Source organism: Prinia subflava, chromosome 8 (assembly GCF_021018805.1).
Source record: "Prinia subflava isolate CZ2003 ecotype Zambia chromosome 8, Cam_Psub_1.2, whole genome shotgun sequence".
Classification (NCBI taxonomy): domain Eukaryota; kingdom Metazoa; phylum Chordata; class Aves; order Passeriformes; family Cisticolidae; genus Prinia; species Prinia subflava.
In genome coordinates this window covers 24,338,342-24,477,561 of record NC_086254.1, presented here as the reverse complement: position 1 = coordinate 24,477,561, position 139,220 = coordinate 24,338,342, and the positions used below count along the sequence as shown (strand labels likewise).

The 139,220-nt window shown below is 48.2% G+C and overlaps 7 protein-coding genes across 12 annotated transcripts; 2 read left to right on the top strand and 5 right to left on the bottom strand.

Moving 5' to 3' along the window:
- Positions 1-11,605: 11,605 nt before the first annotated feature.
- Positions 11,606-23,862, bottom strand: TFAP2C (transcription factor AP-2 gamma). Its single transcript, XM_063404216.1, has 7 exons — positions 23,675-23,862; positions 22,046-22,522; positions 21,800-21,851; positions 19,814-20,036; positions 18,927-19,045; positions 17,441-17,582; positions 11,606-15,773 (listed from the first exon to the last, which is right to left on the bottom strand). Exons 1-7 carry the CDS (start codon positions 23,720-23,722, stop codon positions 15,488-15,490), a joined length of 1,347 nt encoding a protein of 448 aa, XP_063260286.1. The 5' UTR covers positions 23,723-23,862; the 3' UTR covers positions 11,606-15,487.
- A 24,984-nt stretch (positions 23,863-48,846) lies between these two features.
- On the bottom strand, positions 48,847-73,361 carry RTF2 (replication termination factor 2). The gene is made up of 9 exons (XM_063404215.1): positions 73,234-73,361; positions 72,298-72,392; positions 71,903-71,996; positions 71,556-71,695; positions 70,370-70,448; positions 54,846-54,959; positions 52,059-52,116; positions 51,863-51,955; positions 48,847-50,215 (listed from the first exon to the last, which is right to left on the bottom strand). Exons 1-9 carry the CDS (start codon positions 73,300-73,302, stop codon positions 50,034-50,036), a joined length of 924 nt encoding a protein of 307 aa, XP_063260285.1. The 5' UTR covers positions 73,303-73,361; the 3' UTR covers positions 48,847-50,033.
- Positions 57,726-65,815, top strand: LOC134553981 (beta-1,3-galactosyl-O-glycosyl-glycoprotein beta-1,6-N-acetylglucosaminyltransferase 7-like). 3 transcript variants are annotated; one of them, XM_063404212.1, is made up of 6 exons: positions 57,726-58,798; positions 60,979-61,251; positions 61,730-61,831; positions 62,485-63,515; positions 63,886-63,981; positions 64,704-65,815. In XM_063404212.1, the coding sequence occupies exons 4-6, from the start codon at positions 62,540-62,542 to the stop codon at positions 64,928-64,930; spliced, it is 1,299 nt and encodes a 432-aa protein (XP_063260282.1). In that variant the 5' UTR covers positions 57,726-58,798; positions 60,979-61,251; positions 61,730-61,831; positions 62,485-62,539; the 3' UTR covers positions 64,931-65,815. The 3 variants fall into 3 exon arrangements, with proteins under 3 accessions (XP_063260282.1, XP_063260281.1, XP_063260283.1); XM_063404211.1 differs by having other exon boundaries at positions 60,948-61,251; XM_063404213.1 differs by lacking the exon at positions 60,979-61,251.
- Positions 73,362-74,454: 1,093 nt separating the features above from the next.
- Positions 74,455-94,764, bottom strand: CASS4 (Cas scaffold protein family member 4). Its single transcript, XM_063404210.1, has 6 exons — positions 94,417-94,764; positions 82,971-83,384; positions 79,894-79,998; positions 79,041-79,187; positions 77,213-78,541; positions 74,455-76,215 (listed from the first exon to the last, which is right to left on the bottom strand). Exons 1-6 carry the CDS (start codon positions 94,456-94,458, stop codon positions 75,802-75,804), a joined length of 2,451 nt encoding a protein of 816 aa, XP_063260280.1. The 5' UTR covers positions 94,459-94,764; the 3' UTR covers positions 74,455-75,801.
- A 1,484-nt stretch (positions 94,765-96,248) lies between these two features.
- CSTF1 (cleavage stimulation factor subunit 1) lies at positions 96,249-105,517 on the bottom strand. The gene is made up of 7 exons (XM_063404203.1): positions 104,764-105,517; positions 103,897-104,058; positions 102,962-103,157; positions 101,460-101,737; positions 99,645-99,842; positions 98,792-99,182; positions 96,249-97,557 (listed from the first exon to the last, which is right to left on the bottom strand). Exons 1-7 carry the CDS (start codon positions 104,881-104,883, stop codon positions 97,298-97,300), a joined length of 1,605 nt encoding a protein of 534 aa, XP_063260273.1. The 5' UTR covers positions 104,884-105,517; the 3' UTR covers positions 96,249-97,297.
- AURKA (aurora kinase A) lies at positions 103,164-111,111 on the top strand. Of its 4 annotated transcripts, none has more exons than XM_063404204.1 (9): positions 103,164-103,888; positions 106,002-106,089; positions 106,746-107,025; positions 107,526-107,625; positions 108,233-108,424; positions 108,657-108,795; positions 109,131-109,279; positions 109,830-110,004; positions 110,304-111,111. In XM_063404204.1, the coding sequence occupies exons 1-9, from the start codon at positions 103,728-103,730 to the stop codon at positions 110,487-110,489; spliced, it is 1,470 nt and encodes a 489-aa protein (XP_063260274.1). In that variant the 5' UTR covers positions 103,164-103,727; the 3' UTR covers positions 110,490-111,111. The 4 variants fall into 4 exon arrangements, with proteins under 4 accessions (XP_063260274.1, XP_063260277.1, XP_063260278.1 ...); XM_063404207.1 differs by lacking the exon at positions 103,164-103,888 and adding an exon at positions 105,414-105,504 and having other exon boundaries at positions 110,304-111,109; XM_063404208.1 differs by lacking the exon at positions 103,164-103,888 and adding an exon at positions 105,484-105,606 and having other exon boundaries at positions 110,304-111,110.
- A 299-nt stretch (positions 111,112-111,410) lies between these two features.
- FAM210B (family with sequence similarity 210 member B) lies at positions 111,411-115,430 on the bottom strand. Its single transcript, XM_063404209.1, has 3 exons — positions 115,175-115,430; positions 114,282-114,454; positions 111,411-113,246 (listed from the first exon to the last, which is right to left on the bottom strand). The coding sequence occupies exons 1-3, from the start codon at positions 115,313-115,315 to the stop codon at positions 113,030-113,032; spliced, it is 531 nt and encodes a 176-aa protein (XP_063260279.1). The 5' UTR covers positions 115,316-115,430; the 3' UTR covers positions 111,411-113,029.
- Positions 115,431-139,220: the final 23,790 nt, after the last annotated feature.

Genomic DNA, 139,220 nt, shown 5'->3' with positions numbered 1-139,220 from the left:
CCAATGCCTAAAGTTAACTAAACAAGAAAAAATTGACTGAAGAGGTCACAAACATTGACAGCAAGTGGCGAATGTGTTAAACAGATTCACTCCCTCAGCTACTCCCGAGCAGGAATTTCCAATGGTGCAGATTCCTGAAGTCTAGAGAATGACCCAGCCCTGCTCTGACACCTGTCCTCCCACACTGCCACTCAGGGACACCACACCAGGGACATTCCCATGTCCTGTTGCCAAATCCACCACTGCCAACGTGTCTACAAGCAAGGAAATTTCAAAACACAGCCCAGCGTGTGACGGGTTGGCTCGTTTGCTTAGGAAATATCATTTTTTTCCCATTTGATGTACAGTTGAGGAATGATCCCACTCGCAAGGGGAAGGCAATTGCTCAACCCAGCACACTCTGGCAATTTTCACATCATTAGCAGAATACATTCAGCCTTAACCTTCTTCTGATGAATTCAGTCACACCTGTTTATGTGAAATCAATTAAGAGACCTTAATCTTCTTAGACACTTTCCAGCACTCCATCCACACGTTCGGGCCTGTTTCTCGTATTGCGAAGTTTAAGTTATATTAAAAAAGGAACAATTATCCCATAAACACAAAGACCTCAATTATACCTTAATAATTAAACCCAGTTCCACTCTCAGTCTGCAGCCTCTTGGTGGCCAGGCACACATCAGGGCAGTGGGTTTTGCCTCTGAGAGGGGCAGGGGGAGCAGGGTGACCCCAAAGCCGGGTCAGCAGGAGCGTGTCTGTGCCAGAGCACACATTCCTGTGCCTGGATCTGCCCAGGATTCCTGCAGAGATGTAAGGGCAGAGCCTGCTCACGGGGTCATCCGAGGAAAGGAAGCCCAGGCTACCTCCCCAGAGCATCCAAAATCCCCCTCCTTTTACAGAGGAATTTTTGGGGAAGGATTTAATTTCACCTCACTTCAGGCATGTCCCTAAAATAGACATTGACAGCAAGGCAGATGATTCATCCTTCAGAAATGCCTGCGTTTCCTCTCTGCAGAGCCTCCACGAGAAGCTCAGGTCAGACATGCAGAGCTGGAGGAGACAAATCCCACCACTGGTGAGGAAATACCACCAGCACTGATATTTAGTGAAAGAACAAGGTGCACAAATCCCTGCTCACCTCTGCAGCCACAAGTTACCTGACTAGCTGAAGCTAAAAAAAGAATGGTGTTCCCAGTCTCCACTGGGCATAGTTTGTGGTTTATAGCATGAGGCAGTGTTTTATGCCAAAAGAGAATTTAAATCTCACATCTGTGTTTGTTTCTTGGATCTGCTATGCTGGCAAGTGAGTCATCCTGAGAAACCTTAAATTACTTTTCATCATCCATCTAACATCATAAAAAGCATTGAATTAGTGTCCAGAAATAGTTCAAATTGCAGTAGGAGCAAGGAGAAGTCTCAGCACACTCACAGGATTATCTCGTGGGACACACATGAAAGGAGCTGGAGTACCTTGAAGGTTTTAGAGCAAAACCTCTGCTCAGCCTCCAGAGCTGCACAAAACTGCTCTGAGGTGAAACAAAACCAACGAAAATCAACAGCTTCGACCAAGGAAACCCTGACATTTGGAGTGTGACAGCTGACCCACTCCATGAGACCTCCTGAGAAGGTGAGGTCCTGCTCACTGCAAATCAGGAGTTTCTCTTGTAGCTGTACACATGCTGCCCTTCCAGACACGTTCATTACACTGTTTTTAGAAGGTGGATGAAAGAAATGAGGAAGAAAAAGAAAAAATATAAAGCCTCCTTTCCCCCCTTCAGCCCTTTCTAGGGAAAATATCAAGTAGCAGCTAAAATCTGTTTGAGATCAGCTTTTGTTTTCTAAACTTTGGGTTTCATTCTAATTGTTAGGGAGACACATAATAACTGGCTTTAGCATCATTTTCTTTGGACTATCTCCCCAAAGCCACAATTAATGTAAATACCAGTGTCTCGTTAGTAATTTCATTGGTGAAGGCTGAAATGCAACGACCCAACCACGAATCACAAAGCAAATAATCTTGCAGTGCTGTTGAGGCTGCACGGTGATTATGCAGTTCGTACTCAGAAGAGGTGATAAGGGAGATGTTTTGTGAGCAGAGCTCCTGGACTGCTTGGAAGGGTTTTATGCATGACAAAGGAGGAAATCCCACATCCTGAGCAATGCAGGTTGCAGCTTCCAGGGGCACTTGGACGTAAAGGGGTAAAAAAGCAGAGTCAGGTCTGAAAGTCGAGAGAGCCTGATGTAGGTGTGGGATCAGAGACTGGGTTAGGCACTCTCAGTGCACAAACCTGGGGGATTCACCCCTGTTCCTGCATTTCTTACAGGTCCTGAGGGGTCTCTAGTGATGGACAACATCACCCAAGGCAGGAGATGAAAGCCAACCTCTCTGTGTCTCTTCTCCATGCCAGGAGAACCAGGTGAAGAACAACCACCACCTCTGGGCACGCACAAGTCTCAGCCTTTCTAGTTTTGCTGTCACCACTCATCTTTTTTACCCTTCACTTGCTGGTATAGAAAACACAGGTATTTTAATGCCCTATTTTCATTTTATAACTGCATATTTTGTTTAACAGCCAAAAATGCACATCTCCACTCTAACATCCAAATAACTGAAGCAGGTTTCAGTCAAAATCCCTCTTTACCAAATCACCTCTCCTCTGCCAGTCACAGACCCACAGAGATGCTACTAAAATATGCAACAGCAGAAGAAACTTTCCAGAGAAAAAGATAAAACCCTTGCCTGAAATACAATTGGTACAAACACAGCAGGACAAAATCTGACCCCACGACCAGACTGCCCTGTTTGGTGTTGCAGGACACACAGCAGGGACAGGTTTCCAACACAGCCTTGCCTTCCTGAAACCACAGCCAACATCACTGTGACCAAGCAGAAATCCTTGGGTTTAACTTGGCATTTTGTGAAGAGAACAGTTCAAGCCCAGTTCTTCCAAGCTGCTCTATCAATTAACTCCTCAAAAGTACAGAGCCATCACTTACCAGCAGGCCAGAGCTGTCGTTCTCCCCACAGGGCCTCAGGAGTTTCTTTCCCAGCAGGAAAAGCCATCAGCTGCAAGGAAGAAGATGGGGGGATAATGAAATTAATTCCTTTGCCTTCCTAAGCAACTTAGGTATCATCCTTCCACATCTGACATCTTGCAGTTTAGACTCTCTTCAGGGTGAGATGCAAAACAGGCACGGTACCCTGTTTTCAGTGATAAGAAAGGTACCTGCCAAGGGGAGAAACAATTTGTTTGTGGCTGTGCAAGGCACTTGGACATGAGGAAATGAGTGCACAGCTGCATTGCAGGCTCCAGTTTTCCATCAGTTTTCTGGACTCTCTAGCACTGATCTCTGCACTTGCTGTGCTGGTGAAAGGGAAATTTGCTTCCCAAAGTGAAGGGAAGGGTTATTGTGCCACAGTCACAGCCAGCTCAGGTGCCTCTGCTGCTTTACAGTGGAGACTTCATCACTGCTCAGGTCAGAGGCAGCACCTAATCCCTGCAGCACCTTCTCCTGTAGGAACTGCTCAGTGCTGGGGCTTTGCTCATCTCTGTGCTGGATGGTTTTGAGAGGCCCAAACTACCTTGCAAGGATCACATTTGGGTTTGTTTTCCAGGTCACAAAGGGTTGGCACATCCCTTCCCACTGCACTTCAGTGCAAGGAAAATGTGGAAAAAACCCCCAAAAAACTCCCACTAAAATTCCACATCAACTTGGAAATCAACAGTGTCTCAAGAACTGATCAGATACATATGGATGCAAACACACAGATAATGATTTACCATGATTTATCATCTCGTGTATTCTCACATTGCCCTTCTGTTTGTTCTCTAGGCTGTTTCTGTATCCTGGCTCCAGCTCCAATTTCTGCTCTGGGTTTTCAGTGTGCTCCTGGTGCAAGAGCCACACATCCCTTCCCATCTTGTTCTTGCCATTAATTTGGAAGTGCCTGAGACCTCGCTGGGCTACATTTCTCAGCGTGAAACTCCTCCAGCTCCCCGTTGATCCAAATCACTCTGAATTTTATTGCCCTTCTTTGCATTGCCCGACTCCCTGACCCTGTAGTCTGTGGTTAGTCCAATCTTTGTGTTTCCATCAGAAGACACTTCTCAGCTAACATTAGATTTGAGCCTATTAGAGCTGCCGATACAAGAGGAACCCCTAAAGAAATCCCTTAAGAAGGGTGGAACTGGGAATACAGCATGGGAGCAACAACTTCTTCCCTAGCAAACACGATCAAAACGATAGATCTTGCCAAAAGTTGCCCAATTTTTATCTTTCTCCAGCTATAGGGTTTCCTCCACACCCTTTAACTACTCACACCTTACTCAAGGAACACGGCTCAAACAAACAAACAGGGAGGAAAAAAAAGTTACAACAACGTAGCATGATCTTGACATCCAAGATGTCAGAACCATTATAAACCCCTTTACTGCAGAATGATGTCTTTTGTGCTCAGAGGCATGCTTGCTATTCATAGATCTACTGCTCAGCTGTTCCAGTTTTTAGTTCTGCATAAATGCCCACTCATTATGTCCAGAGGGTTTTGCCTGTAGCTTTGTGTTTGTAGCCTTGAGGCAAATGTCTTGATGGCTTAGGGAACTCGCAGCGAATGACCAAATAACATCGGATTTTCCACAGCAACGAAGCCATTATGGGACAGCATTTCTATGTAACAGCACCCTTCAGTGTGCAGTCATTATAACTAAGGGTTTAACCGGGCTCTGGGGACAGAACAAAATCACTTTGAAGCCAAAAAAATCCACAGCGAAATCTCAAGCATTATATTTCTGAAATGCTTGAGTCAGGCAGCTTTGTCAGCTACAGTAAAACCAAGTGAAGGGGAAGGAGTTTTATGCACATCTTAAGAATGAATCCGAGTGTTTGGACCCGTGCATGCAGAGCTGGGAGTGCATTCCTTGCACACAGAGTTCCCTGCAGCTGCATCTGGAGCCATCACAAGCACACACACAGCCCTAGGTAATGTTTTTAGCCACAGAATTTTAGCTGTGGCTGAAAATTCTAAGTGAGTCGCTCACAATTCTGAGGAGAACCTGGCCAGACTGCAGGAGGTCACACAGAGCCTTTGGAATCCAGAACCTGAAACCTGCCCCATTGCAGCTGTGGCTAAGGGATTTATCTGGAGGGTTCCTGCTGAATTAAAGGCCTGTGGACAGCAGGTTAGCAACAGAGATGGAAAGGTTTGTGATAAAATCAAGGATACACTGCACGAGTGTGGTGGGTTGGCCTTAGCCTACAGCCAGCCCCACTCTTCCTCAACAGGAGAGAAAAGATTAACAAACTCAAGGCTCAACAAAAAAAAAACCCATGGAGACTCCTGACCAGTTGATGCCATGAGCAAAACAGACTTGATTCAGGGAGATCTGATTTAATGCATTGTCAATATAAATAAGTTTGGATGGGGAAAAAGAAAGACAAATTTAAAACAGCACCTTGCACGCCCCCTCACTTCTCCCCTGCTCCAGCCCAAGTCCTGAAATGGCTGCAGGAGATCCCTGCAGGGCTTTGAGCACCTCCACAGGGGTGGCAGGGCTGCTCCTCACCTTTCCCAGCACTGCTGGGCAGTGTTTTGTCCTCTCACCCCTTTTCTCATGGCCAGGCCCTCAGCACTGCTGGCAGACCTGGCTGTGGGCATGGACACCCCACACAGCAAACACAGGAGAGGAAACCCAGACCCTGCCAGTGAGGGAATCTCTCAAACTAGAACTGAAATCATGGTCAAAACCCGCCAGAACTCACCCCTGCTCCGAGGGACTGGGCTGGGAGAGGAGCTCATGCAGAAAGAAAGGTGGTTTTGGTGGGGAATGTGTGGAAATAATTCCGTGAGGAGCAATCCGTGCCAGGGCCCGGCCGTAAGGAGCTCCTGTGTGGGACACAGGGAACCCCACAGGTTTTCCAGGTGGCACCATCAGCCCCTGCCTCCCTGCAGGGCAGGGAATGGAACCCATCCCTGGGTGGCTCCTCCTGCCCTCGACACAAAGAGCCCGAGCCAGGCTTGTCCCCAGCACACATCCCCGAGGATGAGCTGGGCTCTGGTGAACCCACGGAGATGCTGAGGGTTGCATAAGGGCTGCATTGATGAGGCAGGAAGTTGCAGCATGGGGCAGAAATGCATGACTGCATGGGAAAACAGGAGGTGTTCCCACACAGGCGACCCTCTTGGATAATGAGAGAAAATGGATAAAAATCAATAATGCACAAAAATGCTGATGTGGTCCAGCACTGGGATGGGATGGAAAAGGAGCTCCCAGCACATCCCTCCCCAGTTTGTGACCCTCACACAGTGGCTGTGATGTTCTGACAGGGCTCAGAACAACAAAGTACAGAGCAGGGATGAATCTGCCTGCACATCTCAGCCCAGATCCAGCCTGACTCCTGCGTCTCCAGGAAGGCTGGATGAGCAGGAGCCAGCAACATCACTGTCACAACAGCTTAGCACTGCCAGCAGAAGAAACAGGAGGAATAACCTCTACATCACAAAATGGTGCAGGCCAGCAGCACTGCCAGGCAGGGCTGCAGCCCAGCAGTGACTCACCAGAAATGCTCCCCACGCTCCCTGTCTGTGCAGGGCTCCCCTGGGCCTCTCCTGCAGCCAGCTCAGCCCCAAAGAGCAGTGGTGCATTCTGCCCTCAGCCTCTTCCCTCCCCAGGGATGCCATTTCCCACCTGCCTGGTGGCTCTGGGTTTTAAGGTTGGTGGAAGAGAGCCTGGCCTCAGGGTTTTTTAGGTACATATTTTTGAGAAGGAGTCCTTTGACACCTTTCCCTCATATTGTAAAGGTCAGCTAACACATCCCACAGGGGACACTCTCACAGTGATTAAAAACCCCCAAAAATTAGAGAGGAAAAGTGTAGTTCTTTCATTGTTTGCCCAGTTTGGGCTTTGTAACTTTTCATTTTTCTTCCTCAGACACAAGAACCTCTTCCCCTCAAACTGCTCATTTGGGTAAGCTGGGAACAACAACTCCTGTCGCCTACAAAGCACTTGGGACACAGTCCCAAAGTTGCCTGTTTATGATGGAGTCTCAAACCTCAGAAATAAGTACAGGGCACAAGCACCAACTAAAGAGACTTCAGCAGCCAGACATCAAGTCACCAGCAGGAATCAGCTCTCACACCCAGCAGCAGCAACACAGACAGGTTTGCTTGACTGGTTGTTGTAATGAAGCTCATTAAAGTCCCAAGGGAGGCTGTTCCACAACATCCCAGCTGCAGTGCATCCTGTAATAACCATTTCCACCTTTCACAGAGCCTCCCAGAGTGGCTCAGGTCAGAAAGGATCACTGCAGGTCAGCCAGCCCAGCCTCTCTGCTCAAGCAGGGTCCCCTTGAGCTCCTTCCTCAGGACTGAGTTCGGATGGCTTTTGAATATCCCCAGGGAATGAGACTCCACAGCCTCTCAGGGCAACCTGTTCCAGTGCTCAGTTCACCTTCACAGTAAAGTTCTACCCCATTTTTTGGTGGAATTACAAAAAAAAATTCCCATTTTTTGGTGTGCATCAGTTTCTGCCCTTTGCTTCCCATCCTGTCACTTGGCACTGCCAATAAGAGCCTGGCTGTGAAAAAACTCCAAAACATTCAAGGGTGATTGAGAGTGGCCCAGAAAGGGACAGAGAGGTGGAAGGGGCACCTTTCCAGCTGGCAGGTGTGATGACATCCCAGAACACACACAGATCCAGGCCACGTTTAGAGTTCAGGGAAGGGCACACAGGAACCACAGGAGGAGTCAGCTTTTCTTGTGTCATCCTCATAAATGCAGCATAACCTCACAGTGGATCTGTGCAGGGACACACTTGAAAGGGCAGGGATAGAAACCCAAAGGAAGGATTGGAGGAAAGAAGCAGAAATATTTCTTTTCTGTTTATGGTCCTTCCTCTGAGTTCTTGTTTTCCCCAAATACACTATGACAGATTTCCAAATCAGACTGTCACCCCTGAAATCCTCACTGCCATTCTGGAAACTACAAGTTCCTTTTCAAAAGGATATCCTTCTAAAAGCTCTGTCACGTATTTTTAATTTTTTTCTCTTTTTAATAAAAAAGAAAACCAAAAAGTTTCCTCAGTCCTTGTACCACACATTGTGCAAACGCTCGGGGTTTATGTCAGATAAACCGGGGGCTCCATCCCCCCTGGCCCGGCTGTGACCTGCTCCCATCTCCCTGCCCCGGCAGGCCGGGACCTGCTGCGGGGCCGGGCCGGGACCCCGGAGTGTCCCTGAACCTGAGACAGCACCGGCCGGGACCGAGGGACAGCCAGGACCGAGGGACAGCCAGGACCCCGCGCTCGGAGCCTCCGCAGCATCCTCTGCATCCCCGCATCCCTCATCCCGCAGCATCCCCCGCATCCCGCGCTGCCAAGGTGGAAACCTCGAGGTTTTCAAGAAAAGGAGAATATTCCCCTCATCCTCACCGACCAACAGCGCCAAAGCGAGCCGAACAGCTCTCCACGCCTTCTTTTTTTTTTTTTTTTCTTTTTTCCGATCATGGCTTATCTGAAGAAAATGAGTACAAAAGAAATCCCGTAACCGATTTAACACCTTTCTCTCACCTCTTTAGCCCTCATTTAAACACTCATTCTCACCTTTACGTCTCTGATGGCAGTCACTACCCTACCTTACCAGCAACAAGGATCAATTTTAGCCACGCTCGTGTCGTTTTTGAACATCGCAATCGCATAAGTCGTGAAGAAAATCACCAGAAACAGTTTTTACTTCAAACATAAATAAATAATTAAATAAATTAATAAATTAAATCACTGTGGCTCCTCCCCCAAGTCCAGCAGTGAATCCCTACAAACGCTCTTTTTGGGGAGGTTAACAGGAGAGCCTCACCAGCACTTTTGACTTTTATCTTCCACCACACAAAGGTATCGAGGGCAGGCGTTTGTTCGCCACCCAGCACAGACATTCCCCGTTCCCGGGGCGGGGAAGGGGACCCGGGGTCCGGAGGGGACACCCGGCCACTGACACAGGCACACTCACGGTGTTCTCCTGGAACCCCCTTGCACACTCGTGGGTGTGCCCTGGCACTGCGGGCAGAGCTCACCTTGCTGAAGGGCGGTGCTGGCAAACCCCCGGGCAGGAGCATTTCAGGTTTATATCCTTCCCTGGGACCCTGCTGAAGCCAATCGGCCCCAAATCCGGCTGATCCCACCGGGGTGACCTCCTAGACTGAGCCCTAAACGCTTTACCTGGGTTTTTGGGAATTCATTTGTGAGGTCTGGAAAAAGGATCCTCTGCAGAAAGGCCAAACTTTAGCTCTAAATGCTGCCTGTGTCCCCATTACAGCTTTGTCTGAGCCACACCGGCTGCTCACAGACCAGTTAAAGGCTGCACATTTTTAACTTAATAAGCAATAAAGCCTTCAGGTGTGAATGGGTTTTTTCTTCTGAAGAGGACAGGGCAGAACCCACCTGCCCCGACGCTTTCAGGTGTTTCTTTTCAGGTTGTAAAGAACCAGAGCCTCATCCCATGTGCTTCTGGTTTAGGAAATAACACCTTTTGTTTGTTTGTTTAAATGCCAAGGGTAACCCGGCTTTGGGTCTCCAGTGTCAGAATCTCTGCTGACAGGTTTGGTGGTCACTGATTTTAGGGACACAAGGATCGATGTCCAAGCACTGGGCAGGGGTTTCTGGCAGTTTAGGACCTATCCTGGAGGTCACTGACACTTTGGCCATTTGGCACCTCTGAAAACACATTTTCCACACACATTTTCCACACACATTTTCCACACACATTTTCCACACACATTTTCCACACACATTTTCCACACACATTTTCCACACACATTTTCCTGGCATCTCCTGCTCTGATCATCCTCCAGCTTCTCTCATGTTTTCTCTGGATTTCACCATACCTTAACCCTAAATATAGAGCACCATTTTGGGGTAATTAAGAGATTCTTAATTAATTATAGTTATGGATTTAAAGATTACAAACTTGACAAATCAGCTCAGGCAAATTTTGCTGCAAGTGTTGGAGAGAATGACTGGTCCCAGGTAGCTCCAATACTGCTCTGCTGGGGGTGAATTTGTGTTTCTCCAGCACAGTCCAAAATACGTGTGCCTCCATCCCAGCAGCTCCAGCTCAGCTCCAGCTGCCAGGTTTGTGCTCTCAGCTCTCCAGCAGACCCCACATCTGCAGATATTCATGGAGTTTGGTTTTTTTTTTCCTTTTTCCATGGAGCTGATGTGATGCGAAGAGGGAAGGACAGGATGAAGACCTGGCAGAAGTGGCCTCTGCTTCCAGACAGGGACCATCCTGCCAGAGAGCTGAAATCAAATATCTTCCCTTCTCTCTCTTTAGCAAGGGAGCTGGCAGAACTTCCAACCACTTTCTGTCACTGAAGAACTATTTCAATTAATTACAAATAATTGCTTTATTGCAGCAATCAGCTGAAGAACATTATCTTTCCAACCCTTGCTTTAAACCACCACTTCTCCCTTGGTTTTATGCTGATTACCTGGAAATATGAATTCTATGCTCACCTAAAAGATCTCTCCTGTTATTTGGTTTGTTGTCAGTCTCTGGACCTTCTGCTGCCCTCAAAAACAAATATTTGAGTTTTGTGGCACAGAGCAAGTGTCTGGATTATTACATGCTTTTAAATTATGGGTAAAAAATATTCCATGTGAATATTTAGGGAATGTGTCATGGCATAGTCGTAGCCTGTGAGAAAGGCCTTCACAAGAACCAGTTCAAAAGGGCTGTTTAGCTAAAAGAGAGGAAAAAGGGAATATTTGTGGGCAGCCCTTACACAACAATGGTACATGGAAACCAGCTGGAACCCCCTGAGAGACAGACAGGAACATCCAATGGCTGCAAAGCTGCATCTGAAACTGGGAATAAACTTATTTATACACCCCTGTGCAAGTGAAAATGGGAGAGGGGGAAGGCAGAAAATGACACAGAGCAGAATTTAACCTCAGAAATGGCTGCAGGGGAGCCCCAGAGGAGTTTGGGCAGTGGTTCCCCCATGGAGATCCATGGATGGTGGGGCACAGGAGTGGCCAGGCCCAGGGGAATGTCCTGACAGCCACAAGGGGCTTGGATAACACCCACATTTCACAAAGACACCGTGGCCAGGCTTTGGGAACAAATTCCCAAGGGCATTTCCTGCGCCTCAGCTCCTTGGACCCTGCAGGGTTTGACAAAAGTGGCTCCAGGTTCCCCCCACAAAACCTGCATTATCAACAAACACGTAATTCAGAGACTCCTTGTAGTGACAGGGAAGAAACTTTGTCCCTAACCTTGTGTTCTCTTAGTGAAGTAACAAAGTCTGGGAGCAAAGTGTCAGCAGCACCCTATTTTTTTTTTCTCAATAAAGTAAAATAATGCAGCTGTTATTGCAGAACAAGTTTCCAAAGGCAGCCCAAAGCCCTGGCAGGAGGGGAGCTCCACACCAAAATATCTGCAAGGATGAACATAAACTCTGCATGCAGGAAAAGCAGAGAAAAAAGGGCTGCAGCAAGGCACAGCCAGCTACACCAGCAAGGCAGAGCCATTTCAAGATGCATTTCTGAGTTTACTCATATTGCAAAATTCTGAAGGAACAGGCAGCAGGGCTGCAGCCAAGAGTCAGGGAGAAACAATAAATAAGTGGAGGGCAGATTAAAACAGAGTCAAAAAGAAAGTGACCCAAAATCAGTGACTAAATTAAGACAAAAGTTCTATTTTTATTTAATATTTTACTAGCTTTGCATCATTATTTCTCTCAGAAGCTGCAGACACCGGGGGAAAAAATATTTCTTTTAAAACAGAAAGCAGCAATGCCATGAAGTCACACAGCTCCAAGAGGACTCCTGACTAACCCTCAGGTTTCAGTGGATGCTGTGGGGTAATCAGGTCTCTCTCAGGGGTGAGGTGGCCAAGGCCATGCCCTTGGTTGCCACACGGGGAAGGAGCAGCTCCCTGCCTGCCATGGACCCACCTGGGCACAGCCCAACATCCTCATGCCCACTGCTGCCAACCAGGCAGGAGGTGTTTGGAATATTTTCTTTTCCCTCAAGGCAGTTTTTGACTGAGTAACATGAATCCAACTATTTTATGGTTATGTATCAAATTTTTTGTAGGAGGGCAGAGCTTTAATAATTTTTACTTTTAAACCCCCACCAGTTTAAAGTGTTTTTCCTTCACGTTATGACCAAAGATTTTCTTTTGATGGGAGATGGGCAAGGGAAAAGGGTTGAACAGAGTGATTTGAATCATCAGTTTTCAAAGGAAATGAAAAATGGAACTTCTGAAGAGTCTTACATTAAAACTTCTTTATTTTTTAGCCAGCTCAGGAATAAACAATGTAAAAACAGTAAAAAACACAAAATTTCGAGGATCAGGAAGAAGCATGTGCCCTCTTGAGTGTTCAGATCACTCCTCCTTTTAGATTCCAAATATTTTAACATATTCCTTAAGATTAATAACTTTGGGTGAGACAATTTTAACTCTCCTCTTCAGGGGATGGAACAGGAGGCATTGGTGTTGTTTCGTGGTGCTGGCACAGCTCAGAAGGTGGTTGGGCTTCAAAAGAATATCCCAGCTCAAATGCAGAGTAAAGAAAAGCTCTAAGGTAATGGAAACTGCACATTTCGAATGTTCCACACATATGAATAGAACCCCAGTCAGTACATTAGACAATTGACTGGCTTGGCTTGAATGCACGCAGGAATAAATGGAAACATCCTTATTTCCTATCCCAAGGGGCAATTATTTCACTGCCTGGTTTTTTGTATTAATAACCAAAAAAAGAAAAAAAAAAAGAAAAGAAAAAAGGCAAGATTCCATTGTCTGGTAGCTCGAATATCTTCCTATATATGCTGGATAAGCAGCCCAGCAGCAGGAGGAGGAAAAAAGGAACAGAGCTGTGGCACTGCACTCTCTAAACAAGCTCTCACCGTAGCCGGCAGATTTCTGTGTATAAATACATCAAATCCATAAAAACACCCCTCAGAAGGGCAGCTTGTTTGTGTTTTTCAGGAGTTCTGTTAGCCATCATGTGTCCTGGCTGTGCCTGTGCCTACAGATGGTCCCAAATGCTCATTTCTGAAATGCTACAATGAGTCTAACAAATGCAAAGGCTGGAATTTCACACCTCTTTAGGAGAGAAGGGGACTGGATTGCAACTCAAACCCAGCTTTTTCCCCGGTTCACCACTGACAGGAGTTCATTTCCTTGTGCTTCCCTTTCTTTTCCTCTCCCTGCACACCTCCAGTGGTTTACATTTGTGCCTTAAAGGGAGAATGAGAACATAGAAATGATCGATGAGCGAGGTGCTCAGACCTGGTACATTTTCCTCTTTTACATCTCTGGAAGGAGCATTGCTGTGATGTGATCTGGATTCTCACCTGGCAGCCCAGTGCCACCTCCAAGGACTGATCAGCTCAGGGACACACTGAAGGCCAGGTTTAGGTTCCTTTGCAGAAAGCACTGGGGAAAAAAGAGCCCAGTTTCCCTTCAGGAAGGTTTATTTGGTTATTTTACATCTGAGACACCCAAAATTCCAGTTCCTGCCTCAACCCTGTGGCACAGAGCACTTTGAGGACTTTCTGCGAAACCTAAACTTCCTCAAATCAGTAAAATTGGGCCAGAACTGGACTGGAGACCTCTGAAATTCCACACGCTGGGTTTTTGTGGCTATTTAGACAGGTTATTGCAATGCAGGCAGATCGAGCAGGGGACAAAGCTGGTGGGATTGGTTTTTATTGAGAGGCAGGGTTTGTGTTTGAGCTGCCTATTTCAGCAGGCAGAAGGCAAAACCATGACATCTTAGGAAAGGGAAAAAAAAAAGAAAAAAAAGATTCTTGGAGATACATAACGTGTTTAATTGAAACCATTAGTTTTACTGGCAAACAGCTTCATCTTTCTGTTCTGTTAATCCGAACAAAGTGCTGCAATTATGACTCAATACATAAATGTCCTCTAGTGCTACTCGCCCCACGCTCCCCGAGCAGAGAAAGGAAACAGAGCTGCTCCCAGTTAACAAAACATTCCATGCTTCTAGCCAGAATACTTTTATTGTATGGTTATCATATACATCAGAATTATAGTGGGAACATTTACAAATATGCGAATTATTCCGTATAACCTCCGTTATTCACATACACACTAACTCACACACTCAAGTTTTGTTTTTTTTTTTTTTGCATGTCTACTCAGTTATCAGGTGAATGATGCACAAAATTATTGCTTTGTGAACAAACACCTCAGATTAAATCTAATCTTCAGTGGCAAGAATTGAGATTAAAAAAAAAAAAAAAAAGTCTTAAATACCCTGTATAACATACCTGTGCATAAACCTAAAGATATGTTTAGCTTACCCATTACCTTTGAAATACTTACCAAAAATTAAAATTTGAAACCCATTTATAAAAAAAAGTATTAAAAAGTTCACCAGTATTTACAAATCCGATTAAATTACACATAAATAAATATTTACATTCAACACACTGCTTCCCTTAATACACATAAAGCCTCCCTGGAAGTATTTTTTGGCCTTAGTAGGCAAAAAAAAAAAAAAAAGTAAAAAAAAAAGTTATGTGCCTATTCTTTCAAGTTTCCCCCCCAGATTTAAAAACAAGACAATATAAATATGTGAATAAAGCTGCAATATCCTTAGACACAGAAAGTGATTTTTCTGAAAGTATTTTCATTTTGAACTAGTCCTCGTTAAAAAAATACCAAGACAATATAAACTGCGGCCAACATTGCTGCAGTTTTTAAAAGCCTGAACATTTCTGTAAAAAACAAGCATGTCAAATGCCATCGTAAGTCTAGTAGGATTTTAGTACTCTCCTATGTTAATCTGAAAATAAAGGAAACAAACAAAAAAAAAGAGAACAAAAAAAAATAAAACAAAACAACCCCACAGAATATTCTTACTATTTCAGGTATTCATAAAAAATTTTTAATGTACATAAATCTGTGTACCAATGTTTAATACTGCTTTATTGTCACTGTTGCGTTTCGAGAAAATGAACCCCTGAAATTGTATCAGAGAGCAAAACAAATCCCTAAAATCTGTCTCTTAAAAACTACCATGAATCTGGTCACCCACCAGGTACCGAGATGTGGAAAAGGAATGTAAATAAATCTCTGTATAATTCCATCAACCCCCCCTTTATAGCACCACTGTTACAGCAAAGGATTCAGCACACTTGGCCTGAGTATTTATCCTCAGGGAAATTGCTTCCACAACAGGGATACTGCAGCTTTTAGCAAGACTTGAATCACGGATCCAGCAGGAGGGAAGATCCTGAATGGCATTTTTTTGTTGTTGTTGTTTTTCCTTCCCTTTTTCCCCTCTTTTCTTTAAAAAAAAAAAAAAAAAAAAAAAAAAAAAAAAAAAAAAAAAAAAAAAAAAAAAGAAGAGAGAGAGAGAGAAAGAAAAAAAAGACCAAAACCACCCAAATCTCAACGCTCCCCCTGGCAAGATCATCTCAGTCTGTGTTGCAGGAGGAAGGGCAAAGTCTGATTTTTCCTTTCACTTCCTGTGCTTGTCCATTTTGTCCATGGCTTTGTTGGTCTCTGCGGGGCTCTGGTCGCCAGCGTTCATGTAGGATTTGTCTGCAATTTTTAACGCCTCGTTTAGGTAGTTCTGCACGGATGTCATGGCAGCGCAGATGGCAGCGCTGCCAAAGCCGTGCGTGATCAGGCTAAAGTGAGTCAAGCAGCCCTGGATGCCAGGGTCCAGGATGGGGCTGGGCCTCGTGTTCCCCAGAGGAGTTCTGTCCTGAGTGAGGAGGTCTGTGAATTCCTTACAGATCTGCCTGCAACACACAGAGAGGGCTCATCACGCTTTCATAAAAACAACCGAGGGATTTGCATCAAATATATGACATTTGTAAGGGGAACTATGAGGAATTTGGTGTCTAAAATTAAAGCAGAAAAAATAAAATAGCAGCGTCATGTTTAAACTACAGGCAAGAGAGGTTGGATTTCTAGATTTCTGTTTATTAGCACCACTTCCTGACGAGCCCTCTGCTGCATCCCCATCACAAAAACACTCTGCAAAATCATCTCTGCCCCTCTGGTGCCTGCCTGGCTCTGCATCATCTGCTCCACATTCGAGGTGGGCAGTGGGAATCCAGTGCTGGTTTCTCTGAGAACTTCCCCAGCTGCAGCAAGGCTGGAGCAGCTGAAGAAATGATTTAATTGAGCTGTGTATGCTCCATGTGTGTGCAGGGGGGCTGAGGCCCTGATCCTGCAAACACTGACACATATGCCTGGCAAAACACGAGTGCTTAATAATGCTCCAGCATATGTTGTTTGCTGCTTGTAAATCTGTCCCCTTGAAGGGATTTCACAGGAGCTGAGCAATCTTAACAGAATCATCACTTTATCAGAATTTCTCAATCACAAACATCTTCCAGAGGATTTTTTATTACTGCCAGTAATGAAAATATTCAAGAGCAGAAGGAGTGCTTGGGAAAAATTAGCATAATTTATAAACTATAGGCAAGGGAGACTAGATTTCTGATTTCTACATTTTTTAGAGATGTATTCTTGTAAAAGAAGATATCTTTTAGAGGAAGGTTGGATGGATTCAACACCAGGAGTGTGTTTTGCACACCTGGTGTGGGCACAAAGTCAGGGCAACTTTCTCAGCCGTTTAGGCAGGATTTTCTCAGCTCCTCTGCAGAGCCAGGGTGCTGTCAAAGGCAGGAATGACATCGGCCCCAAACCAAAAAACATCCCAGAGCAGAACAAACCATGGACTGAGGCTCTGAAAAACCTGGGAGAGGAGCTCAGCAGGGGAAAGGGGAAAGCTGAGCCCTCCAAACACCAGATTTAGATAAGCTCAAGGTTTTTCCTGCCAGGGACCTGCTCAGGACAGGGTTTATTCACAGGTGCAGAGCAGAGCTCCTCTCCTCCCCCCTCACCGAGGTTTGTCTCAGGGATTGATTTGTTGAAGCACAGGGACTTTCCACACCTACCAAGGGATGCTTCCAGTGAACTATAAAACTCTTCAGCCCGGGAGGGACTCTCCAGCAGCTGCAGGCTCTGAGTCCCAGGGGAGAGGTGGGAGCTGTGAGCACACAGGGGCTGAGCCCCCCTTGCTCCAGCCCTGACCCTGCTCACACCCAGGACACACCTGTGTCCTCACCCTCCACCCTGTCACCCCTGGGGACACCTTTTCCTCAGAGCTGTCCTGGTGTGGGGCTTTTCCCCAAGTTTTTCCTGCAGTTGAACAGAACTGGTCCAAACTGCTTTAGGTACCTACAGGGCTGTTACTCTTATAATTGGTTCAGACTAAAATAGAACTGCTGCCACAGCTGAATTCGAACCAAAACCAAATAAAAAGAATTGCTTCATCTTCCTAATTAAAATTACACACAAAAATCCACCGAACTATCCCCCAGACACAGACAGTCGCAGTCAGACAAAAACACGTTCAAATAGCAGAGGAGAAATAAAATCCAGGCTGAAAACTTACTTTGCAGCAAGGAGCATGTTCTTCCTGTTTGCCATTTCGTTGCGGCCCATGTGTGGTCTGGTTAAATATTCAGCCACTGCTTTGGAAGGAAATTCTGTCTCACACACGTAGCCAAAGTCACGAGCAAGATGCACAGCTTCACCTGGAGGGGTGAAAGGGAGGGCTTGGTAAATTGTGCAATATCGTTTATTGTGAGGAAAGCAGGGACATTAAGGAAAAAATGCTGTGGGTTTTTAAAGTGTATTCCTGTTTTGGAAAGGGACACCATTTTATCACTCACTACCAGTTTTTAATTGATGGATCAGTGTTTGTTTGTAAGTTTGTATCAAGAAAAAAAGAGATTTACAGGGTGACTACAAAAAAAATTATCTTGCTTTTATACTAGAAAGATAAATTCCTGTCTCTATCCAGAATAACTGCACAGCAAAACACACAATTCAGTCAACATCAAATTGTCCACTGACATTTAAAAATATCTGCCAACTAAATCCCACATTATAACAAAAGTTTTGAATTTAGCAGGCTTTTGAAATATTTTTTCATAGGAATTTTCAGACAGAAAACCAAATTGCAAGGTGTATAACCAGGTCTTTGGTTTTTTTTCATTAAAACAATTTGAGCAGGCTTAAAACAAAAGAGGATTGGTGTGATCAGTGCAATGTGCCTGTGTGCATGTGCACACACCTCAGCTCTCTGAAACTTCCAAGGAAAGGTTTTAAATGCAAGTTGCAGCGTTTTAAACAGCGGGAAGGTATTGTTACATCATTTTTCACTCTTTTCCTTTCAGTTGCTGCTTCCATTCCTATTAAACTGTGCCACTGCCAGGAGCTGCTGGGAACAGAACACTAAATACAAACCACACACGTCCATATACACACACCCCTCAGGTCAGCTCCACTGACACAGGGTCCCCAGAACACGGCCCAGATTAAAGGGGCTCCAGTTTCCTAGCAGGAAGTGAAAGGCCATAAATCTCACTTTAATAAGCTTGTTTATTAGCACAGCTTCTGAGGACACCGCTGAGGTAGGGCACGGCTGCAGTCAGCTGTCCCAAAGAGCCCCAAATTTCCCAACAAGGAGCCAAAGCCACTCGTGTGAGGAGTTTCACCCCTTCTGCCTCACCTGCCTGGCCCTTGTGAAACCCAAACCAGCCCTCAAGGGACAGATGGACAAAGGTGCCCCTGGCACACCCTGGCACGGGGGAATTCTGCATCCCGGGGAGCAGGGGGAGCTGGTTCTGTGTGAGCAGGGCTCACGAGGGAGAGAGGAGCCCCCCAAAGGCAGCACAGCCCTCCCTGAGCTGCTGCAACATCCCCACCACGCTCCCTTTAAACCAAACAAAAAACCCTTTCAGGATTCTCAAACTTCCTAACTTTCAGGGTTTTTCTACTTTCAGGGACTTTCTAACCTTTCCATGCTTTGCCTAGAGGATAAAAGCTGTGCACAAGGGGAGAAAGTTTATTTTTAAGACACACGCGGGACTGACCTTCCACCAAAGATGTCAATAGTGTCACATTTGCAGCTTTCCTTCTGCCAGCAGGAAGATTCAAGCCAATTTTATCCAGTTTTTCCCTTAATGATCTGCCACCATTTTTAGATTTGGCTCTGTAATTAAAGAGAAAAAAACCAGCTTTATTTATCTTCAGGGAACACATCTTTTTAAGATGAGAAATTCCAGTTACTGACATTCAATAAGGTTCTACTGGGGTGGGGAGAAGATAAAAAACAGGCTCTTTTCAAGTGACCTACTTTTTAAATGCTCTACTTCAAACCAGCCAGGGTGAAACACAGCAGGTCAAAATCAAAATATTACAAACTGCACCACTGAAACCAACAGCTGTAGAATGATCAGAAGCCAAATTCAGTGTATGCAAAAAAAAAAGGGATGTAGAAAACATCCTTGTAATGATTAATCAGGAGCGTGAGGTTTAATAAAAGAAAAATCATTCCACAGGGTCTGGGGAATCAGAGACAGCTCCCTGTGCTGGTTTTGAGACAAAATCCCAGCTCTAAACAGAGAGCTGCTGTCAGAGCTGTTAATAGCACTTCTCCAGAGGCAGCAGAAGTGCAAAGAAGTTTTATTTCCAACCCCTATCAGGATTCAGCGTCGCTGAGCTCCTCAAAAATCAGGGGCTCGCTCAGAGGCTCAGTGCTGCTCACAAACACCAAAACACGGCCAAAACACCAAAACACGGCCAAAATTCAAACACCAGGGAGATACAAAGGCAGGGCAGGGAGGGCTCCCAGCACCAGGGAGAGACAGAGGCAGGGCAGGGAGGGCTCCCAGCTCATGTGGCTGCTCACAAACACCAAAACACAGCAAAAACACCAACAGCAGGGAAAGATAAACACAGGGCAGGGAGGGCTCCCTACCTGCGCAGGACTCCCCCCAGCAGGGAGGCGTTGAGGCACTCGGGGGGAGACAGGCGCCGCTGCACCTCGGCCACCGTGACCTTGTACTTGGAGGTGGAGCTGAGCAGGGACAGGCGGCCCGGCACGGAGCAGAACACCTCGTTGGGGTTGATCACCACCCCGAGCAGCCCGTCCTTCTGGCACGGCAGGCTCAGGGCGCTGTTCTTGCTCAGGGAGATGGGACCTGCGGGGACAGCAGGTGTTTTATAAGAGGGGAAAGTGGGTAGCGAGTTTGCGTTCTGGAAAAACAGCCCGGCAGAGAGGGTGTTAAATGCTCACATCATTGGTCTGTGTGCCCAGCATCCATCTGCAGCACAGGGACCCAAAGGGCCCCAAAACTACTCCTGACCAGCTGGATTTTACCACTGGACTGTGAGGAGCTGCTGAACACAACTAATATTTATATATATAATATATATATATATACACACATAAAATATATATTTTATATGTATAAAAAATTATCTATAATATACATAAATTTTATCTATAATATACATAAATTTTATCTATAATATACATAAATTTTATCTATAGTATGTATAAATTTTAGCTGTAATATGTATAAATTTATATATATATTTACCTATAATATGTATAAATTCTATATATGATATAGGTAAGTTTTATATGTAATATGAATAAATTATATATATTATATATATATATAAATTTTATGTATAATCTCTATTTTTAATACGTATTTTAACCCTAAGAGTGCTGTTCAAGGCACACACACACCCCCCACACCTCTGGAGCAGCAGGCTGCAAGGCAGCAAAGCCGTGCTCACAAAAACCTCGCTGCTGCTACAACAGACTCCAAATTAGCATCCTCCAGCTACTGCCAAAACTCTTCCCAGGCCAGGGCAGGGAGAAACCTCCCAGCTCCTGCTGGGCTTCATCTTCCACCTCGCACACGCGGATTTAAGAAGCCGCCTTTGGAATTTAATCCCGACAAATTCCTAGCAGGCAGCAGCACAGCAGAGAGGGACGCAGCCCAGGGGAGAACCGAAAGTAAAGGAGCTGCTCCTCCTCAAGAGCCTCAGCCTCGAGGTGAGGAGGGACAACAAAGGCTTGGGAAGGAGCAAACCACAGATCCAGCTTTTCCATCCCCGACCCGCCCGCTTCACCCAGCGCTGCTGGTGAAAGGGTTAAAGAGCCGAGGTCGGCCCCGCTCCCGGAGGGGGAAGATTTGTCAGTGGTGCATCTGACAGCGAAATTATTCTCCCATGAGCTAAAGGCAGCAATCAGCGCTCTGACACACACTTCTGTTTTTCCTCAGTTAGGTATTTGTTTGAAGTCTTCAGAGGAAACTTCTGATTTTTTTTTTTTTTAAGCACAAATTTGTTTAAAAACAAAAGCAAGGGAAAAAATCTAAATTACTTTAAATTGAGACAATACGTCTTCCTCCTTCCTCTAAACCTCAGCTACAAACCAATTTCGATTAAGATAAAGCCAGACAGTCTTGTGCCAGCGAACTCAAGCTTTTCTCAAGTCTTGTAAAAAAGATAAAAAATAAAATAATAATAATAAAAAAAAGTTGGAGAAAAACCCCTCTGTCTTCGAGTGCTAGGAGCAACAACAACAAAAAAACAAAACCAAACAAACAAAAGCAAAGCCCCGTGTCACTTTACACACATATTTCAAGAAAGATTAAAATCGATTCAAGGTGCTGGTTTCGATTAAAGCCATAACACAAGAGCACACGAGGGGGGACACTCGTGTCCCCGGAGGAGTCTCACAGCCGGGGCAGTCTGTCCCCGCCGCCACCTTCCCTGGGACAGCATCAGAAAAATCCAGCGACAGAGAGTGGAATAAAACTCCTCCGCCCTCCCGATCCCAAAGGATCGCTCTTTATAAAAATAACAGGGCGTCACTTCACCGGCGCGTCATGAAACTTTTAACTATTGACAAGGGAAAGTAGAAGTGCGGTGCCACCTTACTGACCTTTTCTAATGACCGTCTGGTCATGCATTAGCAAGTGTTGATCTTCCACATTCTGGAAAGAGAAAGGGGGAGAAAGTTTCGCACCTGGAGGAGCTGAGAGGGGGAAAAAGCCGGGGGATTTTGGGGACCCCATCCCTCCCCGCGCACCCGCATCCTGAGGGCCGAAGGGGAGAAAATGAGGATTTCTCGGCACGGACGGGGATGGGGGGTCCCGCCTCGCCCAGGGGGGCTCCGGGCGCTCCTTACCTGCACCTCCTCCATCTGGTGGGCCATGTCGTGCAGGCCCAGGTTATCGGCCAGCGCCGAGGCGTCCAGCCCGTGCCCGTGGGGCAGCAGCAGCTCGGAGCGGCGGAAAGTCTCCCTGCGGCTGCCGGCAGAGCCGCTCTCCAGCGCCGAGAGGTGCGGCACCAGCCCGGGGCGGGCGTGCGGGGCCAGCCCCGCCGGCTCCTGGCTCTGCCGGCCGGGCCAGGCGCTCTGCTGCTGGCTGGGCGGCGGCGGCGGCGGCTGGTGCAGGGGGTTGATGGAGAAGGGGTCCCCGAGGTGCGAGTAGGGGTCGCTGGACTGGGAGTAAGGCAGCGGCTGGTACGGGGGTGGGAAGTAGGGGGGCTGGAAGTCGGAGGCGCCCGAGTGCGAGAGCGGCGGGGCCGGGCTGTACAGGTGCTGGCTGACGGCGGAGAGGTGCGGCAGCCGCGGGTTCCCGTTGCTGCTGCCATCGTGGCGGTCCTGGAAAGCACACAGGGGTGGGGAACAGCGGGGTGGCCGTCAGAGGGGCCGGGGGACGCGGCGGTGGCGCTGGGGAAGCAGAGAGGAGAGGCAGAGCCGCCCCGCTCCTGCCCATGGAGCTTGGTTTTTAAGGCACTTCGCGGAAGAAATCAGCCCCGCTCCCCGTGAAGAGGTCACAAAGCAGTTCTCGCTGCTCTCCTCACTGCGACTACGCCAGACCAGCCCTTCTCCCGCCGCTTGTGCAAGTCGGCAGAAGAATCATTAAAATCAGGAAAATTCAAATCAGAGACGCAGCCGCGTTTCCGCCGCGCTGCCTCGGCTGGGGAGGAGGCGCGGGGCCGGATTGGGGCACGGGGCACCCCCGGCACTGCCATCCTCGCCAGCCCCGGGGGTGCCCGGGCCGCGGCTCCCGGCTCTGCCCGACGGGGCCGGGGCGCGCTGCTGCCTCCGGCAGCGCCATCGCCGCTTCTCCCCCGGCTCCCAACCTCAGCTCCCAAAGCTGAAATGTCTACACGGAGCTGATCCAGGGATTTAGCAGCTTCTGGCTTCACGGTCATTAAAATAACAGGGCTAGTTAATAAGAGGTGAATGGGGTCCCAATGGAGCGTGAAGAGGGGACTGCAGCTAATCTGTAGGGGCCGAGCAGGCGGACCGGCGGAGCCGGGGGGACACGGACGAGTTCGGAGAGATCAAAACCCGGGAGCACCTCGCGGCGGGCGGGAGCTGCTCCCGGGGAGGAAAAACGTGGGAAGGAAGGGTTCGTCCTGCCCGGCTCACCCTGCCGGCCCCTCCGCATCCCGCCCGGTGCGGTGCGCTCCGACAGCCCCGCGGCTCCGGGACCCCGGCTCCCGCACGGCGCTGCTCCATGCGGGATGCAGGCTCGGTTCTCCCAGCTGGGGCCCCGTTTAATTCGAGAGTACAAAAAGATCGGTAAAAAAAAAATTGTAAAAAAATATTTTTTTTAAAGTGAAAATAAAAAATCGCACTTCCAAAGGGAAAAAAAAAAGAAAAAAATAATGCAAAGCGGGCTCTTCGTGCAGGGACAGCTCCGCTGCCGGCGGGGAGGCGGCCGGGCTGGCAGCGAGCGGGGCGCGCAGCGCGGCCCGCGGGCACCCCCGTTCCCCAGCGGCGACCCCTCCCCGCAGCTCTCACCTCGCAGTCCTCTTCGTACTTGACATTATCTGCTAGTTTCCACAACATGGCCTCCAGCGTCCGGACCAGGTGCGCGGTGCCGCCAACAGAACAGCTCGGCGCCCGCCACGGGCGCTAAATCCACGCGGGCGCGGGGGAAGAGCAGCGGCCCCCCGGACGGAGCTCAGTTGGCAGGCATGAAGGCAGCTCACCGACTAACCCTCCGCGCCTATGGTCACTCGGCTTGGTTTTTTTTTCCCCTGCCCAGACGCCCTTAATGGCAATAGGATTATCCTAACTCCTCCCCAGGGATGGCTCGGGCGCCGCGGCCGCCAGCCACTCAGGAGGGAGCGCGCAGCCCAGGCCACTCCTTCCGCGCCCGCGGAGGGCGGGCGGGCAGCGCCGAGCCCGGGCCCCCTCCGCAGCCCCCTCGGGGTGCGGGGCTGCCCCGCGGGGAGGGGTCACGCGTGGGCATCCCCCCAGGCCTCCCCCAGTGCTGTGCGCTTTTTGGGGGCTCTGGGAGCAGTGCTGGGTGTTCCCTGCTCCCCCCATGTGCTGCGCTCTTTTTTGGGGGCTCTGGGAGCAGTGCTGGGTGTTCCCTGCTCCCCCCATGTGCTGCGCTCTTTTTGGGGGGCTCTGGGAGCAGCGCTGGGTGTTCCCCGCTCCCCCACGTGCTGCGCTCTTTTTTGGGGGCTCTGGGAGCAGTGCTGGGTGTTCCCTGCTCCCCCCATGTGCTGCGCTCTTTTTTGGGGGCTCTGGGAGCAGCGCTGGGTGTTCCCTGCTCCCCAAATGTGCTGCGCTCTTTTTTGGGGGCTCTGGGAGCAGCGCTGGGTGTTCCCTGCTCCCCAAATGTGCTGCGCTCTTTTTTGGGGGCTCTGGGAGCAGCGCTGGGTGTTCCCTGCTCCCCAAATGTGCTGCGCTGTTTTTGGGGGGCTCTGGGAGCAGCGCTGGGTGTTCCCCGCTCCCCTACATGTTGAGCTCTGTTTTGGGGGGCTGCAGGAGCAGTGCCGGGTGTTCCCCGCTCCCCCGCGAGTGGAAGGACTTTGCTAACCCCTCCCCACCATACCCGGCAGTTTTTGGGCGAAATAAACTCGGAAAAAGTCCTCGCAGCGAAAGCGAGAAAGTCCGAGCGCAGCCGGCGTTTCATTTGCATAATTGTCAAGAGTTTGAATTACTGATTACAACTTGTAAGCTACCAATGTTTAAGGTATAATTTACTTAATGATCCGACAAGATTATTGCAGTGGTGTGGAACCCCCGGTAGGTAAAGCAGCCCTGATTCAGCGTCCCCGATCCGGGCTCTGTGGATGGTGCGACTGGTTCCTCGCATCGGTTTCTTTTTATTTTAATTTTTTACTTTTTCCCCCCCTTTTTTAAACGAAAATCCTGCCTGTCTAATCTTTTTGCGCAAGCTCGGGGCTGGCTAAGCAGGTGGGAGGTGAGACAGGCATTTTCGGACGCCGTGAGCGCACTTTCATCTAAGCTTAGAAAATACTTCCCTGCCAAATTGCTACCTTTCTGCAGGCATTTGATCTATGCAGTTATGTGTGTCAGACAAAATGAACATCGTTTTCAAAAGCGACGACTTCTCCCAGTGTTTTAAGGCGCATCCGGATCGCTGCTCATTTCCATGAGAGGAGCAAGTGTTTGTTTATTGTGGCAGAGACAAAAGCTGACCCTGGACAGTGCTGGCTGCCGAGATCTTGGCTATCAGTGCCCGGGACGAGCCGCCTGAGAGCTGCTATTAAAGGCCCGAGATAAACCCACGTCTCCAGATTAAACCACTTCACACTTCACTCACTTCTTCCCCCCCCTTAAAGATCAGGGAAGAAAAATAACAAGAACACTAATTAAAAAAAAAAAAAAATCCAAACACCATAAACTGCTCCATCAGACTAAATGAACGATCTAAAAATAAACCCGAGGAGGATGGGGGTGCTGGAAGTAACTGTTGGAGGTGTTATCTGCCTTATCTACCACGCAGGTGCTGATTTGCAGCAGTTGCGTTAAGCCCATCATAATCAGCTACTCCACATTATCATTTTTGGTGGAGTCTCTATTTTTTTTTTTTTTTTTTTTTTTTTTTTACGACGGTGTTTTTCTTCCAGGGATGTTTCTTTGAAATACAGCTCGCGACGATTATTTGCGAGTGTACTTGCGCTTCTCCTGGCGTCATTAAGACTAGGAATCTAAATAATAAAATACAGGGGGAGCTTAAAGTTAATTTGTATTAAAGGGACAAGATGGATTTAGAAAGAAACGAGGAAGGGAACGGTGGAGCCTCCCTGGTTTGGGATCAGCTCTTCCTCCTTCCAAAGGAGAATTGTAACATCGTTGGTTATTTTTATTACAACCTCAGGAACCAGATTTTGTTTCTGCTTAGAAAAGTCACACTGAGCAACCAACACGATTTTATCACTCTTTGGGACTGTCAGTGCCTGAACACCTTCCTTTTGCTGGCCGAAATCACGAAGATGAATTCGCGTTCTTATTATTTATCATGTATCTAGGAATAATATTTATAAACAGAGTGGAAGAGGATGAGGGATGCATAAGAAATGACCTAAACGAGGCGGCCGAAATGAGCCCTTGGCTTTCTAAACAGCAAGCCAAGAGAGCAGGGACGAGGCTGAACACGGCAAAGTTGGAGACAAACTTTCCCGTACATCCATCCACTTGCTCCTCGCTCCGTGCTCCAGGGTCCGGGATCCGCGGGGAGGGGAGAGAAGGGAAGGTAAGGCAGGGAGCGAAGGGAAAGGCAGGGAGCGAAGGGAAAGGCAGGGAGCGAGGGAAGGCAGGGAGAGAGGGAAGGCAGGGAGCGAAGGAAGGCAGGGAGAGAGGGAAGGCAGGGCAGGGGCGGGCACTGCCCGTCCCCTCCGCCGGGTGCCCGGCAGGTGATGGGTGCCGGCCCTGCCGCGGGTGCCGCTGCCGAGGGAGGCTTTACTGTCCCGGGCACACGGACAGCTCAGCTGAGGGCTCTTCTCCGAGGGCTCAGGGAGGGGATAAGGCTTTCTGAGGCGCTCTCTCTCTGTCCGCAGCCCCCCTCGCCCGGCCGAGAGCAGGAGCGGCGGCGGGCCGGGGTCCCGCGGGGTCCCGGGGAGCGCTCCGCTGCCAGGACACTGCGGGGCACCGGGGCTGCTGCAGGGACACCCGGACACGCCTTGGGGCAGAGCTGCGCAGGGGCCGATCGGCAGCCGGGGAGGGAGGCGGCTCCTGACAGGTGGCGGCTTTTATTTACTTATTAAAAAAAAAAAAAAAAAAAGATAAATAAATATTTCTAACTCCGTGCTCTTACTCCGGGGATATCTCCCGACTCCAAGCGGAAGAGGTGCCTTGCTTCGCAGGGGTTTAGTTCCCTTTCTGAGGCTGCAGTTTCCCGTGGGGAGCACGGAGCACCCCCAGGCGTGAACACGCTCCGGGAGGGGAGCCAGAGCCCACTGCTGCGCCTCTGTCACAGGCAGTAGTTTTCCTATTTGGCAGCAATTAAAAGAGAGCGTGGGGATGCTAATTAGTTACATCCTCCTTCCTCTAAAAAATATTTAAACGCACACATATCTGTATTGTTAATGAGGCTGCAGCAACCTGTCCGGATTGTCGCCTCGGCTCCCGCAGAGCTCCACAAAGGGCAGCTGCTCCCCGCGGCCCCGGGAGGCTGCGCGGGGCCCGCACGGCGGCCGCGGGGAGGGGGGGAGGGCGGGGTGTCCCTCCCAGCCCGGGGGTGTCCCCTCCTTCACGGGGTGTCCCCCATCCCTGGGTGTGTGCCCCCCATCCCGGGGGTGTCCCCCCATCCCGTCCGGCGGGAGGGGCAGGACCCCCGCACGCAGCCCAGAGCCGGGGGCGGGACGGCTCCGGGGGGCTCGGGGGGTCCCCGGGCTCAGTGCCGCGGTACGGGCGCGCCGGGCGATGCTCCGCAGCAGAGCCATGGGCAGCGGCCCCGCGGAGGAGCGCGGAGGGGCGCGGAGCATCCCCACCGCATCCCCCTCCCCTGCCCTCCCCTCCCCACACCCGGGAAGGCACCGAGGCGCAGCCTTGCCCGCCCGTGCCCCGCTGCCGGGCGGATCCCGCGGGTCGCGGCACAGCCGGCACATTTTAAGTGCTTTTTTCCCGCTGTTCCTTCGTTTCTCCTCCCCTCACGGCGCCCCGGGGGCTGCGGGGAGCGGCGCGTTCTGCCGCCGGCCCGGGAGCATCCCCGAAATCCCCGGCGGACGGGAGCCTTTCCCAGCCGTCCGCTGTGCACCCCCGGCAGGGCAGCGGCCGCTCGGGATCGCAGAGCCCCGGGAGCTCCCCCGAGGCTCCCGCAGCCCGGGGCTCCCAACCCCCGGGGACTCCGGGCACCTGGCCCGGTGCTGTGTGTGCCCCAGGCCAGGCTGGACGGGCTTGGAGCACCCCGGGCCAGCGGGAGGTGTCCCTGCCCGGGGCAGGGGGTTGGAACTGGGCAATCTTTAAGGTCCCTCCCAGCCCAAACCATTCTGTGATTCTGGGATTCCACACTGGTCCTGGAGATGCTGTCAGCACCCGTCAGGGCTGTCGGTGTTCTGGCCACCCCCAAAGTGAGGGTGGTGAGGGGGGAGAGGGGCTGCACTGGCCAGACTGAATCCCTGCCTGAGCTTCCAGTCCTCCCCTCTGCAGGAAGCCAGAAGAAAGTGCCCACACTTCCTTCGTTTTCCCCCAGCCTGTTAATTTGCTTAATAAACACGATCCCAGCTATGTTTTCTTCCTTCTCCCTCCCTCTGGAGCAGGAGGAGCAGAGTCCCCTGGCCACGGCATGCTGTGAGCCTGCAGCACAGAGGATGCTCAGCAGCTCCTGGGCACAGGTGACAGCTTTGGCACCAGGCACTTTCGGGCCCTGGGTCGGATGCTCCGTGGCATGTGGCAGAGATTCAGAAGTGATGTGCAGCTGCCTGGGGCTCCTGCAGAGGAGTTTCTCTGGTTTTGCACACGAGAAGTTCTGTCAGGCTGGATGGATTGCGGCAGGAGACAATACCTGGGAGAGAGAGAGCTCACAGGAGCCTGCCTGCAGCCACAGCGTGGGACAGGGCACAGGGACACCCAGATTCCCAGCTGTCCCTGTCCCTGAGGCAGGGCATGACCGTGATTGTGACAGCTGTATTTACCTCGGTCTGCTCATTCATAAAACAAGGATAATAATCCAGCAGTGGCCAGAGCTGGATTCTGACCTAGTGGAACCAGGGGAGGAGTGGGAGCTGTGGTCCCTGACCCCCATCTCTGCCCAATGACCCCCAGGTGCCTCCTCAGGGCTCTGACGTTTTGCCTGCAGTGGAATGATCACTCCATTCTGGAGAGATGCTCTGATTTTTTAAATTCCCTCCTTTCTGACTCCATCAGGAGCTGTTAGCCAGTGTTGCTCCAAGGGCTGTCATTGCTGGACTGTGTGTAACCAAATCCAGCTCCCGCTTACAGGGAACAGGCTCAAAATAAAAGATCAAAACCCCCAGACAGTCAAAACACCACAATGCTGAAAGTGAAATCAGGATTCACATCTTTATTTCCTGTAAGTAAAAAGATAAACAGACTCTCAGCTCAATAGATATAATTCATATTATAAAGTGTGAAGGTTGGTGATGATGTTTTGTGCAAACAACAGTTGGGGCACAGTGCTGATGTTTGGGGAAGGTTCCTCCGTGCACAGAGATGGGCACCAGGTACAAAGGGTCTTTCCACCCCTAACTTTGAGGGCCCTGCAGCCCGTGCACCATCAGGGTATCAATCAAGGGTGTGAAGTGTCTTTTTTAAACACTCACTTCTCCGTGTACATCCAGAGATACACACAGACACGAGAGGAATATTGTCTAAACACCTTCTAAGATGATTTTGGGCACAATATCAAGCAGACATGCAGGCAGTACCTGTGCAGGAGGGGAGGAATTCACAAAGCAGCAGTCAGCTGCCTTATTTCTAACCTTTCACTCTTCAGGGGTGATGAAATCCCTGAACTGACCTCCATGTCAGGACAGTGAGTCATGTGAGTTGAAGCTGAGGATTTTCCCTGTAGACAATTTAAGTAAGTAAAGAAAACATATTCAGTTACTCTCTCACTTCCATGTCCAGTTTCTTGAAAACTCCGAGTCCCTCTCAATGGCCAGTTTTTCCTGGAGCTCTCCATCAAACTCAGCTGGACAAAATCTGAACTGTATCACGAATGGAGGCAAAGCTCTCTCAAAGACTTGATTTTGGTTACTCCAGCAAACACAGGCAGGGGCTGAGTGGTTTTTAACAGATTTATTTTTTCCAGGTAAAATTATCTGTGAAACTTCCTGTACACTAGTGCTGTACAGGCACAGAGGAGATACTCCCAGGTGGAAGAATTCACATTACTTTGAAGCCTCTTATCCACTTTCAGGTAATTTCATGCAGGTGGGATTGCAGAGGGATGCTTTGGGTTGTCCAGGTGATTTTTCTTCCATTAAAACCCCACATTCTTTGCTGTTCACCAACAAAAGGGAGGCAAAACGACTCAGGGTGCTTCAGTTCAAATGTGAATTCCGGCAGCATTCCAGGCATCTGCATCTCTGCGCTTCCTGGGATTTAGGGGCCACAGTCCAGACACCAGCAGGCAACACAGCACAAGCAGCTTTAAATCCCTTCCTCCTCCCTCAAAAATCCAACAGTGCAAAACACTAAGTTGGTGTAAATTCACTTTACCAATGCAAATGTACTGAAAATGAAGCTGACATGAACTTGCAGCAGTTTTAGGCTGTGTAAAATGTCTTCTGCCCACACCACTGCAGCCTGACCTGGCCCATCATCCTGTCCCTAAAACCATTTCACAAAAGCTGACCCTACCCTGTGCTTTGCCTCACTCAGCAGAAAGGCAGCCCTGGGTCCAGATCAGATTTGGACTCTCGGGTGTCCAGAGCTGGGATTAACAAGGCTGGGAGCGTGGCCTTGGACAGCAGCTGAGGAAGCCTTGGGGGGTGTGAGAAGAGCTGCTCCTCCCTCTGGGACACGGGCAAGCTTTGCTCTGGGACCGTGGGACAAGGATCTGTCCCAGAACGAGGAACGAGAGGGGACTGGGAGGACGGGGAGGGTTTGATCAGCGAGACTCAGACTGGTGCGAGAGGGAGCTGAGGGGAGAGGAACGAGGTCACCACTCCCTTGTGCCGGCTGCATTAGAATTGGAAACAATCACAACAGCGAAACAAAACCAGCTCAGCCCCACAGATGCAAATCCGGTGGCAGACACGGGCTCAAAGCAGGTCAGGCTGCACCCATGCAAACGCTGGGTGAGCCCCGAGCACGGCGGGGTGGCCGGGAGGGTGTGAAATGGTCACGGTCCTGAGCCCAGCCTGGGCACTGCTGGGATACTGCTGGGACACTGCTGGGGCACTGCTGGGACACTGCTGGGACACTGGGACACTGCTGGGACACTACTGGGGCACTGCTGGGACACTGCTGGGACACTGGGACACTGCTGGGACACTGCTGGGACACTGCTGGGACACTGCTGGGACACTGCTGGGGCACTGCTGGGACACTGCTGGGACACTGGGACACTGCTGGGACACTGCTGGGACACTGCTGGGACACTGCTGGGGCACTGCTGGGACACTGCTGGGACACTGGGACACTGCTGGGACACTGCTGGGACACTGCTGGGACACTGGGGCACTGCTGGGGCACTGCTGGGACACTGCTGGGACACTGCTGGGACACCGGGACACTGCTGGGACACTGCTGAGGCATTGCTGGGACACTGCTGGGACACTGGGGCATTGCTGGGACACTGCTGGGACACCGGGACACTGCTGGGACACTGCTGAGGCACTGCTGGGACACTGCTGGGACACTGGGGCATTGCTGGGACACTGCTGGGACACTGCTGGGACACTGGGGCACTGCTGGGGCACTGCTGGGACACTGCTGGCCCGGGACAGCTCTTGGTCTTGGGCACTGATAATTTCAGCCTTTCTGTGCTGCCAGGCACTGACCCCCAAGCAAGCCCTGCATCTGACCTGAGGCCATGGAACAGGCTCCCAAAATTGAGTGACAGCACTGGGGTTGTGGGTGTGGGGTTTGGACAGAAGTGTGTGACATCACAGGGTGGAAAACTTAGAATTGAGGGGTTTAGTATATAATAATATATATGGGACAATGTGGAGGATTCAGGGCGTAGGCTAAGGTCTTCTTTCACCTTCTCCATGGGTCTGGGTGATGTTTTGTAATTGGGTAGAAAAATCCGCATTGCAGACCATGGGTATTTGGTTATTGGGCTAAAAGTAAAAATAATTTAGGTGTCATCTCATTATTGGATAATTTATGCTTAAAAGACCTTGGAAAGAGTTAGAGACAGAGCCATTTTCTATCTGGTTAGCTAGAGCTCACAACTCGTGGTATTTACCATAGACAAGAATTAATAAACATCTGAGTCCAAACACGAGAACTGCATCTCCCGAGCATTAATCCCGGCTCTAACAGAAGAAAAGAAGTTAAGAAACCGGCAGGGAGCCCGGCACGCTGCCCCAGAGGCTGCAGAGCCCTGGGTGGATGTTCTGCCCTGCTCCCGCAGCAGCCACGGGGGAGCTCTGCCAGCAGAGCCCGAGCACGAAGCGCCGCTGCTGTGTAAACACAGAGCACGGCAGCTACAGCGCCCTTCTGTCAGCGGGGCTTATCCCGGCTGCCAGAGGAATCCCCGCTCCTCCCGCCGGGCTGGGACTCTGCTTGGTGTGGCTGGGAGACGGGAACAGCACCGGGAACTGCACCGGGAACTGCACCGGGAACTGCACCGGGAACTGCACCGGGAACTGCACCAGGAACTGCACCGGGAACTGCACCGGGAACTGCACTGGGCTGTGCACCGAGCTGTGCACCAGGAACTGCACCGGGAACTGCACTGGGAACTGCACAGGGAACAGCCCCGGGAACTGCACCGGGAACTGCACCGGGAACAGCCCCGGGAACTGCACCGGGAACTGCACCGGGAACTGCACCGGGAACAGCACCGGGAACTGCACCAGGAACTGCACTGGGCTGTGCACCGGGAACTGCACCGGGAACAGCACTGGGAACTGCACCGGGAACAGCACCGGGAACTGCACCGGGAACTGCACCGGGAACTGCACCAGGAACTGCACCGGGAACTGCACCGGGAACTGCACCAGGAACTGCACTGGGCTGTGCACCGGGAACTGCACCGGGAACAGCACTGGGAACTGCACCGGGAACAGCACCGGGAACTGCACCGGGAACTGCACCAGGAACTGCACCGGGAACTGCACCGGGAACTGCACCAGGAACTGCACCGGGAACTGCACCGGGAACTGCACCAGGAACTGCACTGGGCTGTGCACCGGGAACTGCACCGGGAACAGCACCGGGAACTGCACCAGGAACTGCACCGGGAACTGCACCGGGCTGTGCACCGGGAACTGCACCGGGAACTGCACCAGGAACTGCACCGGGCTGTGCACCGGGAACTGCACCGGGAACTGCACCAGGAACTGCACCGGGCTGTGCACCGGGAACTGCACCGGGAACAGCACCGGGAACTGCACCAGGAACTGCACCGGGAACTGCACCGGGCTGTGCACCGGGAACTGCACCGGGAACTGCACCGGGAACTGCACCGGGAACAGCACTGGGAACAGCACCGGGAACTGCACCGGGAACAGCACCGGGAACTGCACTGGGAACAGCCCCGGGAACTGCACCAGGAACTGCACTGGGAACAGCCCCGGGCTGTGCACCAGGCCAGGCTGCTCCAGCTCCTAAATTACTGCAGTGTTCCATGGTGTGACAGGGACTCAAAGCTGTTCCCAAATCCCAAATCTCTGCGGTGTTCCACGATGGGGACAGGGACTCGATGCTGTTCCCAGTTCTTAAATTTCTGTGGTGTTCCCTGGTGGGCACAGGGACTCCCAAGTTGTTCCCCATTCCCAGATCTCTGTGGTGTTCCCTGGTGGGGACTGGGATCACCTGCTCTGTCCCACACATCACCAAAGCCACCACGGTGGCCAGGGAGACAGGGCCGTGTGTGAGGGTCCTCCAGAAGCCCCAGGGGTGCCCAGGCTCCTTGTCCATGCCCAGGGCACCAGCAGCCCCCTGTGCCCGTGGTTGATGCCAGCACAGCCAGCCAAACCTCTCCAAGCCCACAGGGCCTTCTGGAGCCCAAAGCTGGCCCTGGTTAACAAAGGGAGGGTGTGGAGGCTCACAGGGAGGGTTCCCAGTGCGTGCAGGGAGGGGTGAGTTCACACTTGTGCTGCCACAGCTTTTGCCCAGTGCTGGTTTCCTGGGGTGCTGAGTGGAAGAGCCCCACGCTGTTGATTGTCTGTATAAAACTGGGGAGGGAAGGGCTTTGAGCACCTCTCCTTTCTAAATCCCGAGCCCTCCCTCCCTGAAAACCTCCCTCAGGCTCTCAGGAGGCCGTGCTGTGCCCATGGTCTGTGGTGAGGATCCTGTTTGCACACGAGCAGGGGAGGAGAATTGACATCTCCAGCAGCCCCAGACTGAAAATCTGCCACGCTCTGCTTGTCCTCAGCAGCTCTGCACTCCCCACAAACTCAGGCAGCACCCTGCCTTCCTGCCCTGAAAGCTTTGGGTTGAGGGATTTCCTTGTTTAGAGTGGGAAAGCAGGAAACAGGGACATGTAAAGCATCATCTACAAGCTACAAAACCTCCAGCTCACCCTGCCCCTGCCCCGAGCTGCCCAGACGTGACCTGGGAGCTCTGGGAGCCCTTGCCTTGCCTGGGACACCAATTCCCTCTGGAGCAGTGGCTGGAGGGCTCCCAAAGCTGCTGGCACATCCAGCCAGCTCCGAGCAGGCCCAGGGAGAGCTCAGCTCCCTGCAGAGGTGCCTGAAGCATCTCACTCAGCACAGGAAGGCTGAGAGGGCACGGAGGAAACGCTGACTCCCAGCTGCTGGAATTCTGCAATCTCAGATTTGGGGGGTTTATTACACAGTAATGTGGGTGAGGCAATAGGGAGGATTTGAGGCGTTGTCTGAGTCCTTCTTTTTCACCTTCTTCTTCCTGGGTTTGGGTGGTTTTCTGTAAATGGGTGGAAAATGTCCACACTGCGGGCCTTGGGTGGTCATTATTGGGTCAGAAATATAAATAATAGAGGTGTCACCTCGTTGTTGGGCAATTAGCACTTAAACAACCTTGGAAAGAGTTAGAAGTTTTACCTCATTTCTCTAACTTGCTGGTTAGACCTCACGCCTGGTGAGTCTGTAAATAGATAAGAGATGATAAACATCCAAGTCCAAACACAAACCCCACATTTCCCGTGGATGAATCCTGACCTTGGCAGAGAAAATGAAGCCAGAACTGTCACACACGGCCTCATCTCATCCCTGCCTGCACCGTGCAATTCCTGCTGCAGCTCAGCACAGTCTGCCTGCACCGTGCAATTCCTGCTGCAGCTCAGCACAGTCTGCCTGCACCGTGCAATTCCTGCTGCAGATCAGCACAGTCTGCCTGCACCGTGCAATTGCTGCTCCTTGTAATTTTCCCCGAGCTGGTGCCATTGCAAATGCCATCCTTATCTCCCTAAATACAGATTCTCCTCTCCCGAGTCGTTTACAGTGTCATACAGCAATTTGTTACATAAGCTCATTAAGGGTTGTTTTTTTTTTTTTTTAATCTATCTATGTTAATAGGCACATAAATATGGAAATTTTAATTTCAGAGCTGTCTCTGAAAAGCATTAGCTGGGAAACTGGTCTGAGGAAAAGCCAACACGGCGCAGGAATAGCCAGCGATTTCTCCAGGGTTTGGGTATCCTGGAGATGGATGGAGCAGGAGTTGTGCTCCTCACTGATCCTCATCTGGGACCTTTTAGAAGCTCACTCTCAGCAGAGAACCTCCAGCTGCTTTGCTCTGCTCTTCCCACCCTCAGCAAGGCTGCAGTGACAGGCATTCTTATCTGGATTATTTTTCTCTCTTATCACAGGTGGACGATTAGGCACAAATAAAAGGACTCTGGTTCTCCAAAGCAAACAGAGACCTTGGCTGCAGCCCAAGGACCTCCAGCAAACAGCCGTAACCAGCACAGTGCACTTAAAATGGTTCAGCAGAATTCCATCCATATTCATTTTCTGCATCAATTTATAGTAGTAAATGCTATTTCAGGTGTGCTCCTGTTTGGCTTGACACCTTTAATTTGGTGATTTGACATGGCAGAACACTTCCACACCTCGTGATCCCTCCCTGCAAGGATCCTGACAGGAGAGGAGCTCTCAGGCCAGGCTGAGCTCCAGGACAGCTTCCCCAGGAGCAGCTGTGCTCTCTGCACCCACCCCACGGCACTGGGACAGCTCTGGGCCCCGCTCAGGGCCTGCAGAAGGTTTAATTACAGTGACACGGACGTGGCTGCTCCAGAGCAACTCCACGTGCCAGGCTGTGCTGCCAGGAGATGCCAGATCCGTCTGGAGGCATCCAGGGTGAGCAGTCCCGTGCCCACACTGAAGCAGACTCAATGTTCTGGTGGCTTTGAAGGGCTCAGTGCCTGGGGAGGTGCTGGGGTGTGTGCCACAGCAGGGCACCGTGCCGGTGTCACACCGTGTCCCCATCCCAGCAGGGATAAACAGACGTGTCCTGCACTCCCGGGCTGCTGCGTGGGGCAGCAGTGCCTGCATCCCCTCAGGCTGCCCTTTCGTGGAGCACCGACACCTCTGCAGGGCCAAAAAGCGACTGGGGGACTTTTCCTTCTGCTTCTGAGCTCTCTCAGCAGCAGGACCCGGCTCCTGGATCACTCCAAGCAGTGAATTTAAGTGGCCTCCAGAGGACTGCCGTGGGGACCAGATGCCAGCTGAGCCCTCAAATCCTCCTTCCTCCTTGGCAGTTTCTGCTTGGCTTTTCCAGGTCAGCCACCCAGGACATTAAAGCACATTTCCCTCTCCCATCGCTTTCCCTGCCAGGTGGAGAGAGAAGCAATTCCTGGGTGTTGTAGTTGGGAAAACTCTTCCTCCTGGCACAGCTGGCGCTGGAGGCGCCTCTCCTGTCCCCAGCTCCGCATTTCCCTGCCCGGCTTTCCCAGGAAAACGCTGTCATTGTCATCGATTGCGAAATATGGCAAGTTGTTAATTAGGCAATAATGACCGATGGGAAGGGCATTTCCCGGCTGTTAAATGGAGACTCCTGACCTGGAAGGTCGCTATCAGTCACCCAGGAATTACTAAAGCACGGAGGAGGAGAGGAGCAGACCAAAAAGGGCAAACCCCCCACTTTTTAAAGTGCTCCTCCACTGCCCTGCTGTGGTGGGTCTGATGTTGGTCAAACACCAATGCACCCACTGGAATTATTTATTCATTTTCTGCTGTGGGTTGGGATTAAGAGGAGAGCAAAGCAGGCTCAGATTCATGAGGGTACAAGGCTTCCTTCCCCTCCTTTGCTCTCAGAATCGATCTCAAAGGTGTAGAACTCAATATCCAGTACAGACAGAGCAGAAAATTGGGGACAGACGCACCACAAGTCACCCCAGGACCCCTGCCCAGCAGGGAGGGAGGGCAGGCACCCCCACCCTGCCTCAGGCTGCCCAGTGCTGCTGTTTTCTGCCCCTCTCCTCCAGTTACTCCCATTTCCCAATTAATCTCTGCAGTCATGAAGAAACAGGACATTAAGTATTCAAGGATTAGCTCTTTTTTTTTTTTTTTTTTTTCCTTTAATGTCTAGCTAAAAGGTGAAGCTGCAATTAGCAATGAGCCGGGCTGCTGCTGGGCACTCTAAAGGGAAGATTTCCACCCACTCCTCTGTTTCCAGTCGGGACATTTCTCCCCTCTCACACCGCTGCTGGCGCTGCTCTCCCTGCCGGGTGACCGCATTTCAGCGCGGTGGCTTCACGGGTTAATTAAACCACTGTTAATTGCTGCCCTTCCTGAGGGCTGAGCCCGCGAACCCCCTGGTTGTGTTTCTGCAGGGGAGCACCTCTGGTTAGGGACACACGGAGCTCCTGGAGCTCCTCAGCCCGGCCCCGGGGCCACAACTCACAGCCACGTCTGGGGGACAAGCAGCAGCCAAAATGAACATCCCTGTGCCCCAATTCCCCCACAGAGCCTGGCAAAAACTGCTCACTGCTCTAAACACCAGCACAGGAGAGCCAGAAGGGAGCAAAGAACCCGTCAGACTGGGACGGGATGGGATGGGATGGGATGGGATGGGATGGGATGGGATGGGATGGGATGGGATGGGATGGGATGGGATGGGATGGGATGGGATGGGATGGGATGGGATGGGATGGGATGGGATGGGATGGGATGGGATCCCCCCTCTTTTCCTGGTGGGGAGGATGTTGGTGGTTGGATTTTTACCAAAAATCCAATTTTCACCTGAGTCCCCAGCTCAGATAACAGCAAAGGGCCAGAAGGCTGACACTGAGGGGACCCTCCCTCATAAATCGTGGGATCACAGATGGTTTGGTTGGAAGGGATTTAAAGCTCATCTCATTCCACCCCTGCCACGGGCAGGGACACCTTCCACCACACCAGGCTGCTCTGGACACTTCCAGGGATTTCCTTTTCCTTTTCCTTTCCTCCTTTTCCTTTTCCTTTTCCTTTTCCTTTTCCTTTTCCTTTTCCTTTTCCTTTTCCTTTTCCTTTTCCTTTCCTCCTTTTCCTTTTCCTTTTCCTTTTCCTTTTCCTTTTCCTTTTCCTTTTCCTTTTCCTTTTCCTTTTCCTTTTCCTTTTCCTTTTCCTTTTCCTTTTCCTTTTCCTTTTCCTTTTCCTTTCCCTTTCCCTTTCCCTTTCCCTTTCCCTTTCCCTTTCTAGTAAAAATAAGAGAAATCAGAAAAGTAGATGAGAAGGTGTACAATTGTCAAAGGCAGATTTTGGTGGCCTGTGGAGGTGTCCAGAAATATTCACCAGTCCCTGGAGACCTCCAGGATCACAGCCCTGAGACACCTCCAGACAAGCAGGGGTGAGTGATCACACACAAGGAGCAGATTTCATGGGCAAGATTTGGTTTTGGCCAAAGTGATAAAATTACAGAGGAAATGTCAGGAAACGCAGAGCTCTGAACATTCAGATTTTCTTTTGGAAAACAGAACTTAGCTAAGAGCTCAGCCCACGGTTTGCAGCCTGTTTTTGTTGCCCTGTCCTTGGCATATCTGCAGGCATTGCTGCACCTTGCTGGGAGCTGCAGGGCTCCATCCTCAGCAGCTTTGGGGAGAAGATGACAGCAGCCAAAAAGAATATGGAAAAATTCACCCATTCAAGCAAAGAGATATTTTTTAATTGCAGTATTTCCTATTCCTTTGGCCCAGGGGATGCTCTGAACATCCCTGTTTAATACTCCCTGTCTCCAAATGATGTCAGCTCATCTCCTGGACCCAGGCACGGGGCAGGGTGTTCTTCTCCTTCCCTGTCCAGCCTCTTCACCCATTCCCAGAAAAAGCAGGAAAATCCTGTTATCCTGTCTGGTGAGCCCTGATTATTTCCTGTGAATGTTCAAGCCAACCATGATCTGCTGGCCCCAGAAGAACTTGAGAGGCTTTTCTGGAACACTTCTTGGGGCTCAAACCCCGCTCCCTTTTTCTCCCCCAGGGTGATCTCCTTCCCTGGGGTGGGGGAGTCAAACCTGCAGCACCAGTGGCACAATGAAAGGCCCTGTTATTCTCCAGTGCAAGGAGGTTTTCCCATTCCTCATGAGGAGCAGAAAGCCCTCTAAATTTATTCAGAATCATACAAAGCAGGATTTCTATGCAGCCTAGATCGATGAGCTGCGTTATGCTACCTTTTAAAAAATCCCAAAGCAGCCCACACCCAGCACCAATCAGGGGAATAAAGGCTTTTAACAGACAGTCTGTGAACTCCTTAAAAAATATTCCATCCTGCCTGCACAAAAGGTTGGTGAGGAATTTACAAATCCCCCCCTAATCCTTTAAAACGCCGAGCTATGATCACAGATGCTGTTTGGTGATTATGAGTCTTCAGGGGCTCCTTTGGATACTCATTCAGGAGATCCAAGCTCACTTCTGTCACAGAAAGCAAAGGTGCTGGATGTGTTTTTGTTGCACATTCTTCTGCGGAGAAAGCCCAGCTCTGCTTGGAAAGGCAAGCCACCCCCAGGCCATGCCACAGATTTGGGGACAACCAGAGCTCCTCTCCAAGGATGAGGTCACAGGGTTCAAGTTCATGGAGATGCAAGTGGAGAACTCCTCTCCTTCCTCTCACCCTCAGCTTCCTCTCCTGTGACAGCTGGGAGAGCAATGCTCATCTCATTTTAAAGAACATTTCCAGACTTACCCAGAAGAAGCTCCAGAGAAGGCTCACACTGTGTTATTACACTGGTGGTGCCTTCAGCAAGCTCTTAATGGAGACTTTGACTGTTTTAAGTTGTGTGTGATATTTCTGTGCGCTCAGATAACCAGGGCAGAGCCGACTTTTAACTGCTCATATGTGTTTAATTAGAGTTGCATTTTTAATCCTTTTAATTTGTATCTCTTTCTTAATAACCTCAGCTTGGCAAGGGTTGAAAAGGAGTAAGGGTCATTTGAATATTGGGTAAAACTTGGTAACAGCTGAGCAGATTGTTTAGCAAAAAGGCTTCAGAATGTTCTTTAAAGACTGTGGGTAAAAGCTGTAGCTAAGCCGAGGTTTGCATCCTTTGGGAATAATTTCAGAGCAGCTTAACAAAAATCCTCCAGAATTCAATATATCATCTAAGGTATGGGATATTTATCAAGGGTTATTTGCCTGTAATCTCCAGGCAGGTAAGAGCACAGCAACATGGATTTTTGCAGCACAGTTCTGAAATCTCAGCGCAATCACGCTACAAACTCATATTTAACTTCTGCACCAAAGGAGAAGAAGTCATTGCAGACTTCTGCAATCCCTGCTGATGAAAGGAAACGTGCTCAGAGGTTAAAAATCCTGTGGGAATGCTCCAAGCTGAATGAGTGAAAACGGTTTCAGTAATCTCCAAGTCTTGGACCCAGCTCTGATGGGGAGGAATGAACACATTTCACAAGCACTTGCTCCTTTGCCTCAGATAAATCTGAAATTTCATCTCAGGAAAAAAAAAAAAAACCAAAACAACCAAACCCAAACCTCTCATTAAATACAGGATAACCTGAAAAGAACAGACAAAATCAGCCAATACAGTTGGAAATGCTACCATGAATTCTACCCAACACTGTGGATGGATCTCAGGCTCTGAGACAGACCTGACTCCTCAGGCAAGTGATTCCTGCTTTAGAAGAAACCAGGCAAAGAAGTCATGTAAAAAGATCATATAAAACCACAGTGACTTTCAGCGTGACACTTTGGGTGTCTTATGTGGCACATTCTCCTTATTGGCAGTTGTGCTGCACCACCCAAATCCAACATTTTGGTGTAAAACCTTCAGTCTGTGCCCTTTGATTTGCTGGGTTTGGTGTTTGTGACTGGCTGCTGATAGAGGCCAGCTCTCAGCAGGACCTGCTCTGGTGATCCCCAACCTCCTCCCAGTGCATGTGAGGGATCAGCACACAGTGAATAAAAGTTTATTTTTCTTTGCTATCGTGCACAGCTTGTTTGGAAAAGGCCCACGAGGCCCCGAGCTGCCGTAGCTGGCTGCAGAGTGGAGATTTCAAACAAGGCCAAGTGCTAAAGCAAGAGCTTAATTTGTGCTCTGGCAAAAAGCAGCATCCTTATCCTCAGGACAACTCTCACCCAGGCAGCAGCACCACCAGCTCCCAACCAACCTCATTTTCCATTTCTGAAGGTGTAAGGAAACAGCCCAGTTCACAGCCAGCCCGAGCTGCTGCACCCAAACTGGTCACCTCTCCCTCAGGAGCTCCAATCCAGCAGGAATCCTCATTCCAGCTGCAGAGGGCTCCCTGCTCCTCTCAGCCAGCATTCCTTCCCCTGTAGCAGCCCATGCCGAACTCCAATTCAACATAAAGGCAAGTCCCTGCACGAACCTCGCTGCAGCTGTTGCATATCTGCATGAAAAGATCTCCAGCAGTCGTGTGAGCAGCGAGCCTGCCCTGCTCTGGTTTGCTCTGACTGCTCCAGTTTTGCTGTGGCCACAGAGCTCTGGGATGTTTTGAAATCAGTAATGGTTGCTCTGGTCAAGCCTCTTGCTCAACACTGCTCCGTGTCTGTGCTGCCTGTGTCTGAGGGGAGGTTTCACACTGGGGGTTATTGATGCTTCCCAGAAGGCACCAGAGTTCTCAGAGAAAATGATATTTTATTTTCATAATTCCTTCTGTTCATCCCATCACTCGGTTGTTTTCCTATGGACGGTTTTCAGCCTGGAAAACAGGGATAATCCCTGGGATGTGGCATGCCAGCAGCCCAGCAGAGCCCGCAGAATTCACCCCAGCAGTGAGGGCTGAGTGGGAGCAGAGGTTTTTCTTCCACCCTGCCAGGAAAACCTCACTGAAGGGACACGGGGAATTCAGCTGTGGAGGAGAACCTCTGGTCACAGAGGTGGATTTTCACATTTTCACATTTCCACATCAGACTGCTCCTGGGCCAATGGATATCCTCCCTTGGGAGGTGACAGGGGATGTGATGCCATCTGATGTCCCCGTGTTTGGTACAAGGTGAAGTCTGGCAGACACAAACCCCCCCCTTGGCACTGCAGGGGCTCAGAGGGGTGTCCTGCCATTCTGCGGGTGGGTGGGGAGAGTTTGTTTGATCCTCTGGAGGGGAACAGTGAAGGATTCCATCACTCTGGCTGTTTGAAGGGGAGCAGCTCTCTCCAGCACAGCTGCAGGTGCATTCCCAAGGGAAGGATCCAGGGCAAAGGAAAACTGAGAGCTGCAAGGATCCTCCACGGTTCTGGAGTCAGGACCTGCCCTGTCCTTTCTGCTCCTCCAGAACGCTGCAGCTGCCACCCCTGTCAGGGATACAAATTCCGGGGATCCCCACCTGCCCTGAATTCCTTTCCTATCAGCAATTGTTGAAGCCCACAGCATCAGCTGCAGCTCATGAGGGTGTGAAGGCACCTGTGAGGGAGGAAGAGGAGGGGACGGCATCGATGAACCCACCCAGCAGTGCCAAACCCCTGGATTTTCTGAGTGTTTCGGGTGTTTTGTTAAACCAGGACGGTGCCACCTCTGCCAGCCCAGACTCAAACACCAAGGGAAGACTGAAGCAAAATTCAGCAGCCTGTGCCAAGCCCGGTGGGCAGCACAAGGAACGTGACAAGGGCTGAGCCGGTGCCACCCTGATTTATGGGCTGAAACTCTCCCCAGTGCCAGCCAGATCATTGTGCCATCTTCTCCCCAAATCCTGCCCTGCCTTTGATATGTTAATCCTGCGTAAGGCAAATTCTCCCATTAGAATAAAGTCCATTCTGGTCTCCCTGCAATCTGCATGATCCAGTTCAAAGTCAAATTAAAAATCCCAACCTGTGTGAATGTTGCAATCGCATTATGAAATCTGTAAATCTATTTTTAATGTCTTAATGCTGCTCTAGTTGAACGAGGCAAGGCGACGGCTGCATGGCATTTGCTTTACGCTTTTTTGGATTCTCAGGCACTTGTTAAATATTCACTCTGCAGCCTTTGCATTTCCAGTACTGCAGGACCCTAAAATAGAAGACAAGTTTTTCTTTCCCTCTTTTGTTTCTGAAATTCCAACTTGACTCCAGGATCTCTCCAAATCAAACGTGAAGCACTAAACACTGCAAGGAGAAAATGTTTCAAATTAATACAGATGCCAGAAAATAGGATTTAAATCCCAAACACGCAGCTATTTGCTCTATTTTTAGGAGGTGACAGAGCAAAATATTTGATTTCATTTCAAGTTTAAGATATTTGCAATGTTAATTCTGTGAGTAGCTTGTTTTTATTAAGAAATGATTTGAACATTGCTGGAACGACTCTCCCAAATCATCATCTTACAGAACATTTCTTGGGGGACTAGTTTGTGCTTTTCGTTCTGATCTGGGATGGAAACAGGCTCTGAAAGATTGGAATTTTCTGTGTAACAAACCTTTCATTCTCGCTTGGAAAGATCAGTGCATGAAGCAGTCAAATAAATCCTGCTGTAGTCACTGGGGGTCACATCACGGAAAGTCGGGCGCTGCCTCTCCCTCTTTGCAGCCATCTCCTGATCACTGTTAATGTGGCAATGAGCAGGAATTCCTGGATATTAACCGTGTACAAACATCACCTGTACGAGAGCAGCCGGGGAGGGAGGCAGCGACCACCGATTTATCCCGAAATCCCGAATTTCCCAGGGCGGACAGCCCAGCGAGGCTCCGGGCAGGGGACACCGAGCGGCCTCGGGACATCATCGCCCCCTTGTCACCCGCCCCCGCGGGGCGCAGGGCACGGGAGGTGGCAGAAAGGGACACCCGAGCAGGGCTCTGGGTACCCCAGACCTTCACTGGGCTGGAGGGAGCGATGCCTCCGCCCGCCCGGGGCGCTCGGGGCAGCCACGGCTCCTTCCGAGGGGACAGAGCCGGGCTTGGGATCGCGGGGCCCCGCTGGGATGTGCTCGCTCTGTGCCCTCTGTCCCCCTATCCCCTCCTGTCTCCCCGTCATCCTCCTGTCTCTCTCTGTCCCCTCCTGTCCCCTCCCGTCCCTCTCTGTCCCCTCCCCTGTCCCCCCTGTCCCTTTCTGTTCCCTCTTGTTCTTCTCTATCCCTCCTGTCTCCTCTGTCTCCCCTATCCTCTCCTGTCCCCCCTGTCCCCTCCTATCCCCTCTGTCCCCTCTCCTGTCCTCTCTGTCCCTCTTCAGTCCCCTTTCCTGTCCCCTCTCCTGTCCCCTCTGTCCCTCTCCTGTCTCCTCTCTCCTGTCCCCTCTCCTGTCCCCTCTCTGCCCCCTCTCTGTCCCTCTCTGTCCCCTCTGTTCCCTCTCCTGTCCCCTCTCTCCTGTCCCCTCTCCTGTCCCCTCTCTATCCCTCTCTGTCCCCTCTGTCCACTCTGTCCCCTCTCCTGTCCCCTCTCCTGTCCCTCTCCTGTCCCCTCTCTTTCCCCTCTCTGTCCCCTCTCCTGTCCCCTCTCCTGTCCACTCTCTGTCCCCTCTCCTGTCCCCTCTCCTGTCCCCTCTCCTGTCCCCTCTCTGTCCCCTCTGTCCCCTCTCCTGTCCCCTCTCCTGTCCCCTCTCTGTCCCCTCTCCTGTCTCCCCTCTCCTGTCCCCTCTCCTGTCCCCTCTCCTGTCTCCTCTCTCCTGTCCCTCTCCTGTCCCCTCTGTCTCCTCTCCTGTCCCCTCTCCTGTCCCCTCTCCTGTCCCCTCTCCTGTCCCCTCTGTCCCCTCTCTGTCCCCAGCGCGGGGCGCTCCCGGCTCTGCCGTGCCCGAGCCGCTGCCGCCCCCTCGTGTCCGCCCGCAGGAAGCGCAGCCCGGCCTCAAACCGCGGCATCGGCTCCGAATTCCCCAAATAAAACAAAACCACCCCAAAAAGCCTTTCAGAGGCTCAGTCCCGGCCCGCGGCAGCGCTCAGGGGATGCTCCCGGCCCCGCTCCCCAGGAGAGGCCCTCGCTTATCCACGGCTGCTCCTTACAGGGGCTGGGAAAGGTGTGTGAGGCACTGAAACTTCGCCTCCTCTCTGAAATTCCAGCTTTTTTTCTTTTTTTTCTTTTTCTTTCTTTTTCTTTTTCTTTTTTCGGATTTTGCCCGCTGGAGGTGCCCATGGAGCCCGCGCTGCATCCAGCGGGACGGGAGCGCTGGGAAGGGTTTAATGATTCCCTAAGGAACGGGAACACGCAAACCAAATAAACCAAATGAGCACGGAGCAGCTTCAATCCAATGGCAGAGTGAATGGCTCCAGCTGGAGATCCGCTACTGACAGCGATTCCAATGCCAGCGGATTGGGCAGAATTAAACAACAGAATTAAATTAAACAGAATTAAACGCTTGTTCAAATATTAGGGAAGACAAGGGGGGGAAAAGCTCTTGGAGAAACAAATCCTGCAGTGCTGGATGAGCTCCACAGACTGACTGACCCGGGGTTCTGTCCCAGGAGCCACCAGCACCGAACACCTGAGAAAGGTGCGAGGGACGGACACCTCACCTCCCCCGGGACACCAATGGTTTAGGGAACGCCATAAATACATTAAAAAATGGGAATTCCAAAGTGAAAGCCCAGAGCTCAGCTTCATCCAGCCGGAGCGGACAGGAGGGAGCAATCCGCGGGGTGAGAGGAGCATTTGCAGGCACTGTGGTCGGCCTGGCCAGCTCTAATAATCATTGCCATGCATAAGCATGAAAGAGTCAAGTGTTCCCACCCCCCACCACCGCTGCCATTTGAAAAGTATCTGACCTAATTATTACTATCCCTGTTGTGTAAATTCAGCACTTTGTCAGTCTGAATAAATGTACATTAGCCTTAACATGAGTGAAACAAGTTTAAACAATGAAGGCAGCTTTGTAAAGCTCCCTCGCTTTTTAACTTATTTGACACCACACTAAAGAGCCCATTTAGACTAAAGAGTTCAGCACATTTTGGGACCCATTAAATGCCCAGGTTGAGACTAGATATTCTCCTTTTTCTTTTTTTAATTTGTCCTCCCTGGTTGCTAAAGTCAGCAGAATTGAGCAATAAGCTGCTTTGCATTTCTTTAGCTTTGTAGGCAAGTTGCAGAAAGCTACACCCATCCCGGCCAGCACAGCAGCCCTGCCAAGGCAGGGCAACCCTCACTTATCACTGACACCAAGGCATTCCTTGGAAACAGTTTTAATTAAAAAAATCGCTTTTAATTAAAAAAAGAAAAAAAAAGGAGGAAACTTATGGCACAAAACTGTTAGGAAAACTTACACTGTCAAATTGTTTCTATTTTAGACTAAGAACACAGAATTTAGACCCAGGTCAGCCTTTCGTAGAATTATGGAATTGTTATGGTTGGAAAAGAGCTCCAGGATCATCCAGTCCAAGCTGTGACTGATCCCCAGCCTGTCCCCAGCCCAGAGCTCTGAGTGCCACCTCCAGGAATTCCTGGGACCCCTCCAGGGATGGGCACCCCAAACCTCCCTGGGCAGTGCCAAGGCCTGAGCTCCCTTTCCAGGGGGAAATTCCTCTGATCCAGCAGTGACAAACCCCAGGTCTATCCTGACTCCAGCTGTTGGCACATTTAGGACCCGGAAGAAGGAGAAAATTTGTGAAGAACTTCTTGGCTGCAGAACAAATGCAAAAGAGCAAAAGGTGCTGAAAAACCAGAGCATCATCACCCTCATCAGTCCCTGTTCCCTGCCCTCCTCCATCACTGAGGAAATTCCTCAAGGCAGCAGAAAGAAAGAGGCAAATGAGAGGAAACAAAGGAAAAACTGGCTGGAAAAAGTAGCAGTGCAGTCAGAGCTGAACCTTCTGCCAGGGGAAGGGGCTGCTCTTCACCAGTGAGCCCCTGACTGCTGAGAAAACCTCTCACGGATACCACACAAAGGTTGGGCTCTGCTGGATGTGTCACAAAGAGCTGGCAGGGAAACATTTCCAAAAGAGGATTTCATTTTACTCAAAGCCATTATGAAACTGGTTCTTCCCCAAATGAGCTGTGGTCAGTCTGTAAATTGAATTCTGTCACTGACCTGTAGGAGATACTTGAATCCACATGAAGTTCAGTGCTTGACAAAGCCACAGCTCCGACACTGGCAGCAGCACCTCCCCAGGATCCGGGCACTTGCATGGATATCTAGATTAAATCCTGTTTACAGACAGGGCTGCAGATGGATTTGGATTCCATCCCTCTTACTCATTTTGAAGCTTGGTTAAGTTTGAAGCACAAAAAAAAACCCCAACTCAATTATAATTTCTAGCTGTCAGGAAGGAATTCTATCAGCTCCATCCTCCAGAAGGAAATCCACACTGTCTAGCAGTAATCAGTTCCATTTGTGACCCTCCCAACAAAACCCTTTTTGTCTGTGATTTGTATTCAGCTTAGGACACGCTGATTTTAGGCCTTCTGTGGATTTTCATGTCTAAACAGCCTTTTTATTGTTAAATGCAAGCAAGAAACTATTTGGCAGGGTCTGAATCTGAAATCTCGCAGCTGCACTGGGGTCTGGGCTCACAGCAAGGCAGGGCACTCACAGACAACTCTGCTCAGTTCAGCTAAGAATAGGACATCAGTAAGAAATATTTTTATCTAACAGGCATCATGTTTTGAAGGGAACTTTCAGCTTTTCTGGCCGGTCTGAGTGGCACGTGATGATCTCATGGTGTGGCAGCTGGAGAACAAACGAAGCTGCAGCTCTGAGCACCGATAATGGGCTGAGCTCTGCTGGCTCTGGGCACTCCCTCAGGTTTGGGGGTTCAGAGGCACCAGAGTGGGAAGGACTGAACGTGTCCCTGTCAGCCAGGCAGCTCCAGGCTGCTGATTCAGGACACAGGACCTGCCACCTCCTTCCACTCGTGCACACCACCTCCAGTGTGTGAAGGAGTTTGCTGCATTTTAATCCAGCCCCCAGGTTCCACACCAAAAAAACAGCCCCCAATTACACAACTGGCACTAATTGGATCCTTTTTTGAGCTTTTCAGAAGAGAGGCCGAGGTTTGAGCAGCATGGAAACAAAACTGTCCCATGAATTCCCCAGATGGATGTAGGGCTTGCAAGACTCATGTGGCATCTCAGAAAATACAGATTTCAGATTCTCAGACTTCTGCAGTTTTCAACTTTCACCAGCATTCAAATTCACCTACATTAAAAGAAAATTAAATCGCCCTCTCCAACAAAAAGCAAACCACAACAAAGCAAACATCCTCCAGCAAACTATTCCCTTGAATGCATTAAAAACTGCCAAGTCAACGCTGCAGTGCCCGCTGCCCATCCCGGGCTGCCAACAGCACAGGGGGCACGCTGGGCTCCTGTTTGCCACCAGAATTGCATCACAGGCCAGAAATATTTCATATTCCAAGCATATTTCACATGCCAACAATTACCACATTCCTCCTGTGAAGGGAAGGAAAAGCCCCCCCTGGAAACCCTTCCACGAACCGTGAATGTTTTAAGAGTTCTGTCCCCCATGGGGGTGGTGGAATATTGGACACAGCTCTGAGAGAGGCAGAGCAGGAGCTGATGAACACAGGGGTACAGGAGAATCAGCCAGGGATTTGTTTTTACAGATGAGCAGATCAGAATTAAAAAGGAGTCACTATTATGACCCAGTGGGCAGGAAAACCTGGGGCCAAGAGCTTGGACTCTGCCTGACTTATCACTAACAGAGAGAAGCAAAACTGAATATTGTGTTTTTCTGTTTATTTTTAGCAAAGTATTAACTAAATCAAAAGCATTACATTAATTCCCTTTAGGATTTATAACTGCTGTAAGTAGAAGGAAAGTGCAGTCCTATGAAACACCAATAATATTTTACCATGTATTGTCAAAGCCCTACTATGGGACACCTTTAATGCAGAAATTTCATTATCTGTAAGCAACAAATAATAAAGGATCATAATGAAAAGAATCCAGAACAAGGAGAACAAGGCTGATCCCTAGCCACGCATACAGAATGTGCCTGAATGCTTCCTGGAAGCTCCAGCAAACCTCAAACTGTTTGATGTGCTCACACCTCTGGAAAACAAAAATCCTTACCACCATATAAATTCTACAGCAAGCCAATTTTTAATTATACCTATCAAAATAATAATAAAATCCCAGCAGTTTCATCCAAGCTCTTTGAATCACGGAGATCACCTATGCAAATATCAACACAGCATTTGAATCTCCAGGTAACTACTGCCAATTAGAAATGGGGACACTTTTAAAAAGAAATTACAGGGATAATTAATCATTTTCACACACACAGGTAACAAGCTAACATCATGCAGTGGTTTTTAAAGCCTCCTACTTTCTGCATTTCTATTCTGCTTAGTTTGTGCCAAGTCTAGAAAAGCAGATTTCAATTTTAAAAGAGGGAGAGAGGAAAGTGAAAAACTTCCAGCCTTCCCTCTGGTGTGGGTATTATGGGATTCAAACATTAACAAGGGAATATTCTGCTGTTAAAAACAGTCTACAGTAATATGGACAAGAATGTTGCACAAACATTTTCATAGCTGTGCTCTCATCTGCTCTGTCAAAAGGTAAATTAGTTGAAAATACCTGCAGAAACTTTTAGAAATACATAGTTCTACTGAGGGGCCAGTTATTTGACAAAAAAAAGGGCATTATTTCTCTTTTTGCTGTCAGAGAGTTACAGAGGGTTTGAATTCTGTAGAAATGATTACAGCGGTGGCACAAATCAACAGAGGAGGAGAGCAGGAACCTCTCCCTCCTCCTCCTCCTGAGGACACTGAGGATGACAACATCCAACTGGCGGGAGAAAAGAAATTTTGTGCCAAAATCCCAACATTTCACAATGAAATCTGCTGCTACAACACGGATTCTGCTGGTCTGCTCCTTATTGAACAGAAGCTGCAGCTCTGAACAGGCTCATAACCAACACCCAAACCGAGGAATCCCAGCCAGGATCAGAGCAGCAGGAAAATTCAGCATCAGAGCTGGACAGGGAGAGCCACGGGGGAGGAAAGGAGCCCTGCATGCTCCACTGAGGCTCCTCATTGTCTCAGAAATAGTAAGCTGTGTGAGTAACCCAGTTGGAACACTCCTCCTTGGAACGTTTTGCTGAGCTGTGGGTTGTAAAAATAGATTTGTAAGCCTCAGACTTGTCCTCGCTGTCTGCAATGGATCTCTTGGTGGTGGTGGAGGCTTTATTGACTTTTCCTGGGACTGATGGATTTCCATTCTCTGAGGGGAAAAAGGAACAGAATGAAACGTGACAGCTTACAATGGATAAAGGTATTTAAATAAAGTGTCTGAAAATTCTAATATACACATTTTTCAGCTCTCTCATCAGTATCTCCCATAACTGGACTCAACAGCTTTTAGAAATCACACTCAAAATACATTTAGAAAACTTGAGAGAGGAATTTTGTAAATCTCTTGCAGTGCAATTCACTACTGACAACATTTATTCCTCCAAGTGAAAATTGAGCAACATGGAAGTCCCCACCAGCCTGAAGAATTGTTTAGAAATCAGCTCTCAAATGCCAGAAGCTGAACTTGTGCCACTCCTTCCCCCAGGGAATCCCCTCTGTTCCCTTGATTCTTTGCAAAGTTATGCCCAACAACAATAGTCTGCACCATTTTATATCTGGAGTGGGGAAATGCCCATCCTCTCCCTCTGATCCCATTTTTCTCTGTGTATTTTATCTACTGCCACATAAAAATTCAATTTTTTTTTTTACTATTTCATCTCCCAAGTTGCAGAATGGTGTTTGAAAAAGCCAAATCTCTGGTGCAGAGAAATGAACACAGAAATTCAACATCCTGAACAGTCAAACTCAGGCACAGGGGCTCCCAGGAATGGTGTGTGCAATCCCAAATCCTCACAGAATTTGTGTGCAATCCCAAATCCTCACAGAATTTGGTGTGCAATCTCAAATCCTCACAGAATTGGGTGTGCCACCCCAAATCCTCACAGAATTTGTGTGCAACCCCAAATCCTCACAGAATTGGGTGTACCACCCCAAATCCTCACAGAATTTGTGTGCAACCCCAAATCCTCACAGAATTGGGTGTACCACCCCAAATCCTCACAGAATTTGTGTGCAACCCCAAATCCTCACAGAATTGGGTGTACCACCCCAAATCCTCACAGAATTTGGTGTGCAATCTCAAATCCTCACAGAATTGGGTGTGCCACCCCAAATCCTCACAGAATTTGTGTGCAACCCCAAATCCTCACAGAATTGGGTGTACCACCCCAAATCCTCACAGAATTTGTGTGCAACCCCAAATCCTCACAGAATTGGGTGTGCAATCCCAACAGAAACATTTTCAAACGGGAATTTTTTCTTTTACATCCTCAGAAAATAAAAATTTCATTAATAATATTAGCATTATGAGGTTGCTCAACATCCAGGAGCAATTCTCATCATCTGGGATGAAATATTTTTACAAGTCTCTCCTGTATAAAAGCAGACAGTAGAGGGCAGGTCAGGCATTGCTGATGGAATTTCAGCTTCCAGTTTATCTACAGATCAGCATCCTCAGATTCTTCAAATTATTCTGATTTTTTAAAGTACAGGATTTAATTCTCCCCACAGAAATCACAGACTGTACTCATTCTATGAGGATTAAAAGTTAATTAATCAGGGGTTTTTTAATAAAATTCATCCAAATAAAGTGCCATAACACAGTTTTTGATCAACTGTACATCAGGTAACTGCAACTTTTCCTCCACTACCTCAGAGCCAGGAAAACACACACCAAACCCATGGCTGTGCAAATAAAAATCTCTAATTCATTAAGTCAGGTTCCCAACTTAAAGCAATATTAAAATACCATAAACAAGCAAATCTGGTCCCCTTTTTCACATTAGGATGAACCAACCTGAACTTTTGGTGAAGATAATCTGCCTGTTTTCCCCAGAGCTGGAATTGACACAATCCTTTCCATTCTTAGCTTTTGAAGGACCTGCAGAATCTAAAAAAAAATTAAAAAAAGTTAAAAAAAAATCCAGAAAAATGAAATCCTGACAGCTTCAAGACTCAAAAGGTGACATTAGGAGGATTTGGAGCTGTATTACCTGCAGAGGGCTCCTGCTGAGAGGCTGCTGCTGCTGCTGTCTTGCCTTTCTTTGATTTCTGAAACACAAAAAAGCAGAAATCTGGTAATGGACTGAAAGGAGACAAAATTCCCAACTCGTATTCGACAGGCACACAATTGAACTCAGTACATTTTTATTTCTTACCCAGTAGAACTCTTCCTTCCACATTTTTTGTAGTATTTCTACATGGAAAAAATAATAATCCTGAGAACCCTGCAGTTACATTAAAGAAAACTGTGCAGGACAAAATTGGATTTGTCTGGATTTAATATTTCGGTTTGCATACTTTGAAAGGGGGGTGTGTTATTTTCATTAACTGATAATCTGAACCCACACAGCAGGACATTAATAAGACACAATTAATTGTAATCAATAAAGATGTTTTTCAACAAAAATTTCTGAAGAATCTGGAATCTTGTATCAACTAAATTTTGTTTAGTCCATGAAAAAAAAATCCCTCCTGGGTACCTGTCAATAACTGGACCCTCTGCTGCAGGATTGCTTGGGAAGAAAATATGCAAATAGTTAATCTAAATTTTTAAAAAGTATCTGTGCAGCAGATTTTCCAAATTAATTTATGTTTGTACAGATTAAAAAACACAGAAAAAACAAGAAGAATCCCATTACTGGTTTGATTACCTAAAAAGAAAGAGGTATCAGACCAGTCATTAGCATCATTCTCACTGGATACATTCTGAATTGTGAACACGTTTTAAGACAGCTGCACAAACTCAGAGAAAAGAAATATATTTAATTCTGTTCTAAAGCTCAGGAGAACCCTGCTGTGAAGGGAAGGGTTAATGCTGGAGGGGAAAAAAAGCCCCAGCAAATGCAAAGCTGAGCCAGGAGGGATTGGCAGAGGCTCAGGGCTCTGCCCCTGGCAGCTCCAGGGAAGGGGCTGGGGGAAGGAGCTGAGAGCTCATCCCATTCCAACCCTGCTCAGGTCCTGTCCAACCTTCAGGCACCTGGAAAACCTCCCTGCAGGGGATCCCCACCTTCTGTTACTGCTGGATTTCCACAGAAGAATTCACCTCCCAGATGTCAGTAACTCTGTGGGTGCATGAATTCACTGGGCACAGTATAGATCAGAGGAGATTTCAGTGTGGGCCCAGCTGAGCTGCAATCGTTTTTTATTCTGGTCCCAGCTGCAAATTCCTGATGTTTTGTCTCATGGGGATAAAAAAAACGAGCTTGTGCTTCCTGCCCCAAACACAGCATGCAAGGAAGGAAGGAAGGGAGGAGGAAATCTGGACGGCAGTGCCAGGAGAGTGGGAATTGTGCCAACCCTGGGATGGAGCCCCCAGGCCTCAGATGCTGCAGGGGCCAGCTGGGCCACCAAGGTCACCACTGCAGGCTGAGAGATTTGCAAATCCTGTCCTGTAACTCTCCACCAACCAAACAAATGGCATTTGCATGTTCCCCCAGGGCACACCCAGGAGCAGGGCACGCTGTCCTTTTGTGCTGTCACCCTGCAAGCCACAACAGCCCTGCACGCTCGGGCACTTTGCTGGGCACAAACTGTGGGCACCATCACCTTCCACATTATTCAAAATTGTTCACCCCAAAGCCACAGTGCTTTGTTAGGGCCGTGTTTCTAAAGAAAACCAAGTGCAACCAACCACTCACTCATCTGCTGAGATTTGCAAAGGTCTAGCAACAAATCGTAAATTTATTTTTTTCCCCAAACTTTTAACTACCAAGTACTGAGAAGGAGAAAAAAAGAAAAACCTTCTGAATAGACACCATGAGATTATCACTCTTATGCCAGAAGCTATCAGACATGAGATGCAGAGACTCTGAAAAACAGGAAACAGAAGTGCAGGATTTTTATGGAAAAGCATCCTTTTGATGTAGTGCCCAGGCCCAGCCATGCTGCAGTGGCACAGATGAATAAACCCTGTGATGAGAAGGAATCATATGCTCCCTGGCAAGTAAACAAGCATTTTAAAACAAACCAGGGAAATATTTGCATGGCAAAATCAAGGGGTGCAACCTCCATCTCAAGTCTGTGAGGCTGAAAGCATCAGATAAGGATTTGTGTTCCTGAGATCCTGGCCTGAGTCAGCATTGAAGGTTTGCTTGCTTTGGCATCCTCCAGGGAGCTCAGGGAGAAACAGCAGTGCTGACAAAATTCCCACATGCAGGAGTGTCCTTTGACAGCTCAGCAGCACAGAACAGCTCCCAGCTCCCACGGCAGTGCAGGATTTGGTTCCCACTGCGTTTTACCTGGGTACAAAAACGCAAAGGTCTCCAGGGCACGGTGGGAATCAGGGGTGCAGGAATTGCTGAGGACTGTGAGAACCACAAAACAGAATAAATTTCCTCACTCTTTACAGCACAGGAATGCACAGATCCCAACATCCTGTTTCTGACAGAGGCCAAGAAAAGACATCTTCTTTTATAAGATCAAAAAACTGAGGCCGTCATCAGGAACTGCCACAAGGAATACAGGGATGATGTAGCTCATTACTAGAATGAATTCACTTCAAGAAAACCCTGAAATATTGCTGTAAGAGTCTATTTTACCCATTTGGAGTGCACAGGGCACTTCCTCCTGGTCAGGAGAAAGTTTAGGATGTACAACTTGAAGATGTTACTGGCCAAATACACACAAAAACCCCACTGCTTTTCCAAGCAGTGTTTAAATACAACACAACCCACGGAGTAAATGTCTCCATCTTTATAAAGATTAGCAAATCTAAGAGCAAATTCATTGCAGACAAGAGTTCCTCCAATTTTATAACAAATAATGTATTAAAGTCTTACCTTTTCTAATTTACTTTTAAGTCTTCTTTCCTCCATCCTTTTCTTCAGAATTTCCACATCTTCTTTATTGCCATTAATGACAATCACATCTTCCTCTTGAAAGGGAACGCCACACTTCATGAAAGAAAAGAAAGGACAAAATTGCAGATTTATTTTTCTGTCTCCTATAAATAACTGTCTGAACTAATTCTTTTTTTCATTTGTGTATTTTCTGTTCATGGGTTCCTTGTTTTACTGGCATAAATGTATTTAGAAGTATTCCTAATTAGAATCTACTCAATTTTCTGAACCCCCCAGCTAAAACCCAAAAGTCCTTTCTGATTTTTAGTTATGAATGCATTTGATTGAGACCTTGATGCCATTCTGCTCTAGAATTTGTCTTTCAGCTTAGTGAGATAAGAAACAGCAACTGATGGGAGCAGTTCCTTTAGTGAGCAGGGACAACACCAAAGGTGTTATTCCTTCCTCTACATGTGGAACAGACAGCAAAATTTTCTCTTCAACTGGTAGCCAGGAAAACATGAAAGTGTTTTATTTATTATTATAATTTTTAATTTGATTTTTTAAATTTTACTGTGGGAATAAAAAGAGGTCATAAAAGCAGAATAATTCATTCCCCTTGCCTTGCTGCCTCACTGGGCTGTATCACAGAGACCATACCCTTATCTGATTTATCAAACACTCCCAAGTTTCCAACTACTTTCATCAATTAATCTGGATAATGGCTGTAATGTGCTCTGTGTACTTCCACATTTGTTTCATGCTTGAAGGCACAGATGTTTCCCTGTGCACATTTGCAATCATTTGATGTACCAGCACACTGAACATGATGTTGTCTTGTCTAAGATCTCAATTTGCTTTTTTGATTGTTTTTCTTTTCTCATTTTTGGTTGTTTGGTTGGTTTTGGAGTGTTTTTTGGTTGTTTTGTTAAATGCAGAAGCTTTCTGCTAATCTGCAAGATTAATTTATAATCCTGCCTCTGCCATTACTCTTCTTTTTCTAAACAAAGGTTTAGAAAGGTTACTCCTGTATTTGCAGTAGGAATTAAGCAAATGAAAGGACACATGGGCAGGACTTTGCTCAAGTGCTGAGCACAGCTTCAAAAATGGACCTGAGCCCAAGAGGTTGGAGACTGAGAGGAGAAACAGGGCTTGGAGAGAGGCACAGGGCAGCAGGGAGAGGAGAAGTCACACACAAAAATGGGGAGTAGCCCATATTTTTCCATTTCTACTCAATGAGAAAGCCCAGCCTGGTGAGATCTCACACTTGGGAGTGAGAAGGCTCCAAAATCCAGAATTTCAGTCTTCATTCTCAGGCAGGAGCTGGCAGCTGACTTGATTCTAAAGAAGCCCCACAAATTCATTTCTAGCAGCCCCACAATTTCTTTTCTAGGGTGTTTCCTAATACAGCATTTTTCAAACATATTTTGTCAGTAGACTCTAATTTCATCCAATGTTGCATTTTAAAACAGCAAGCAAATCCAGTTCCCATCTGCAAAACACAGGTGGAATTGTTCAAAACCGAAAAGTATTTACAAGAAACAAGGAAATGAAGGAAATGAAATCTTTCCATTCCCTGAAACAGAAAATTTTTTGCCATGACAACATTGGATTATGTCAAAGACCCTACCCGTCCAAACAGCTTAATGAGATAAAAAGCAGAAAGAAGTTTCAGTTTTGCAAATTCAGATGTTTGTTCCTTCAGCTTAATTAAGGTCTTGGTGCAGATGTTTGTTTTATGTTATCACAGTCTCCTCTGCTCTACCTTGTTTATCTTGGGCCTTTAAATATATATAAAGGTACCCGAATAGAGGACATTCCTAAATGACATAGTTCTTATCTTTCTTAAAGTATAAAATATAGGATTTTTAAAGTAGTAATGAACTCCTAATTTAAGGTGACTTCCTGAATTCTAGAGTTTACAGTTCCAGCTGCCTAAGACAAGAGTTGTACATTATTTCTTGCTGTAAACTACAATGACACATTGATTTTTTTTATAGCATCTAAAATGTAGTTCTGTGCATGACTACTCCAGCCTTAATATAATACAAATAAACAGCAGACAAATGCCTTTTCCTATCTAAATGTTTACACCAGTGTTAGAGTTTAATGTCTTCAGGGAAACCTACAGGCTCCTTCCCAAATTTTAACAGTGAATTCCTGCAGTTCTCCTGAACATGACCATTACTAGGAAATGCACAATTCCCACCAGGATATGGGACATGGATGGCCACGACCTGAGTGTCCCTCTTTAAACATTTAGGAAGAGGATTGAACATCCATGGACCATCTCAGTGTTCATTTCCCAGCCAGGAAAGCTCATGTATTAAAGATTATTCTTTAATAATTGCCACGGTTAACTCCAACTTGTTTTAAGAGAGAGAATTTTCCAGAAGTTTAGCCATTAAAAGTTCAGGAGTGTAAGATTTGCTGAACGTGTTTTTTCACATTGTCACCCAAGCCAGACATGCAATGGGTCAGAGAGTAAAGGACAACTTGGGAGCAGTGGAAATTTCCCACCCAGTGATTCACAGAACGTGAACTTTCACTCAGGAGCCGCATCTACTTCAAAACAAGTTCAAGAAAAGGCTTCAGTTTACAGTTTCTCTTAAAATCAGTGATAATTCTGTACCTGTCATACCTGCAGCTGTGCCTTAACTTACTTCAAGGTTTTCTCCATTTATTTCTGACCAACACTGTATTTTTATCAGGCTGTTTCCTTCAATCCCGGCACATTTAACCTCACTTTTCCAATTATTAAGCCCCCTAAGAACCCTGAAAAGGCTGTAAGAGCAAACCCGGTGTGTGCAGGATGATTCAAAGCCCTCTGCTCCACAGCAGGCACAGCTCTGTGGCACCACAGAACACGCAGGGCTAACCCCTCCTCGTGCAGCTCATTTCACACAGACTCCTACAATTTTACAATTCCAGCACAGGAATGTAAAATTTGTTTTGTTTGTTTATCTAAAAGTTACGGTTTTAAGAGCTGAGGTCTTACACAACTTGTGGTTTCTTTATCTCAGGGTTACAAACACGGCACACGGTTCTGTGTTCATCACACACACCTCACGTTACTGCTACAGTATATTCTGTTTATAGCTGTGATTTATTACGGTGTCCTTCTGTTTCCTGGCCATTACCACGATCTGTTTTTCTAGTTTCTGTATCAGTTCCTTGCTGCCTCTCCAGGCTGCAGCTTTGCTTCCAGCCCTGTCACACCCAACACTCACTCCAGCCTCTCTTATCTCCCCATCCTCCAGGCCAGACCCCATTTTGCAGAAGTGGCAGCACTTACATTCAAACCTTCCTTTCTTATCTCCTTGGCCCACTCAGGCCTCCAGCCCTGTTTTGCAGAAGTGGTTACATTTGTAAGAGGCACTCACATTCAATTCTTTCGCTATCTTACACCTTAATTCTGTCCAGCCCGCCCTATCCTAAGCGAGGCGTGTGTTTCAAGGAGATCTTTCATTTATTCTCTTCTCAGCCTCCAGCCGCTGGAAATGCCCGGCAGCAGCAATTCCCTGCTGGAATTCCGGCTCCCGGCTGGAAAGTTTCGGCAGGCGAACAGTTAAGGGCAGGGGGAGGAGGAGGAGGAGGAAGAGGAGGAGGCGGGCTCCCAGTGCTCCCAGTGCTCCCAGTTCCCCGCAGCCCGGGGCACGGCTGGAAGCCTGGGGGGCACAGCGATTATCGCTGATATTCCCGGCCGATATTCCCGGCCGATATTCCCGGCCGATCCCAGCCCTGGCAGCCTCGGCAGGAGTTCTGTGGAAGGCAGAGCTGCGGAATTGCTGCGGGATAAAGGCGGGAGCCCCGCGGGGATGCGAGCGGGGCCGGCAATGGTTAACCCGGCTCGGGACAGGGGACTCCGCTGAAGGACAGTGAGACCCTGCCTCTGGCTTTATCTTTATTTTTATTTTTATTATGCTGCCGTCTCCTGGCTCGTTCTGGACGAGGTAAGGCTGCAGCAATTGCATCGCAGCGTTCTGTTTCTTGCTTTTTTCCTTATGTAAAGTGGCAGATTTACTTAGAAAACGCTCCAATTTGCAGTAAGGTTAATATTTTTTTTTCCTTCTTTACCTTGTGACAGACGCACAGGAGGATGGAGGTCACTACTACTAACTGTATTATAAAAATCACAGTATTTATGCATCTTATTTTTTTTACAGCTCTGTAACTTAAGGGTTTAAACAGCTTTCATTGTACTTGTTTTAAATTACTATGAGGTCAAATACACAAGGAAAAAAAAAACCAGGAAAAATAGCAAAGATGAACGCTAAAACTTCATAATTTTGCTGTATATGTATCTGTAAATTCTAATGCAGTGTTTTTAAATAAGAATGATTTAAATAACTGGGTTTGACGTAGAAATGTTTTTACTCAATGCATCTCAAAATCCAGAACTCTGTATTCTGACCCCCGTTTAAACAGAAAATAAAGCAATGGAAAAAGCACTTAAAAGAACTGATTTTAACATTTTTAAGGATTGAATTAGTCTTCCCTTGTTTATAAAATGTCTACATTAATGCCTGCATAAATACCTTTCAAACAACAGCAAAAAATCAGCTATAAAAAAGTTGAAGTATTTAATGCTTTTCCAGCATTTTATTATAAGATGAAGCATTCTCATTTGTCTCACAAAATTTCGAGGTCATACGAAGCAAACTTTAGATAAACTTTAATTTTATAGGCAAAAGCAAAGAGCACAGAGAAAACGGGAGTGTTTAGAGGTGCAGTGATGCAATCCTAAATGCAGTGGCAGGGACAAACAGCAAAAAGCAGAAGGAGTTGTTAGTACAAAATGCACAGCCAAGGATGTGCTAATGGGGTCTCAGGGAGCTGAGCTGACATTTCACAGGCTTTTTCCAGGCATCATCATAATTCCCTTTTCCTCTAGAGTTTACTTGGTTAATTGAGATGGAGTATCTTAGGCTTACACCAATTTTCTGTTCAGTAATATCCTTAAAATCATCCACAAAGGTGCTTGAAGATCCCTACTTTTTTTTTTTTTTTTCCCCAAAGAATGTCACACACCACTCGCAGGAGTTTAAAAAATTCATCCAACTTCATCCTCCAGATTTAGAAAAGCTGTGCAGAACGTAAGAAATGCTGAGTTTCAGAGATGTTCTGCTAACTAGAAATACCTATCACGGCACTCTTGCATAGTAAGACTCAAGGGCATGACAGTCCTGACAGGGTTATCATGGACAGTGGGACATTCCCAATGGGATCTCTTCCTCCTCAAGGGCACGAGGAAATCTGGGGGAATAATCCTTGTCAGCACACAGGGCTGAGAGGATCTTGCTGAACAAATTCCATATCCAGTGGCACTGACAGCTGCAATTCCAGCTCCAAATCTGGTCAAACCCAACCAAAAATCCACTGCTTTTATTCCATACTATTCCCCATAAATGTGTTAACACTGGAGAGGAATTGCTGCCTCTTACCTGATTAAGGGGTGTTTGTGTCTTTTTATGCTGCCATAAAAATACAGTTTCTGGATTTCACACAGTCCAGTAGGAAAAAATCCATCGTAAGCACTTAACAGCCCGAAACAGCCCCAGAAGCTATTGAAGGGTCATAAAAATTCAGGTGTGTGAAACAAGGAGGTTACAGCTTGGCTCCCTAGAACTACACTTTGCAACCTGTCCAAAGTGTATTTAAGGAAAAAAAACTCGTTCTGGACAGATTCAGAGAATATTCCGAGTTGGAAGGGACCCACGAAGATCACTGAGTTCAACTCCCAAGTAAATGATCTGTACAGGGACTGAACCCACAATCTTGGTGTTAAGATGTTTTATATTTAATCAGGTATAAAATCCCAAATATTTCCACAGCTGCCTGCTGTTTTTAGTGTAATTCTTATATTCAGAATGAACCTTCCCAGAGATCTCGTGACATTCACTGATTCAGAGGAAGCCCAATGTTCCTGCTGCCAATTATTCCCTCAGAATTAAGAGTTTGAGTCCAGCTGCACAGAAATTGGTGTTTGCCCAATTCCAGCCCCTCAGTACATACTTCATGGTCCTCACAGAAACCCTGTCTGGGCTCTGGCACGGGCTGGATTTCATTTTTAATGCAAAAATCCTGCTTTTCACCTTGCAGTGACATCCCTGTCCTCCTGCTTTCTGCACAGCATCCAAAGGTTGGCGCGGACTTGACTTGCTGCAGCTTTTTGTTCACATGGATGGAACGCTCCCATCAAGGTTGTTTATCCAGTAAATGGATCCCTGAGGAGCTCAAAGGCAAAAATATTCTCCTGGGAGCTGATTTCCTCCTGTTTTTCTTTGAGCTGCTGAAAGAACATCCCAGGAAAATGGACGAGCCTTCCACCTAACACGCAGCTCTCCTTGCTGGAATGCTCAGTGGAAAAGAGGCACCATTCCAGCATGAAATCCACTGCATACCAGTAAGGACCAAAAGATAAATACATTCCTTCCCAACAGCCTAATCAGATCTTAAAAATGGGGGAATATGGAGGATCCCTTCCCTCGGTTCAGTTTGTGCTCTTAATGCTTTTGGAATTTTATGTCTCATTGATACTTTAACTACAATGCTGTCTTTATTTTCAAGCTTTTAAGGGAGATACTGATTTTTTGTTAAAAAGAAGTGTTTTCTACTTCTTTCTACTGAACTACATTCCTCTAATGAAGCTGCCTTTATAAAAATCTATTTTTCTCTGCTCCTATGTAAAGCCAAATAGTTCATGACTATGACAGCTGCAAAGTGTAAAATATTTCAAGGTGAAATGCAAATTTTGTTTTAAAAAATCACTGAATAAAAGAAGAGAGAGTTAATTACCTTTAAAATAAAATGAAAATCTTAAAAAATTTAATTAATAAGCTTAATGGCAGCTGATGGACCTTCTCCTTGGTATTTTTCTCTAGGAATTTTGATACCAAGTGCTTCAAGGATAAAGGCTTCATGTCATTGCTGTGGGATTCAGGACTGCTGCACTCTCATTCTTCTGACTGTTCAGCAAGGTAAAGGTAAGGAAAAAACCCACAATGGAAAAACTCCTGTGCTAATACTGCTGGAAATTGGTTATCTCAGACTGCCAATGTTGGCAGTTGTGTCCCTATCTCAGGGTATGCACAAATACCAAAAATAAGAAATGAGTGTTGTCCCCTTGTTCAGTTTTCCAAAGCACAAATACTAAGATGACAGAGGAAAAAAAAATAAAAATCTCAAGAGTCAGAAACATTTGCTGACTTTATAAGGATAGAACCCAGTGTATTTTGTGGATTGTGTTTTAGTCTTTTCCTTCTGTTTATTTAATAAATTTTCTGTTGATTTAATTTACTGAATTCTGATCCACTGGCGGAACTTCAAGTTTCCCAGGCCTTGAGGAACCCTCAGGAGCAGCTGATCCTCAGAGCTCACCCACCACCTCAGGGCACAGGGAACTCCACCTGAGGGGCTGAGCTTGGTCAATTTTGGGTTCTTCTGTGCCATTTGGAGATTATTTTGTCCTGGAAAGACAAAATTCCTGCCCGGCTCTGCATTCCCAAGGGCTGAGTGCACTCAGCTGGGCACACACAGTTCCTCCTGCTAGTAACCCCAACATTTAGAAATGCAGCATGGCATCTATTTAAAAAAAAACCAGAAAAGTTCTCTCCCTCTATCTCACTTTTCCTTTCAGATGATCTGAATGTTTAATTGGACTATGGTAAGAAGACAGGATCTGGAAGTAAAAGATGAACCCACTTCATGGAAAGAAATCAAGATTTTTAGTGTGTGTTGCTGTCTGCATGTTCATCTACACCTTCATTTACCTAAAGGTTCCACTTTATGACGAGTCAAATGACCAAAAATTCCCTGTCAGAGAAGCAGAGTGTGGTTTTTACCCAGATGAACTTTGCTCAGCTCTTTTTGTGGGGAAACCTGCAGCCTTGAAAATTGGCAACTTTTGTCAGAGGTCCTACCAGCCCAAAGCACTCAGCTGCATTCACACTCCCTGCAGCTGCCCCACACTCCTGGAGACTCTGCATTTTATCACTAAACCACTGTCAGAGGAAGAAGGAAACTTCTCCTTGGCGTACATTATTACGATTCACAAGGAGCTGGAAATGTTTGTGAGGCTGCTGAGAGCTGTTTATATGCCTCAGAATATTTACTGCATCCACATTGATGAGAAGTCACCCAGAGATTATAAAACTGCTGTACAGAACCTCGTTAACTGCTTCGAAAATATTTTTATTTCCTCAAAAAGAGAACACGTTGTTTATGCGGGGTTTTCAAGATTACAAGCTGACATTAATTGCATGAGAGACCTCGTTAACTCCAAAGTTCAGTGGAATTACGTTATTAATCTGTGCGGTCAAGATTACCCGCTGAAAACAAATAAAGAAATCATACAATATTTAAAAAGCAAGTGGAATGGTAAAAACATCACTCCTGGGATCCTGCAGCCCCTCCACGTGAAGCACAGGACAGAGGTCAGCTACAGGGAGTACCTGCACTCCAGGGTGCCCTACGTGTACCCAGCTAAGGTCAGGAAGGCTCGGCCCCCACACAACCTCACCATCTACTTTGGCAGCGCCTACTACATCCTCACCAAGGCCTTTGTGCACTTCACTCTGAGTGATCCCCGGGCAAAAGCGCTGCTGGAGTGGTCCAGGGACACCTACAGCCCTGATGAGCACTACTGGGTCACCCTCAATCGCCTGCCTGGTAAGGGTTGGGCGTTTCTGCCACAAAGGATCCCGGCAGGGCAGGGAGGGAGGCTTGGAGCTGCAGCTCTGGACTGAAGAAATAAAATAATTTCTTCAGCTTTGAAAGGTCACATCTGGTGGCTGAGAAACAATTGCTGCTTCAGTGCAGACCGTGAGATAGAAAAATGCTGGTTAAAAAGTTTTTTGCTGCGTGAAAGCTTTTGCTCTCGAGGAATTAAAGCAGTAATACTGAGAATGATATCTGTTCTTATGACATAAATACCTGCAAATAAATACTTAATGTGACTGCAGTTAAGAAGTGTGCAGCAGTGAAAATTTTCCCTGTAATAAGTAGAAAAGAATTTTATCAGAGCCTTTTGTTTTTAAAGATGCTCCAGGGGCTACACCCAATGCAGGCTGGCAAGGAGACCTGAGAGCCATTAAATGGAAAGATCAAGAAGGAGTCTCACACAAAGGCTGCAAAGGTAACGTGAATTTTGATCATCAACTTAAATTTGATTCATTGATGAGCATTAATTGGTGATGACATATTTAAATGAGCTATTAAATGTGCCTCAGAGGTCATATATAATTTATTTTGGAAATACTAGATAAAACAAGGCACCCTATAAATTACTGCGCTATATCCAATTAAGGAGATTTTGAGATATATGTTATACTGATATATTAGTTACATATTTTATATATTTTGAGATGAGCACAGTATCCATACACTCACAACCCTTCTTTCAGCCCCTAATTACCAACGCACTAATTGACTGATCAGTTCTCAGTGGAGGCCTTTACCTGACAAGGATGTTGATCAGGTACTTCCATCAACACTGGGTTCAATCCCTTCAATTTGACCAGCAATAAAAAAGAATAGTGCTGAGCACATGGAAAGCTTGCAGAAACAATTAAAATCCTAAAGCTGAGCCCAGGTGTGATGGAGCAGGGAGTCCCAGTGGGAAATCAGAACATCTGATGCCCAACTACAAGATTCTATTAAGCAGAGCTGCACGGGAAGCAGCTGGAGGTAACAAACATCTATTTATGTAAAACACAAACCCAAACCCTTGTCTTTATAATTCTATGGCATTATCCTCCAGCTCGATTTGTGTGCAGGAAACAAAAGGTGAAAAACCCTTTTTAAACAACGTTCTGTTCATGCTCCTGCTGCTGCCACCTCTCCACTTTGTCCCTGCAGGTCACTACATCCGAGACATCTGCGTGTACGGCCTGGGGGACCTGCAGTGGATCATTGAGTCCCCACATCTGTTTGCCAACAAGTTCGAGGCGGGGCGGGACCCGCTGGCGCTGGAGTGCCTGGAGAGGCGGCTGCGGCTGCGGGCGCTGCGCCAGGCCAGCGCGCCCCTGCAGCAGCACTGGCGCCTGCAGCAGCGCAGCCCCTTCGACGTGCAGCTGGAGGGGTGAGCCCAGCACTGCTCTGCAGGGCTGCAGCAGGAAAAAATGACATTTACAGCACAGGCTGCGCTCGGTGCCTCCAGGGTGAAGCACAACGCTCCCTAAAGGAAAGGGGTTTGTTTATTCCGTGAATTCCCAAAGAATGTCTGAATCTCTGCTGAAGACGAGGGGGGAGTTCATAATCCATTAAGTGACTTCTTTAGTCAATATTCCTCCTGTTCACAGCCAAAGCACGGCTAACTGGCGTGAAAACAATCAAATGGAAGCAGTGACTGAACGAAGATAAAATACGGAGAAATAACAAATTAAAGTCATGGCCACTGAATGGCTCATGAAATGTTTTGGATAATGAACTTGATGCTAAAATTTCAGAGCTTGTACATAAGTGACAGCCAGTTTGTGACACAGCCCATGCCACTGGGGGGGTGTGGTTTGTTTTTATTTCCCATGGCCAGCTGCATCCCTAATTTCATTTTGTAGCATGGCAACATCACTGCTGCCCTTCCCAGGCTTTGCTCCTAATAACAGAAGGATCCTGCAATACATGTTCATCTCCAGGTCTCTGTGCTGAGTCTCTGCAGGAGTTTAGGGCAAGGAGACAGTGGAAATTTGAGGCCAGGGATTACAGGAAAATGGAGCAAAAAGCCATTTTTCAAACGTTTTTCCATCCCAGTGTACCTGACTGAGAGAAGTGAAGAGCTTGCAGCAAGTGCAGTGACACCTGGCAGGGACCAGGACAACTCACTGCATTAAAAACTGTAAATTATAAATAATAAATAAATGAATTTCAAAAGGAGCTATTTCAGTGTAATCTTCATCACGCACCCAAAACATCCCTCAGTTCTTACAAGCAAACTGGCTACAGATTGAGCCTATTCCCAAAAAAAAATCAAATGATCCAACAACAGGACATGAAAGTTTCTTGTTACAAACTTATTCCCAGGTTGCTGGAACTTTCCTCCTCATTTTCCCACACAAGTTTATTGGAAACATCATTTCTTGCAGATGAACTTTAACCTAAAGAAAGGCCATCTGGTCCCTATTTATTTACAAACTCAACCCAAAGCCCTGTGCTCAGTTTCACGGATAATCCAGGACTTATCTTGTGGCTAAATATTGCTGGAGATCCTTTTTTTTATGGAGGGAAATAAAGCTAAAAAAGAAAAGGAAAATAAAAGCCAGGCACATGTTCATGCTGAGCTTGTTGAGAGTCTCTCTCCAAACCATTACTGAAGCTAATGGGTCTCTGGCATGGATTAATCATAGCAATATTCATAATTAATTTCTCTCCAGTCCACTGTAGGGCACTGCCAGTATTTATTCACTCCATGATGTATTTTAAAACGGGAATGGAACGCTCCTTATTGCCATCATTGCAGCAAATCCAGTCCCCACCTTTCACCCCTGGCACCAGCACCATGCAGAAAAATTGTTGTGCATCACTTCCAAATTGAATTAAAATGAAAAATTCAATAGCCAGGCACTGTACATCATGGGCTCCTTTTGCAGAAATTGAACCAGGCAAAAATCCTGCACAAAGAGGCCTCTGAAAATACAATTTTGGTGTGACTTGACCCATGTGAGACTGGGAATATCTTTGCAGCATGACCCTCTTTGATTAAAGGATTTGGTATTTGAAACAAAATCTTAGGAAAATCATCATTAAACCATTCTCAAGTAGTAAGAAATAGTATTCAGCTCATTATTGTGAGTACCATGATCACCTCCTTGAAACACACAGGAAAAGCCTTCATGAATTCTGTGTTTTATGTTCTGAGTTGATCAATCACAACTCCCAGACCTCAGCAAATATTTGTTAATTTTGGTGCCCTAGGAGCAGAAAGTGCCAAAGTGACCCTGGTTCCAGGGACCACTGCTGCACTGCATCTCACAGCCACGGGCATGAATTCTGTTTCAAAAAGCTTCATATCTAAATTAAACATGGGGTTAAGTGTTTGATATGGCACAGAGCTTAATAGTTAGGGCACTATTTCAAGTCTGTGTTCAGTTGACTGAAAACAAGTCCAAAATAAACTTTGAAGAGATCCAAGAAAGTACATTTTAAATGTAATCTTGTCCTTCACTTTCCAAGTGACTTCTAGAAGGACTTCCAGCACCAATCCCATAACCTCTACCCTGTCTCCACACCCCTTCTAGCACATTTTACATCCACAGGAACTTCTGAGAGAGTCTCTTCCAAATTAAAGCATAAATTCTGTCAAATAGCAGGCACCAAAGACTGCCCAGGCAAGAACCTGCAAGGGGGTTGGAACAAAAATTCCAAAATACTTGGGCACACCAAAGTCCTCAGACCTCCACAGATCACCACAGATTGCAATCTCCAACATCCCATCAGATGCACAAAGAGGGAATAGAGACAGGCCTGCTTGTTATTTAATTTTAGGCTGTTGGAGAATGAAACACTTTGCTCCAAAGTGCAAGTTTTAAACAGATTCCATCACAAATAATTCTTCCTGAGGAACAGGAGGCAGCAGAAATCCCAACCTGCAGAGCTGCTGCTACAGAATCCACATCTGGAAGCAAAATGATTTCTCTGCTGACTGAAATGTGACTAAGTCACATTTTAACATGTGACAGTGTTGAGAGTTTAAATTTTCCCTTCTTACGGATCAAAAGCTCAAAAATATGGCTCAAACCAAATCCACTTCTGTGTAAAAATATCTTACAAGGTGTATTTGCACCCCTAAGTTGCTCTGTTTCAGACAGAACTCATTTCCAACTCCTTTAAATCTAAGTAAAAGGTACAAAATTTGTCCCCAGCACTTCATCTACCAAGCCTGCTCTCCAACTTGAGCCAGCACTAAAAAATTCTCACTGCTTTTTCAACACATCTTTGAAAGCCAAAAAGTTTTCTATTTTGGCAAGACAGCTGAAAGCACTTCCCTGCAGGCAGTGAGACAATCTCTCTCTCAATTCTGCTGCAGTGTCCGACTGCTCCTTTGGCTGAAAACTCTCCCATTTGAATGTTATTCTTTAAGGTGGACACTTCAAAATGCTACTTAAGAAGAGGAGAAAGCACAGCTTATTTTGAAGGTAAAGCACTTAAAGAATGGCCTTAGAAATTAATTAGTTGCTAATGGGTCCCACCCATGAGTTTCCCATTCCAGTGCCTTTCCCAGCACCACTCCAGTGTAACCATTCCAGTAAAGCAGATAAACAGGGGTATTTTACACTGCCAGCTCTTCATGTGAAGATTCTTTGAGGCAGAAGAAAGAGGACTCTGAGAGGAAAGCCTGGTTCCTCCTCCCCAGAGCCCCTCAAACCCAGCACTATGGCAGGTGCTGCCCAGAGAAACCCAGGGATGCTCAATCCTCCATCCTCCCGGTGTTCCCATTTCCCTGAATCAGACAAATCCCACACACGATCCTGGTTTTCCTAAACGCTTACTGGGTGACCTGCATGGATTCCTCTGTTCCTTGTGTGAGCTGCCACAGCAAGAACTGAGCTCAGAACTGAGCAGTGAGAGCTCTGGATATTCCCTGGGGAACATTTTCAGTGCATCATTACAGCATTTCTTCCCCAATTCCTGTGGGAAATCACTGCTGGTTCCAGGGAGCAGAGCGGGGAGGCTGCCCTGGGGTCACAGGCAAAGGGCACAGCCAGGAAAGAGCTCTTGGAGAGCTTTAAGAGTTTTAAAGAGCTCTCATGAATCCCACACTTGTGGGGATGGGAATGGCCCAGAAACCTCGGGGATGAGGTGCAAACACAGGCTCTGCTGGCTGAGAACTGAAAACAGAGTCCCAGGGCAAGACAGGATCTTCCCTTCTTGAGCTTTCCTCATGTCACCCCCCAAAGTCCCACAGCACACCCGGGTGGGATGGCACAGGCCACACACAGAAGGTGGCAAGGCCAGGAAAAGGAAATTGCTGTGGCTCACGAGGGGCTCACAGGCTGGATTTTGCTTCAGAATCATTGTAATTCCTAAAATGCAATAATTAGCACCAGCAGAAACCCGTATGAAACAGCCCTCAACATTCAAACATTCTGTACTTCAAAACTTTTGTACTGACATAATCACAAGAGGATTCTGTTCATTAACACAAGATTCCAATCTGAGCATATACAATGCAGATTATTTCATTTTTCTTGCTCTTTATTCATTAATTGTCCTGCATTGCTGCAGAAATGCAGAATGTGCTGCTAATTAGTGCTTTGGACAGAAATAAAGTGAGATACCACAAAGCACAGCAACCACTTCCCTCTGCTCCTGTTGAGAAGAGTTCTACTCCTCTTTTTGATTCTGAAGGGAATCAGCATCAGAATACACCAAAATTCTACCAAATCACTCTTTGACCTTAATCAATGTGTTCTCCCAGCTGGTTCCCATTGTCTTTGTGCATCAAAATCCAGCCATGAGAGGATGAGAGACTAAATATTATACCCATTTAATTATTTCTAGCAGAATCTTTCTGAGTATTGTAAAGAATTTCCAGCTGCATGCTAACTACTCATTACTGAAATAAAGCCAGGGAAAAATATGTGGGATTCATGTAGTGTTTGTAAGAGTATCAGACTGGCCAAACCATGGAGAAAACATCTCATTCCTGCATTTTACGCTCTGGTTACACCCATCCATCAACAAAAATTTAGATGCAAAAAAACCCTCATTAAAAATAAACGAGTATCTGCCAAGAGGAAACAAAGCCATTAGGAGAGAACAAAATGAGCACTGAAAGCAGCAAGATGAGATCAAACCTTAAATATCCAACAATTTACCAGGACAAAAGTGTTTCCTTCCCAGGTGGTGTTTAATATAAATATATTCCATATTTTATCCAATAGCAGAGAAATTAAATAACTGCCCAAGTCTCACCACAAATCTTGCTGATAATAAGTAGTGATAAGAAAAAAGGGTATTTGCTCATTTTATCATTGTCCTTAGCTACAAAAATACCTGTACAGTGAGATCAGCAATGAAACAAAGGCAGTATTTTCTACAATAATTCATGGAACTGCTGAGAATTCTGCAAAGTTTGCCCCGTCAAAAAATATAAAAAAAGCAACTCCCAATATCCTTTAAAAATACAGGGGTCAAAACACAACCTGAAAATACAACCAGTTTAACCACAGAACAGACAGTGATAAAACACAAGCTGTGTGCATTCAGGAAAAAAAGAATTACCAATCAAACAAAGACCTCAAAACCAAACCAATCACCCTTTTAAAAACTGAGATTAGAATGAAATATTGGGAAAAAATGGAAATTCTAAAGTAGTTACTGCAAAATCAAACTCTGAGAACAAAAGTACTCATTTTTTATAATTATTTAAGAATCATTTTTAATTAAGAAAGGCCATGAAGAAATCCTTGAGGCCATCATAGAACAGAACTTTTTACCAGTTCCATTTCAATCTGCATATTGAGATTAAAAACTCCCTTTTGACAGCAGTGAATGCAACTGTATAAACACACCCATGGCCCACTCACCTTGTGACAAACTTCTGCTTTAATTTCCTTGAGAGCACGCTCAGAGAACACACAGCCACAGTTCCTCAGGAAGCAAAACCTTCAGGGAAAAGACACAACACAATAATTTTAAGAAAACTAAGAGAGATCTGAGCAGTGCTGGCAGGTCACAGCACCTAATCAAACTATCAGCATGTTTAAGTAGGCAATGAATTTATGATTAATTCACACAATGTAAGGATTGAAAGAAAAATATGGGGTGCATTAAACCACAATAGGTATTTTGGGTTTTTTTATCTTGAGTATCTCCTGGCTAATCCTCTCTGGAGCCATGAAGCTGTGAACTCCTCCTCTTCTCACCCCTCAGGTGACAAAGAAGTTGCTGCTTTGCCCACACCAGGCTGTGAGGAAATTCCCTGCCCCAGAGCAATAAAACAGAGATTGACTGCAGGGTTGGAACAGAGAATCCATCTCCAGTCTGATCCCAGCACAGGCAGAGGTACAGTGGAATATCTCTCCTATGAGGAAAGGTTGGGACAATTGGGATTGTTCAGCCTGGAGAGGAGAAGCTTTGGGGTGAGCTCAGGGTGGCCTTGCAGGGCCTGAGGGAGCTGCAGGAGAGATGGAGAGAGAGGATTTCCAGGGGATGGAGGGACAGGACACAGGGAATGGCTGCAAACTGCCAGAGAGGAGGTTTGGGTGGGATAATGGGAGGAATTCTTTACTCTGAGGGTGGGCAGGCCCTGGCACAGGGTGCCCAGAGCAGCTGTGGCTGCCCCTGGATCCCTGGCAGTGCCCCAGGCCAGGCTGGACAGGGCTGGGAGCAGCCTGGGGACATTGAGAGGTGTCCCTGCCAGGGCAGGGTGGCACTGGAGGAGCTTTAAGGTCCCTGCAGCCCAAATCAATCCATGATTCCAACAGCTTGATGTGACCCAAAGGGAGGTCACATCCCACCTCCTGTGCTTCAGCCCCCAAACAATGTTTAGTCCCTTCTTCCCTGCCATCATTGCCCTCCACTCCTTCATTATCCACCTCAATTTATTCAGGAAAAGGGACTTTTATCTTCCCTCTTGAATATAACACGAAAGGACACCCAGAAGTCTCTTGAACTCTGAAAATTGAAGCCTGAAAGCTCCCAGACAGAGAGACATTCCTCACCAAGCTGTGGTGAGCACAGAATTTACATTTTCCATGGAGTTTCCCTGACCTGTGCCTCCCATTCATCTCCAGCCCCACCACGGGGCAGATGAAGTGTCCACACTGCAGGTCCTCGTACTTGTCCCCCTTGGTGCTCTCCTTGTCCCCACTCCAGGCTGGGTTATCCACCAGCTGCAGTTCTGTCACATTCTGCAAGACAAAAACACAAACCTGCAGCTTTTTTCTCCGTGATTTTAGAGCCACAATAACAATCCTGAATATTTTTTTCTATTGTGTTTTGTTATTTAAACTCTTTAGTCCATAGTGGGAGCACAAGCAAATGGAGATTTTACAGCATAGCTGATGACTTTTATTTTATTTTATTTTAATTTCTCCTATTAAACACAACCAGTTTACCTTAATGCTCTTGATATGGGATGCAGATTCCATGGGGGTTTTATCAGGGGATTTGTCCAACAAATATTCAATGATGGCATCTTTGTTGTACAACCTGGAACACAAAAATTCCAGTGATTACATTGGGTTGCCACGACGTTTTGTATTTATATTTTTGTATTTATAATTTGCATTAATATAACATAAATTCCAGTGACTACACTGGGTTGCCACGATGTTTTGCATTTATAATTTTGCATTAATATAACATAAATTCCAGTGATTATATTGGGTTGCCACGATGTTTTGTATTTATAATTTTGCATTTATAATTTTGCATGTATAATTTTGCATTAATATTTTTTTAATTTATAATTAACCATTGTTATTTATGATTTACTCCTGAGGTGTCCCACCTGCCCAGCTCACAGGCCACGATGGGCCGCCGCAGCTTCTCCTGGCTCAGGGCACAGTAGAACCACCTGGCCACCAATTCAGCAACTTTGTCAACCTGGAGGGCACAAAAAACACTCATTATTTCAAAATATTTGTAAATTATTTAGAGCTTAAATCAGGTCACGCTTGAACCATTCATCAAATCCCCAGTTTCTAATCAAACATGCTTTGTGCACTCGAAGTTACTTCATAAAATAACTTCAGTGGGAGTTTTTTGGCAAAATTTGTGATCAGTTCTCCAGCACCTCCCTGGGCAGTTCCCATCCCTGAGCCCCCTTTCCATGGGGAAATTCCTGCTGGAAATTCTCCCCTGGCCCAGCCTGAGGCTGTTCCCTCTCCTCCTGTCCCTGTTCCTGGGAGCAGAGCCCAAATCCCCCCGGCTGTCCCCTCCTGTCAGGAGCTGTGCAGAGCCACAAGGGCCCCCCTGAGCCTCCTTTTCTCCAGGCTCAGCCCCTTCCCAGCTCCCTCAGCCCCTCCTGGGGCTCCAGCCCCTTCCCAGCTCCCCCAGCCCCTCCTGGGGCTCCAGACCCTTCCCAGCTCCGTTCCCTGCTCGCTCTCCCTCCCCTCCGTGTCCCTGTAGCGAGGGCCAGACCCGGGTCCGCAGGGTCCCTCGGCAGGGCGGGCACAGGGACAGCCGCGGCCCCGCTGTCACGGCCGGGACACGCCGGCTCTCCCGTCCCGCTGGGCTCCTGCCCTGCCCCACCCCGGCCCCTTCCCAGCCCGGAGCGGCCCCAGCGCAGGGCCCGGCCCTCGGCTTGTTCAGCTTCATGCCCGCCCCGCTCCGCAGGACTCAGATCCCGCCCTGCAACCGCCCCAGCGCCGCCCGCACACAGCGGCCCGCGGGCCGCCCCCTCTCTCCCCGCAGCCCCGCAGCCATCCCGGAGCCCCGTCCGGACCTTCTCGACTTTGCGGGGCCCCTTGACCAGCTCGTGCCGCTTGGGGATGGTGCCGCCATCGCATCCCATCGCGCTTCCGGGTTCTCCTTCCTTCGCACTTCCGGCTGCGCCGAGCCACTTCCGGCGCACTCCAGTGGCGCCATTGCTTAGCAACGATCCCTTAGCAGCGAGCACCGTTGCTTAGTAACGCATGGCTGGGGGCGTGGCCACCGGCGGGTGGGGGCGTGGCCATCGGGGGCGTGGCAGGGCGGGGCGGGCGAGCCCATCGCGCCGGGACCGGGGGCGCGAGGAACGTACCAACTCAGCGCGGGGGGGTTCCCAGCGCCCTTCCCGCCCCTTTCCGCAGGTTTATCCCTGGTTTTTATGAGGAAATCCCACGGGACTCCTATTTTGGGAGGAGTTACGGCCAAAAGAGGCGCTCCCCGGGCGGTTCGAGCAGGCGGGGGCGCTGGGGAGGCGCGTCCCGCCCTCAGCGGTGTCACGGGCACCGGTGTGCAGGAGCGGGTTTAATCCACACAAATTCCCGGTGGGGTCTGAGCGCTGCCCTGAGTGTGCAAACAGCGACAGCGATGTCGCGATGGTGGTGACCCGTGTCGGCGATAAATCACGCCGGAAACACGTGGAAAACAAAGAAAACTCCAGCGAGAGGACGCAGAGAGCGCGGCGGGTCCCCTCACGCCGCTGCCCCTTCTGAGGGCGGACACCGCCCGGCCTTGGCACTGCGGGTGCAAGGCGTAAAACAAATTAATAAAATAAATTAATTCCAGCACGGCTGTAGCCGCGCGAGGCCGTAATGTGTCTGTCACATCCAGAGGTTCCCACGTGCAGAGAATTGGGGGATAAAGTTAAAAAGCGCCCCAGGCCGGGGCTCTGAGGGCTGGGATGGAGCCCTGGGAGCTCCCCCGGCTCCGGGTGGGCCTCGCTGGGATTCCAGCAGGAATAACAAACATCGCCTTGGCAGCGGTGGAAAGAGCTCGCCCAGAGCCTCTGCACCTTTAGTGACTGAAATAAACTTTTTTTTCCCTGCTGGAGAAATGCTCCGGGATCTCCGGGCTGTGACAGAGGATGATGTGCTCGCTGTGGATTTATCAGGAATTGGGACTTGTCCCAAAGTTTTCTTTTGTGCTCAGGTACCAGCCTGGTGTGTTTCCTATTATCCAGATTTTGCACCGTGTTGCATTTGTTATAACCAAAAATTAGTTTTTCTGCTGTTTAGAAACAACCAAAACAACCCTGTAATTAAAAATTTTGAATAAAATCCTCAGGAAACAATCGATGTTGGGACATCATAAGTTACAGAACATTGTACAGCTACATTTAAAGAGAGTCTTTACAGGAATACATAAAACAATTATAAAGGAAAATACATTTATCAGACATACATGGAGAACAAAAAATAAGAAATCAGTCCAAAAAGCAACAACTTCTGCTCCAATACACAGCAAACATTCCCACCCAGCCACTGTGACAATGACATTTCCAGGCAGGATGTGAACAGTGGAGAAGAAAGTGCAGATTTAATTCTTCTGCATCAGCCGCTGTGGGGATCTTCACCTGCTCACAGTGCACCCAGGGAATTCCTGGTTGGAATTCTGAGTGTGGAGATTTTCACCTGCCAACAGTGCACCCAGGGAATTCCTGGTGGGAATTCTGAATAGAGGGATCTTCACCTGCTAACAGTTCATCCAGGGAATTCCTGGTTGGAATTCTGAGTGGAGGGATCTTCACCTGCTAACAATTCACCCAAGGAATTCCAGTGGGAATTCTGCATGAGGGGATCTTTCCCTGCTCACAGTCAACCCAGGGAATTCCTGGTTGGAATTCTGAGCGTGGGGATTTTCACCTGCTAACCCAGTGTGGATTCTGAGTGGGGAGATCTTTGCCTGCACCAGCACCCAGGGAATTCCTGGTGGGAATTCTGAGTGGGGAGATCATCACTGGCACCCGGAGAATTCCTGGTGGGAGTTCTGAGTGGGGAGATCATCACTGGCACCCAGAGAATTCCTAGTGGGAATTCTGAGTGGGGAGATCATCACTGGCACCCAGAGAATTCCTGGTGGGAATTCTGAGTGGGGAGATCTTCACCTGCTAACAGTCAGCCCAGGGAATTCCTGGTTGGAATTCTGAATACAGGGATCTTCACCTGCTAACCTGGTGTGAATTCTGAGTGGGGAGATCTTCACCTGCACCAGCACCCAGGGAATTCCTGGTGGGAATTCTGTATGGGGGGATCTTTCCCTGCTCACAGTCAACCCAGGGAATTCCAGTGGGAATTCTGCATGGGGGGATCTTTCCCTGCTCACAGTCAACCCAGAGAATTTCTGGTTGGAATTCTGAATAGAAGGATCTTCACCTGCTAACCTGGTGTGAATTCTGAGTGGGGAGATCTTCACCTGCACCAGCACCCAGGGAATTCCTGGTGGGAATTCTGAATGGGAGGATGTTCACCTGCACCAGCACCCAGGGAATTCCTGGTGGGAATTCTGAGTGTGGGGCTCTTCCCCTGCTCACAGCCCACCCAGGGGACTCCTGGTCAGTGAATTCTGCGTGCCCCGAGGGGCGAGTGCCTCAGTCCATGGTGGCCCTGAACTGCTGGGTGTACTGGGCCAGCTGCTCCGCCTGCTCCCGCAGCTCCCTGCTGGCCTCTGCGTCGGGGAATTTGAGCGCTGCGGTTTTGGTGGCCAGGGCCAGGCTCTTGAGGAGGCTGCAGAAGCGGCTGCTGCAGTGCAGGACGTCGCTGCGGGCCTCGCTCTCCTGCGTCTCCTGGCACAGCGAATCCACCAGCTTCTGCCCCACCATGATGATGAGCTTGCTGTGGGAGATGAAGATTTCGGGGGGCTGCTGGTTGCTGAGGCTGGCGGTGAACACGCCGAGGGCCTTGTGCAGGGCGGCGAAGCACAGCCTGCAGTGCTCGGGCAGGGGGATTTTCCTGGCAGGCTCCTGCCCGCTGGGGTTTTCAGTCTTTTTTGCGCATGGCAAAACCTGGAGAAAGGGTTAAAATAAAAACGGGTTCAGCCTGGTGTTGTTTCTTTGGTCGCTGTACCCTGAATTCTTGTGGTCTCCAAGTCGCCCCACCCTGGAGCCTTTACAGTAATTTCTCTTTCCACAAAGTGTTGGAAATTCTCCTGATTGCTTTTTTTCCCCTAAATACAGTTTTAATAATGGATAATGGCATACAAAGTGCTGCAGCCAAGCACCAATCCTTTACACATTCTGGCCTTGAAGCTTTCAAATAATACAAAACATTGATCTTTAATGGACTTAATCAGGGTAATGAATGATTAAAATGCACAAAACAGGAGTCAATTTTGTGCCAGTGCATGACAAAATACTTTGAAATACTGATTGAAATACTGATTTTCACAGCCTTATCCCAAATGATGCTGAAAGGCAATAAAATAAACTGCATGACTTTAAACTGGAGTTGTTTGTTTGAGGAAAATAAGTGTTCTTCCCAGGTTTTCAGCAGTAATTCTGGGAAAATTATCTCTGAGAAGCAAATAGGTCTCTATGTCGAGAGATGTGTGTCTGAATGCAAATTACTCTGAGTTTTAGCAAGCACAGAAATCAGGGACTAAAAGCCCTCATAAATAATATTTTCAAAGTCAGAAGTGCCTTTAGGTTTGATCTGTACTCTTCTTTGCTACTTCTTTACCTGAAATGACTTTCAGGGAAGTAAGGAGTTGCTAACTCCCAAATCCTGCTTCCCAAATGGATTTAAACTGGCAAGAACGATAAAAACGTTTTATTTTCTCTAATGATTAAAATTACTGCTCATTGTACACGTGCCATCCAGAACTGTCACAACATCCTGGGATCTACGTAAAGTCTGGAAAATGGGATGTAGTGCAGACTGAATGTGGCGCTGGTGCAAAAGTAAAATAGTGCTGATAGTTAACAGTCTAATATCTGCAAAGGAAAAATATCTGTATGCCAAAAATGTCAAACAGCACCTGAGAGTAAACCCAGTGTCACTGACCTGTAGCTGGACATAATCACAATCCTCAGTGGAATTTTCTTCTGGTTTCTCCACAGGGACCCGGCTTTGGCTGGATTTCTCAGGAGCGTTTCTCTGCAGTGCCTCAATTGCCACCCTCCTTGGCACTGGGATTTGTTTTGCCATTTGGCATCCCGGGTTCACTTTTGGTTGCCTCTTTTCTTGCTCCTTCTCGTTCTTCCTGAAGAGCAGCCTCCCGTTGGCGATGATGATGGACACAAACCTCTTGATGTCATCTGGAATTGTCCGGGCCACCATAACGAAGCGATCCAGGTCGTCAGGGTTGTTCTGGGGCTTCCTGAGCACCAGAGCCTCCAGGGACCAGCTGCAGCTGTTGAGAGCTTCCCTCGTTTCTGTCAATATTTTGTAGGAGTTCGTGAGGATTTCCAGCTGTTTTTTAATTCTGGCCTGCAGGTTGTTATCCGTGAGGTTGGCGGCGTTTCCCTTCAGGGCTTGAGCAAAGGCCAGGAACTCTCCCAGTGACACCTTGATGTGGTCCACTGCTCTGTGGATCTCCTCCAGGCTTTTCTCCAGGTGCTCCTGCAATCTCCACTTGCTGCTCACAAAGATCATTAAACTGGCGATGGAGCTGGACACGCCGTGCTGCAGCCCAGTCAGGGTCTCAATGGCTGCTTCCAGCTCCAGTTTGATTTCCTGGACAGGCTCTGGTGATGGTGACAGCGTAGAAAATGACTCAGCAGAAGAGCTGGAGGATGAGGAGAGGGTGCTGCTTCTGCTGTCCACACTAGAGACACACAAACTGTCCTTTTCTGACTTGGCATCCGTAGAGAGCTGTGGAGGAGCCCCGTGTGCTTGGTCCCCAGAGCCATCGCTGCTGTTTTCCACCTCTTTCTTGGAGTGCCCAGCACTGGGCAAACCTTTGGGAATATCGTACACGTTCTCCTCAGAGATGTGGCTCTCAGCCGGGAGGCTGGGGGGCACCTCAGAGCCGCCGTTGTGTGGCAGGAGCAGCACGTCCCGTGAGGATGGAACATCGTAGAGGGGGATTTGGGGAAGGGTTAATTTTCTGTGGGTGGGTGGAATGTCGTACAGCTCTGCATTCCCAGCCTGGGCTTCGGGGGCTGTGCCCGGGGCCTTGTACCTGGCTGGGGGAATGTCATACAGCACCTGCCTCTCCACACACTGCCCAGGAGGGTTGGGCTTGAATCCGGAATTCTCAGGGGATACTGGGATATCGTAAATCCATTCGGACTTCCGAGGGTTTGGCAAAGTGTTGTAATGGCCCCAGCACTTCCTCTGGGATTTATTTTCTGAGGCATCGAGTTCTCTTTTGGGAGGGACGTCGTATAACTGCAACAGAGCACAGAGGGTTCATAAACCATCTCTTTAAACAAGAATGAGAAATGGAACTGAATTGTCAGAGCACGTAAATGTGTGCAGCTCCACTGATGTCAATGGAACAGCACCACGGAAAGGCTGCCTGTATTTTTTATTTTCTAACATGCACAAGCTGCACGTATAAAAGGTAAAATATCTGGAGCTGATTAGGATCTGATTAGGATACAGCCAGTGAAATCTGTAAACACTTGATTTTCCCATTCACATGCACACCCTGACAAGCAGTAAATCACTGACAGACACCACTGACTCTGCTCAAACATCTTCAGTGAATTTAAATTTTGCTTGATGCAGAGATATCTGTGTACAGCTGGAGTCTGAGCTGGAAAAGGGAAATTCAGGACCATTTGTTGTATAAGAAAAGTGGGGAGGAGATGGGAAACCTGTCCCTGCTCCAAGGCAGGCATCCCAGCAGTGACAGATTATTCTGCACCCACCAAGCCTTACTTACACTGCCTGCTGGGGAGTCCTGGCTGCCAGCTCCTGCTGCTTCTGGCTTGGATGGGATGTTGTAAAGCTGCTTCTGCTCTGCCTGGAAGCTCCCAGTGGATCTGCCCAGCAAGGAGACCTTCCGTGTGCTGGGTGGAGTGGCACCACTCTGTTCAAAGGGGGAAAAAAAAGGTTTATTTTGATCCTTTTTAGAGCCTTTTAGAGCCTTGAGGGGGATCAAAGGCTTTGGGCCATACATGAGTCTTTGTGTGGGAGGTGACAGGACAGTGTGTCGCATCCTGTCCCATCCTGGGGACCTGCCCAGGCTCAGAGGTGCAGGAAATGTGACATCCACTGACCCCCGGGGAGTGGGACAGCACCAAGGACAGGATTGTGTAACGGGACACGTCACGGTGACGTACCCAAATCCAGGGGGTGTTTTTCCCAGGGGGAGGGTGGTGGGGCTGACATTTGATTTCTTGCTGAACATGCGCTTGTGACTCTTCTCTGAACACCCCCAAATCTCCCTGACCAAATGACAGCACCACAAATCCTCATGGATTCCGAGGCATGAGAGGTACAGAGAATTCAGAGGGTTCAGACATCAGTGGTGTGAACCTCTCTGCCTTGAATCCATGGGGATGTGCCTTACTGTGGAAAAAAAACCAGAAGTATTTATTAAAAACGCACCAAATTTAAGACACACCGCTCTAAATTTCTAAGAAGCTGAGGAGAACTGAGGTTTTGAGCTAAGAATAGATGATTTTCTTCCCATTTTTACAAAAAGCAAAGGGGGTGACAGTAGAACTGAGCTGCAGATCTGCTGTGAGGTGCTGCAGGGGGGCACTGCAGGGAGGGAGCGGGGCAGGACTCACCTGAGGGCGCAGGGACCCGCGGTGCTGCGGGGAGGGGACGTCGTAAACCTCCCCCCTGATGTTCGGGGCTGAAGCCCTGCAGGCTCTCGGGAGGGTAAACAGGTGCTTGGAGGGGAGAAAACAAAATAAAAATAAAAACTGCATTGGCAGGAATCTCGGGACAGCTTTGAAAAGTCATTTAGCTGAATAATCCACTGTTGGAGTAATCATTCTTAAGCGATAAAAACCTTCAGCTCTTTGCTGAAAGGGAGAGACAGGAACTGACCTCACAAGAAATAGGATGTTTATTCCCAAATAATTCTCCTTTGCCATTCTCCTCTCCAATTTTAGGTAAGATCTGAACTGGCACTCACATACCAAAACCAATCTGCTTTACTAACCACGGGACAGAAAAGATTTGGAGAAAATCCAGCTGCAGTTATCACTGAAACCCTTAAACTGCCCAAAAGCAGAACCACTTAAAAAAGGAAGTGGGGAAATTTCGACTTCTCCAAGCCCACAGTCATTGGGTCAAGTCAATTTAATGTAAGAGCAGCAAAAAAATGGAGGCTGAGCAGCATTCTGTAGTTATGAAACACTGACTCGTTTGGAAGGAGTAAACCCTGATGTCCTGTCCAGCTCCATAAATATGGGAATTATATCTTTGCAGTCAGATTCTCCTGTTTGATTAAAACATAATTTAAGCAGCCATGACCAGACCTGTGGGACAATTAATGTCACAAAATATGAATGCTGGGTTAGGAGTTTTCTTTTTCAAAATCAACCACCAAATCATGGAATTTTGCTCATCCAGCCTGCCTTTAGCTGCCCTCAGCTGATTTATAAATGGGCCATTGCAAACCACTGACCTCCAGAAACACTGCTGGGGTGAGATATTACAGTTTTAAATGGAGTGATTTCCATCGTGCAAGTCCTGCAGCAACTAAACATGGGGGAAATGTGGTAGAGGAAGGAGAGTGCAGCTTCACTGTGCCTGGGTCAGCTCTCATGCGAAAAGGGAATGAGGAGTGAGCACAAATCCCTTTAGTGCTCTGTGACAGAGAATCACAGAATCACAAAATGGTTTGGGAGAGATCTTAAAGCCCCTTCCACCCCCTGCAAAAGGCAGGGACACCTTCCACTATCCCAGGTGGCTGCAAACCCCCTCCAGTCTGGCCTGGAGCTCTCCCAGGGATGGGAATCCTGGGCAGCCCATGCCTGAATCTGAGCATCTTCCTTGAAAACAGAGGCTCAGCTTCTCTGAGGGAAAGGGGAAAAGATGGGAGGTGCCAGGTCTGCTTCCAGATGGACAAATCTGAGAATCCAGCGAAAAGGAAACTCACTGGTGTCACATCTTGGTGCTTTTCCAAGCCCTGTCAGTGGCAGTAGAACCAGAAGGTGCCCTGTGTGTGCGGCAGAAGCGATGAGGTGGGGTGAAAACACCCAGGGATTTCCTTTTGTTTCAGTCAGCTCCCTCAAAGCCTCACAGTGGCTTTTCCCAGCTGCTCAGAGGACAGCTGAGCATGCCAGGAGCTTTGCCAGCTGTGCCACAGGATCTCTGTGGGATGGTCTGGATCGTTCTGTGCTCCCTCAGCTCCCCTGCCTTGGGGACAGCTTGTGACCACCAGGGCGCAGCTGGTGTGGGGACAGCTGGGACACTGTGCCACTCTCAGCCTCTGGGTAATAATCAGAGGCTGGGACATTTCTTTTTCATTCTTCATTCTTTTTCATTCTTAGACTAGACACGGCTTAAGTGGATAAATTCATGAGATGAGACGGGGAGAGCCAAGGAGCTCTTCTGCCAGACCATTCATCCACATAATGAATAGATGACATTTCCACCTGATTTGCTGGCACAACAAGGAAAATTGATGCCAATCTCTGATTCAGTTTGCAAACGTCTCCTCTAGGGTCAGAAATGTGGAAAAATCAGATCACGGCAAGTGCAAGAGTCTCTTGTAGCTGTACTCAGTTTGAGTTTGAGTTATGGCTGAGCACTGCAGCTGCAGAGCTGAAAATGAGGTTCTGGTCAGCAGGAATGCCCCCAGTTTGTTGTTTTCCAGCACCCACCTGCCACCCAGCAGGATGCAGCAGCGAGGTTTCCATGATTGGCCTTCCACACAGCAGGAGGAAAGGTGGCTGAATGAGCCCCATAAATCAAATGATCATTAAATCAGCCTAAACCACTGTATAGCTGAATTTCCTTCCTTTTCCTTTTTCAATTAGAATTTCTAATGTGATTTCCATGCACAGAATAAAGAGCCACCCAGGGCTGGAGAGCTCACAGAACTGAACAGAATCTCACACTTGAACCCTGTCCCCACCTGCTCTATTTCCCTTTCATTATGAAACATTCCCCACTCATTTTTTCCTGAGGACAGCACAAGGTTTTGATCTTAAACACCAGATCATGTAATAAATTGCATGTTCCATGTAGGGGTTTGTTTGAGTGTCAGACATGAAGAGCTGGAAGAAAGAAGTGCCAGGCCAGGGAGCTGTGATGAAAACTGACTGAGGGCACACAAAAAACTTTGTGTCCTTCTGCGTGTCTGGCAGGGCAGACCTTGTGCCAGCCTAGTGACAGCACAGGAGAGAGGCAGCAGCATTCTGAGCTTGCTGAGCTGCTGGAGACAGTAAAAACCAGACCAAACCCAGCAATCACACACCAAAGGGGGATTTTTTAAAAAATTATCAATCCTGTTCCTCTGCAGATGGATGCGAAGACCCCACATGTGCCCAGAGGGCTCTGGCTGGCTGCGTGCTGTGTCCCATCAGAGGAGAAAGTTCTGTGTCTTGTTGTTTTAACTTTGGAAATAATTTATAGATTCTCCCAAACAAATGGTATATTCTTTACTTCCTGCCCCATTTTGCAGCTGTTTTAAACTGTCAGGAAGGCGAGGGAATACAGAATATAGAGACTCATCTGTTGCCCAGAGCAGCATTTCTCACACGCTGCTATAAATCGCTGCAAGTTTCCTAAACACCATCATCCTCCTGCAGCAAACCCCGCTGAAAAACTCAACTTTCTTATTCCCCCCACTCCCAGCGACCCTTTTAACAACACCATCTGTTGATTTTCGAGCTGCCTTTCTCCTCACCTGGTGCGTGGAGCGCTTGGTCCTCTCGCTGAGCAGCTGCGCCGCCAGGGCCGGCACCTGGTACACGGCCTGGGCAGGGACGGCCGGGGGCTGCACCCAGCCCTCCATCCTCTCGTAGGTGTCTGACAGCACCACGGCCTTGGGCACGGAGGGCACGGAGGGCACGGAGGGCACCTGGTAGATGTTTTGTGAGGCTGGTGGCTCTGTGGGGTGCTGTCCGTGGGCCGGGCCGGGCGGCAGGAGCTGCAGGCGGTTGGCGGGGGCCAGGCCGTGGTGGCCGTGCAGGGAGCAGCGCCACCAGCCCCGGCTGCCCGGCACGTGCTGCTCCAGCACGGTCAGGATGTCCCCCCTGCGGAACGCCAGCTCGTCCGAGCACTCGGCCTTGTTGTCGTAGAGCGCCTTGGCCAGGCTGTGCTGGGGACACGGAGAACAGGGACACGGTCACAGCCTGGCTGGGATCCTCGCTGGGATCCACTCCCCACCTCCACCCTGGCTGAGCCCACCCACCCCTTTTCACAGAATTCACAGAATTCACGGAATTCATGGAATTCACAGAATCACAGAATTGACAGAATTCACGGAATTCATGGAATTCACAGAATCACAGAATTCACAGAATTGACAGAATTCACGGAATTCACAGAATCGCAGAATGACCAGATTGGAAGACACTTCCAAGGTCATCAAGTCCAACCCAGCCCTAACACCTCAACCAAACCATGGCACCAGTGCCACATCCAGTCTTTGTTTAAACACATCCAGGGATGGTGACTCCACCACCTCCCCGGGCAGGCCATTCCAGTATTTTGTCACTCTTTCCATTAAAAACTCTTCCCTAATATCCAACCTATGTTTCCCTTGATGCAGCTTTAGACTCTGTCCTCTCGTTCTGTCAGTGCTGCCTGGAGAAAGAGACCAACCCCGCCCTGACACAGGCACATTTTCACACTGAACAGCCTCTCTTGGGCACTGCTGTCAGAGTTAGGCTGTTGCACTTTGTGTCTGCTGCATTCAGAATGATAAATAAATAAATAAAATGAGATTACTGTGATATATTTCTTCATCACCATTTCCCGCTCAAGGGTCTTGAAGAGCACTGCTCATCTTCATTATTTAGGTTTATTATGTTGGACTTATATATTTTGGACTTGTAAGCTAAAGCACAAGAAGTTCCACCTCAAAATTAAAGCTATGGATGTCATTTTTTAGGGTTTTTTCAGTACAAGATAGATTTTTCTCTCAGCTTTAAAATGGGACTGTCTGCTCCCCAGTCAGTGGGACACTGGCTGTGTCTCAGCACGAATTTCTTATCAGAAAACGCAAGTAATGTCCACAGAGATAGCACCCAAATAGGAAACGTGATGCCTTGTATTTTTGTCCAGAGCATTTGCTCTGTGAGGCAGCAGCTGCCTTGAAGCTGCAGCAGAAGAACTCAAATTTGTCAGCTCAGCTGGCGGCCAGGGCCCGCTGTTGGCTGCAGGCGGTTCGTGGTGGGGCTGGCCCTGAACAATGGCTCTTCTGTGGGACAGGGCAGCTGCCAGGGGTGGACAACAGCCCCTTCGGCCTCCTGGGCCAGCCTGGCCTTTGCCTTGGCCATGGGAGTCCACTTTGCACTGGGACAATGCCAAATGTTGGAGTCAGGCCCCCAGGAATCCCCCTGGGGCTGTACACTTTAAATAAAAGGGAGAACAGCCAACTTTTCGTGTTACTCATCAGCACTGCTCAATCCTTGGTTGGGATGCTGCCCTGACACCTCTGAGGGCCAGACCCTCTCCTCCAGCCCCGGGGAGGGTGGGCAGAGGGAAACCCTCCCCTTTTCCAGCACAGCCTTATCCAGGCACACGCAGGAAATGGGTGAAGGGCCAGGAAGGCTGGCTCAGATCTGAGCCTGCCTGGGGCACGCACAGCCAGGCTGCCCTTCCTACTCACACCCACACAGCCGAGAGAAACATTTGGTTCACACTGTGGTTTTGAAAGGCATCTAAATGTTGATGTTTCCCCAAACAAGTCTTTCCTGTGGCAGCAGCACACTCAAGATGCTGCTGAGCATAATTCTACAACCAGAGACACAAACCTTTCCATCAGAGGGGACCCTGCTGGAGGCACAGCACACATTCCTTTGGGTAATATATAAATAAAGAGGGTATAAATATATATTATATATATTGTACCCTTTATATAAATAAAGGGTACAATAAAGATGTGCAAATACCCCAGCCAGAGGCCAGGCTGAGGCAGAACATGGTGGCTCAGGTTTTGCATTTCTGGAGCTCACACTGGGCATGTGGGCTCACATCTGTCATCAACACAAACCCAGGAGCCTCTAGAATCATCCCAAGTCAAGCCAAACAGGGGATTAATTAATCAATCAATTAAATCATGGGGCGCTCTGGGGAACCTGACCTAGCAAGAAAGCAGACCTGTTCATGGATTGTCTCATATCAATGAGACAACCGAGGAAAATGAAGACTTGAGCTGGAGAAGGGATGGAGACAAGCCCTAAACTCCAGTTGAACATGACTGAGCTGGAAGATTGTCAGATCTCGGACAAGCAGGGCCAGTGGAGCTCTTAAAAAGAGGAGATTAAAAAAGAAAAAAAAAACGAAAAAAAGAAACTCAACGGTTTTCCAGCTAAGGCAGGGCTTAGTTAAATCCCAAGTTTCAGGACAGACCCTCAATACTGTGGAGTTGCAGAGCACATCTTTGCCAGCCACGGTGGGAATTTTGGTATTTCAGCCGAGTGCACAGCACTGCAGGCAGGAGCTGCAGGATCTGCAGGAGCTGCAGGATCTGCAGGAGCTGCAGAGTTGCAGGAGCTGCAGGATCTGCAGGAGCTGCAGGAGCTGCAGGAGCTGCAGGAGCTGCAGAGCTGCAGGAGATGGGTGCTGTGCTGGCCCCGTGTCTGTCTGCAGGCCATGGGATGGGTTTTCTGCAGTGCAGGCTCTGCTCCATCCCACAGGGGCCCTGTCTGGGACTGTGAGCCCCCCCTGGCTGCCCCCTCCCCTCCTGTGAGCAGCAGCACCCCTGACCTGCCCCTGGCTGCAAACAAACGCTGCATTCCAGGATCCAGAGCCCCGGGGGGATGCTCAGCGAGGAGGGGCTGTGCTGGGGCTCTGGGGGCTGTGCTGGGGCTCTGGGGGCTCTGGGGTCTGTGCTGGGGCTCTGGGGGCTGTACTGGGGGCTCTGGGGTCTGTGCTGGGGCTCTGGGGGCTGTGCTGGGGGCTCTGGGGGCTGTGCTGGGGCTCTGGGGGCTCTGGGGTCTCTGGGGGCTCTGGGGGCTGTGCTGGGGCTCTGGGGGCTGTGCTGGGGTCTCTGGGGGCTCTGGGGGCTGTGCTGGGGCTCTGGGGGCTGTGCTGGGGTCTCTGGGGGCTCTGGGGGCTGTGCTGGGGCTCTGGGGGCTGTGCTGGGGGCTCTGGGGGCTCTGGGGGCTGTGCTGGGGTCTCTGGGGGCTCTGGGGGCTGTGCTGGGGCTCTGGGGGCTGTGCTGGGGCTCTGGGGGCTGTGCTGGGGTCTCTGGGGGCTCTGGGGGCTGTGCTGGGGTCTCTGGGGGCTGCGTTTTTCCCTTTTAGCCAGCAGAGCTCTGCCTGGCCAGCGTGTCCTCCCAGCCGGGGCTTGTGGAGCTCTCTGGTGCTTTGTGTGTTGTGTCCTTATAAAAAAAAAAAAGTGTAAAAAGCACTAAAGCAGCACAGGTGAGGTGCAAGTGATTTTCCTTCTTTGCTTGCTGCTTCATCCCCATCAGCAGCCTTGTAAAACCTCTCCTGAGACAAAGAACATCCTAAAAGACAAAGAACATCCTAAAAGCCCCACAAAAAGCGCCTTGAGAGGCAGTGCTGGGGCTCTGCTCCCACTGAGGGGGTTTAAAAGGGGCTCTGCAACGGCTTCACTTCAAAAGTTCTGCTGTATCTGGAAGTGCCTCTCCTTCACTGGAGCGTGGCTCAGATGTGGAGAGGGCAATTCCCCTCCCAAATTGGACTTTTCCCATCTTTGTTGTTTGCAGATCCTTATCCAGCTCTGGTCCCTCCATAAAGCCTTGGCGGCCCTTGGGAGTCGTAGGAATGAAAGCTGCTACCTCATGTTTATTAATGGAGAAATTGTAATTAAGAGCAGTAAGGCTGATCAGTGCCCGGTTCTATAATGTAGAATTTTATACCCTCGGACTGACATCTGTGCTCTGTGCACACAATGGACATTTATGCTAAGGAAAAAACATCCCACTGTTACTAAAATCTGACGCCTCTCCCACCCCAAGCCTGATTTTCAGCGTTTAGGACCATGCAACAGAATAAAAAATCGTTATAAAATATATATAGACACTGCTAGAAAAGTCCAAGTGAGCACAGTGATGTACAGCACGTGATAATTTCAGCATCGTGCCCACAAGCCTCACAAAATAATTTTTCTGTGCCCCCATCCCATTGAGTTTGTATTTGGAAATCTCAGTTTGCTACCCTATATTGTTTCATGTGAAAGGGTATTGCACTGTTTCACAGCATTTCAGGTAAAAAAGATATTTTTCATTTATTAGCTTCAATTTGCTTCTTAAAAACCCCCATTGACATCATGTAAATAAAGATAGTTTAATCCTGGGAGTTTTTGTGGACCGAGAGAAATATTTCTCTTGTTGCACATCAATGTATGTGTGACCTCTTTTCCTGCAGGAAAGGGGGACTTAAAATATTTGAGGAGGAGGAGACAGAGCAGCGGGCTGTGTTTGCCAGACAGCTCTGCTCGTGCATCAGTGACACCTCGGACATGTTTACAGAGCAGCTTCCAGTTAATCTCCTCACCTCCCCACAAAGCTGCAGAAATAAACATTCTCCATCATCCCTTCGCTGGGAACAGGCGTCCCTGAGAATTCCCTGCTAAACCCAGACCACGCTGAGTCACTGAGGTTTTATCCAGTTAATGGGAGAGAGTTCACATCAACATCCACAGGAACAGAGGAGAATTTACCTTCAAAGCTCAGATCAGTCTCTACCTGCGTGTGCAGCATTTCCTGTGGCTTGCAGAAGGTCCTTCTGCATTTTTTTTTTGTTTTTTTGCGTATTTTGGAAAAGAAATGTTCAGCTCATACAGAAGTTTTGTGTGAGCTTCAAGGAGGAATGAACATCAGGACTTGATTTTGTTCTTTAATTGATTTTGTGGGGGTGGGAGCAGGTGCTGATCAGCAGATTTCGAATTCCAAATGGTCAAATCAGTTTTTGATCAAATACAGAACCACCACTTAAAAAATTCAAGCTTGCAAATCCTGCAGCTTCACACAAGGCAGTGCTGCAGAGGTGGGGATTACAGGACGGAGTTCTGTTGATTTCCCCCAAACTCTCTGTTCTCCACAAATAAAGTCAGTCAAATCCTGGCTGTGTTAAAACAGGATTTCACCCCACTCACAACATTTTTATGTGAGAGCTCTCATGCCCAAGTTCAAGGGAAAATAAACTGTGACTTCCTGCTGCTCCAAACACTCCCTGCGAGTATTCCTGGGGTTTGGGTCCTCAAACCTTTTATTTTTTTCCCTTTTGCACCCAACCACTTTAGGCCTTTTTGACTTTTAAAAAACCTTTTACTATCTTAATTACGCCTGTCTACATTTATTTCTAAATGTGGCTTTCAGATACAGAAATTCCTGCTGAGTGCAAGTGTCCTCCTGCTTCCTCAGAGCAGGCTCCTCTCCCTCCCTGCTCTCCCTGCCCATGGATAGGGCAAAACATTCCCAGGGAAGCTCAGCCAAGAGAAAATGGCCCATTTTTCATTGAGAAATTAATTTTTCCAGGAATCTCTGCTGCTGGAGGTGCCAGGGTGCTGTCCCTGCGTGCTGTGCCCTTTTTCCATGGTGTGGGCAGGGTGGGAGGTTCTGATGCACAAAGAATCAGCAGCAGCACAAATCCCAAATCTCCTGGGGCTCCCTGGCTGCCCTTGCCAGCCCCCCAAATCTCCTGATCACCCTGCCCTCAGCACAGCCCCCCAAATCTCCTCATCACCCTGCCCTCAGCACAGCCCCCAAAATCTCCTCATCACCCTGCCCTCAGCACAGCCCCCCAAATCTCCTCATCACCCTGCCCTCAGCACAGCCCCCCAAATCCCCTCATCACCCTGCCCTCAGCACAGCCCCCCAAATCTCCTCAGCACAGCCCCCCAAATCTCCTCATCACCCTGCCCTCAGCACAGCCCCCAAAATCTCCTCATCACCCTGCCCTCAGCACAGCCCCCCAAATCTCCTCAGCACAGCCCCCCAAATCTCCTCATCACCCTGCCCTCAGCACAGCCCCCAAAATCTCCTCATCACCCTGCCCTCAGCACAGCCCCCAAAATCTCCTCATCACCCTGCCCTCAGCACAGCCCCCCAAAATCTCCTCATCACCCTGCCCTCAGCACAGCCCCCCAAAATCTCCTCATCACCCTGCCCTCAGCACAGCCCTGCAAAGGTGTTTCTGAGCAAAGGAATTAAATGCACTGCATAAACCAAGAGATGGATGCTTTCTGGATAAATATCGCTGAAATTGTAACATTTCCCAGGCAAAGGGGTTTTCCCCCTGCCTGATCCGTGGTGTGAATGTCCCCGTGCAGGCAGCAGCTGGCACTGCTCCTTGGCTGTCACTAGCACAGGACACACGGTGACATCCATGGCCAGTCATTAGTGCAGGACACACGGTGACATCCATGGTTGGTCATTAGCACAGGACACACGGTGACAGCCCTGCCCTGCCATTAGCACGGGACACATGGTGACAGCCCTGACTAGCACAGGACACACGGTGACAGCCCAGCCCAGCCCAGCCCAGCCCAGCCCAGCCCAGCCCAGCCCTGCCCAGCCCTGCCCTGCCCTGCCATTAGAACGGGACACACGGTGACATCCATGGCCGGTCACTAGCACAGGACACACGGTGACAGCCCTGGCCGGTCACCAGCACAGGACACACGGTGACAGCCCTGCCCTGCCCTGCCCTGCCCTGCCCTGCCCAGCCCAGCCCAGCCCAGCCCAGCCCAGCCCAGCCCCGCCCGGCTGCGGGATCAGCCGGGACCCGCCTGGCTCTCACCGCTCCCCCCAGAGCCCCTGCTCAGCACAAAGCCTGGGGACACGAGCGGTGACAAACGGCTGCAAAATGGGGCTGAGCCATCGCTTATTCCCCCCACACCTGGAGAAAACAGGATTTAAAAAAGGAGCGCTCCTTTCCTCGTTTAAGCTGCGCTTCTCCTCTGCAGGACGTGGCCAGTCCTTACCCTGTGCAAAAGCTTTCCCAGGCTCGCAGAGCTCAGACTGAAATTTGGCATTTTCCTCATCACACAGTGACCTCAATTCTTGAGACATTTCCATTACCCATTTTCTAGGAATCGATGCAAAAGCATCATATTTTTTGAGGTAATACACAGCTCAACTCTTAACCTCGTGGTTTTGTTTTTTTTTTTTCCAAGAGAATGTGGAAGTGACCAGTCTGGTTATTCATGATAATTTTTAATAAACTTGTTATTACTCAGTGTGCACAGAACAAACCCCCACCCTCCTCGGCCACACTGCTGTTCTTGAGAAAGGATTCATTTGGATTATATTTCGAAAATCAGGACCACGTGCTCTGTCAGTGATGTGCAAATCAGCTGAACACACACATTGCAAAGGGACCCTGCCAGATGCAGATTTTACCCTCTATCCACTATAAAAAAAATCAGGAAAGTCATGAAATTAACTGCAGCAGAGAGAAAAGAACCCGGTACTTACATTGACCTTCATGTTTGCTGCCTGTGCCCCTGTTAGTCCATCACCTGAAGAGGAGGAGGAAGAGGAGGAGGAAGATCTCCCCAGCCCTGCCAGCGGGTCAGGCAGCACTGCAGGCTGTGGCTGGGAGCCTGCAGAGGGAAAGCTCAGCCTCTGCCCCCTCCTGCTCGCCGGGAGCCCCGGGAAAGCAGCTCGGGATGGGGGGAGCTCATTACGTGGCAGAATTCTCTCCAGGGAGCCGCGGGCTGCAGCTGGTGATGTGCAGGACACACAGAGTCCCCTGCAGGGAGTGCCCTCCCTGCTCTGAACACAAACCCAGCGCAGCAGGAAAAGGATTGGATTGGGAAGGGTTTTTGCAGCAGCGTTTTTGACTCCTGCTTTGATGTGTTTGGGTTTTTGTTGCTGTTTGTTTGTTTTAGTTTTTAGATTTTTTTTTTTTTTTTTACTTAAAAGTGGTGTGAGGTTTGATACTCTTAACCTGTCTCTAGAAAACTGAACAGATCTCCTTTGTGGTTATAAACCCCCTGGAAAACAACCACAGCCTGCAGAGGCAGAAAAGCCGAGGAGGAAAGGTAAAACATCACCTGCAGCTGTGGGCTTTTGTTTCTTAGACTATTCTGAAAAATCCTTGAATATTTTAAAGGTATAATGTTATTTTAAATTATTAATTATAATGATTATTATTAATAATCATTAATTATTAATGGTTATTATCAGCAACAGCTGAGTCCAGGTCATGTTGGTGCACAAGTTTTATTACTTTGGACTCAGGATATCTTGGGGTTTGCAAACTTTTGCTGGTTTTTTGCCTTTGCACATGCTGGCTTTTCTCTGGTAAAAGCCTCTTCCTTCCTCTTTCCACAGTGACTTCAAGATTAAATTAGACATTGGCACTCAAACCACAATCCTGTAGCTAGAAAAGACTCGAGTATCTTGAATTGAAAATACTGAATTGAAAAGCCTCATCAACAAAATCTACACCTCTGTGCTGGGAGCAAGCCAGCTGCTGTCCAAAGGAGAAAGATTTCAGTGCCTTTGTGGGTTTTCTCTTCTTTATTTTATTATTTTTTTAATATCGGAAGCAGCAGTTTGACCCCTTCAGACCCTTCATGCAGGGGATTAGGAGCCTTTCATTTTCTACCCCGGAGTTTTTCAGGTGCTCCAGCATTTGAAATGATGGAGAAATATCAATTATAAACCCACAGCTTGTGGCCACAGAGCTACTTTCAAATAAAATTAAATGTTCCCATGAATGAACCCCAGAGGGAATTCCAGCTATGCAGGGACACCAAGCCCCAGTGTCCAGCCTGGCCTTGGGCACTGCCAGGGATCCAGGGGCAGCCACAGCTGCTCTGGGCACCTGTGCCAGGGCCTGCCCACCCTGCCAGGGAATGACTTTTTCCTAAAATCCAATCTAAACCTATTTTCTTTCAGTTTGAAGCCACTCCCTGTGTCCTGTCCCTCCATCCCCTGGAAATTCTCTCTCTCCATTTCTCCTGCAGCTCCTTCAGGCCCTGCAAGGCCACACTGAGCTCACCCCAAATCTTCTCCTCTCCAGGTGAACAATCCCAGCTGTGCCAGCCTCTCCTCCCAGCAGAGCTGCTCCAGCCCTCTGCCCATCCTGGAGCCTCCTCTGGGCTCTTTCCAGCAGCTCCAGGTCCCTCCAGGGCTGGGGCAGCTCTGCAGGTGCATCTCAGGTGGGATCTCAGAGTCTCTGTCCGTATTTGTGGGCGAGGTGGGAGGATGTGACCATGGCACTTTAGGAGGGATAAACCCCAAATCCACTTCAGGCACATCCAAACACTCTCCCGTTTTCCCTCTGGCAGCAGCTCAGCCAGAGCTGCCCCAGTGCAGGAGCCCGTGGAGCTCACGGGGTCTGAATTGCAGCAAGGGCTGCAACGCTTCCTGTGCTGCAGCTGGAGATGCAACAACAGCCAAACAACGGCTTGTGCTGGCCAAACCCAACCTGGAATCCCCTCCAGAGGGGCTCTCCCTGTGCAGGTGCAGTGGCTGGGGCACAGGGATCACTGCAGAGCATTGCCTGTCATAGGGTTGGTGCTTCAAGGAGTCCAGGGAGTGGAGAAAAATACTCCTTTGTAATTTTATATCATCCAAATATTATAATAAACAGTGCTGCCAGGGTGGTAGGGGTCTCATGAACAGTTCATAAATGATGTTGCAGAAAGAAGTTTGTTTTGTTTTTTTTTATTACTCAGCTGAAGTTGGCTGGGTGGGCTCTGGCCGTGTTTAAAATGCTCACAGCACAACAGGGAATCACTTTGCTACCATTACACTGATCCATTGACAATCCAGTCAAGAGAACTGGAAATATATCTAGAAACAGAAAATTCTTCTATATAGAGATGAAAAATGTTACTGATGACTCAAGGTGAAAAGTAGCCCCCTCATCTTTACAAGCCCCTTGATGGAAAATTTGGAGTGTAAAAAAATGACTCACTGACCTCCTACTAAGCTTCCCCCCACCCCTACATTTTCTATTAAATTTCCAGGAGGCAGTTTATTTACAGTAAACACTGAGGTCATAATCCATGATGAAATTAATTCCATTACACCTATTAGACTTGCAGAGAGCAGGACAGCAAGGCACTGACTTTGAATCAAGATTTCAGCATTCTCCAACCCCTACAGCTGCAGCAGGGCCTCTGATCTATAGAAAATTAATCTAGATGGAATATGGGTACAGAAATAAATGTAACAAACCTTATACACTGGGTCCAGGCTTTCAAAATAGGAACACAGAGTGTTTCAAAATGTTTTCTGGTTTGCATGTAACAAAAAGGAATTACGTCATGCAAGAGGGCACCAGGGCTGTCACCGAAAGTCTCTGGCAGAGGATCTGTGTCTGTCATGTCACTGCAGCACAGCAGTAAGGTGGAACCTTGCCATTTTATCTTTGTAATTTCACAAATGCGGTTATTTCCAGGTATTTGTTGGATTTCAATCCTGCTTTATTCAGACATTTCTCCCACTCATGGTTTTGTCACCGTGAAAAGCACAGGGGGACGTCAGGTACAGGAGCCCTGTGTGCCCCTGAGGAACCCAAACTCTTCACAGAACCACTGAGGCTGGAAGAGCCCTCTGAAACCACCGAGTCCCAGCTGTGCCCCATCCCCACCCTGTCCCCAGAGCTCTGAGTGCCACCAGAATTCCTGGGACACCTCCAGGGATGGGCACTCCAAACCTCCCTGGGCAGTTCCCATTCCTGAGCTCCCTTTCCATGGGGAAATTCCTGCTGCTGTCCCCCCTGAGCCTCCCCTGGCCCAGCCTGAGGCCGTTCCCTCTCCTCCTGTCCCTGTTCCTGGAGCAGAGCCCGACCCCCCCGGCTGTCCCCTCCTGTCAGGAGCTGTGCAGAGCCACAAGGTTCCCCCTGAGCCTCCTTTTCTCCAGGCTGAGCCCCTTCCCAGCTCCCCCAGCCCCTCCTGGGGCTCCAGACCCTTCCCTGGACACCCCCAGCCCCTCCTGGGGCTCCAGACCCTTCCCTGGACACCCCCAGCCCCTCCTGGGGCTCCAGACCCTTCCCTGGACACCCCCAGCCCCTCCTGGGGCTCCAGAACCTTCCCAGCTCCGTTCCCTGCCCTGGACACTCCCAGCCCCTCAATGTCCCTTTTGCCATGCAGAGCCAGAACTGGAGGGCTCTCACCACTGCTGCTTCCAACATCACCAAGAACCCCACAGCATTCAAACACCAAACCCGTCCCTACCCAGGATCCAGACCTACCTTTGGAGCTGCGCTGCTCCCCGGGTTTGTATCCATTGTCATTCCTCACGAGGGGCAGAGCAGGGAGCCCCGGAGGGACGGGGACACCTCGGCCGTGCCCGGGCACTGCGCGTGGGGAACTCCCCCTCAGCAAAGTCCATCTGACACCTCTGCCCCTAACTGCAGCTTGTAAACAAGGTTCTCATGTCAGACAGTGTCTGAGGCAACGGAGATAAAAGGAGGACAAAACAAAACAAAACAAAGCCTTTTTGGTGACTGTAAGTGAGAAAACGATGCGTGCAAGTGGGATTTTCCTTCTCTTTGTGCCACCAACTTGTTGCAATTCAGCAGTGGGAAGTCTGAGCCTCTGCTCTGCTCCTGTTTCCTCTTTTGTGGCAGTGAGAGCAGGGCTGTGGCACAGTGAGGAGCTGCACAGCCCTGATAAGACCCCAGTGCCAGTGCCAGCCGTGCAGGGGCTCACAGCCAGGTTTTCCTGGCTGTCACAGCAGGAACACGCACTGCAGGCTCCTCCAGACTTCCCCAGGGAAAGGTTTCCAGAGCAGGGAATGGTTTGGGTTGGAAGGGACCTTAGGGACCACCGGGACCACCTCCCTCCCTGGGCAGGGACACCTCCCACCAGGACAGGCCGTTCCCAGCCCACCCAACCTGGCCTTGGGCGTTGCATTTCACCCCAGGGTTGCATTTTCTCCCTCAACAGGATTTATTTGTCCCAGCCCTTCTTTCTCCAACAGAAACCCATCAACCCTGCGGCCTCAGGGATGTCCAGGGTGTGGAACGGCAGCAGGGTGCCAATGGCAGGATGGTTTTGTGTTTAAAAAGTGACTTTGTGCTCTTGCACTGCCAGTTCCAGCCCCCAGAACTACAGAAGCCTGAGAGCTGCCACTGCTCCCAACCACAGCGGTGCTTTAACACATAAACCACAAAAAGAGGGTGTTAAAAGCAGATTCCACACACCAGTGACAAGTGCGTGAACTATGCTCAAGTGCTTTAGCAGAATTAAAAAGCCACTCCTGTCACCCATCCCACATCACCCCCTCAGTGACTGTGTCAGGACTTCCCTTTCCCTCCCCCAGCTCTGCTTCTCCTTGTTTCTCCACCAAAAAAGCCACCAGCACCACTACCTCTTACCACCACTGCTTCTCAAGGGTCACAGAGGAGGAACAAAGAGGATTAAGCCTCAGAAATGTTTTGCATAGAGGGAGCTTTCCAAGAGAAAATGAAATTTCACTCTTTAAAAAAAAGGAAAAACGCCACATTCTGCATTTTGAGTCTGTAATTGTACCTGACTCAGGTGGAACACCACAAATTCATCACTCCCAATCCTCCAGCCCCAGCCTCCCATATTTGACCATTTCTCCTTTGTTATACAGAAGACAAACACAATTCCTTCTTTATGTATCAAAGAGCTTTTTAAAAGGCAATCTTTTATTTAAATACAGACAAAACCTGTATCCTCACCAGCCCTTGACAACTGCTCAGTGTAGTGGAAGTTAATCCAGCAGCAAGAACCTCCTCACATTTAAAAACCCTCACGAAGGCGAGTGCTGAGCTCTGGAGCCTCCCAGCTGTGACACCCGAGAGCTCTGCATGAGAGGCCTCAAAAACAAGTCCAAGACTCAGGCAGATCTCTGGGAAAACAAGCAGTGAATTGTCCAACTTTGAGAAGTTTGAAGCACAGTTTTGTAACGACGGGCACTGGGTTGTGATTAATTAAAAAAGAATGTAATTGAAGTGCTGTGTAACAGAGACAGACGAAGATTTCTCAGTCCAATGGAAGTGACATTTCTGAGGTACACATATAAAAATTCAGATGCACAAGTTTCTTTCTTTGAGAGGATACTAAAGGTCTGTAAGGCAAAATTATTCTCATTCTCACCTGCAGCAGCACTGGGACATTTTAGTTGCAATGTGGATATTCCTTAAAACTGTTAGGAATTCATTTTGAGGTCCCACTTGTGAAGATAAATTCAAAAGAGGGTGAGATGAAATGTAGGTTTCAACACCAGAACTAGAAGACCATTTCTTGAATTCGTCTAAACAATTTAAAATCCAGTTTGAATTCTCATGGCACAACTCAGAACTGAAGGCCTACTTGGCCAATAAACAAAAAACACAAAGAATTCACCAAAATCCCAGACTGAAAGATACAAACCAGAGCTTTACAAATGATGGATTGTGGCTGAAGGCAGCTTAAGGCTTCATAGAAGTATCTACACCAAGTTCTGCTGCTCTCTGTGTGATCTGCTCTCTACCAGAGGTCAGTGGGATTGCACAGACACAGCCCAGGGCAGAACTGGCTCCTTCTGGAGCTGGACACAGCTGGACACTGGCTCTGAGCAGGACACAGTCCCCTCATCCCGTGTGTGATTCAGGCAGGGAGGGCAACCAGCTTGATTCTCCACGCCCTCCCTTCGGTAATCAGAGATGACTTACAAAAAATTCAACCACACACTAATAAAAACATTAGTGTGGGGTGCAGAGTGTCAGCGTTTGTGGTTTTGCTGCCCCGTGTGGCAGAACCAGGCGTGGGCAGCGGGCAGTGCCCTCAGTCCGTGGTGGATCTGCGGTACCAGAACCAGGGGCAGCCCTGGGGGCAGCCCCTCAGTCCGTGGTGGATCTGCGGTACCAGAACCAGAGGCAGCCCTGGGGGCAGCCCCTCAGTCCGTGGTGGATCTGCGGTACCAGAACCAGAGGCAGCCCCGGGGGCAGCCCCTCAGTCCGTGGTGGATCTGCGGTACCAGAAGCGGGGGCAGCCCTGGGGGCAGCCCCTCAGTCCGTGGTGGATCTGCGGTACCAGAAGCGGGGGCAGCCCCAGGGGCAGCCCCTCAGTCCGTGGTGGATCTGCGGTACCAGAAGCAGGGGCAGCCCTGGGGGCAGCCCCTCAGTCCGTGGTGGATCTGCGGTACCAGAAGCGCGCTCTGTAGTCGTCGCTGCAGGTCATGAAGCCGGGGTTGGTGGGCGAGTGCACGATGCAGCGCACGATGCTGTTGTGGCCCAGGCTGAGCAGGTTCCTGCGCTCGGCGGTGCGCGAGTCCCAGCAGCACAGGCTGATGGTCCTCTCGTCGGGCAGCAGCACGTAGTCCTCGGTGTGGTTGAACACGGCCTGAGTCCTGTGCACCTGGCGGCCGCTCAGACCGGCACCTAAACACGGGCAGCAAAACAGGCACTTTCAGCAGGCTTTCAATAGCTCAGAGTAGCAATTTTCTACAAAGGAGCTGCATTTTCTCTGCTGTTCAAGCACAAGCTGCAGGCGATGCAATAATGAATATTCTTGTGTAGGATTTGAGGCCAGCCTGTGCCCCAGCCCAGGGCACTGAGTGCCATGTCCCAGTGTTGCTTGGACACCTCCAGGGTGGGGACTCCAACCCTCCTGCCAAGGCCTGACCGCCCCTTCCATGGGGAAATTCCTGCTGCTCTCCATGTAGATATCCTAAAATTCCTTAGGGGACAGAAGGAATACCTACTCCAGCTGTGCCATGTCCAACCCTTTACCTACAGGAGTGTTTTTACCTTGTATTTTTGCACGAGGTTTTCAGCTGTGACCAAGCAGAAGGAACACGGGGAGGAGAACCCACAGGGTCCTTGGGGGCTTCTCAGTGTATTTATCACACAGCACCCGTTGTGTGACCTACCCTGGCCACACCTTCAGATAAAACGTGTTTCCCGCAGACCCTGAGCACTGCACAGATCCTCCCCGGGATCCGCCAGCTTCCCGGGAACGTGCTGCTCCCTGGTGGCCACCAGCAGCACAGCTGGGCTGCAAAAAGGCACCTACAAACCCCAAAAGCTGACACACACCATTTCCAGCATCTTCTGTGCTCTTACAGCTTAAGCACATCACTGCTGCTGGCACATGTAAGGCTTCCACAGCCTTCGTTATTCCCTAAATCCTGCTGAGATCCAAGCAAGGAGTCAGCATGCTCTAAGGATGACTACCTTGCACACAACTGCATCCTTGGAAAAGAATACACCAAAAAGGGAACAAACGAGCTGTAGGTACATTTCAGAGTACTGCCACGGCTATAGAGACAGAGTTAATGGTTAAATCAACTGCCCTGAAATAGCTTCAGTGTTCCTTCTTACTTTTTCCCAATTCAGTGATAACTTCCCTCCAGAACAATGGAGTGAGTAATAATGTCAGAAAATGCTCCAAAATCTACTCAGACTAAAATATGTTTACACTGACACACAGAATCACAGCTTCTCTTCTAGAATTGGTCTAATGGAAATGTTCCCAAAACTCTTGGGCAATTTATCCTCAGATCAGCAGTTTCTCCATTGCCTTGAGGAGTTATTATTTTCTGACAGTATTTCCAGCCCTGCCACGGCTCAGCACCTGCAAGAGAAGGTATCTGGAAGGTCACCTGCCACATACCTGTGTACTTCACCAGCGTCCGGCCAGTGGATATCTCCCAGAGCTTAGCCACAGAGTCTTTCCCACTGGACAAGATATACTTGGAATTTTTAGAAAAAATAGCAGAGCAGACTTCAGCTCCGTCGTGCGCCTTCTCGAAGGTGGTGATGCAGCGGTTGGAGACCCCATCCCAGAGTTTGATGCAGCCGTCCTTGCTGCCTGTCACGTACATGTTGGCGCTGGCGTTGTAGTTGACGGAGCAGATGGCGTCCGTGTGCTGGTCCTGGGGGTTGCAGGACACGAAGCACTGGAAGGTGTTGATGTCGTACAGACGCAGGGTTGGGTGCTGGGTGCCCACCAGGATGAAATCCCCAGAGGGGTGGAAGGAAATGGAGCGCAGCATCTCTGCTTCCTGTCGGGATAAAAATGTATGGCGGGGTGAGGAAGGGGAAAAGCTGAAATGGAAGGGTCGGTGCTGGGGGTGGTGAAGTGCTAAAAAATGAATTATCAGCACAAACTGGGAAATGTTTCCTGTGGGATTGAAATGACAGGCTGCCCGTGGCTGTATTGTAGTTTTTGTCCTGCAGCCTGCAGTGCCCCCTTATTTTGGGATATCACATTCCCCAAGGCCACCACCACACCTAATCCCAAACGCTCATCCAGAACTGAGCTCCAAGTTAATTCAGATTAGAGCTGGTCTCATGAGTAAAAAGCTGACAGGCTCTAGATTTGAATACAAGTGTCCATGAGGCACAGAATTAAGACACAGTAATGTCTGCAGATGTTGTACCTGTGTGCCCCTAACCCCTGAGGCCCAGCCCAGCTCACAACACCTCAGCACGCCAACATCTGAGCTTTGGCTGCAGCATCTCACCTGGATGTATTTGAAGGCTCTTTTGGCAGAAGGTTTAGAATAATCAAACAATTTCAGAGTGTAGTCCCTTGAGCCAGAAGCCAGGATCTGTTCTGTTGGGTGGAAAGCTAGACACGTCACCTCATCCACGTGATCGTACAGAGTGCGGATCACAGGGTGGTTCTCCATGTTCTGCTGTGCTGTCTCGTTCATCATGACCTACAAAGAACGTTCAACACGTTGCTGGTGGAAAATAAAGCAGGTTTTTGACAGGAAAAGTAGGTTTTAGGCTTGCCAGAGTGGCTGAACAGCAGCTCGTTTCTGAGACGACCAGGCACACAATCTGTTCCCTTGGTAATCTGAAGGCCTTTATAGGTCAACAAATAAGATTCCTGTGTCTTTATGAAGGTCAAAACAACTTGGCTCAAGGACAAACGACTTCAGTGACAGAGAAATGGTGCAAGAAAATATCAACTACATAGACAGCCCAAAGCAAAACACTGACTGTTGGAAGAATCAGGAGAAGCTGCACTGAAACTGCAGCTCTCTGCTGAGAATTTGGTGTGTGCTCTGTGCAAAAATATCCCACTTTTCATTGCCACCTGATAACTGCCTTGGAGAAAAATAAAGCAAATCAATGTGAAACAGTTCTGAAATACCCAGTGAAAACATGGGTGGCCATGAGGGCTGCAGAGGCCACACGTGGGTTTAACATGAACTGTGCTCAGTCAATACAGCCACCATCAACACCCAGCAGAAGCCACTTCTGGCTCAGTTCTCTCCCTGCTGCCGGGGGTGACACCAGTGTCCTTGCCCTGGTTCTGCTTCCTTCAAAGGGACTTAGGAGCAGCTGCTGGAATTTAGTCCAGCCCACTGAGGCCACAAGGTACAGACATGGCATGGAGAGAACTCCCAAAGTGATTACAATCCATTATCCCAATGGGCGTGACTTGGACAGGATTCCCAGAGTGATTACAATTAATTATCTCAATGGACATGGCATGGAGAAACCTGCTGAAGTGATTACAAGCCATTATCCCAAAGGGCATGATATGGACAGGATTCCAAGATTCCAATCCCTTACCCCAAAGGGCATGGCATGGACAGCATTCCCAAAGTGATTCCAATCCATTACCCCAAAGGGCATGGCGTGGACAGGATTTCCAGAGTGATTCCAATCCATTACCCCAAAGGGCATGGCATGGACAGGATTCCCAGAGTGATTACAATCCCTTACCCCAAAGGGCATGGACAGAATTCCCAGGGTGATTCCAATCCCTTACCCCAAAGGGCATGGACAGAATTCCCAGGGTGATTCCAATCCGTTACCCCAAAGGGCATGGCATGGACAGGATCCCCAGATTCCAATCCATTACCACAAAGGGCATGGCATGGACAGGATTTCCAGAGTGATTCCAATCCATTACCCCAAAGGGCATGGCATGGACAGGATTTCCAGAGTGATTACAATCCCTTACCCCAAAGGGCATGGACAGAATTCCCAGGGTGATTCCAATCCGTTACCCCAAAGGGCATGGCATGGACAGGATTCCCAGAGTGATTCCAATCCATTACCCCAAAGGGCATGGCGTGGACAGGATTTCCAGAGTGATTCCAATCCATTACCCCGAAGGGCACGGCATGGACAGAATTCCCAGGGTGATTCCAATCCGTTACCCCAAAGGCCATGGCATGGACAGGATGATTCCCAAAGTGATTCCAATCCATTATCCCAAAGGGCACGGCATGGACAGGATGATTCCCAGAGTGATTCCAATCCGTTACCCCAAAGGCCATGGCATGGACAGCATTCCCAGGGTGGTTACAACCCCTCACCTCGATGGGCATGGCGCTCTTGGCCAGCATCCTCTCGGTGTCCAGGATTTTGATGGAGGCGTCGGCCGAGCCCGTGGCGATCAGCTGCCCGTCCCTGCTGTAGGTGGCCACGCGGCAGGGCCCCTTGTGGGACGTCACGTAGCAGGTCTCGTACTCGGACGCCTCGGGGGACATGGTCTGCACGTCGGCGTCGAACTCCAGGTCGATGCCGGTGCCCGGTGCCACGGTGTCGGAGCGGCCGATGGCGTACTGCACGGCACTGTCATCGTTCTCCATGCCTGGGGACACACGGGGCGCTCAGGGCTGCCAGCCCGCTCCTCACAGCCCGCTCCTCACAGCCCGCCACGGCCTGGGGAAGGATTTGGGAAAGGCAGCCCCAGGGCAGAGCTGGGCTGGTGGAGCAGGTTTGGTCACACAGCACCGGGAGAAGTGAATGAGAGCTGGGCTGTGCTGCAGGCACAGCTCCTGATTCACACTGGGAATATCCCAGTGAAGACTGGGAAGTGCTGATAAATCACTGAGAATCAGACACCGGTCAGCAACAAGCCCCAACACTGTTACACGAGTTTTAAAGAAAACAGCCAAAACATTTACTAATTCTTCCCCTGTTTTACTGCACCAAAGGCAAACTACTCCAGCACTGCAAGGGAAAAAATTCGCTGGTCTTCAAGCCCACTTCAGACTTTTATCTTTATTTCCAGGATGCAGCTACAGACCAGAGAGTTCAGCACTGGAAGTGGCAACAGGGCAGACACAGGAGTTTTCAGCCCAGTGGTGATCTTTTTGCTGCTTTCACCTCTCATTTCAAGTCTAGAATTTATATTTCAAACAGACACAGAGCTTCATGGATTTATACCCTCAGAACTCAGCTAGTTCAGGCAGAACCAGCTGAGTTACACACTGCCATGGCCAGAGATCTTCAGGACTTGGCCAGCTTGTTCCAGCAGCAGCTCAGGGTTTTCCCTGTCCTCCCTACACTGCAGCACTTACAGAGGGAAGCACAGGGACAGAACAGGTGTCAGCCCTGCTGAGACCCCACAGGGTGAAGCTGTTTCCTGGGGACTGATATATAAAAGCCAGCAAAGATTGCCAATGGAAGGATTTGCTCCCTCTCCAACACTATCAGGAACAACCAGATAGAAATTATTTATTTCTGAAGTCAGCAGAACTGTGAGGGTGAGATTTTCCTTCAAAACTGTTGGCTCAGTGATCCCGTTTACTGGGATGTTCTGAGAAGGTCAAAACACTCACCCAGAACCCTGAGTGTCCTTAGGGGAGTTCAAACAGATTTGGGCAACATCAGCCATGTGGTTTGTTGTTAATGAAACAGGAATGCCCCTCAAAAACCCCACAGAGGCAAAGGCTGTACCCAAATGTACAAGTGCTGTGCTATTACCAGACACCACCTTTGCATCAAAAGTGTCTTTCCAGTGACACCAACCTCTTAATTCACTGGGGAATTAGAAACTAGACTTTTATGTCAGCTTTTGACTCTGGCTTACCTAACTTAATTAGGTGCAGCAGTTGTTCAGAGGGTGCACAGACAGACTGTGGTTTGATCTCATTTATCAAGCCATTGGCAATGTTGATGTATCCATCATAGAGCAGCTGACTAATTATCAGTTTGTAAAGTTGCTGACGGTCTTTCAAACTGACTTTTGTCCTATACATTGTGAGCAGGGACTGCCTTGGGGGGGCCTGGAATGAAGAACAAAAATCACATACAAGAGAGTTGCATGAAACCACCTGGAACGAATCTCAGGGCTGGCACCGAATATTGCTGTGGTTTTGGTGAAAAGGAGAGATGGAGGAGGAAAGCGGGGGAGAAAGAGGAGGAAAAAGGGAGAGAACGAGGAAACGGGGAAGAAAAAGCAGGAGAAACGGAAGGAAAATGGGAGGAAAAGATGGGAGAAAGGGAATGGGAAGGGAGAAGGGGGAGAAATAGGCAGGATAAAGGGGAGGAAGAGAGTGGAGAAAAGGGAGGAAGAGAGTGGAGAAAAGGGAGGAAGAGAGTGGAGAAAAGGGAGGAAGAGAGTGGAGAAAAGGGAGGAAGAGAGTGGAGAAAAGGGAGGAAGAGAGTGGAGAAAAGGGAGGAAGAGAAAAGGGAAAGGAAGAGGGGAGGAAAAACCTGTTGCGCTTGTTTGCTGTGTAAATGAAAATCTCGGCCACGAGCCGAGCCGGACCGTGCTGGGCAGCACCAGAGCCGGCAGCAGCGCTGCGGCAGGAGCCGAACGAGCCGGCCGGTGCTGCCGGCGGGCCCGGGCTCCGATGGATGGATGCACGGGGCGCGCAGGACAGCACCGCGCCGGCCGCGCCGCCCGCCCCGCGCGGGCCCCGCGCCCTCCCCGCCCTCCCGCCGGCCGCGGGCGGCCCGGAGCCCCGCGCGGGGCGGTGCCGGAGCCGCGGGCGGCGCGGCCCCGGCGGTCCCGGTACGTACCGAGCCTTCCTTCTGCCGCCCGCGCTCTGCCCCTAAGATGGCGGCGGGAGCGCGGAGCGCATCGAGCGGCGGCGGCGGCAGCGGCGGGGGCGGCCGGGCCCGCAGGACGCTCCTCCGCGAAGGCTGCTGCATCGAGCGCCCGCACATCGATGGGAGGCGGCTCTTGGGGGGGGGCGACACAACGGGGCGGCGTCACGTGACCGCCACACCCCCTACACCCCCCCCACCCGTGTCACGTGGCGGGGAGGCGGGACACCCCCCCCCCCCCCGGGGTGGGGACATGGCGGGGGTCCCATCCCCGTCCCGCTTCGGGGGTCCCCGATCCCCATTCCCTCCCCGCTGGGGATCCCCAGATCCTTCTCCCCGTTCACCCTTCCGAGGTCCCTTCTCGCCATTCCTGCCCTTCCGGGGGTCCCGCCCCCCAGTCTCCCCTCCGGGATCCCGGGGGTCCCTTCTCTCCACTCCTCCCCTTCCAGGGATCCCGGGGGCCGCTCCCCCATTCCTCCCTCTCCCGGGATCCCGAGGGTCCATCCCCTCGCTCCCCCTTCCGGGGATGCCTCTCCCCATTCCCGTTCCCCCCTTCCGGGGGCGGCGGGGCCTCGGCGGAGGCCGCAGGGCCGCGCTCGGGGCGGGATCGCGGGCGGGGGCGCGGCGCGGGCCCGGCCCCCACCGGGCGCGGGGGGAGCCCGGGGGTTCTTTTGTGTCGCAGCCGCAAAGCTCCGGAGCGCCGCTTCCGCCAGACCCCGGATCCCAAACACGGCGACGTGAACGGGCTGGGAATTAAGCGGCTGGCGCTGCTGCCCGGCGCTGCGGGCGGGCCCGGCCCCGTCCCCAGCGCAAACCGTCCCTTCCCCGAGTCCTACTCACGTCAGCCTCGAGAAAGGGCAGCCGGAGCGGGCGCGGGTCGAGCAGCGGGGCTGCCATGCTCGCCATGCCCCGGGGCAGCTGTCGTCTGTCACACGCTGCAGCGACACGGCGACCCGACATCTTCTTTTTACCTATCCTGAACCACTTGTAAACACCAACACACACAAACAGGGTCTCCTCCGCTCTTGTTTTCAGCACCGCGGAGACAGTGAAAAGTTGCCTTGGCTCGCAGTTCTTCACAAGCCCCAAGCGCCGATTGGAGTTTTCCTCGCTCCGCGGCGCCTCGCAGGGACCCGCGGGCTCCGGGGCAGCCGCGCCTCACGCCGCGCTCGCCGTGCGCTCCTCACGGGCCGCGCTGCCGCTGTCCCGGCGCCTCCTCGGGAGCCGCGCGGGGCCGGGCGCTGCCGGGGGCCGAGCCGCGAGGGGTCCGCGCGTCGCTCGGGCCGGGCCGGGCGGTGCCTTCGCACTCGGCACTCGCCCTGAAGCGCTGGCGGCACGTGGCGCTGCCCGGGGCCGCTCGGCCGGGACGCACCGGGAGGCTCCGGCCCTGCTCGGCCCGTCCGGGGGGGCACCCACACAATGGCCCCGCTGGCGCTCGGCCCCTCGCGCGGTGGCAGCAGCGCCGCTCCCCGGCCTGGCCCGGGGGTGGGTGGGGGTGTCTCGGGGGGGGTCTGGCGGGAGCGGGACTGACCTGGCGGCGCTCCGGGGCACGGAGCGGAGCGGAGGCGGCGGCGGCCACAGGTGGGAGCGCGGCGCGTTACGCGATTTGCGTAGCGGAAGCGGCGGCTCGGCCGGCGGGAAGTGCGCGGGCGGCGCGCGCCGGGGGGCGCGGCGCTACGCAAAGTGCGTAACGCGCCGCGCGCCGACAACGCCGGCCCACGGGCGGGCGCGGCGGGTGCGCCCCTCGCGGCGCGGCGGAGCGCGCCCGGCAGCCAATGGGAGGGCGGGCCGCCCGCGGGAGAAACCAATCAGCGTGCGCGGGGCGCGGGAGGGCGGCCAATGGCGGGCGGCGGGGGTTTAAAGGGGTATTTAAGGCGCGGCGGTTTGAATTCAAACAGCTGCACAGGCCCTGAGGCGGCGGGTCCGCGGTGAGCGCCGGGGCCTGGGTCCATGGGCGGGCGGGCGGGCAGGGGGGTATTGATAAGGGATCGCTATCGATACAGAGTGATAATTGATAAGGGACGCGGGACTGCCTGCGATCCGCTCGCTGAGCCCCGTTGGCTCCTTCTCGCCCACAGCCCGAGCCGAACGTGCCGCTCCCGCTCTGGCGCTATGGACAAGAACATGAAGGAGAACCACGCTGCGTATCCCGGCCGCGCTGCCAAGGTAAAAGTATTAAACACGAGGTTTATGTTGGTCTTCCTGAGCGGTTTCCTGTGCTGCATCGTTGGTCTCGCTGCCTGGGAGTTAGCCATTATAATTCTGGTCGGTTCAGGGAGTGGCAGTTTTTAGTTTCTATTTGGTGGGTGCGTTTCTCCTCCTCACTTATTAGCTACAGGTTTCAACTAGTGATTTATCTTTCAGTAGCTTTCTCTGGGAACAATCAGAGCCTAGAGCTGACTTTTAATATTATTATTAATATTAGCATATCTTATTAAATGGGGAAATCCTCCTTATATATTAAGTATCTAAGAGCCTTTAAAGAGAAAGCGAGTGAGTGTAATCAAGTTATTTTAGATACAGTTTTTAAAAGCAAGCACTGTGTCAATGTCACTGTTGATACACGTGCAGCGGGGTCAGGATCACCCCGATTGTGCATTTTTTCCATTTAGAAATACAGGTTTCTCACTAGTTTACACAAAACCAAATAGGCCGGGTAAGATTTTGAAACAGCATAAGCAAAATTTGCTTTTAATCACCCCCTGAATACACGATTGTCAGTGTTCTGTTAAGTGCTTTGTGTGGTTTTGTCACCCTAAATGGGGCCATGAAGATTCGGGTGTGCTGCTTCACAGTGAACACGTTCTCGTTTCCCTTTGCAGGTGGCAAACGCCATCGGGGATGTCCCCAAACGCGTCCCCGTGGCCCAGCCCTCAGCCCAGAGCCGGTTACTGACCAGCGGAGCTCCAGCCCGTGTTCTGTGTCCTGCAAACTTCGCCCAGAGAGTTCCCGTGCAACCCCAAAAATCAGCGCCGTCAACCCAAAAACTGCCCAGCAGCCAAACCACGCAGCAGCTCCGACCCAAACCTTCCCAGCAGGCGACTGTGAGGCCTCAGGCTGCAAGCAAGAGCGGTGAAAAACCTCCCCCGGCTGCAGCACCTGGTAATTCTGAGCATGATTTACACAGCTATGACACCCAGGATACTCCTAAAGCTGCTGCAGTCCTGGAGGGAGGCTCCTGGTTGTGCTCCCAAACAGAAGAGCAGCACATGGTTCACCTTGGGTGTTACTGCACTGTCCTTGTGAATTTATCTCTAAATTAACCACTTAGAGCCAATATGGTGTGAAAATCTTCCAGGTTCTCAGCAGCCAGCTGGGAGTTGACGCAATTGGCATTCAGACCTCACAGCTTTTCCAAGATTTGTGCACAAGAATACTTTTATTTGGGGAGGGGGAAAGATCTCATGGGTTTTTATTCTCAGAAAGGTTTTAAAATTATATTTTGTCAGCATTCTTTCCTAGCAGTCAGTTATGCTAGGTTGCTTAAAATACAACTGAGTGGGATCTAGGAGCTGATTCAGATGATGCACAGGGGTTAGATGTGTTCCCATGTGTGTGTTTGTGGGTCTGGTTCATACACTGATTTCCTTCTCTACACACAGTTAAAAATCCTGAAACAGAAAGCGCCTCTAAACAGAAAACGGAAGAGACTACTAAGAAGAAAACTGAAGATACCAAAAAGAAAAGTGAGGAGACTAAAAAGTAAGTTTTATGGCTAAATTCTAGGTAATTCTGGCTGGAGTTCCCTTGGCTGTGGAGCCTGGTGACCCCCACGTTTTGCAGACACAACACGAGGAAAGCTGCCTTTGCCCTGATAATTGTCAGGAACAAGGACTCGCTGGAATCTAAAGAAAACTTTGGGCTAAATGCAGAGTAGCTCTTGCCATGGAAGAACACTGATAGCTGCTGCTATCACGAGATGTACTCCTGAAAACAAAGCTTCCTTCATCTGGGCAGGAGGCTGGAGTCTAATCTGGGATGAAATTGGATTTGTTTATGGCAACCTGGAATTGTTTTGCCATGCCCTGGTGATGTGTCTGGGGTAGGAGTGTCTAAAGGAGCCCAGCTTGGTAAACAGTCTTCGTTTTGTAGTAGTGTGGTTGGTGTAGTGTCTGCAAAAGCTTCAGGAAGGAAGAAAATAGCTTTCAGAACTTCCTTTGGAAAAATCTCAATGCCTTTATTCTCTTGGTGTCTTAAAAGACTAAAATCTAGTTTAGAGCACTAAGCATCTTTTGAACAGGAATGTTATAAACTGTTAATTTGAGTCAAAGCCAACACAACTATTGAGCTTTTAACTTTCCTCTTGCAGAAGGCAATGGTCTCTTGATGATTTTGAAATCGGTCGTCCTCTGGGGAAAGGAAAATTTGGGAATGTGTATCTGGCACGTGAAAAACAAAGCAAATTCATTCTTGCACTGAAAGTGCTGTTTAAAACACAACTTGAGGAAGCTGGAGTAGAACATCAGCTACGGAGGGAAGTGGAAATACAATCGCATCTTAGGTAAAGTTTAGTAACATCTACTCTGCTTTGTTTGCATCCTAATAAAGAAAGTGACCTTCAATATGATAAGGTTTCTTCTTTCTGATAAGATTTCTTTGTGTGTTGTGAGCTGAAGGAACACGGATGAGCTGAAATTCCCGTGCTTGCCTTGAAACTGGGGGGGAGCAGGACAGGGAAATCAAAGGTTTTGGACAAACACCCTGTTCAGTAGAACACTGAAATCTCTTTGCAGGCATCCCAACATCCTCAGACTGTATGGCTACTTCCACGATGTGACAAGAGTCTACCTCATCCTGGAGCACGCACCTCGTGGAGAAGTCTACAGGGAGCTGCAGAGGCTCACCAAGTTTGATGAGCAAAGAACTGCCACTGTAGGTTGTTCCAGCTTCCTCTCCATTCCCCTGGGTATCTGGAATATCTGCAGGACAGAGCCAGCCCTTCAGATCAAGTTCTGTGTTCTGCTGGGGGAAACTGAGATTCCTTAGCTGCTGGTTGGCATGTGGGAATAATTGGGAAGACTTAGTGCTGTGCAGGAATTCATGTTCAGCATTGCTTAATATTGCAAGGCACAGCCTGTATTGCCAGGCTTCAAGGGTTAAGGAATAATTGCTTTAAGTTAAAACTGTAATTATGCCTCAAAAAGGCTGTGCTGCAGCCAGATAAACTCAGGTGACAATGTGTTAAAGATTGTTCTTTCTGCACCCAGTACATCACAGAACTGGCAGATGCCCTCTCGTACTGTCACTCCAAGCGTGTCATCCATAGAGACATCAAGCCAGAGAACTTGCTGCTGGGATCAAATGGAGAATTAAAAATTGCTGATTTTGGGTGGTCTGTGCACGCTCCCTCTTCTAGGTGAGAATTCAGTGAAATCTTTCTGTATTTTCAGTTTCTGTGTCACACAGTGGTGGAATGGAGGTACAGGGAACTTTTTGGAATACTGGGGGAAAAGGCCGCTACAACTCCGGTCCTAACAGGCAACTGGAGTGACAGAGGAGTGTTGTTATCCTGGTTTTTAGTTCAAACCTTGCTGGCCCTGAAAGGGAGCTTGGTGTGTAGGGTTACTGTGGTCCCTGAGAGGACAGACCTGCACCTGGACTCACACATTACACTGGCAATTTGGTTATTTCTTAGTGGGAAATTGCACCTGACAAGGGAGGAACAGATTTGTTCTGGTAAGTGGGGTGAAGACAGGAGCTGAGACTGACTGACTGCAGGGACTGAGATACTTCCAGAAATGGAAAATGTCCTGCTGGCTCTTCTTTCCCTGCTCTCCTGGTGGTGCTGAGTCCACTGAGGTGAACTGCACTGAGGTACAGATGATTGCCAGCATTAGTTCTTATCTGGCTCTTGAAATAGATCCTCTAATTATCTTAATCAATAATTAACTTGGACTTTTCTTCAGGAGAACAACTCTCTGTGGGACACTTGACTACCTGCCTCCTGAAATGATAGAGGGAAGAACACACGATGAAAAGGTGGACATTTGGAGCCTGGGCGTTCTCTGCTATGAATTCCTTGTAGGGAAACCACCTTTTGAAACACAAAGCTATCAGGAAACCTACAAAGCTATTTCCAGGGTAAGTGCCATGCTTATCTGGATTAGCTGGGTGATGCTTTTAGTTCTAGAAAGGTTTCAGCAAACTTAAGTTTGAAGCATCATAAAAACAAACACTGTAATACACAAATACACAAGCAGGGAGAAGCTTGATCAAATCAAAACAATTTGATTTCATCTCAGTAGGCAGAAAGGGTGCAGGGCCTGCAAGGCTGGCACAGCTTTCAGGGTGTAACTCAGAGGTTAAATAGAGCCCTTTGGTTCTGTTATTTGGTTATTACTAAAGAACTTTTGCATGATTTTTAATCCTTTTTTCCTTAGGTGGAATTCAAGTTTCCTCCGTTTGTCACGGAAGGCGCGAGGGATTTGATTTCCAGGCTCCTGAAGCACAACCCCTTCCATCGCCTGCCCCTGAAGGATGTTCTGCTCCACCCCTGGATCACAGCCAACTCCACCAAGACTCCCACCAGCAGGAAGAGTGATGGAGCTGCCCCATCCAAAACATAGTTTGAGGAGGGTGACTTGTGGATCAGCAAGAAGAGCCTTGTACTGTGACTACTGTAATGCTTACAATAGGAAAAGCAGGTCTTGGGAGTCTAGTGGCAATTGGGGATGCAAATCCTTGGGTTGGCTGGTGTCTTAAACTCGAATTGCAGCGTAAGATTATTTCACTTCTAGCTGGAGCTGGTGGAATATTGAATTACTTGAACTCAGTTCCACGTGGGCCAGGTTTGCTGATGTAAGAATGAAGCTGTTGGAGGCTCCTGTGCTGAAAATGGTTCGTTGTTCCACCACAAGGAAGTTCTGGCTTGTGGAACAGTGCAATATTCTGGAGAGCCTGCTCCTCCCTCCCTGGGCTGCTCAGGGTGTCCGACCTGTGGTTTAACCTGAAACTGAGCACGTGAATGCCTTTTCAAATGTTCTAAAAATGATGTGGCAATTAGTTTTGTCTCTAGTTTTAAATGTGAGCACTCAATTTGTAAAATAAAGAGTTGTTATACTACACCCAGCAGGGTGAGGTTGCCTGTGGCACTGCTTGGCTCCAGCACAGCTGAACTCCTGGTCCTGGAGGTGAATTCCCAATGGATAATCCCCACCTCTGTCAAAAAGGAAGCTCCAAGTGCTGGTACCACACAGTCATTCACCATCCCACAATCCCAAATTAAGATTACAAGGTAAATACCACATGTGCTGCTACTTCACCTGCTGGGTTTATTGAGAGCTTGGCTCTGTTCATTTTCCAATGAATTTATTCAAAGATCTCCCATCTGGTAACATTTTCAAGCCCTTTCTCTCAGAAGTATTTTCAGATGATGTTATGTCACAGCAAGTAACAACAGCAGATGTTTGTAAGACAGTCCTGAAAAGGGACCAAGGGTCCACCACAATCAAGACCAACTCTTTTCCAGTAAAACACTTCAAGCAAACTAAGAGAAAGCAGTTTATTATCTTTTTAGAATAAGACTTTGCTATTTTACAATTTTAAAAAATGATCCTTCTACAAGCAAGGATTCCAGAATTCAAAATATATTCTCGAATTAAGTTAAAATATACTTTGCAAAAAAACTTTATCTAAACAAACTGCCAGTAGTTTATACAGCCATATAAGTAATCAGAATTCTAGCCATAATTTATATGAAGCTGTTTCTTTACAGCAAGAAAACTTTAGTGCTGGTGCCTTCTACTGACTTTTAGGTACATTTATTTTAAATTACTTCAGCTTTACATATGGTATTGAAAAAGAACCTTTGAATATTCCTTCTCTATTGCATTTAAGACAAAACATGCTGCTTAGAAATTATTTGAACTGACGTAAACAAAGCTGCCTCGGAGTTATTTTGGAATTCTTATCCTTGGTCCAGATGAAACCTGGGACTTTATGGGGGGAAGGAGTTAAGGTGCAATTTAATGTTCTGGCTGAGATGAGGCAAGAGGCTGCTCATAACAGGAAGTTATTTGCTCCTCCTTTCCTCCCTCAGCCAACTCTCATCAAAACTCCACCCTTTCTTCCTCTATTTACTAAACTTTAGCAGAAATCAAAAGCATCAGGCTGTTTTCCTGCTCTGAGTTAAATCAGAGTTGTGTGTGATCACTGCTACACTCACCAGTCTCAGCCCAAAGCACAGGAATTCTTCCTGGGAAGCTGAGAATTGCAATGTTTGGACTTCAGGTGCAGATTGGAGTTACACACACAGGAGAAGAAAGCTGCTTGGGTGAGTTTGAAGTTTAAAAAACAAAGTGTGTTTCCAGTACAAATCCAGATTTCAAAATATTCAAACCCTCCAGCTTCTCCCTGCCTTGATGCTCTTTGGAGTATTTACATAGGTAATTCTGGTTACATTGATTACAGCAGACTCAGGATTTCTTCTGAGTCTACAGATATTTAAAAAACAAAAGGACTTTAGTAAAGCTGGCACATTTTCAAACAATAAAATCTTGGACTATGGAAGCACTGCACGTAGTTTTAGAACAGTGCTTCACCTATTGTGACTAAACCAATTATGACTTCAATAATTAATCACAAGGATACTCCTACTGAAGGGATTTCAGTGCCTGTGTTGTACTGCAAGGACTATAATAAAAGCCTCTTCTAGCAAAAGAAACACCCACCTGCCAGTTTAGATTCCAATATCAAGAGAATTACCCAGGTAGTGAGATGTTTGTTCTGCTGGAAAGAGAATCTCAGTTTCTTAGCTACTGAGTAATACTCAGTAAAAAGTAGCTACTCAGTAATAAATGAATGCTATGATTCTGTTTTGAAAAGAAAAAAAATGAAGGCTCCAAAAGCTGGATTACAAAGACCCAGAACTGTGCTCGTTGTCAAGCACTTATGTTCCCACCTGAAGTGCAAACCAGAGCCCGTTTGAACAGGTTTCTCCTAAGAATAAGTGGCAAAAGGGGAAGGACACAAGGACAGCACTTTTCCCAGCGACATTTACCTGAAAGAACCAGCAAGAAACGCGGGATGAGATCAACCTGAGCCCAGAGCAGTGTCTGAAGGAAGCTTTGCACCCGAAGAGCCCGTGGAGCAGGAGGAGGCAGGGGGCTCAGGGGCTGGAGGCGGGGGGTTTGAAGAGGCCGGCCTTGCGGCAGTAGCGCACGAGGAAGGGCACGGACACCACGGTGATGCTGATGCGCACGGGGGCGAAGAGCTTGTGCACGGCGTAGGCCAGCACGAAGGTGCTGGTGCCTGCTGCCACCCGGGACTGCAGGGACGCCTCGCTGAAACCCAGCCGGAGCAGCACCGCGCTCACGTCCACGCCGCTGCGGACAGGGGACAGACAGCGCCTTAGCAGAGCCAAAACACACCAACTCCTGGGGTGTTTCCATGAAATTTAACCTGTCACAACCCCCACTCGGCCTTCAGAGGGAAAATTTCTATTCAAAGTAACTCTTAAAAAGTTACTGTGGATTTGTGTTGGAATTTCAATCCTCTGAAATTTGACATCAAACTCTGTTCTGTGCCTTGGGGGAATTTATCTCCTAAGCACAGAGCAATGCAAACCAAATGAGGTTTCTCGAATTCTGACACTTGTTAGGCTTAGTGTTCTAACACAGGTGTACAAAATGGCAAATTATACAAGCAAGTGAAGTGTCAAGGATCCCAAACGGGCATTATCCACTGAATTCATTAATATAGACACAGCAGATTTCATTAGGGATTCAACCATACCTAGAGGAAAAAAATGTTGTCACCCTGAGCCGCAATGTAGTAAACAGGAGAAATCAGGCATTAACATATTCCCACTAAAGTCAGCAGGGAATCTTTGGGGTAACAACACATTCCCCTGTCTCCTCAGCTGGAATACCTCATGCATTCCCACAAAGCCACACACACAATTCCCCACCTGACTCCTGCATGGTTCTCTCGCATTTGCACTCCAATCCTGTTCTAGTGGCTGTTATTTTCTGCAGTTCAACTGCACAAACTGTGTTCAACACCCAGAAGAATATGTTTATCTCTAAGCCCCAGCACTTTTGCATGGCTCTATCTCTCCAGACCAAGCAAGAACAAAAGATATCTGCAAAACAAATACATTTTCTGCCCGGTCAGTTATGTTGGTGCTGTGTCTGCTGTTTTCCCTGGTGATGAACGTGTGCAAAATGTACAACTCTCTTGTCTCATCCCTGATGGGAAATCAGGTCCATTTATGGACCCATCCACACTCAAAATTCAGGAGGTACCTTATAGATCCAATAGGCATAAAGTGCCTGTCTCCAGTCAGAGAGAAGCACAATAGTTAATGTATTTTACTCTTACCACTACCTAGGGGTGACAGACAGCTGTACAAACCTCACCTTGACACAGCCAGGTAGAAGATTCCCAGAGATACTAAGGAAATTCCAACATGGAAGGAAACCCCGACAGCACCATATTCTTTAAAAATTTGTTTCAGCTGCTGGGACTTGTTGAGTTTCTTGTTTTCAGCACTGAGATCATTGGCTGTCTTTTTGAGGGGTTCACCTGCATCCTAAAGAGAAAACAATTAAAAGCATTTCTTAGCATTACACATAAGATCATACTACAGTTAGCTGAAACAGTGAAAGAAGTGCCTCGCACACAGGGTGATTTGGGAAGACAGTAACTCCTTCTTTCCCACATCAGCCCAGACAAGCTCCCTTCTCCCAACTATTCCTGTCAAAGGAATGCACCGAGCTCGGTGTAAATCCTTACACAACTCAGGTTTCGTTATTAAAAGCAGATTATTAGATCCAAACGTGTGCCGAGGCACACCCACACAGCTGCCGGAGCCAGGACAGGAGGTGTGAGAGCTGTTTGCTTCCACCCACAGCTCAGCTTCACCCTGTGACTCCTCTGAGCACAGCTGGTGGCTCCAGGGCTAAGCAGGGGCACTGCAAGCCCACCTGGTACCGCTTAATAACAGCTCAGTAATGGAACAGATCCAGCGTTTAACTTCTATAAACCACCCTTAATGGATGAGCTGATCAAAGGAAGAACTGTTGACAGCAAGCAACACGCAGCTGTCGCCACGATGTAGACAACAACCCGGCATAAACACGATTTATTGATCCCACAATTGACTGATGCGAGAGGGGCGGAGGTGAAGATACCTCCACAAAAAACAAAACTTTAAAGGCCACCCCCAAAAAAAAAAAAAAAAAAAAAAAAAAAAGCCGAAGGAGCGGTTTGCGGGCGCCCGGCGCGGCCCCTCAGCGCTCCCCTCACGTACCTTGGCGCTGGCGCGGCGCGGGCCCGGCCCCGGCGGGAGCGCGGCCCAGGCGGGGCGGGGGGCGCAGCGCGGGGGCACCGGGGACAGCAGCGGGGACAGCGACGGGGACAGCGACAGGGACAGCCGGCACAGGCGGTACATGGCGGCACCGCCGGCACTCGGCAGCGGCCCGGCCCCCCGAGCGGCATGACGGGCCGGGCACACGCCCCGACCGCCTCCTTAAAGCCGCAGCGTTCGCGGTGGAGAGGCTCGGGTGGGTGCTGTGCCCAGCCGGGCTTCGGGTGCTTCCAGGGCCGCCCCACCGTCACAGAAAATCCAGTCTGAGCCTTCCCTCTTTGATTTTGAAGTCATTTCTCCTCGTCATGCCTCTCCAGGCACTTATAAATAGTCACAGAGCTGCAGAATATGCTGAGTTGGACTGGACCCACAAGGATGAGCCAGTCCGGCTCCTGGCTGTGCACAGGGCACCCCAGGATCGCCAGCAAACGAGAGGGATAATTCCTGAGGAACTGGGGTGACAGGGCAAGGGGGAACGGCTTCAAATGGAGAGAGGGGAAATTCAACGGCTTCAAATGTAGAGAGGGGAAATTCACACCCCACCAACCCCACCCTGGGCATCCCTGGCAGCGCTGTCCAAAGGCTCCTGGAGCTGTGGCAGCCTCGGGGCCGTGCCCATTCCTGGGGAACCTGGGCAGTGCCAGCACCACCTGGGGAAGAACCTTTCCCAAAATCCAACCTAAACCTCCCTGCACAGCTCCAGCCCTGCCCTGGGTCTGCCACAAGTGCAGCACCTTGCACGAGGCCGTGCTGAATTTGGCGATATTCACACAATCCCACCTCTGAACCATTCCAGATCTCTCTGGATGCCATCCCATTCCTCCAGGAATGAGCACCCGACACACCCGGGGGCTGTCAGCAAACCTGCAGAGTGTGCCCTCATAACTGTGATCACAAGGGTTTCACCCCTGCATTTTTCCGAAATGGCTCTGTGCCATCGCAGACACGGCTGCTCATGGCAGGGTGAAGGGCAAATATCGCTCAAACTGCATCCCAAGCAATAAAATCCTGCGCTCTCCCAGCTGCAAAGCCTTTCCCCTTCAGGCACGCTGTGTTTCTGCAGCCGTGTGAGCACACAGGCCTGAGGACAATGGGAGAGCAGTGCTGGGTAAATAGGATGGATTCCCTCCAGTTCAGGAGCACAGAGCAGAGCTGCACAGGACAGCACGGAGGGTGAAGTGCTGTGGGCAGCTGCTGTTGAGTGCAGGGCACCACAGAGCAGCTGGGATCCAGGGAGGATCTCAGGGGAGCAGAGGTAGAGAGCTCTGCTTGTATTGAAATGATCTGTTCTGTCTCAACAGCACAGCCAGTTCCAGGGCTTCACACTGCCTGTAGTTCCTGCTTCATAAATCCAGCCCCTCTCTGAATGCTCTGGAGAAGAACAGTTTCTCAGAACACAATTTCAGTGTTTATTACTGCTCCAAAGCTGTTTGCTGTGTGTTTTCTGTGACTGTTTACACACCACCGGAGCAGACAGGTGATACTGGCACGGCAATGCTCTGAGCAGAGCACACTACAGCTTTGTCCTTTTTCTTTCTGAATAATAAAAAACCCCAGGAGTTAATTCTGGTCTCAGTAAAGGAGGTGTCAGTGGCAGCTCTGGGCTCTGCTCAGGGACATTGAGCACTCCCCTGTGAATGTCTGAGATCCATCAGAGCCGTGGTGGGACAGACACCACGGAGCTGCTCTGGTGACAGATGTGTTTGCTGCTGCTGGACAAACAAAAACCCTGGGCAAGTGCAGAAAGGAGCAGGAGGTCACTTAATGAGGCATGACAGCACCAGGGCTGGCAGAGGTCTGTGCACAGCCTGGCTGCTGCTGCCTCCAAATCTCAGTGGGAGGTTTTGCTTGGAAGCAGGAAGGAACAATACGATAAACACCCAGTGATATATGCCCAGTGAAAAAGCAGCAAACACCCAGGCTGGAGACACATTAGTGTGAAGATGCTTTATAAGAGCAAGGGAAAAGCCATTAGCTCTGTCCTGCTCATTGTAACTAAAACAAAGGGGAGAAGGTACAGCTTTCAGAAACAGCTCGAGAAAAGGCTTCTGCACAGACACAGATATTTACAAATACATCTCAAAATGTTTTGGTGTCTACACTAAATAAAGATAAACTGAAAAAAGGGGTGCTGCAAAATGCTTAAAAATACCCAGATCTCAACAACAGATCAGAAACACATCAGTATTTTCTGAGGTCCTGAAACAAGAGCCTGGGGTGTGGAGATGTGAACCCCAGTTCCAGGTGGCTCAGGGATGTGTTATTTAAAAATAAACCTAAATTACTGACGCACTTCATCTACTACATTCGTGCTGTCTGAAACCCTGTTCCATCTCTCAGCCTGCCTCTACGTAGATATCTTATTTTCCATTTGCAATTTTCCAACAGGCAGAGAGTGCTGCTCTGGTTTTGTGTTATTTGTGTTATTGCAGTCACTGTTTATCATCAGTAAGAGGAAAGCTGGGAATTGAGCTGAGAGCTATTGAAGAGGCAGTAGGTATAATGTCACCAGGAGATGCATTTGAATTCCTGTGAGGCAAAGACTTTTCCATAATGACCATTCTCTGTAATTTTTCGGAAAGGTTTGTCATGTTTTTGTCAGAATGTGTATAATGTAGTAACGTAGAGGGTACTCTTTATCAAGGTATCTGTTATAAACCTCTTAGATAACAATTTCCCTTCCATAATTTGACTTTCTGAAGTCAAAATCTCTCTTGGTTTGACAGCGCTGTTGGAACAGTGACAAACCTGAAGTGTGCTCTAATGTGCAATTTGTGTAACCAGAAATCCAGAATGCAGAGTTGTTCATTTATGGTTTGCTGGAAGTCCAACTAAATACAACCACTGATGCCTGTGGGACTCTGCAACGAGCTGGTTTAGGAGTTAAATCCATTTGCAGGGTAAATGTGATCAGTAATTCAGTAACACCTTGGGAGAATGTCTTAGCCAAACTACAAGGATGTTTTAATGATGGAGAAATCTTAGAAGTCTGCTAAGTTTTCTAAATTGTATGAGAGCAGATTCATTACACGTTTTTCAAATGATCTAATCTCCAAATAATTCAGGAATTGTGAATGTGCTGGTAGCAAAATTTAATGCCTTCTAATGGACACGTAGGAATTGGTTCCTGTGTGAGAGTGGGAGGCAATTTCTTCTCCGTGCTGGAAGCTGTGTCATTTAGCATTATTACAAATGTAGTAATGTCATGCATATAAATGTAATGAGAGGAGCTGCCAACTGATCATGAACCTCATTTAGAACAGGAGCAAAAGTAATTTTTTTCATATTACAGTAAATTAAGGGCATGGCATGTGAACTAGTTTTAAGTGGCCCTGTTCTTTAGTACATTGGCTTTTTCACATCGTGTTCCAAGAGTGTTTGAATCATGAAGATCAGATAATGGGGCTAGTTGATAAGCTGACTAAGAATAAAAATGATGCCAGGAAAGGAATATCCATATGCTGTTGATAAACATATTTATTAGTGAAGTTCTGGGTCACGGATCCTCGAGTAAATACAATCAGCTGTCAGGGACATCTTTCTTCTCAAGCAAAACCAGTAGAAAGTCATTAAATCTTGGTATTTTCTATTCAAATAGGAGAAGACTGCAGTGCTAGGATTGCTAAATCCAGCAAAAGGCAGCCCAGGTATTTTCATCTTTGAGGACTTCAGGGCAAGAAAAATTTCCAAACAGGACAGCAAAGAAGGAATTTACCTGGAGTTGTTTCATTTACCTGGAATTCCTTGAAGAACGGGGCTGTGTGGGCCTGTCCTGGAGATCTGTGGGAATCTGTGATTGTCCAAGCAAGGGGAACTGGGGGTTCAACTCAAATCCTCCTTAATCGGGCAATTTAGGTGATGACTCTTGAGAGCCTCTGCACAAAGGGGAATTTCCCCTGTGCCTGTGGGTGAGGGACTGGTGCTGCTGAGCAGTGGGGCTCGCTCCTTTTCTGTGCAGGAAGCAGAATTCTTTCAGCATCTTTGTCCCTTTGTCACCGAAGCTGTGGGAAAAATAAAACCCCTCCACCAATATTTTTAGTGTTAAAGAATCAAGGCATTAATTTATTTCTGGCCAGGATGTTCTTCTAGCCAGGATGTACCACAGAAATCATTTCATCTACGCATAGCCCGGGCATACAGAGGAAATAATTCCGTGCCACACGGATTTGACTGGGTTTTTCACAGATTTTATGCAGTGAAGAGGCACAGAGATTCATTGGTTCAGTGTTCATTGGTGCAATGTTCATTGGCTCCAGGTTACGTAGTTCTTGTATTTGGTTTCCTGTTGGGTACAGATCGCTTCTGATGCTAATTAGGTGCTCATTGTTATCTCCTTTCCCAGGCCAGGTCTCGCAGCACCGCAGGGGTGCTGTTTGGAGTCGGTGCTTCATTAACAGCCGGTGATGGATGTTATCCTGAGTGTCTCCTGTGCTGCTCCCAGCCTATTGAGACAATCGATGTTCATGGAAAGAAACTCTAATTCCCTTCCCCCGGGCTAAAAGCGAACACAGGTTGGACTTGAAGACATCAAAAGTCTTTTCCAAACTCGTTCATTCTGTGATTCTGTGAAAACTGACTAGAGTTATAAAATAAAAAAAAATAAATTAAACTCGGTGTATTTTCCATCACCTTGGTTGACACAAGCCAGCAGCATTAATTCTCCTCTCCACAAGATCCTCCCCGGTGATCCTCTGATGAGACCTTTTCCATTTGGCTGGTGTGATGTGCAGCCCTTTGGGTGTGTGTGAGTGCGAATCACATCCTGCGGGGTGTGGGATTGATGGCCCGGCAGAGCAGGGAGGTCATTTCCTCACGGAGCCTCTTCCTTGGCACCCTCCCTGTGCCACCCTGAGGGCTGGCTCAGCTCCGTGCCCAGACAGCTCCTTTTGCCCCGGGGGCTCTGAGGGTGAAGGAGTATCTCCGTACATTAAATATCTTTCTAAGTTGAATAGTCTGTGTTGGACTAACTATTCTAATACAAGATAACAACATTTACTTACAGCTAATAGAACTGTCCTATCACTTAAGCTAAGCAGAAGGGGATTGTTTAATCAAGGGAGCTGGCTCTCAGCTTGGCACATCATTATTCACTAGCTGATGGCCCTGTACCCCACACCCTAAATCTCAAAGCTTGCTTTCATTTCTATCTCGCTTGCTGAACTCAGACTCCCAGAATCTAAACCACCATATTTGCAAGGTCTTTCTACTTCATCCTTCCCAACATCAGGGCACACCAAACTCCCCTCACAGGAGCACTGGCAGCCCTCACCTTGCTGTACCCGTTCACCTGGGTTACACCAGAGGAGCAATAATTGCTGTACCCATTGCTGGCTCCTTGAGATGTGTTTGTCATGCACCCATTCCCCACTGGAACACGGGTTTCAACATAAATTCATCTTTTTTGGTACCCAGAAAAGTTTGCATAACTCACGACTGTGAAGAATTTGTCATCTTCTACCCTTAGATTGATATTTATGTTGCAGAGAAGTGCAAACAGTCATTCCTGTACCTGGGGTTTGGCATTTGGAGAAGACTTTTGGTGGTTATTTATTTGTCATTCCGTGCAGCCCACTCTGAGGAGAGGTGTCTGCTCCAGACCTGCACCTCTGGAAAAAAGTTTTCAAACTTCTACAGCAGATGAAGTCCAGTAGCCCAGCAAAACCAAAGTGTCTTGAGCTGATAAATAAACACAGAGAGGCTGCAAATGACGCTGTTTGCTGAGTTCACATCTGCTGCCACTAACATGGGCAGAGTGGTATTTTGTGAAGGGAAAAATCCCGGGGCCAAATGTGGAAGCTGAATGTTTAAACTGCTCTGCCTCCTCAAGGTGTTTCACATCTCATCTGATTCCCATGGACTTTCAAATTTGCACAGAGATTCTTCTTTAATTTTAAAAACTTCTTATTTAGATTTGATTTTTGATTTCTCTCTACTGATGATAATTTAGCTTCATGAGAACTTAAGAAAAATTAAGCAAGAGATATTCCAGGCAATTCGGGAAGAGATTGTCCAAGGCCAGGTTGGATGGGGCTTGGAGCAACCCGGGATAGTGGGAGGTGTCCCTGCCCCTGGTGGAACTGGATGATATTAAAAGTCTCCTCCAACCCAAACCATTCTATGTGGTTTGTGTTTGTTTTCTAAATGTTCAGCAATTTCAAATTGTTTTCACAGTCTAAGTTGTCCTCTTCCCCCTCAGGATGAAAGCTGTGTAAATACTTGATAAAATCCTCTTGTAGCAGCCCGTGACTCGCATTCCCAAGGGCAAATCTTCCTGCCCTTTGCTCCTTGCCAATATCGCTGTAAAGCCAATTGTCAGTCCCTTCAGATGGAACAGCCAAGGCCACATCCCCTCTTTTCCACCTCTCACTGCATAATGCCGTAATGAAATTCTGGTCAAACAGCTCAGTGCAATGCAATATTCAATCTGTACAAGGAAATTAGCCCCTGTTTGTCCGAGGTTACTGGAAATTGTTCACGTCTTGCAGGTGGCTGTGCTGCTGAGGCCTTGGGGAGCGGTGTCTTCTTTTGGTGTCTTCTGCTCTTCTTTTCAGCCAGAATTTGAGATACACCAAAAATTGTAACTACTTGAATGACCAAATTTTAAATAGTGATAATATTGCATCTATACAGGCATTTCATAGATGTGAGTAGCTTATAATGAGCCCATAGCTAGGGAACAAGGTCAATTACAGCCACAGCTATAAGCAGCTTTTTGGTCTGCTGATCTTTGTAACATTTAACAGTGGGGAACATTCTTTCAAAGCATCTAACCTATCATTTGTAAAGGATTTATGTCGTGTTTTCAAAGTGAATTGGTGAGGTAGAACCACTATAAACAGAGTCATTGTGTTGAGGTTGTCAGCTTTGAGATCTTACAGAATAAGGAACCTTTTCTGTGGCTCTGGGCGTGTGATGCCCCGTTCCCAGCTGTGTTACAGTGCCAGGGGTGCCTGTTCTGAGCTGGCTGTGTGGTGGTGCTGATTGTTTGATCTCAGGAGGAGGAAGGAGCTGTTCTGTGGCTCTGGGTGTGTGACCAGCCTGTGATTTGCTGTGTTCTTGTGTGACCCTGGCACAGGCGCCCACCCCTCACGATGGGTGTGAACATCTCTGTTCTGTCTGTATCACTGAAATCCTTTAAGGTATCTGCCAGCTTGAGAGCAGGCATTGCAGGAACTTACCGAGACCAGGCTCCAGTCAGGAATACTCATAAAATTCCCTGCTCTGGCAGGAAGGCAGAGTGAGGGACGTTTCCAGGCTGCTGCTGGGCATTGCTGCCCTGGCAGGCGCTTGCCTTACACCCTTCAGTCAATGGATGGCACTGCTGGCTTTGCACAGCTGGGCTGGCTGGGCTCGCTGCCTTCTCAAGTGCATTTCTGACTCAGAGCCTGGTTTAAAGCCACGCTGGTGGGGAGGGTTCCTGCAGCAGCTCCCTGGGACAGGGATGGGGCAGAGCTTTGGGGGTCTGCCAGGGGCTGGGCTCCAGGCAGCTCTCGCCCCTCACTCCCCAGTTCTTACTGGGAGCAGGGCTGGCCGTGCCCCAGCTGGGTGTGCACACACGAGGGGGCTCTTGCTTGTTCAGAAGGCCCAAAGCACATTTTGCTGATGGGAGCTCAACCTGCTCGGGCTCAGCCTGGAACCACTGCCAGGTACGAGCAGATCTGCTGGATCAAGGAATCACATCAGAGAATCTGGAATGATTTGGGTTGAAGGGATCTTAAAGAGCATCCCTGCCCTGTCAGGGACACTCCCACCATCCCAGGCTGCTCCCAGCCCTGTCCAGCCTGGCCTTGGGCACTGCCAGGGATCCAGGGGCAGCCACAGCTGCTCTGGGAATTCCTGTGCCTCCCCACCCTCACAGGGAGGAATTCCTTCCCAAGATCCCATTATTCATTATTTCTTATTAATAATGAGTAACACATTCTTCATTATTTGTTATCCTTTGGGATAGTGCATGAGAATTCACTTATTATTCATGGATTTAGCAACTTTATTGGTTTGTCACAGACTACTGGCTTGAGCTTGCTGAGATAAATTCTTAATTACATTGTCGTGATCCTAAAGTTGGTAAAATGAGAAAGAAGAGCAAGGAGATAGAGTAATGTGAATTTAAAAGGACAATCAGAAAGGAGAGCAGAAAAATTGAAAGCTGTAAGCATCTTGAATGTTGTAAAAAAGTTATTAAGCATCCAAAGCAAAGAAGAAACAGAAAAAGTGGAAGGGGAAGGTTAGAAGCAAAGCTGGGAACAGATCTTCTTTTTCCAGAAGCCTGGATGAGTCCTAAAAAATCACCCAATTCCAAAAACTCCTAAAGAAACTCAAGCTGAAAACACTCTTGGTTTAGCTGGGTGCAGCTCAGTGACATGAGCAGTGCTGTAATTATAAAATGCATGTAAATCACTGTGATCTATGCCTTAATTACCAGCCTGCCACAACAGCAGATCCAGTCCCGTGGAAACCCCAAGTGGTTTCTGTGGTGTCTCACCCCACAGACTAATTGGTCACTTGCCTTCTAGAAATGCCTTCAAGATAATTAAGAAAAACAATAAATTGGGAGAATATTTTGCTTCTAATTGGGTGTCGGATGTATTAAACCCTTGAAAAAGGGACGGTTTTGCTAATAACCACAAACTCTCAGGTTTCTCTGGTGCTGCCTGCTTTGTTCTGAGTTGCTTGTGGAATAATCAGGTTTTAATGGATGTGACATTCACCACAGCTGACCACGAGGCTTTGGTTTGGGAGAAGTTCTGCTGCTGCCGATGTGGGAATGAATTTTGCTGGCCTGAAAAGAAGGAATTCCTCTTTTGGCATTGCAAAACCCAATTTTGCCCGTTATTTGAAAAGCCTTCAGCTGCCTCTGACTGTACTGCAGGCAAACTAATTGTACTGGAGAAAAAGGGCTAAAATATACATTATCTGCTTTAAACTTCTCTGGGTTGAGCAGCTCTGTTTTCTGCTGGCTTGTGGAGTAAATAACCATCCGTGTGTATCAGCTGGGAATGGACCTTAGGAATTCAGCTTATCCATGCAGCCTTTGGCATCTGGAGTTCCTGGATGATGCTTGAACCCACAAACATCAGGCATGTGCTTGTAAGTGGTTTCCATGGAAATAACATTAAAAGCTATTTAAAGAATGGAAGAAAAATGTACACATCTTTTATGGATTTTTATGCCAAAATAATTGATTCTAAAAGCTGGGGTGAAGCAGTTCACACTGATGCAATGAGGCTCAGAGCTGTTTAATTCTGTTTTTGTGAGGGGTGAAATGTTTCTAAATGCTTGTGACAGGAAAATACAGCGCAGGCAGAAGTTACATGAGCATTTATAATTCTGTTTTATCTTCACTTTACTTGCAGAGGAGCTGTGCTGATGAACATGGCAGTCTGTTGTAAGCCTGGATTTAATATCAGTGTTTAATTCTCAGGGAGCAGAATGAGCTTGGGCTTAGGTCAGATTCTTTATTTCTGTTTTCAGAATAAACTCCAGAGTTTGGGAGGAAATGATGAGATCTTGGGTCCATTTTGAGGCGATGGCACTGAAGTGACCAGCCAGAGCATTCAGCACACAGAGACCCCAGAATAACAACCTGGAGTGTAAACAGTGCAAAAAGGAGAAATCCAGCCTGGAGAACCCCTGTGCTGAGCACCTCTGCTTCTCCTGATTAACTGCAGGGGCAGGGAAGGGAAGGGGGGCAGGATGATTTGAGAAGCAGAACCCCAGAACAGCTGCCAGTGGCTACAGAAAATGTTCATTATTGATGCAACAAGACTGAAACTGCCTGGGCAGCGTTTGAGCTGGGTCACTGTTGCCCCAGTGTGACATCACCACCAGGGCTGGAGATGATGAAATTAATAGGAATGTTAATTAGGAGCCAGGTCAGCTGTCCCCCAGCTGTGACAGCTGAGGAGATTTTCTCACCAGCCAGAGGCAGACAGGAACTTTTAGCAGCTGATAGACCCCAGATCAATCAATAACTTACATAAAGCAGCTCCTGAGTCACCCACAAGTTCAGACACGTGAAATTGGGGAGAAATAGTCCTGGGCTGGTGCTGCTCTGCAATGACAGGCTGGGGACCCTGAGAGGGCCCACAGTGGCTGCTCTGGTGCCGTTCTTTCCTCCATTCTCCCACAGTTTCTCTTGGAACAGGATTTCTCCCCAGGTGTCTCCCACAGATGTTTCTCTCAGAACCAGATGTTCTCTCCAGATGTCTCCACAGATGTTTCTCTCAGAACCAGATGTTCTCTCCAGATGTCTCCACAGATGTTTCTCTCAGAGCCAGATGTTCTCTCCAGATGTCTCCACAGCTGTCTTGCAATAGGATTTCTCCCACAGCTGCTTCTCCTGGATCCAGATGTTGTCCCCAGCTGCAGAGGGGCAGCCCTGGCTCCCTTGTGCATCTCCTGCCTGCTCCTCTGTCCTGTTCTGCCCTGAGCAGCACCAGCAGCCTGAAATTGGGATTTCTCTCCTCTCAGAAAGTTTCCCTTTCAGGCTGGAGCAGATAGAAAATGTGACCCTGGCAGCACATGGCAACATTTGCCTCTGCCCACGCTGCCAAACCAGCCAGGCAGGGCCTGACCTTGCAGCAAGCCGTGGTGTAAGCAAGAAATTCTCAAAAAAACCTTGGGACTTTTCAGATTTTTGGTTGAAGGAATGAGGAGATAATTAGTTCACAGGAAATATTTCAGTGGACAATGTCAATCCAATTGAAATTCTAAGCTGTATATTCATGCTCAGCAGTAGATTTTTTTAAAAAGATGTACAATGCCAGCTAGAAAAATGTTTTCCATCTTGGTTAACAATAAGAGTTCTTGCATAAGCCACTGAAACTTTCAAAAAATGCTTAAAAATAATTTCCTGCAAACTTTAAATGGAGTGGACTGAAGATAAAATTTGGAATCATTTCTGCAGGAACCTTCATTACATTTAACTTGTTGGTATCAACATCTGAATTGAATTTCTAAAGCAGCAGCCACAGGCACTCATAAATTAGGGTCTGTATTATATGCTTCTATTTTAGAAGTTACAAATACTCCAAATGAATGGAGGCACCTTTATTTTTCAGAAAAAACCCACCAAAAACTAATGTTAACTTAAAAACCTCACCTTGTCCAGCTTTTTATTTCCTGCTGTGGAATACCAGGGGTCAACTTTACATTTTTCTTCTGTGGCTGGAGCATTTGTGTATTAGAAAGGTCAAGAATGTCCAATATTCATCTTTCTGGACATTTTTTTAAGATATTGGAACACTACCAACTGTTCTTCTCTTCTAAATATACAGTTTTCTTTTAAACATGCAGTTGTACATTTAATAAAGGTGACAGAATTTGTGACATTCCCATTCTCTTTGTTAATGTGGAAGGACTTGAATGTTGCACATTTGAATGCTCAAAGGTTGGCAACTAGAAAACAAACCCAGATGAATAACCTGTAATGAATACTGGTTTTACTTTGAGTTTTTGGGGTGTGTGAGCACAGGAAAAAGTGTATTTAATAGGTGTATCTCTGATTTTTCAGTCAGTTCAGATTTCTTCTTCACTTTATTTCTTAAACCACAGTGTAAGACTGCTGTGAGCTCTCAGGCTCAGGTTTAATTGTGCCCCAGAAGCATTTGGTGGCTTTTGGAACATTTCTTGAAGCACACAAGGTAAAAAGAATTCCAGTGGTGAACAACTCCTTTAAAGTATTTGGGGCTCTGTGAAAAACCCAAACAACGAGTTGCAGAAAAGTTTGAATGCAGCTGCTTCCTCATTCACATGAAATGTTATTTTTATTGGAAGATAAATGCTTTTATAATTTGCTTTCTAATGAGCACTGTGGGCTGTTTGTGGTGCTGGTTCTGTCACTCTGCTGGCTGCTCACGGGGACAGGGGACAGCTCCTTGCTGGCCAGCTGCTCCCCAGCATTCATCCCATGTGCAGATCCCGGACTTTAATTTAGGACTAATTAATTTAGGACTAATTAATTGTAAAAAAGTCATATTGTGTGGCTCTACGCAGATATTTACTATATGTAATATGCTAGGTAGAAAAGTTATGCTGTATTAACATTTGAATAATGTAGTGAATGTAGTTTTGTAATTAACAATAAGTTGTAGTACAATAGAAGCTGTGTATGTGTGTGATATTTTTTTTGCTCAAGAATAAAAATTCCTCAGCACAGAGATAAAATTCACAGGGGCCCCTAAACCTTCTAGTGAAGAAGAATTTATGGCCTCTTATCCACAGAACCCAACTTTCTCAAGGACGTATACTCTCATGTGTTTTTTTAATTAACAGAAAGCTTTTGTGACAAGAAATGGCTGAAAATTACTTGTTTTACATAAGATATGAATAGTCATAAACCGAAGGCTTAAAAAGGAAAAATTCTCTTTGTTCTGGGCCCTTCTCCTTCCTAGCCTTTGTCTGGAAGGGAGGGGAGGCAGTAGTCCCGGGCTACCTTCTTTGCTCTTATTGTCTCATAAATTGTCCTACTCTAAATTGTTTAACTTTTATTATTGTATGTGTATTACTAATTCTTTTATATAACCATTTTTTATTTTTATTAAATTTCCAAAAATCACAAAGCGAGTGATTGGCATTTATTCCATTAATGATGTGGCAGTGGCTGAGCCTGGGCAGCCTGGCTGCTCCTCCAGGCACTCCGGGTTCATCTCCTGAGCTCACACTCCTGGTACCACCCGGCCCAGAAGGTGAAGGAGAAAAACATCCCATTCCTTTAAATTCCCCGTGCTGATGGCCTAGAGGTGATCCATCCGTTATCAGGCAATCTGAATTTAGCTGAAGTGATTCAAATTCACGGAGCTGAGGCCGAAAACCTCATCTCCTTTAACAGTGAGCTGCCCATAGAAATGAGAGAAGAATTTGAAGGTAACGGAGCGCTTTCGAAATTAAAAACCTCTGCTGCTGCTGTGGACTGCTCAGGGGAAGCAAAGCTGAAGGAAATCTGATTTCCCGTGGCTTTAGATGGGCTTTCTGGCATTCTGGGATGCCGAGGAAGGCAAAGAAGAGGCTCACACTTGGATATTCCGTGCATCTGAAATACCCCGAGGGAGGAGCGGGTTGAGCGCCCGATCCTGCAGCTCTGTTGACAGCAAAGAATTAAATCCTTGAATTAAATCCTGGCTTTTCTGTGAAGAAGTCATAGTCTGCAGAGTGTTAAGAAGTAAATAAATCATCTCTTGGTTTCACAAAGCTGACATTACCATGTCTTATTCTTTGTACCTGGATGAGAACAGAGCCTGGAAAGTGCTCTCAAACACGACTTTACTGTCCAGTGGAATACTTGGAATTTTAGTTACTTTTGTATTCATGAAAGAGTACATGGCTGAGCTAACCTTTTGAAAGGACCAGTGAATATTTTGAATTTTGTTTTGATTTTCCAGGAGTTGACATCTCTCTTTTATACATCCTGGCTCTGAGTCACCCTCAGTGTGGAGTTAAGTGTTACTGATGAATTCTCCCCCGTATCACTCAGGGGTCATCCTTTTCTTTGTGTGTTGTGTTTGGTTTTCATCTGGCACTGATGAAACCTTGCAGAGCTCTCCAGGGTGGCCACCCCAGCTCCCAAAGTAACACAAACAAGATTTTTCCCCCTTGCCGTGTTTTTTTGCCATTTTTTAATTTCAGCAGCCGTATCACACACAGAGCTGGGACTGAACTGCCCAGTGATAACTCCCTGCCTCCCCCACATCCATTTTTTGTTCCCTTCTTCTCTTTTCTGTGCTCCTGTGGTGTCACCCTGGGGTGACAGAACTGACCTCTGCAAGTTTCCAGTTCTGGAAGAGTCCTTAAAAATCCTTTGTGTGACTAAAGAGAAATTCCTGCCATGGAGCCCTCAATTCCCTTTTTGTCTGCACAGAGCAGCAGCCTCTGGGTGCTGGGACTGAGTGCCCTGGATGTGCAGGCCAGAGTGAGAGGAGGTTTTGAAGAGGGATCCTTCCCATGGAGAGACAATATTCCGTGGCAGAGGGCAGGAAGGAATTTCACTCGACTTGAAACCACGGCTGTTCCTTTGATTCAGGTTGTGAAGAGACCCTAAGAGAGGAGGAGGAAAGAAGAAAGAAATAATCTGTGGGTTTCTTCCACCCACCTTGACCCCACAAACAGGGACTTTTTTTTTTTTTTTTGGTACTTTAAAAAAGTATCTGTGGTTTAAAAAGCAAAAACACAAACAAACAGCCCACAACAAAACACAAAAATTTCTCAACCAACCTTCTCTGCTAAAGAAAGTTCCTTTCTTGCTGTTATGCTTTTCTAGGGCTGAGATTGCCCGTGCCAGCCTGGGGGAGCTCTGTGTGGGTTTGGGAGTTTGGAGGGGTGAATTGCAGAGGAGCTGGGGCTGGAATCTGCCCTGAGGGGACCAAAAATCACATCCAGGCTCTGCCAGGGCTGTTTGTGACAGCCAGGGGCTCCCAGAGAGGCTCTGAGGGGTGACAAATGAGCAGCAAAGGTTTGAAATGTCCCACATTATTCTCTCTCCCAGCCAAGGCAAAAGCTCCATCCCACACCTCAGAGCAGTCCTGCTGCATCATTGAAGGATGAAGTGAAAGGTTCAGTGATACATGAAGCCCAAGATTATCCAGAACAACTTCTTCTTTTGAATTCTCACTAATTCTTTTGAAATCTTGGCTTTTGACATTGGTTGACTCGAGCTTTGGATTTCCAGCTCTGGGAATCTGGACCTGAACCCTACTCTGAGCCTTTCTGCCTGTGTCTCGTTGAATCCCCCTGATTTTGATTTTGATTCCTCTTGTCTCTGTCTTGCCTCCAACCTCAGCAGCTGAGAACACGACAGTCAGGCCATGAGAGTTCCAGGCTGTATCGAGATGAACTTTGTACTTTCAATCTAATCTAATGTTTGATCTTTCCTACCCCAAATCAAAGCTATTTTCTGAAGCATTGCCATGGTGATGCACAACACAGCATGTTGTCATTGCCAGGGCTTTTAGGGCTTTATTGAAATGCTTTTGAGCTGCAGAAAAAGATCTATGGTACATTATGTCAGAGATTGATTTACAATGGGCTGCTCTATAAAATATTTAATAGAAATGTCTACAATTATATCAAGACAAGTTACCAGAAAATTAAAAATACTGAAGTGTATAGAGCTGCAAACATGGGCATTAGTGTGTGAGTACAGCCAGGCCTCTCCTTCCAGAGCTCGGAAGGAAAATATGTTTGCTGGCAAATTGAGTAATTGTTTCTGCAAATTGGCAGCTCTCTCATTTCTGGGTAAGCCTTCAGCATTACCTAGTCCAAAGAAACTTCTTTGTATGCACAGAGTGCTTACTATTGTGAAGCTAATAGATATATTTTTGATGAACACATTTTTCCATTTGAACTGTGGGAGCAGTAACCTTTAGCCATCCACAGACAAGATCATTTAAATTCTAGGCTCAGTGCAGCAAAATTGCTCAATTCAGAATCTGATATGCACATTGGCTTAATTATTTTTGGGTTTGGCTTTTTATTTTTTTCCATCGTGATGAATCTTATGTGATGATCAGACAGTGAAGTTTATTTTATCTGCTTGGCAAATTCATTTGTGGTCTGATGAATTTATTTCTCCCCTGTTCAACCCTGCTGTTCAAAAACACACAGGATTGCTTTTATTGCTTTTTCAGAGCCCCCTTTGTAAACATCAGATCCTGTGCATTTAATTCCAACCAGCAATGGGTGTTGGATGTGAAATCCTGACCCTGGTGAGGATTCAGCAGAGTCTTTAACCATTAACAGGCAGTTCAGGCTCCACTCGGTGGAAATGAGGGTCAAACCCCCTCCAGTTCCAGGTCAGGCCAGGTCCTGAGCTGTTCCTGGGTTGATGAATCAGTGTCTGGGACTGAGGCTGCCAAAACAGCAGTCAGAGCTCTGCCTTTCACCTTGTCGGGCACTAATTCGAACATATTTTGTCATTTCCTCTCAAACTTTGTTAATGGAAATAGAAACATTACATTTGCATACATCAATTACTAAGCAGTTATGGTAACCAGATTGTTAGGTTCATTAATACTGCTTGAAAGCAGGGCTAATTAAATCCTGGCTGCCATTTGGGGCGTTGTTTCTGTCTGAACTGTAATGTGACTAAATTCTTATTTTGATTATGCTGATGAGTTTGTTCATTCTCCTTTATCTCCTGATCCATTTCATTCAGAAACCTCTGAAATCTGCACAGATGCCCCGGTCTGAGAAGCCTCCCACTAAAATTCAAACAACAAACTCTGTTCTTCCCAGGACAGAGTTACTGGAAACTGGGAGGGGGAAGAGAACGGGACATTCTCCATCCATAAGGATATTTAGGCCATCATACTGATTTTTGGAGTGAGTTTGGGCAAGTTATTACGAATCAATGTAAATCAGTTCAGCTTTGCATCCAAGCAGAGCAATAAATGGATTGAAGCAGCAGATTTGAACTTGCTAAGTCACCCTGATCAGCTGCCTTTTTCCAGCAGCCCCTTACCAGCTCTGGAAAAATCCTTTTCCAGGGATCTTTGGTTTCCATTCCTGTGTCATTTGCCGGGGCTGATGCTGTCTGTCCTGAAGGAGGCACCTGACACATTCACGGGCCGTTTCCTGAATAATGGCAAATATTTTACAAGTCCTTTGATGATGAACAAGAGCTCTCAGTGGCTTTCTGCATTGCTTCCTCTTTCTAACTGGGCAGTGACATCGAATGAAATCGATTATTTTCCTTGTCAATAATGCAAAATGTTTGAACTATGTGTAGCAGTGCTTTTAGAGGCTTTGCTGATAATTTTTGTTGCTCGAAGCAGGACTGGTCACTCTCAGTGAGAGAAAAAGCTTGGTGTGGTCATGTCCTGCAGCCTAGGAGCTGCAGGGCTCCTGCAGGAGAATCTCCAGTTCTGCTTTAGGGACCTGATTTCCCCCAGGTTTTTGTACAAATAACTCTGCTGCCCTGCCAGCAGTGTCCAGCACCCGGAGTGTGGAGCCATCCTCGAGGAGAGCTCAGTGTGCCCAGAGATGTGGACACATCTCCCACCTTGGCACGGACTAACTTCTTTTCTTTTTAAGACTTTTATCTCTGTGTGTGGCACAGGATGGTGGGTCTGAGATTGAACAAGTTTCCATTTTGTTCCTTTACTTCTCTCATAAAGCTTCCTGATTCCCGGAGGCTTTTAGAGGGAGAAATGGTCTCTAACTTGTTCTTGAACAGAAAATAAAATACCCACGTTCTCTCCACTCTGCTTGGGACATCATTAAGGCAGCTATAATTGCACTAATTTTAGTGGACAGAAACCTACTTCAGTTCCCTCATTGCAGCAGGAGTTTTGAGATTGTTTTGATGCTGAAATGATTTTAAAAGTTAAGCACTGCAGCTGTTTCAGAAGCAGGCTTAAAAAACTATAAATCCGAACTCATTCTGATGTTAATTGCACTGAACTACGCACTGAGCTAATTGAAAGCTTTTAGCTGTTGTGGTTGTCCATGCACTCCCCACTTCCTTGTCCAGAAGTCCCAAATTGCATATAATGAAAAAAATGAAAGCATTAAATGGTTGCTGCAAGAGCTTGGAGTGCAGTGTGCCACAACATCCACGTCACCAGCACAGGAAACAGAAAATGTTGTTGTCTGGAACATTTCCATTCACAGAATGGTTCACTTTGAGAGGGAGCTTAAAGAAATCTCCATCCCTGCAGGGGCAGGGACATCTCCCACTGTCCCAGGGTGATCCAAACCCTGTCCAGCCTGGCCTGGGGCACTGCCAGGGATCCAGGGACAGCCACAGCTGCTCTGGGCACCTGTGCCAGGGCCTGCCCACCCTCTGAGTAAATAAAGAATTTTTTCCTTGTAATTAATCCCAGTCTGCCCTCTGTCAGCTTGAAGCCTTTCCCCTTGTCCTGATGAAAGCCCCTCTCCAGCTCTCCTGAAGCCCCTTTATGTACTGGAAAATAGAATAAAGTCCATCTGCAGGCCATGGGGAAGGATGAGGGCTGGGTTGGGACAGTTTCCCAAAGGGGCAGTGAGCTGCTGGAACAGCTGGCAGAGCCATGGAATTACTGAGGTTGGATCAGTGATGGTGAGGGTGCTTTGAGTGTGTCTGTAAACCCGACATGCCAAGTCCACCTCTAAACATCAGAGACAACCTAAGGCCTTGGGAAGGGGCAGGAAAAAGGATGAAAAGGGTTCATCCTTCATCTCTGAAGGGGCTGGAGGAGCCTCTTGCTTTGGGCTTTTCACTGGCTCTACCAGCAGGGATCCTCCTGCAGCTCCTCTTGATGTGAGTCACCTCAAACCTGTATGGAAAACTGCAGCTGGAACAAGGCACTGAGGAAAAGGGGTCTCTTGGATGAATTCAGCATGAAATATTCACCATGTGTGGCACAAGCCTTCCTCCTTCACCTTATTTACTGTCCTCAGACAAAGTGCTTGCAGCAGGAATCACAAAATCCTGTGTTGTTCATTTTGAAACGTGTAATGACATTTGCTAAAAAAGTGTATAAAGCTTGCTTTCGATTACAGAAATAGCAAGATCATTCCAGTCTTCTTCCTTTTATTATGTGGAGGAGAAAAAAACAAAATCCCTTTCCAATGCTTTATGGCAAACTTTTAAGTGGCAGCATGGCTGAGGTGACAATGTTATCGGGCTGGCACAGCCAGAGAAAATCAGAGTGAGCTGGGATGACCTCTCCCCTTTGTTCAAAAACACCACTGTGAGAAAAACCTCCCAGCTGGGGTTTGTGGCTTGGCAGGAGCCCCCAGAGAGAGGACAATCATCCACTGCCCCAAAATCTCCCATTTTCTAACAGGAACAGGAGAAGGAGCGGCACGGATCTGGAATTGTGGCAGCGTGTCACAAACGAGAGCAGCCAGGGGACAGGCAGGGCACAAATCTGTGTCCTGAGGGAAGCCACAATTGGCATCATCCAGGACAATGAAAGCAGCATGCAAAGAATCACTGATGATATAAGAGATGCTGATGCTTTGGAAATGTCTCTCCTCTTATTCATTCTCCGTGGACACTTCCTTAATATCCATCAGCTGCTGGCAGCTCCATTTTATCTGGAGAATGTGAATGGAGAATTTGGAGCTGTAAATATTTGCATTTTGGCAGCCAGACCGTAGGGAAAAGGGCCACTTGTATGGCTGTTGTGGCTTGTAGCTGCTCCAGTCCCACTGCTCAGTGTTTCTTCTCCCACTGAGGCTTCCAGCAGCACACTGAGCCCTCTGGCAGATTTTGGGAGCAGTTTTTGGACACTCTCAAGTGTTTTGTTACTAAAGTGGGCCAGTGTAACAAGTCAGAGCTTGCAGCATTTCCCAGACTAGAACACCCCTGCCAGCCTCTCACAGTGTGGCATCAAGAAAGCTTTAATTATCATGTGCTTGACAGTAAGAGGTAATTGATTTGTAATTTGTCTTGGGTTTGTGGTTTGGTCTGGCTTTAGCTTTTACAAAGGAATTTCTCTAATTGCCATTTAATAGGCACTGTTCCATCCAATGCTTATATTTTTCCACTTGAGTGACTCTTCCCACAGTGGTGTCTGTTTCAAAGGAAGTTTTTTGTCAAAGCAAGATTTGTGGTGGGCCATAATCTTCCCCCCTTGAAAGAAAGCAATTATTCAGCCAAAATATGTACACTCTGGTGATTATGTCGATGTATCATTTCCTGCTGGGTATTAGACTGTATTATTCCTGGAGTCTGAACTGGGAATATGATTAATAACAGCTCCTGATACAGCAGATAGCAAATGAAGGCCGAGTAATAGTAATTTTTCATTTGAATCACAGCCAAATTGGCTGTTTTGCAGTACTCGTCTGTGGCAATTATTTGTTGTTCTGCTTGCTAATGCTGATTTCCTTCCAGAGTTGATCAGCATGAGCTCAGGGAAGCACGGGCACATTGCTTGTGGCCATAAACACTTGTGGCCGGGTGGAGAAGGCAGAACTGCTGATTAGATCTGTTTGGAGCCAGGCCCTCCTGCAGCACAGGGCTTTTGTGGAGTGCCTGCTCCTGGTCCTGGTCCTGGTCCTGGTCCTGGTCCTGGTCCTGGTCCTGGTTCAGCTCCTGCTCCTAGTGCAGCTCCTGGTCCTGGTCCTAGTCCTGGTCCTGGTCCTGGTCCTGGTCTTGGTCCTGCTCCTGGTCTTGGTCCAATTCCTTCTCCTTCTCCTTCTCCTTCTCCTTCTCCTTCTCCTTCTCCTTCTCCTTCTCCTTCTCCTTCTCCTTCTCCTTCTCCTTCTCCTTCTCCTTCTCCTTCTCCTTCTCCTTCTCCTTCTCCTTCTCCTTCTCCTTCTCCTTCTCCTTCTCCTTCTCCTTCTCCTTCTCCTTCTCCTTCTCCTTCTCCTCCTCCTCCTCCTCCTCCTCCTGGGCTGGCAGGGCAGTGCCCACCTGCCCGCTGTGCCCACCTGCAGACATCCTCACTGGTATTTGGGGTATTTGGGGCAGGATGTGCAGACCCTCTGCAGGTGGAGAGAGCTCCCCAGACCACAGCAGCCTCTGGCTGCCAAAATTTGCTTTGTTTAATTTTCTGTGGGTTTGGGGCTCTGCTGGGGAGCTGTGCTGAGCTCTTCAAGGGGCTTCTCACTTATTTGTTATTCCAGAAGAGGATCTTGTAGGGAAATGTGCAGGAGTGCTGCCCTGCTGGGATGGATCTGGAGTCAGACTTTGGCTGGGTTTGCACCAGGGGTGCTCGGCTCCTCACAGCTTGTGGTGCTTACGGTCAAGATCTTTTCCTCTTCCAGAACTCAATGTTCCCATTCTCTGAAGAAATGGCACTAAATCACAGAATTCTTTGGGTTGGAAGGAGTTTAAAGCTGCTCTCATTCCATGCCATGGGCAGGGACAGCTTCCCCTGTCCCAGGCTGCTCCCAGCCCTGGCCTTGGGCACTGCCAGGGATGGGGGCAGCCACAGCTGCTCTGGGAATCTGTGCCAGCCCCTCCCCACCCTCACAGGAATTCCAGGAATTCCTCACAGCAGGAATTCCACCCAAAATCCCACCTGAACCTCCTCTCTGGCACTGGAAACCATTCCCTGTGTCCTGTCCCTCCATCCCTTGGAAATCCTCTCTGTTCATCTTTCCTGCAGCTCCTTCAGGCACTGGGAGACCACACTGAGGTCACCCCAAATCTTTTCCTCTCCAGGCTGAACAATCCCAATTCTTTTAGCTTTATCCCAGTTTTCCTAGCCTGAAATTTGGCCCCAGCATCTCTTTAAATACACAGAGAAATGAAAAGGGAGAAAAATAAATTTTAAAAAGGAGTCACCTTCATTTTCTACTTTCTCCATCCAATTTCTCCAGCTGTGTTTTGTAGTTCCACAAAATAAGGTGAAAATCATAAGGTTGGATGAAGTTGATAGAATATCTAGAGGAGAACCATTTGTTCATCTCTCTAAGTAAATTATAAATTGCCTTGTGCCAGTTTGTTTTCAAATGACCGTTGTAAATATGTGGATCTCGTTTGTTTTCCACATTTTAATTGAAACTACCCGGGTTTAAGACAGGCAGCAGAACTGAGGGTGGTTAAATTCTCATTGAAACAACATGAACAAAACTTTCATATGTGCGAAGGAACAAATGTGACTGCAAGACCCAGATAATTCCAGATTTTCCATGAATTGTCAGCCACTGATTCCAGGAGTGGCTTTGTAAGGAGAATGAAACGTGGCTTGTACATATAGAGGTGTAAATGCATATATATAAAAAAATATAAATATGTATAAATACATCCATACCTCATGATGACTGGAAGTTCTTAACAAGCTGCTGTTTTTTACTGTGAGCTGCCAATTGCAGGATGTGAAAATGCCCATTTTGGCTGCTCAGACCCTGTGAATGTCCAGCCAAAAGTGGCTGTGATTACCCAGCCTCCTGCACACTGCACCAGGCACTGCTGGACTCACAAAGAACACAAAATGATGTCTGAAAACTATTTATGACAGCACTAACATGCTAATTTTTTGGGAACAATTATGACTTTTCAATCAGAAAAGGCTTTTTCCCAGACTTTTCTCCCTTACAGAAATTACTTCTTGCTTTTAACACACACTCACTGATTATGCAGATGGCTTAATGACCTCGTATTCATTGCTGCTTCCATGTGGGAGCTGTATTCTCAGTTAATTCCATCTTTGCCTTTATTTAGAATATCAGATTGCTGCAGGTTCTTTGATGTGGTGATTTTCATCATGCAGGGCTCTTGCTCACCATTTACAGGGCTGTCCTGATGTATTTATCTCTTCAGAAAAATTAATATTAAACCTTGTGTTGCAAGTCCTGCTCATTCCCAGTAAAGCAAGGAAGGGGGCAGCCCAGCATTGATTTAATTTTCCAAAAGCAATATTTGTGCATATGCCTCAGAAGTTATTTGCCTTTTCTGATCAGCAGTTAGACAACAAATTGGTAGTAATTATCACATTAAAAGGAAAGCACTCGTTCAGAATAGCTGAATAATTTTTCATTAAGGAGATCTTCCAAAGCGACAGCATTTAAGAAAACAAACCACAAAACATAGTTCAGCTCTCCCAGGGAATTCTGTCCCCTGAGCTTCTCCTGAAAATGTTCCCTGGGCTAAATATCCTCCCTGCCAACATTTCTGGTTTCATTATTTGACTCTGATAAAGGCGTGGGGTCCCCTACACGTTTTGTGATCTCTCCCCTCCCAGGATGAAATCTCCTGAGCAGCAGGTTCTGGTGGCTGAAGAAGAAATCCTGTTCCTCCAGCAGGGAGGGATGCAGGGGATGCTCCTGTCCATGGTAACACTTCATCCCATGGTGATCTGTGAGAAAACAAAGCCTTTCTCCAGTTTTCCTCACGAAAAGCAAACCTGAGGTGCCCAGTGGGAAACCCAGCACCTCTCCAGGTATTGCTTTGCACGTGGTAATTGAGCTGGGCTTGAATATTTCTGCTACATTCAGCCTGTCAGTAATTCAGCAGCTCTCAGATTCGGGGAAGGAGCTGCACGGAGGGCAAAAGATGATTTGTAAAATCCACCCTGCCTGAGGAATAATGAGTTCCATTTTGAAGGAGAGCATTGATTTTTACTGTGCTTGTGCCATCACACGGAATTGAGATACCTGTTAGGATATTTCTCGTTGTTTGAACAAAAAAGAAAAAATTGATATTTGTTATTGAAATTCGTTATTTGGTCTGGGGTGCTTTAAATGTCTGTATCTTAAGTTTTAAAGGATTATTGGCTTATTTATCATTTAACCCTTGCAAGTACAATAGATGCTTATCTAATACAAATCAACAATACCAAAACAGAGAGACCAAAGCCCCAGGGCAAAATTTTCTGGACTCTTTTGCAGGTTTTTTATTTTGGGTAAAATAATATTAAAGTCTTCTTGCTAGGATAGAAGGGTGGAGGCAAATGTCCCCTTGTCTCATTTCTGTGTTTGCCTCTGCAAGCAGAGCAGGGGAAGTGCAGCTGCTGTAGCTTTTTCTGTCAGCCAGCAAAGGAGGTATTTTAATACAGGAGAAAAACCTTTTTAAGGAGAAGTCACAGTGATGGGTCAGCTCCTGGTAAAGCTGCAAAATAAACAACCAGAGCAGGCAGAAATCAAATCCAAACCAAGACAGAGCAATATGAGATGAGAAAAGAAAGCGATGGGTTGGAACTCAGAGAACATCGTGTTTTTTCTGCTTGGTGCATTGGTTTTTATGAAGAATATTTGGTCACTTATGTGTGCCCTGTCTGATTCTGTGTATGCCTGGTTTCATTTTCATAGGTTTTGTGCCTGATTACTGCCCACTCCGAAAGTCTGGAAAAGAAAAACAACATTCTTTTATCTCTTGATAAAAATGTCCTGTTCTATGATAATTTGCTTGTTTCCAATGTCAATGCCATTTTTCCGGCTTATGATTTAAAACTTAGGGCTTTAAGTAGTTATTATCTTTGTAACAGAATTTCTGACACGTCTGGTTCCTATTTTAAAGAGACTTCTCTTAAGAACAGAGGAATATATGGATTTTGGGCAATAACAATAGGATAGACTTATCAAATTGCGTATCAGGTCATCCACAGTGAGGCTAAATTCC

Excerpts from the sequence above, each read along its gene's own strand:
- TFAP2C (XM_063404216.1), bottom strand. The coding sequence starts at position 23,722 with ATGTTGTGGAAACTAGCAGATAATGTCAAGTACGAAGAGGACTGCGAG. Across the intron at positions 22,523-23,674 it reads AGTACGAAGAGGACTGCGAG|GACCGCCACGATGGCAGCAG; the intron begins GTGAGAGCTGCG and ends TGTGCTTTCCAG. Across the intron at positions 15,774-17,440 it reads AACATGCTCCTTGCTGCAAA|GCAGATCTGTAAGGAATTCA; the intron begins GTAAGTTTTCAG and ends TGTGTGTTGCAG.
- LOC134553981 (XM_063404213.1), top strand. The coding sequence starts at position 62,540 with ATGAACCCACTTCATGGAAAGAAATCAAGATTTTTAGTGTGTGTTGCT. Across the intron at positions 63,516-63,885 it reads CACCCTCAATCGCCTGCCTG|ATGCTCCAGGGGCTACACCC; the intron begins GTAAGGGTTGGG and ends TTGTTTTTAAAG. Across the intron at positions 63,982-64,703 it reads CTCACACAAAGGCTGCAAAG|GTCACTACATCCGAGACATC; the intron begins GTAACGTGAATT and ends TTGTCCCTGCAG.
- RTF2 (XM_063404215.1), bottom strand. The coding sequence starts at position 73,302 with ATGGGATGCGATGGCGGCACCATCCCCAAGCGGCACGAGCTGGTCAAG. Across the intron at positions 72,393-73,233 it reads GGCCCCGCAAAGTCGAGAAG|GTTGACAAAGTTGCTGAATT; the intron begins GTCCGGACGGGG and ends TGTGCCCTCCAG. Across the intron at positions 51,956-52,058 it reads TCAGCAGGAGCCCTCTGCAG|ATTCTGCAGGTCCTTCAAAA; the intron begins GTAATACAGCTC and ends ATTTTTTTTTAG.
- CASS4 (XM_063404210.1), bottom strand. The coding sequence starts at position 94,458 with ATGACAATGGATACAAACCCGGGGAGCAGCGCAGCTCCAAAG. Across the intron at positions 79,188-79,893 it reads GCGGGTCCCTGCGCCCTCAG|AGTGGTGCCACTCCACCCAG; the intron begins GTGAGTCCTGCC and ends CCCTTTGAACAG. Across the intron at positions 78,542-79,040 it reads AGGACTCCCCAGCAGGCAGT|TTATACGACGTCCCTCCCAA; the intron begins GTAAGTAAGGCT and ends GCTCTGTTGCAG.
- AURKA (XM_063404204.1), top strand. The coding sequence starts at position 103,728 with ATGGATGGATGCACGGGGCGCGCAGGACAGCACCGCGCCGGCCGCGCC. Across the intron at positions 108,425-108,656 it reads GAAATACAATCGCATCTTAG|GCATCCCAACATCCTCAGAC; the intron begins GTAAAGTTTAGT and ends ATCTCTTTGCAG. Across the intron at positions 109,280-109,829 it reads GTGCACGCTCCCTCTTCTAG|GAGAACAACTCTCTGTGGGA; the intron begins GTGAGAATTCAG and ends ACTTTTCTTCAG.
- CSTF1 (XM_063404203.1), bottom strand. The coding sequence starts at position 104,883 with ATGTCGGGTCGCCGTGTCGCTGCAGCGTGTGACAGACGACAGCTGCCC. Across the intron at positions 101,738-102,961 it reads GCTGCACCTAATTAAGTTAG|GCATGGAGAACGATGACAGT; the intron begins GTAAGCCAGAGT and ends GTGTGTCCCCAG. Across the intron at positions 97,558-98,791 it reads GACGCTGGTGAAGTACACAG|GTGCCGGTCTGAGCGGCCGC; the intron begins GTATGTGGCAGG and ends GCCCGTGTTTAG.
- FAM210B (XM_063404209.1), bottom strand. The coding sequence starts at position 115,315 with ATGTACCGCCTGTGCCGGCTGTCCCTGTCGCTGTCCCCGTCGCTGTCC. Across the intron at positions 114,455-115,174 it reads CGCGCCGCGCCAGCGCCAAG|GATGCAGGTGAACCCCTCAA; the intron begins GTACGTGAGGGG and ends TTTTCTCTTTAG. Across the intron at positions 113,247-114,281 it reads TTCTACCTGGCTGTGTCAAG|CGGCGTGGACGTGAGCGCGG; the intron begins GTGAGGTTTGTA and ends CCCTGTCCGCAG.